The 144,179-nt window shown below is 37.7% G+C and overlaps 4 protein-coding genes and 1 pseudogene across 6 annotated transcripts; 1 reads left to right on the top strand and 4 right to left on the bottom strand.

Annotated features, from left to right (window-relative positions):
- Window positions 1-10,365: 10,365 nt before the first annotated feature.
- LOC149818082 (uncharacterized) lies at window positions 10,366-13,776 on the bottom strand. The gene has a single exon (XM_089986143.1). It carries the CDS (start codon window positions 13,774-13,776, stop codon window positions 10,366-10,368), a length of 3,411 nt encoding a protein of 1,136 aa, XP_089842269.1.
- Window positions 13,777-24,946: 11,170 nt separating this feature from the next.
- LOC149818081 (kinesin-like protein KIN-7C) lies at window positions 24,947-42,763 on the bottom strand. The gene is made up of 13 exons (XM_089984346.1): window positions 42,313-42,763; window positions 42,071-42,160; window positions 41,876-41,976; window positions 41,661-41,774; window positions 41,478-41,559; window positions 41,342-41,409; window positions 41,164-41,229; window positions 40,918-41,042; window positions 39,815-40,151; window positions 37,865-37,969; window positions 36,773-37,783; window positions 26,325-26,656; window positions 24,947-25,411 (listed from the first exon to the last, which is right to left on the bottom strand). Exons 1-13 carry the CDS (start codon window positions 42,518-42,520, stop codon window positions 25,090-25,092), a joined length of 2,961 nt encoding a protein of 986 aa, XP_089840472.1. The 5' UTR covers window positions 42,521-42,763; the 3' UTR covers window positions 24,947-25,089.
- Window positions 42,764-57,432: 14,669 nt separating this feature from the next.
- On the bottom strand, window positions 57,433-57,801 carry LOC149818080 (universal stress protein PHOS34 pseudogene; annotated as a pseudogene).
- Window positions 57,802-68,217: 10,416 nt separating this feature from the next.
- Window positions 68,218-110,770, bottom strand: LOC149818079 (B-box zinc finger protein 18-like). 2 transcript variants are annotated; one of them, XM_089985784.1, is made up of 5 exons: window positions 110,550-110,770; window positions 69,190-69,286; window positions 68,991-69,106; window positions 68,648-68,917; window positions 68,218-68,538 (listed from the first exon to the last, which is right to left on the bottom strand). In XM_089985784.1, the coding sequence occupies exons 1-5, from the start codon at window positions 110,640-110,642 to the stop codon at window positions 68,530-68,532; spliced, it is 585 nt and encodes a 194-aa protein (XP_089841910.1). In that variant the 5' UTR covers window positions 110,643-110,770; the 3' UTR covers window positions 68,218-68,529. The 2 variants fall into 2 exon arrangements, with proteins under 2 accessions (XP_089841910.1, XP_089841911.1); XM_089985785.1 differs by having other exon boundaries at window positions 68,991-69,040.
- Window positions 110,771-112,153: 1,383 nt separating this feature from the next.
- Window positions 112,154-128,114, top strand: LOC149818078 (dnaJ protein ERDJ2-like). Of its 2 annotated transcripts, none has more exons than XM_089985782.1 (11): window positions 112,154-112,291; window positions 113,724-113,942; window positions 114,081-114,176; window positions 116,513-116,633; window positions 116,809-116,915; window positions 117,012-117,229; window positions 117,522-117,699; window positions 117,825-117,944; window positions 118,844-118,930; window positions 126,413-126,523; window positions 127,140-128,114. In XM_089985782.1, the coding sequence occupies exons 2-11, from the start codon at window positions 113,757-113,759 to the stop codon at window positions 127,971-127,973; spliced, it is 2,058 nt and encodes a 685-aa protein (XP_089841908.1). In that variant the 5' UTR covers window positions 112,154-112,291; window positions 113,724-113,756; the 3' UTR covers window positions 127,974-128,114. The 2 variants fall into 2 exon arrangements, with proteins under 2 accessions (XP_089841908.1, XP_089841909.1); XM_089985783.1 differs by having other exon boundaries at window positions 112,164-112,291; window positions 113,712-113,942.
- Window positions 128,115-144,179: the final 16,065 nt, after the last annotated feature.

Here is a 144,179-nt window from a genome sequence, read left to right as displayed (position 1 = left end):
ATTGATTGAGTTTAAAACGAACGGCAGACAGAATAGTATAAAGTGAAACCTATCGATTGCTCTGTCTGTACAACCTAACGAGGCCCTCCATCACCGTTCTCGCCGTCCTCCTTGACAGTAACCCAGTGGTGCAGTCGCGCTGAGGGTGGCCAGCAGGAGGTCCGCCAAGTCATGTAGTGTATAACTGTAATGTTTCAAGGTGTTAGTGGGTATCTAAATTTTTGTCATGTAGTGTAAAAGAGGGTCGACCCCTATATGTTGTAACCTTTTCAGGGTTTTGCGCTAATGAAGCTTAAGTTGTCTTCCCTCTCTATTCTCCTCTCTTCTCCTTTTGTTCTTGCTGGTTTCCCGATTTCAATATGGTATCAGAGCTCTATTGAAAATGAAAGGGTGCTTTGTTGAAGATCGGTGAGAGGAAGAAGCTTCATCTGCATCAGTCGTGCTGGGACCCACCTCAGCTTGTGTTCTCCATAGCTGACGTCCGTACCAACCTTGAAGTCTTGAACTTTTGGTCGATTGATGTTGGATTCCATTAGCTCTTGATTTTTGTGATTGAATGAATCAAGAATTTTAATGGTCGGATGAAATCTCAATTTTTAGTGGATTTAATTGTATTTTCTGAAAAAACTGATGAACAGTACCCTGAATGCAAAAAGTTTGTGATTGTGATGCTATCGGTGGGTTTTGTTTGCCCAAATCAATTGTAATCTGGTCATTTTTTGGTGTGTGATAGATTGGGACTGATTTGAAGGGCTATTTGGGTGTTTGGGTGCAATTTTGATGATAGATTTGGGTTCCTAGTTCAGGCGGTAACCCATTTTCTGTAGTTTTTCTCTGTTTCGACCAGCATATTGTGTTGGGTTGCTGGTGCTTTCGACCAGCACAAGTACGACCAGCATATTTTTCTCTGGCGAAAGATATTTCTAAATATCGCATTACGTGAACTTATCAATAAGAAAGGTTTGTTCTTAGAAATCGCTGTATTGATGAACCGACGGTAATGTACACCTAAGGCGATTTCTTTAGACGTACTTGTGGATTTATTTGAGACCCAAAGATTCGGTCAAATCGCATTGACTACCATTCAGAATAGGCCTCTGGCATGACATTGTTTTCTTTAATGCGGAGTGCTTTTTTATTTAAGATTTGCTTTTGGTTTAATGAAACTGACGTATATACTGGAAAACTGACGGAGGGTGATAGGACGTTTCATTAATATTTGAATGACACAACACACAGTTCCACTTTGCTTCGCGAATAAGGAACCGACATAATCGACAATTCCTGCATACACGACTTATTCTTCTCTAGGCGGCTTCGACGCAGTTGTTGTATTCGTCTATACCTTTTTCATAGGTCTGTAAGATCATAATTGAAGAAACCGTCGTTTAAAATTCAAGCAATTTTCAAATGCTGGCACAGGTTTTCATGGTCGTAGCAGTGTAGTTTGACGTTAGACCACCAAGCGTATCGCTTTGTACTATTCGTAAAATAAGAACGCGACATTAAAGCGATGTTTAAGCATACAATATTTCATAGCGATGTTGAATATTATCATTTCGAACATTAGAAGTCTTTGTTCATTGCACACATCGCAGTCTGACCATGTGACTATCAATCACGCGGGTTGAGCGCACATCTTTTATCAATTACAAGCCTTTTAGACCTCGCCTCCGTCAGTTTCTCCTCCGAAATTAGAAAGGACGTCAACTTTTTGCAGAGTTCTTCGCAGAATCCCGGTATATCAACCTGCATAAACAGATTGTAAACTAGAAGCAATAGACATGCCCTTAATTGCCAATAACAAAGGCCAAGGAATGGCATACAATGTTGAAACAGGGTTTTGCACCATTGTATATCGCTTCAATGTACTTCATTACAAATACGCCGCAATCAACGTCATTGTCTTGTAAAGGAGCATGGTATGCCGTGCGATAGATCCACTCGCTGACATCGACTCCCAAAATGGCTATGAGGAAACCGATCTGAGAATAATGCGACCGAAAGTAAATTCATGACCCCAGTACACTACACGATACTCATATAGATGGAATCTTACGAGATGAGAAATGTCTAGCCGTAAACCACTGTCAACTTCCAACGAATTGTAACACCATAGTTGTTTTTCGCGTAAATCCATCACGTATAAGACCCAATGTTTTTCAGACTGCCACAGTGTAGGAATCAGTATCTGCAAATAGATCGAAAAAATGTTGTTACCACTGTCAAGTTGTAATATTGCACTGTAGGTTTGTTTGCTTACCTTTTCACTTGTCATAAGGTCTCTGCAGTGATTACTGTTAACCCAATAAGGTTTGCCGTCTTGAAATCCACTGGAGTATGGCAAACGGCGTAATATAGTCTGCAAACCGAAAGAAACATTGCTAACACCAACGTTAACATACGAATCAATTGGACTAAATCAATAATGAAAAGCAACATAAAATACAACCGATATACCATGAAATATGGGCTAACGACGCTCACAGTCTGGCTTGGTGCGTTGCTTTTAATATAATTTACGAAATCGGATATAGTCTGTTTGCAGCAAATATGGTGTTGTATTGATCATACGTACACATGGCTTACGTTTATAGACAACTACTACTAGTTTAATACTAACAAAATTACTGATCATGTTGCATTGTGCGAATTCACTGCGCATTCGGTTGATGTCCTCCAGGAGTGATTGACTAAGTTTTCGCCCAACTTCGTCGGTGGATGTTCGACTGAAATGAATGCGGACATTACAACGACCGATATTTAAATTACATTATATAGTACACAAAAACAAATCGCAAAAAATGCATGAAAGAGACGGATTTTGCTGAACATGTAGACTATGTGTAGACAATATACCCATGATTCGCCATTGTTGGTCGTGTAGCTGTCTTCGTCTGCCTCACCGACTATAATTTTCTATGTTCGAGGACGGATCTCCAGGTTTATGAAGGAACCGTCGGTTTGGTTGTTGCTGGTTCACGAAGTAGAAGAAAAACACATCTTCCAGTGCTTGTGCGACTATTTATGACCTAAAAGATGTACTGCTCAACCAACATGATCAATGACTACTGTACGACAACTCAAATATTTATGGGTATCCGTTGGAAAATACACATTGAGTAGCCTTTTATTTATAATATATGAATACAAGTTTTCACAAGAGAACTGACAATAATGATTTCAAAAGGCAAGTGGAGGTGTCGGGAACGCGAAAGATTTGCTGGAGAAGTTCACTGGAGGTGTATGGCGATTTGTGGTTATCGTTGAATAGCGATCTGTGGCATCGCAGCACAGTGATTGACAGTCCTACGCTGCGATGCCACACATCGCAGCACACTTGAACAATCCTTCGCATCACGCTAAGATTGACAGTCCAACAATAATCAACAACGTTCTACGCTGCGATGCCACATATCGCTATCCACGTGTGATTAGACATTCGAACAATACCCAAAAATCACCATGCTGTGATGCCACAGATCGCTCTCCGACTCAAAGCACGAAGCTAATTAATTGATTGCGTTTAAAAAAAATATAAATACGGCTTTTCGCATGCCGCCTTTTTTTGATAACCGCCGCCAAATTAAATGCTTGCGTTCGAAGTATTAAAAAATACGTCTTTCCATGCCGCTCATTAAGTTTTAAATATTCAAAAATACGTTTTCCACGTGTGATTTGACATTCGAACAATACCCACAAATCACTATGCTGCGATGCCACAGACCGCTCTCCGACTCAAAGCACGAAGTATCCAGCGATGGCAACAAATCCTTTCCTTATCTATTGATTATTTGCATCGCTGTAATCAGCGATGGCAAACAATCGCTGTATTTATCTTCGCCAATACTTTGCGCGCTATTCTTTCGAGGCGAAGACAAATACAGCGATTGCGAAGACAAAGATCTCTGTAATAGTAATTTCAATTGTAATCATTGCATTTTTGGAAAAATGAGAAGCTTGACTTTCGAACAAAGATCTACGTTTACAAACAAATCTTTTGAACTTGTGCATTCGGATTTATGCTGCGATGCCACAGATCGCTCTCCGACTCAAAGCACGAAGTATCCAGCGATGACAACAAATCCTTTCCTTATCTATTGATTATTTGCATCGCTGTAATCAGTGATGACAAACAATCGCTGTATTTGTCTTCACCAATACTTTGTGCGCTATTCTTTCGAGGCGAAGACACCCGTAGTATCTAAGGGGGGATTTGCTTACTATGTTATTTTTTTTATGATTATTCAAGATTTTGTTGGATATACTACCTTAAACATAAGCATGAAGTCTTTGCATCGTTTAAGATATATCATATGATGATTAAAAATCAATTTAATGATAATTTAAAAATCTTTAGAGTTGATTCCGGAGGAGAGTATCTTTCAAATGATTTTAAATACTATCTTGAAAACCATAGAATAGTTCATCATAGATCTTGTCCAAAAACACCACAACAAAACAGTCTAGCTGAAAGAAAACATAGGTATATTATTGAAACAACTAGAACAACTAGAAGCAAAAACCCGCTATCTATCGATTTGAACAAATTCAACCACGAACCGCAAGTCGTCAATGACAAACGACTATAAACTCTCCAAAAACCCGGCATTGTGGAGATCGGGTCATGCAAAGAGGCATGTCAACTAAGTTAATAGCCCACACGAGATTCCTGTGTCCCAAACCTATCTGTCGACTGCATCGTAGCCTGTCATGAAAGAGAAAATATTAGACACTGAATTAAGTTTCACAAGAAATGCCTACCTCCTCGCAACATCGATAACATACCAAAAGCCTTGTAAAACTGTAGCGATCGTTGCCGGAAATCTGGTCGGGAGGAATGTAGGTTTGAACGTTTGCCGGTACTTCTGCAGGGTATTGCTGCATGATGGACATTACACGAGTTAGCTATTTGACAAGCTTCACGCAATGAGGAACAATATAATGTTTTACATACTTATTCATTCGAAGGGTTTTGTTGTTTTTTATTACAGGTTGGTTGTTTCTTAGTCCTTTTCTTGCCAACCAATTCTAGTGCACCCTTTGCCCTCCGACGACTGCGATCAGAGGCAAGTTTTTTTTTTATACCCTTTGCTTCATGAATATGTCCATCATAATCAACAACGTTCACTACTGACTTGTTGAAGATAATGTTTACGCTTCGGCGCAACTTCTCGGGAGTGTCAAGCGAGACATGGTTTTGACCTACGTTGTTCGATCCCATTATCTTCGGCTGGTATTCATTCGCTGCAAAAGACTTAATGTGAATTAACTCCACGTTTTCAAGTAACTCCGTTGCAGCTTTTCTCGCACATGCATAGCCTTCTTCGCTTCTCGATGCCAAATCAGCAACATGCATGAATGACCTACACAGTTGTTGGTAACGGGAGGCTATGTGGCACTTCTCGTCAACACCAGATTTACTCGCATTGTCCATAACGAGCATTTCAATCTTCGCGCGTCTCGTTCATCTTCGCATTACGTAAGACTCAGGTATTTCTTGTATCTTCTCTTGATTGAGTGCCTTTAATGCATGACAGCATAGGATACCTTTGAATTCATACATTTTGCATGAACATTCTACCCTTCCGTTGTCGACATTGTACGTGACATGCGCTTCTTGCCTTTCCTGATGCTTTTCGCCCTGACAAAAAATATGGTATTTGTGCATATTCTCGGTTTGCACCAGTTCTTCTATTCTGCAATTCATGACATGCAACACCTCTTTCTTGATCCATTCAAATACAGTTAGTGTATACAGAGCTGCAGGTCGCATCAATATTTTCATGCCAAAAGTTAGAGGTCGTGTATTGAAGCATTTCACGTCTTGTTCAAGCTCATTCTGTCTTAGACCGTCTATAAATAATTCATATTGTTCCATGAAACGAAACATTGTTAAACATGAATACAGGGTTTTCTTCAGCGTGGCATGCATAGATTCGGCTCTTTGTGTGCTTATCATATCTGCACAAAAGTATTGTCTTCCATATGCCAATGCCCACTTCTCTTTTTCTGCATATAAATTTTGTAACCACAGACAGTCAGCAAGGTCGTATGTCTTAATCATTTTGTCCCAATCTGACTTAAAGGTGACCTCGTCTACGCTATGAAGTACACACCTTGTAAAATGTTTGTCAAACCCTGTATTCTGATTAAATATGTGTCCTATGTTCTTTGTTGCATTTTGAAAGATATGCCACAAACACAGGCGATGATGTGCATCTGGCCACACATGAAGCACTGCAGCCGCAATTGCGTGATCACCATCTGTAAGTACAGTTTCAGGATGCTTCCCGTTCATTGCCTGTATAAATACTCTGAACAACCACTCAAAGGTTTCCTTGGTCTGGTCATACACAAAAGCACCGCCTAATATACAACTTTGTGCATGATGGTTCACTCCCACAAACTGCGCAAATGGCCATTGTTCAGTGTTAATCTTTACTGTAGTATCAAACACAAGCACATCATTGAAGCATTCATAATCTAATCTAGACCTTGAATCTGACCAAAACATATTCACGGCATATCCATCTGCGTCCACTTGCATTGCACTAAAGAAACCATGTTCATTGCTTGATTTATTCTGTAAGTAACGAACCAAACAACATATTTCTCCGTTCTTCATGTTGTCTGTCCTCTTCCTGCTCAAGTGGTTTCTAAGATCCAAAGGTGTGAATGGCACATTTTCGCGACCACCATCTATGCGGGTAAACAAATTGTATGTCTTCCTTGGTGCAATGCCGGCGCTATCGGCTATTTCAGCCATTGCAGCATGAGCTACAGTTACTTTACGATGTGACCTTAGCATAGGAGTCATAAATGATACAGATAAATCATGATTATGATCACTGATTAAAGTACGCACGACAAATTTCCCATTCGGATGTCTTCTCAAAACCAATCTCGCCTGACATCCACATCTTGATTCTGGCGTGCTCTTAGTTGGATTTCCCATTGATTTCTTCCAACCTTGCTTGGAACAGACATATGTCTTTCTAACCAAGACACCCTGTGCATTTTTTGACCAAGAAAACCTTCTCACACTGAAGCCAACTTTTAAGGCATAATCATTGTAAAATTTATATGCATCTTCTTCGTTATTAAAATGCATTCCTTCTACAGGAACATAGTCAAGTGCAATTCCATGTACATTCCCAGTTCCTACGGTTTTATTAAGTGTACTGACATCAAAATCAGGATCATTACTGAATTATATTTCTTCTCCTGGAACATTGAAGTCAGGTGTACTTCCGTGTACATTCCCGGTGCATACACTTTTATTATGTGCGCTGTCATGGTAGTCTACCTCATCATTGAATTGCATTTCTTCCACTGGAACATTCAAGTCAATAGTGGGTCTAATGCCTGCACCTTTCTTTTCATGTGCATCGTTAGTGCAGATGTTCAATTCTTCAGTTGGGTCATAAGTATAGATATTCAATTCTCCAGATCTTTCTATTGATTGAGTTACATCGTCTTTATTACAACCTGATGATAAGCTCAATAATGTTTTAAGCAATATATCAATTTGTGTTTGCAGTAACATGGCAAACAAGTCGATATTATCTCACAAAAACGAGAGTCTGTTACTAATACAGCGATTTGAGATACAATGCATATGATGAGTGAATGTAGGATACCTAATGGGGTAGAGGCCCTTCCTAGCATCTGCAAACAAGCATTCCTGTCAACAGGTCCCAACGTCTTACAAATATCGATAAGTTTCCAACCTTCGTAAGAACAAGATCTACCTGCAATAACCAAACAAAGCCTTAATGACACACAAGACGACATGCCTTTTTCATCGATAGCATGATGCTGGGAAGCTACTCACGCCGCCTTGATGGAACTGGTTGGAATGTTTGTGCATCATTGCTTTCTTCCTTAATGCCTAACAACAACGACAAATAAAAGAAGACAGTGGAATGTTTTGTAAGCAATATATTGATTTCCGTTAGCAAGCGGCATAGGTTTACTACGATTTAATCAGGATGCATATAAGAACGGATACCACTAGGGTTACGCAAGTCAAAGCAACGATTTAATGAATGAAAGTATCAAAGCAAGTGCGGTTTGATGTTTGCTTGTGCTGAGCATCGACGTGTCGCTTACCATGCCAATAAAATAAACATGTCGTACATGTGTGTTGACGATAACGCTCTCATAATATCCACGAGGCTCTAAAGGGAGTTCAATAGAAGTCGCTGAGAGAGCAACGATATGCATGCGAAAATCGCCCCGCCATGCGTGTCAAGATGTGTTTCTGCACCCAAACATTTTCAAAGTCTGTGTACAAATATCTTACAAATACATATTACAAAACATATAATATCTTACAAAACGATATGTATAGCGATTTGTCAGATATTGAAAATCGATACGACAGTTCAGTTTTTTTAACTTATAACTCGACGATACAAAAACATACTATCTAAAAGGTCGATAAATATATCGCACAATAAATTACAAATCGATGAGGAAGAACTTGAACATAATAGCAAACAAATCGATATTAACTAACAAAAATGTATCTCACAAAAACGAGAGTTTGTTACTAATATAGCGGTTTGAGATACAATGCATATGATGAGTGACTGTAGGATACCTGATGGGGTAGAGGCCCTTCCTAGAATCTGCAAACAAGCGTTCTTGTCAACAGGTCCCAGCGTCTTACAAATATCAATAAGTTTCCAACCTTCGTAATAACAAGATCTACCTGCAATAACCAAACAATGCCTTAATGGCACACAAGACGACGTGCCTTCTTCATCGATAGCATGATGAGATGAAAAGCTACTCACTGTGCCTTGATGGCACTGGTTGGAATGTTTGTGAATCATTGCTTTCTTCCATGATGCCTAACGACAGCAGTAATGAAGAGAAGACACTGGAATGTTTTGTAACACTGGATCGTTGATAATGAGAGCACTGTTACAGCAGATGGCGCAGGCGAACGTCTCCACTTTAAATGGTTAACATCAAACTTTCTGGAATTTCTGCTTTTTTGTCCTTTTCCCCACCCGTCGTTTCACAACTTTTGAATGGAGGATATTTTTGTCATCTCCTCGAACCGTCATTTCAGGGCAAGAAAAGCAAGTAAAGGTGATTAAGTCTTTGCAACAGCACCAGAGTCCGATGCAAAGTTATGTCAACATACACGGGAATACGAGCCCCATGTGCATGAATACGTGGCACTCATTCGATCCCCCGAACACGGACGTGGGATTCAGTGAATCATCGGGGGCGAACATACACAACCCTCTCGTGTGTGTGGGCGTGCAATTTTGCTCTCGTGTGACATTTTCTGATTTGAATGGTGATAGGCTGGCCATTTTGCATTCGTTGACAACCCTTCTGGGTTCCACTCGTCCGTGCTATATGCTTGCAGGAGATTCCTCCTCACATAATGAAGCCCTCCCTGATGATTTCACCCTTGTTTAACGGAAACGGCCTTGAGCCTTCTATTGATTGATTGATTGATTCATCCATTCAATGCCGTTGCACACCTAACAGCTACCCCTTTTATTTGTATATGTTGTATCATCTCGGCGAAACTTGCGGCCCACAGCATTGATGTCATTGGTGTTTAGCATGGTTCCTTATAAATGTGCATGATATGCATGCACAGGGTACATTGTAATAACAACTGCATTCATGTATACGAACCCCATATCACATTTTGTAATAACACGAGCATATATATATATATATCACGTCTCATGCACGGAAAAGGGGTGAAATATAAACATCAAAAGTGAAAGTGACCATATGACAAAGAAGGGTAAAAACAAGCAATGACAGGAATAGAAATAATTGGATTTAATCAGAAGGGATGGTTTGTCCACTCTCTGAGAGTGGACCATCTTCAGAACACGAGGGAGGGGTGGGATGCTCTCTCTCTCTCTCGTTAAAGCTAGAGATGACCCACCAAACTGGCCCGCCATGTGGAGGCCCCACCTGTTTTTAAGACGTTTACCTGACAAACTCTCGGATCCTCTGTGGCTGCACTGCCTTCCCTTCCCTCGCTGCGGCCCCCCAGAAACACGCCCGGGTCCCGACGACGTTGTTCCCTCGTTTCCCAAATGCGCTCTCACCACTGCACTACCCCAACTCTCTCCAGGCTTCAAAAGGACGGTTTTAACGGCTAGTTTCCCGCTTCCCAGACCCCACTACTCGCAACGACCCTCTCCCGGGCCCACCTCATCCCTTTGACCTGTCGATTCCGCGGGCTAGGGCTCGTCCGCTTCCGTTTGACCGAATGAAGACGATCTCGGATACCACAACATCAGGAACATTGGGGCCTGGAACATCTTTCAAAAAATTAGAAAAAAAAAAAAAGGTTTCCGGAGTTGGGTTTCGGGTTCAGGCGGGAGAGGGTTGGGAGGTGGGGTCAGCGGAGGAGGGAACTTCAGGTCCGACCCGGCAACCCTCGAGCATGAAGACAACGTCCGCCATAGACGGTCGGTCGGGCGGGTCGGGTGCGGTGCAGAGCAGGCCCACCTTGAGGCCAAGGAGCACCTCCTCCCACTCGGACGATTCCGGGTCCAGCTCCAGCAGGCCCGGCTCCAGTAGCTCCGCGACCTGGCCCCTCTGCAGCTGCTGCTTCACCCACTTGACGATGTCCTCGTCCTCGTGGGTGAACGTGGCCGGCCTCCTCCCCGTCAGCAGTTCCAGCAGCACGATCCCGAAGCTGTACACGTCGGCTTCCTTCGTCGTCGCCGGACCCATCAGAGCGGCCTCCGGCGAGACGTACCCGAGCGAACCCACTGGCGTCGACGACGTTGACGCCTCGGCCGCCGGGGCCGGGGCGGGCGCCGCGAGCTTCTCCAGCCCGAAGTCGGAGAGATGGGCCTCGAAGTCGGCGTCGAAGAGGACGTTCTGCGGCTTGACGTCGCCGTGGGCCATGGAGGCAGCGTGGAGGAAGGCGAGGCCACGGGCGACGCCGAGGGCGATCAGGTGGCGCATAGGCCAGTTGAGAATGTGACCGTCCTGGTGCGACGCCTCCTGGAGGAGGGTGGCGAGGTTGCCGTTGGGCATGTAGTCGTAGATGAGTAAGCGGACGCCCGGGCCGACGTAGTAGCCGCGGAGGACCGTCAGGTTCCGGTGCTTCAACCTGCCCAGCGACTCGGCCTCCTTCCGGAATGTGCCCTCCTCGACTGAGCTGTCGGCGAGACGCCGGACGGAGAGCACCGTGCCGTCCTGGAAGCACGCCTTGAACGCCACCCCGTGCCGGCACCGTCTCAGCACGTGCTCCTCGTCGAACCGCCTCGTCGCTTCCAGCGTCTCTGCGTACGTGAACCGGTTGTTGAACATAACCAGCTTCCCGCCGCCGTTGCTGCCGTTTTCCTCCGCCACTCCGGCCTCGGCTGAGCTCCGTCGCGTCGGGCTCCGCTTCTTCCCTCCGTTCATAACGGAGCGACGCCTCAGCCATGCAACTGTGGCCAAGCAGCAGAATGCCACTGTGCAGAAAGCGATGGCTATCATTACCAGAAGCCTTGTTTTCTTTCTCTTCTTCTTCCTGCATTTTCTTGCCAATGGCTCGCCACAGAGATTGGCATTGCCGGCGAAAGACGAAGGAGGAAAACGTGAACCGATCAGCCCTGGAACCTCTCCATTTAGTTCGTTATCAGAGACGTTAAAGCTTCGTAAACCGGCAATTTGGATGAGATTGGCGGGGATCTCGCCTGTTAAGTTATTGACAGAAAGATCCAGGATCTTCAAGTTTGCTAAGCCGCCCAATGAATCCGGTATAATGCCGGTGAGGTGGTTATGATCGAGGCGGAGCGAAGCGAGCGATGAGCAGTTTGAGATTTCCGGTGGGATATCGCCAGACAAGCTGTTCTGGCCAAGGTCCAGCTCTGTTAGGCGGGAGAGTCGTGAAAGGTCAGGCGGAATTTGGCCGGAGAGGCCGTTGGACCTCAGTTGCAGCACTGCCAAATCGGAGCAGTTGCCCAATTCCGCTGGAATTGGACTGGAAATGTTGTTGAAGGAGAATGAAAGAACAGCCAGCGATTGCAGGAACCCCAAAACTACTGGAATGTTGCCGGAGAGCCGATTGGAGGATAGATTCAAGTAACGCAGAGTCAATAAGCTGCTGAAACCAACCGGAACTTTGCCATAGAATGAATTCTCCGATAGAGATAAGAACTGCAGGTTTGGCAAACCCGAGAGTTCCATTGGTAGCTCACCAGAGAGATTTTGCCGGCTTAAATCGAGAGTTCGCAAATTCAGTAGATTCCCAATGCTCTCCGGAATGCCCCCGGAGAATCCATTCCCGCTCAGATTCAGAGTCCATAATCGGTGCAAGTTCCCAATATCGTCCGGAATGCTGCCGGTGAACGCATTGTCGCTGAGGTCCAGAACGCTGACATTCTGGAGCAGCATCAAATCTTCGGTTATGTTCCCGGTGAGACTGTTGGACCTCAAAGACAGCGTTTCGAGAGCCGAAAGATTGCCTAAGCTTGCTGGAATATCTCCAGAGAGCGAGTTCCCGCCAAAAGCCAAAGTCTTTAAGCTTGTGAGCGATCCCAAACCTGCCGGAATATCGCCGGAAAGCCTATTGTCCTCGAGATCAAGGACCTGCAATAGGCTACAATTCATGATCCATGGGAGAATGCCTCCGGTGAAACTGTTTCCGGCGAGCCTCAGTTCCTGCAATGACCTCAATCCTCCGATGGGCTCCGGCAGAGGTCCGGAAAACGAGTTGCGGGAGAGGTATAGGACGGTGAGGGACGTCAGATTCATCAGCCAGGAAGGAACCTTGTCATCGATGCTGTTTCTCTGGAGGTCGAGAACTTGCAGCGAGTTAGCGATGCCACTGGCGGCATTGCTCACCGGTTGGGCTATGCCAGAGAGCTTGTTGAACCCGAGCTCCAGTACCCTGAGCGGTGGCGGAGACGAGCCGGAGGCGTTGAAGAAGAGCGAGGACGGGAGCACGCCGGAGAGGTTGTTGTGCGAGAGGGAGAGCAGCTCGAGGCTTGGAAGCCGGCCGATCCCAGCCGGAATCTCGCCGCCGATGCCGTTGTCTTGCATGCTTAGTTGACGGAGTAGGGAGCAGTTGGCGAGGGCCGCCGGGATGCTCCCCTGGAGGAGGTTCCCGTCGAGCCAGAGGTACTCCAGTGACGCGCTCTGCCCCAGACTCGCCGGAACCTCCCCAACCAGCCTGTTGAACGAGAGGTTGAGCAGCTGGAGGCCGGACGCAGACACATTGTCCGGAATCTCACCGGACAGAGCGTTAGACGAGAGATCGAGGTACCGCAGGCTCGCCGGAAGGCCGCCGGAGGGGAGGCTTCCAGTCAAGAGGTTCTGGGCGACGTTGAGGACCTGTAGGTTGGTGAGGTTGAAGATCTCCGGGGGGAGTTTCCCGGCGAGGGCGTTGGCGTGGAGGTAGAGAGCGCGGAGGAGGGAGCACTGAGCAAAGGTAAGGGGGATGGTGCCGTTGAGGCGATTGGATCGTAGGTTGAGCTTCCGCAGACTGGTGAGGAGCCCGAACTGAGGGGAGAGGGGGCCCTGGAGACGGAGGCGCGGGAGGCGGAGCTCCCAGACGCGGCCGGAGAAGCAGACGACGCCTCGCCAGTCGCAGGGCGCCAAGGGGGAGGAGGCGTTCCAGTTGCTGAGCGCACCGAGGGAGTCGACGAGGCCTAGTCGGAAAGAGGTGAGGGCCTCGATCTCCAACGCCGTCCCGTTCTGGCTTTGCTGAGAGTTGCAGGGACGAGAAAAAAGTAAGAAGAAGAAAGAGAAGAAGAGAAGAGAGCGGGGTTCGGCGTCCGCCATTGTTGCTGCTCTAGGGTTTCTCGATCACCGTCTTCGTTCGCCTTCTTCTTTGATCTTCTTCGCTTGGGAGGGTTTTTGCTTCGGTTAGCAGAGAAGAGGAAAAAATGGCCTGAAGAGCGCCATCTCCCCTTGGTTAAAATACTTTCGATTCTTTTTGAACTGCGCAATTATCGCACTTAGTCTTCGGACATGGTTTGTGTGTAAATTACGGTTGTAGCACTATCATCTGGAAATGGAACCCGACACCATACCCTCTGAAAGCGCGAACATGCATCATCACCGTCCATTCTACTGATCAACGGCTAGCCATGTCAGTCGCTGCTGATGATTGTGATGCACAGCTTTATCGTGGACACGATGGAAGGCTATGAAAACATGGATGGTCAGGATGATGCCAAATCACCCATGACCGCTGATTTGGCGGAACTCCTCAATTCGCAGGCCTTTACCAAACATGGAAAACGGCCACTAGTACCATAGCTCCACTTTAGAGTGAATTTAAAAAGTAAGCCTTTGACAAAACTTTAACTTTTGATGCTAACTTTGAGTCCCTGTTTTTCTTTTTCCGGGATAATACAGGATAACCACCTTATTCGCTTGTAACTCACGAGCTCATCTGTGTAAAAACCTGAAATCCCTTTTTCCCCATCATGAGTTGCTAGGGATACAAAACGGTTCGGGACTTCAGATCCCAAAATACATTGGGAAGTTGGTTCGATTTTTGCAAAATCCGACCCATTTGCAACCCTATGAGTCTAGATGAACAGATCCTTCATGGATTCGAGAACAAAAGATTTTATCTTTTCACATGATTTGATTTTCTTATGTGACAACTAAACTAACTTTTGGATGTTTGTTGCATGTCATGTGAGAAAACGGTCACATTAGTGGGTTCCACTAAAAAAAAAAGCAACCATTTGGCATTTGTGTTGGGACCCGCAGTGAGAAAGAGACGTGAAACCACATTCTTAGGAAGAAGTAGCGTTTGATCATTGCAGAGATGAATTCGCCCCATGCTTTTTTAAAGTTCAGTGTCGACGTTAAAGTTACCAGGTTTTCTCTATAAGTAGGGATGGCAGTGGGCCAGGCGAAAATAGAGCCCTGCCCCGCCTCGGCCCGTTTGGACCGGGAATGGAGGACATGAAATGAGAATGGAGGCAGGGATGAAAGTTAAAATCAAAACCCCGGGATGGACTTAGGCATTCTCCAATCCCTCCCGATCCCCGCCTTGCCCTGCCCCGTCCACAATCCTTCTTTAATGATGACAGTGGACCGAGGGAAAATGGGCCCTGCCCTTCCTCATCCTGTTTGGACCGAGGATGAAGGATATGAAACGGGGATGGAGGTGGAGGTGGAGATGGAGATGGAGGGCAGAATTTTGAGAGTGGTTCAGACGGTGGAACCTAGTCTTACCCGGATCGATTCTCAGTGGAATCATGCCGATGACTCATTTGGTGAGTGTTATTTTGGCACTCACCCGGGGTTTACAAGAAGAATGAAAGATTGTTGGCCCCAATAAAAATTTTGGATTTCTTCACCTAGTTGTGAGCTATGTAAGAAATTTTGCTTGTCTGGTAGGAGCAGCTAGTGCACTGTCACCTGTGTTGGGATGTTTCAAGTTCAAATCCCAATGGTATCCTTGTATAACTCCTAGGGGTCTGCCTAATCCTAGCTTGCTTTTCAAAAAAAAAATATAAGAAATTTCACTGACATTATAAAAATATCATGATTTTATTGTAATACTCTTAAAATCCAATACAAAGCTCAGAAAAAGATATTTTCAAATATCACTTATTTTAAAAATATCATTTTTTTGTGTGTGATAATAGCATGAAACACATTTTGAATGTTTTTTCATTAATTATATTTGGATTCATGTGGATAGAAATGAATGGAGGAGAAGGATTCACGTAGAAGACCCAGAATGATTTTCTTTATTGGTTCATATCGCCGACCCCAATTGTTTTGGAACTAAGGAGTTGTTGTTGCTGTTGTTATTCATATTTTTACACCTATTTTTTTTATAATTTTTGTACTTTTATATATGCCAATATTTTCCCAAGAAAAACAAGCTTTTTCAAAATATCACAAGAATTTTCTTCATTAAGATTTTTTTTTAGAACTAGATTTATGGCGCTGCTATGGTCGTAGGCTTGAAAAAAAGTGTTCGCTGCCAACTTTTGAAGGTATAAAAGGTCCCATCAAGAGGACTCTCCTCATCTTGTAGAGGGTGACTCAAGTGTCATCAAGTTGACTGAACATCACAATTTCGAAACTCATGGGTACATGTTTTTTTGGACACAAAGCCAAAGTTGGGTGTACTCTTTGGCGGGCAAGAGAGACCTAGGGTTTTACACCAACAAACTCCGAGAGCAAAGTGGTTTTTACGCCAAATATATTGAGAGAGAGAGAGTTTCTTTGGCCTTTTTCTAAGTTCAAAAACCTTATAATTTACTACTGGCAAAAATCACAGGATAATTTACCATCGGGGGCTCCGCTTGTGTAGTTGGAGCAGCTAGTGCATGCACGCCACACCTTGTGATGGGACGTTGCAGGTTCAAACCCAATGGTATAGTTTTATAACTGGTAGGGGTCTGCCTAACCCCAGCTTGCCTTCCAAAAAAAAATCACACGATAAAACTCGAGAATTGAGTTTTATATGCTTCATCTTTTTATCCCTAGTTATTTTTACATTGCTGGTTTTGTAACGTCTATTATAGAATATTGAATTTGACAGAAAGAACAGGATGCTCTGCCGAGAACAAGATGTACGGTTCATTTTCTCTTGGTACCAGATGGTACTCTTTTGGCTTCTTATTTTTTTATTGAAAGGCAAAGGTGGGGTTAGTTAGACCCCTATCAGTTAAACAACTATACCATTCAGTTTTGAACCTGCAACGTGACAATACAAGGTGACGATCACGAGCTGCTCCTACCAGACAAGCTGAGCCCCGTTTGGTAACTCTTTTGGCTTCCTATTGAACAAATTGTGGGTTCCCCCTAAGGGGAGATTATCTCTCAGTTCTTGGCCTGAAATGACGCGTTTAATCTTGAATCAAACACACACAAAATAAGAGCAAGGGCTGAACGACAGACCCACCATGTTTAAAATTGAAAGAGACCATGAGAGAGAGAGAGAGAGTTGTCTTTGTTGGTCATGTCTCTGCCACTTGTCAGTTGTCCTCTATGAAATGGTAGCAGCTGAGGAAAAGGACTACACAATGAAAACGTTACATAAACAGCAGTCTAGTTGGATTTTGTAGCAGTCTCTGTCTTTTTCCCTACTTAAGCGCCACAGGGCCTCGGGCTCGGACACTTACGTGGTGACAATATTCTGACTTTACACCAACGGGGGCTCCGCTTGTCTAGTAGGAGCATCTAGTGCAAGTCACCTTGTGTTGGGGACGTTGCAGGTTCAAAACCTAATAATATAGTTGTATAACTGGTAGGGGTCTGACCCCAGCTTGTCTTCCAAAAAAATTAAATAAATTCTGAGACCGTTCATTTTTTCTTCGTAATCACACAATTAATTGTAACAAATGAAAAAAAATCTCTAACTAATGAAAACTCTCTTTATGTTTATTTTTTTTTTAAATGCGAGCTGGGTTATGCTGACCCCTACTGGTTATACAACTATACCATTGGGTTTTGAACCGTACAAGTCCCAACACAAAGTGATGTGCACTAGCTGCTCCTACCAGACCAGGGGAGCCCCCCTTGGTTCTCTTTGTGTTTGTTGCCTAGATGTGTTTCATTGAATTGTATCTTAGGGTGTGTTTGATCGAGCATCACACAGGACGTTGAGGACCTTGTGGCCCATTATGGTGAGAACAAAGAACATGATGAGAGAAACGTGGTTTATAAAAAAAACGTCAGGGGAGGGGGGTCTACCCTCAATCTCTCTCGCTCTCTCTCAATGTTGTCAATATCAGTGTGTATCAACAAAAAATCGATAAATGTAAAGAAATACTTACATTTATTTTTTTATATTATTTTAATGAGTTTAACACGTGTCACATTCTAATTGACATGTGATATTTTTTAATTAATTTTTGGCCGATTTAGAATGATTCATTTGAGTGTCAATATCAGCCAACTCACCATAATCGTTGGTCAAACGATATAGGGCCAATACCGATACTAACAACATTGATCTTTATCTTGTGCAGCGAGGGCGACAAAAGGCCATAGACGACACCTCCATCTCTCTCTTTCTTCCTCTTCTTTCTCTTCTTCTCTTCTTTTTCTTCTCTAATTAGGGCTCTAAATAAGAATTCTTTTGGGCTTTGAATCAATTTTTTTAATAAGGAAGTTTTATATTTAGTTTGATTAGGGTTTTCCTCTGATTAGAGCTTTGAATCAAATATCTTTAATTAGGTTTTTTTTATTTGATTATGGTTTTTTCTTTGATTAGGGCTTTTTATAGTTAATTGGATTAAGTCTTTTCTTTGATTAGGGCTTTGAATCCAATTTCTTTAATTAGGGCTTTTATAATTAATTTTATTAGGGTTTTTTTGTATTTGATTAGAGTTATTTGTCTTTGATTTTCCTTTGATTAGGGTTTGAATTAGGGATTTTTATATTTGATTTTATGGTTTATTTATTGTTTCTTTGATTTTATGGTTTATTGTTCTTGAAGTTTAGGATTTTTTGGTTTATTTATGATTTATTTTCTTGCATTTTAAGGCTTATGATTTATTTATGTTTTTTGCATTTATATATAAAAAAATATAAAATTTTTTTCTCAAATTACCCAAATTATAAACATTTTTTTGTACTTGGATCCAATTTGAGATCCATATTCAGGGCTAAAATCAATAATTTTTTGATAAACTTTCATAATTAGATCCAATATGATATTGATTAAAGCATTTATATATCAAAAAAATATCAATTCTTTTTTCTCTCAAATTATATAAATTTTAAACATTTTTTGATACTTAGATCCAATTCGAGATCCATATCGGAGGCTGGAATCAATAATAAACATATTAAAACACTCATATGGTGGGACGAATTGAGTCGTATGATTCAAAACAAACTTATCCAACCTATTATTCAAATGTGTCTGAGTTGTCCACACATTGTAAAAATCAAATGCCTGACACAAGGAACACAACTTCATATCCAGTAAAAAACAGTCTATTATGTTCTGTTGTTTTGTCCAATCTTGGACAAGCAATCAAACACACCCTTAGGGCATGTTTGATGGAGCGTCCTGCGAGATGAAAACTACAAAATAAATGGTGGATGCAACAAACATTGGTTGCGGCCGATGCACGTAACGCCATCTACCATGTCCATTATAAGGTGAAATTTTTGTTTCACCTCCCCTATTACGAAAATAACAATAGTGGAAACAAAAAAAAAAGATGCATCGAAGGCTGCACCTATCGCTATTCTCTCTCTCCCCTATGCAGCGGTCGGAGAGGTCGGTGGAGGTGATGGGCGGAGGAGCTAGCAAAGGTGAGGGGCCGACGAAGGTGAGGAGCGGCAGCCAGAGATGAGGGGTTAAGGGGGCGGAGGGGTGGCAGAGGTGAGGGGCGGCGGAAGACTAAAGAAGAGGGGCGGCTGAAGACTGAATAAGAGGGGTAGATGGGCGGCGAACCCAGGGTTATCATGAGTTTGCATTCCCATCATAGTTCTTTTCTCCATTACTAGAGATTTCTCTTGGTTGAGTTTGAAGAGTATGACTTCTTTGCCTGAGGATTAGATGCTCGAATCTAAATCGTCTCTATCGACAAAATTAACCACGAATGTGAGCGATTCCAGTAAGGGAAAGGTTTCTCAGCCGTCGATATTAGTTGAGGATCTGAGATCCGAGCTGCTTAAACATATTAAGACGAATGAAGAAATTCGACACACATTGCTATCTTTTCATGTATTCGGGAACAAATCCAAGTTTTTCGAGGTGATTGATTCGGGTGGTGGATCCCTAATCATGGTTTTTGTAGGAAGGAAAGTGCTTGTATTTAGGAATTCATGATTTTTTATCGAAATAACTTCTTGGATTGATTTAGAGAGAAGAGTTCAGGAAAATGGATTCCAAGTAATGAAGGGAAAGTGTAAGTATAGGAAAAGGAAGACATTGATTATTTGATAAACTTTCGATCTAAAAACATATCAATTCTTATTTTTTTTTCAAATTACCCAAATTTTAAATAAATTTTAGTTTTTAGATCCAATCTGATACATATATCCGAAGTTAAAATCCATAATAAACATGTTAAAACATTCATATGGTTGAGCGGATTGGGTCATACGATCCATTATCCATGATTGTCCAAGTTGTCGCACATCGTCATCAAACAACAGACATTTAGAACACATCATTGAAGTATGGTCCAAACAAACGTTAAACTTTATACAGTTGTTACGGAACAAACATAACATAACGAACAAAACCAATGTTATGTCTTTTTTGTTCATTTTGTCTAATCTTGGACAAACCATCAAACTTGCCCTTAAGGGGTGTTTGTTACACCCCACCCATGGGAAGCCACTTTCCCTTGAAAGAGTTGCTTACGAGGGAAAGTAGTCCCTCTAGTGAAAGGTGTGAACCCATTTTGATGGGATAATTGTTTTTTTCTTTTCTTTTGCATTCATTACCTGGACTCCACATATTTTCTATGGAGATGTTTGTTTCACGCCCCCCCCCCCCCCCCCCTTCAAAAGAAAGCCTCTTTCAGTCCTTTTTTGCATGAAAGCATATGAAACAAACAATCTCTTAGGGTGCCTTTGAATCCTACATATCAGAGATCCAAATGATAGAGTTTTAACTTGACTGGTTGTGGTATTCAAACCTCTTGATTTTTATTTTGATCTTATCTACACATCATATTTATCCTTATTTGAGTTGCTAACTCAACGATAGAATACTAGGCCATCTAGATGAAGGGGATTTGTCAGTACTGTTAGTAGAGTTTGTAAGACCACAACTAATCTTGAAAGGGAAGGGAATGTATGAAAAAACTAGCATGTCGTATCAATGGATAACTCGGATAATACTTCACTCGTTCATAGTTGGGTCAATTGAATAAATGAATAGAGCCTATATGACTTTAATTAAACGTTTAATTAACTTAACTTGAACCAAAAGCAACGAGTCTCTATTCTTAACTTGAACAAATACCCGATCTAATTAAACGTTAAAAATATATTAATGCCTAATGTGGGAAAACGGCTCTCCTGCGAGTGGATCATTGAGTCTTTTTAAAAAAAAAATCCAAACTATTCACTCCGCTATTCTCCATTAGTTAGTAGAGTGTACTGAATGTATATAAGAAATGATGTACTGATATATAAAATTATTTCATTCCAAAGTCAAAAAGAGCCATTGGGTTGCAAAATAAAAGATTTCTAATACACAATCTCTTGTCTTGTAACTATACCCAAACATGAACTAGGTGGATGTAAAAAGAGATGATGTGTTGATTAGACCTCTTGTTAGGACCATATGTTATTTGGTAACCTAAGAAATCCTCCCCCGCAAGTGGTTCAAGTTTCATTGCAAATGGGAAAATTACAATACAAATTGCAAAGCTATTTAGAAATAGATAGATACCAGAAACAACACTTCCTATATCCACTTTTTTTATATATATATATATCTCTATGCACTTGCTCATGATTATAGTTAAGTAAATTTGATTTTTTATGAACCCATGAAAAACTTGGGTTATGACAAAACTTGGCAATAAATCTAGTTCAATAATTGTGAAACACTCGACTATATTAACAAAATTATTTTAATCATTTTGGTTAATGATTCTAGGTTTGTTGCCTAACAAAAGTTTTTATTCTCAAATGATGTCAGAGGGATTTTAAAGAATTATGAAAATTCCATTCTCCATGGGCTTACTATCTTCTCTAGAAAGAATATCAAAATATCAGAATTTGCAATCTATTCATTCAATCTTTCCCTTTTTAGAGGACAAATTATCACATTTATATTATGTGCCAAATATACTAATGCTCCATCTAAAAATCTTGCCTCAAGACTCTTCTCAACAGGATATGAGATGCTCCTTTGCATTTATTGAGACAGCTACTGATTGGGATAATTCATTTACATGAATCCCCACCCGGTTGAGACCATAACTGACAATGACATTGCCATTGATTTTCCTTGATGCCTCACATAATGCATCAAGGGTTCCTTGAAGAACTAAAGGGGCATGGTCCTTTGTTGAGAATCATTACGAGGAGCTACAACAAAATGTTTTATTTTTTCATAAACAAGTTCGAAACTCAGGGGTGGCATCCTTGCTTCAACTGGGTGTACACTCCAGTGGGCAGGGGGACCTTAAGGGTTTTAGCAACCGGAGGCCAGCCAAGGTGCGGTCGATGATGGGGTTTTTTCCTTTTATTATCCAAAAAACACTTTGGCGGTTCGCTAGTGGCGGAAGCATGAATGAGGTGGGACCATAGTCACAAATATCAATGATATTTTAAAAATAACATTGAGATGTTATTGTGATATTTTCAGAAACTGATAAAAATATCACATTTTTATTGTAGTGTGTTATCACGGTATTAATACTTTCATATTTTCGCTTTACATTTTTATATAAGTTCTTTTATTTTAGATATTATATATGTCAGACTTTTTTCCTAAGAGTTTCCTAAAGACTTCACAAGTTCACGTCATATTCAACGTGGGTAATTAGGGGGGGGGGGGGGGGGGGGCATCGGCTCGGCTCGGCCCGCTAATGGACTGGGCTGTTGACCGGTCAACAGCCTGGCCCAATTACTAACGGACCGGGTTTTGGCCCAGTTCTTAACAGTCTTGGGTTTGAAGAGAAGCCCATGGCCAGGCCCATTGTCCCAACGGGCCAATGTGAAGCTTGCCGGGTTCGGCCCAGCCTTAATCCAAACCCATTTATAGGTTATTTTTAATAAAATTAATACATTAATTCTTAAAATACAAAAAAATAAATTAAATAAAAAATACATAACAACACAAAACATTTAATGCTATGATATTTACAAAATAAGAGATATACAGCTTGAAATGGATTGAACTATGGGTTTTATGCTATGGATGCAAAATCCACATCCACCCATGTTATTATGATGCCCAAAATTCTTGTAGAGAGCATCATGAACTGCGTTAACATATTATCAGATATATTATGATATGATGCTACCCATGTATTATGATATGACATTTAAGAAAGGCAAATAGTTATAATTAACAAATAGCAAGTTTTTATGCAATTAATTAGGTAAATAATAATAATTAATGCAACTAATTAGGTAAGCAGTAATAGTTATTCAAGTTACTATGTAATAGTTAATTTTTAAAAATTTTATATTATTAAAAAAATTAATAAATAACTCAAGCCCATCGAGCCGGCTCAGTAGCCCACGGGCTGAGCCCGATACCTAATGGGTCCAGGCCTAAAATCATGGTCCAAACCCGGCCCATGGCGGGCTAGGGCTAGGTCATCTTGGCCCATCAGGCCGCCCAGCCGGTTGCCCGCATGGGCATGCAGCGACCTGCCTGACAACCATCCATCTTTGGCATTTCTAGAGATGGGTGCGTTGTCCATCTCGAAAAATGTCGAGATGGATGGTCAGCAGCAGTGGAGCTGCACGTTGCTGCATAAAAAATGGCCTCTTTCCCAAAAAATCAAACTTTTTTAAATTTCATCATGAGAATTGCTCTTGCTGAGAATATCAGCATACTAAAATTTGTGCGGTTTGTGAGACTAGAAATGTTGAGATTGTTACACTATAGAATTAGGCTCAAGCTTGAATCGAACTTCAGATTTGAGCATAGTAATGCTGAATAGCAATAATTGGTTACCATCATCTGGTCTACCACGAGCCAGCTTCTGGTATGACAGCTGCTGCAGTCACAGTCCCCTTGCCTCTACTTTCCCTGCTCCCTCGCAAGGTATAGAATTGCACGGTTCATTACTTCTGGAGTGAACATGAAGGCTGGCAGCTGGAGTTCAAAAGATCTTCCACTATAAGAGCTGCAAGAGTGGTCTGTCCAATAGCTGCCGGAGTCAACTTATGATACATGGGTGGGAATCATGATTCCTATGAAGTGGAATAAAAATCTGTCGGGAATCACAATTCATAGGAAGCAGAATCGAAATGGATCAGGAATCTTGATTCCCATGCTCGGAAATACCAAATTCTCATGACGAGGAATCTTGAATCCCATGACTGGGAATCCCGATTCTTTTGCATGGAAATCCGGATTCCTATGTTAAAATTTATGATTATTTTAGGAATCTCGATTCTCATACAATTTTACATATCCCTTCCTAAATGCATATTGAATCATCTAAAAATTTGAAATGACTATTTCCCGATTTCGATTCCCCTACTGCTTCTGCATCCCAATTCTCACTTGGTAATTATGGTCTGTGTTCCTTCATTCCTTACAGCATATCAACTTGTCGTCCTCCCCATATTCGATTATAGATGGAGGAAAAGGCTATCCACTCACTTGTTTCTAGCCCCGTTTTTGGCTACCCATGGAAACCAATCGGGTATGCTTTTGAGAATGAAGCATTTTTTGGGTTATGCATTTTAATTATGGAAAAAATAGGTATATTTTGCAAGTAACCCTTCAATTAATTAGTATTGTTTAACCTGCTTTTTTATTTAACAATCGATAACAGTACTTATTATGCTTGTATTTGAACTGATCTTCCCTAGAACCCATCTTTTTTAGTTCTTAACAAATCTTATATACTCAAAAGCAATAATTTTACCTTTTAGTGACACTTGTAATACCCTACAGACATTCTCTTCCATCCAACTTAATGTAAAATTTGTTGAACAATTTCAAATTAGCCAAACTTGAAAAGTTAGTTTCCGTTTCTTTGCTTACTATCATTTCTGCAGGTTTATATATTTTTTTCAACCATTGAATCATACTAATCTTATCATTGATAAACAATTCCAACTAAGTGTTTTCTTAAAATATATTTTCTCGTCAACTAATACAAGGTATTACCAGTGAATCATGGCAAAAAAAAAAAAAAACAGTACCCTGAAACAAAGACTAGAAAAACTCAACGTTTATGTACACCCCCCAGTGCTGGAGACGTAAAACGGTGCAGCGTGCTTAAGGGTATCAGATAGTGAAGATTCTCTCTCTCAAAACTGACAACATGAAACGTCTCAAATATAACAGAACAAAGAAAGAATCGACAAGATTCGATCATGCATCTATTGCACAAATTTGCATGAAACATTTTTGTTCGTTTTAAGGATTTTACAAGCCTTCTAACATTCAATCACTCATCCTATACACTGAACTTCTATACAGACTCTGCTATTTCTGTGAAATCAAGAGTTGAGCACGGAAAAGATAGGCTTCCAACTTGAAGAGTGACCACTTTTTTTAGATGAGAAATTCAGCGCAAACATTTCCTTTAAAGCCATTCCTGGTTCCTGAAAACCATCAAGCTGAGCAACAGTAAGTGCACTTTCTCGAATGTGGTCCATGTTTGCAGTGTCAGTCCATAATTTGTGTGCCAATTGTAATCTTCGCCGCTTGCTATCCAACCTGATGTCCCACTTCTTATACAAACTTTCCCTTTCTTTTGTTGATAATTTCCTCTGCATCAATTTGCTGAGCATCTCTCTCTCACGCCTTAAAGCTTGGATACTGAAATCACCATGAAAATACAAACAGATTGCTTTACTCTAAGACAAGTAATACAATCCATCACACACACACACACACACACACACACACACACAAGCATATTAAGGTAACAATTAACCTACAGAATTAATCCCAAAATTCAGCGAAGGGGATACTAGCATAATCAAGTCCTTTAGCATTGAAACAATTCATTACACTCAACTCTATCTGATCAAGGTGGTTCACACCATCTATGTTCAACTTACAACTTGAAAAGCAACAAAAAACAAAATTAACAGAACATTCCTCATGATTAAAATAACCCTTAAGGCAAGAAAATATGCTTGTTTGTTCCACACCATAGAGAAGAAAAATATCTAATTACAAATATAGTTCCACTGACAAAAATATCTAATTACAAATACAGTTCCATTAAATGCCTTAACCACCATGCCATGCTAACCTTAATGATGCATTCAGCAATATGTGAATATGCAGCTAGAACCAGTGTTGGTGGCTTAATGGGCGGTTGAGTCATAGGTCATTGCTAGCAAGGAGCCATACTGAAAGTTAGGTTGTTGCGATACTGGCCAACTGGCTAGCATTGATGTTTTAGATTCACAAACAACTGAGAAAATGATGCATTCTGCAGATTATGGGTTCATGACTTCTTATATGGTGACCAATGTAACCCAAAGATCAACAATGCTAATACAAGGATAGAATTCTCATTTTAAAAAGCCAAAGAACTCTTCACTAGGAGATGAGCAGCATTCATCATACACCACACAGCCAACTATTGTGTTTTCCACACTCATCGTACATGGAGGTTATGCTAATTGTCCTGAATCTATACCCTGGTTTCTTGTATCGATAAGTGTAAAAGTAGTCTCAAAAGGAAAAGCAGTGACACAACATGAAAATGACCGAGTACCTTGAAGCTCTCGCAATATTATTTCCATCCACCATTGAACCTTCATCCTGGTTGCCATGAAAATATTTGTCCTTAAGGAAGGAAAGCCTCCTCATTTCCACTTCCATGTATACTGAGTCAGCTGGGTCACCATTGAAAAGCAGGAAGAAACAACTCCTATGGATCAAGGAGACATTGCACACGTGCCATAGTTCAATTATCTGCTCCTGCTGCATCTCAAATTTCACAGACCAATCAGAGGGTGTCTCAATAGGTTCTGGAACTTTGGTCACTGCCACAACTTCCACACACTTCTCATTCCTTGAATCTTCAATAACATTTGGTTTAGCATCCTGAATACATCAACAAAAGAACACAATTAATTTACATAAAGAAAGGCATTTTAGTTTCATGTATTTCCTTGTATATTTTTTTTGTCTGACAGTGGTGGGAATTCAACGGAAGATCACTTGGTTTTGAGATGGCACAACAAATTCAGTGATTCACCAAATCTTCCTCTAAAATTAAATATAGATATTCTGATAAAGAAGTCTAATACAAGAACCATGCATGACAAAGGAAAGGATAACACACTAAATAACACGACAATTTATTTCAGACACGCTGAAAGCTTTGATAACGGGTGCGACCAACAGTGGTTCGAATGTTGAAAATACCATAAAATCCAGCAAGTAAAGAACTAGATAAAAAGAATACGTAAGGAAAACAACAGAAGGTTTGATAGGAAAAGAAATGGCCTAAGTCAAAATAGAATAAGGTCTATAGTGAGAAAGAAGGCAAAAGAAAACCATGAAAACCAATGTGATAATGAAAAGAAACTGACTACAACACTGACCAATCATTCTACTCATCTTTTCTATTATTGTCACCGTTAATTATCTCCTATTTTACCTAGGGGCACTGAGATCATCATCTTTCTTGACATAGAAGCCCTAGAAAGATCTTAGCCCCATTAACAAACAATATACCTATTAAAAAATAATAATAATAATAATGTACCAAAACACCACAGTCACCAATATGAACTGGCACTAGCACATCACATACACATAAAAGAAATTCTATTCCATACAACACAAGACAGGCTAAAGCTACAAGCATTCAGGGTACATATACATTGCAACTGACTCTACAATTCTTGGATCTTTAAGTTTCCTACTACTGGTAGCAATGCCAGTCCAAATTTTGGATTCAAGGAAGATTCTGGATCTGCAGTGGATGGAAATCAGAACCTACATTGACAGCTTCCTCTCTAATCTAAGAGAAAAACCATTTATATGAGAGGAGTCAGTGTATTTGGTCAGAAACCATCAATGTCGAATTCATAACACCGATAAACATATCAATAAATCTACTACCTAAGTCAGGTTATAGTTCTAGCATCCTCTAGCCTATGACTAAAACTAGGCACACACTGGTAATGTTGGTGATATAGGAGACAACCATATAGATAGCTATCATAGCTTAGAAAAGGCTAAAAAGTAGGGAAGAGAGGCGCAAACATGGGCCATCAAAAGCAATAAGTGGCCTCCTGTCACTACATCTATTCAATTTCAAAAGGAGAATTGAATGGTCAAAAGAAAGAATTTGCCCTACCAGCTAAAAATGGTACATTGGCATAAAAAGTTAGTTCTAGAACCCAACAACAACAACAACTACGCCTTCATCCCAAAACAATTGGGGTCGGCGATATGAACCAACAAAGAAAATCATTATGGGTCTTCCACATGAATCCTTCTCCTCCATTCATTTCTATCCAATGTCATGTCCTCGGTGAGGTTCAAAGCATTCATATCCTTTCTTATCACCTCCATCCATGTCTTCCTAGGCCTACCCCGACCTCTTTTAACTAATATATTTTCCCATTTCTCCATCCTTCTAACTGGAGCATCATTAGGCCTTCGTCGAATATGTCCAAACCACCGTAAACGATTCTCTCTCATCTTATTTTCAATGGGTGCAACGCCTACCTTCTTACGTATCTCCTCATTCTGAATCTTATCTTTTATTGTATTTCCACACATCCATCTCAGCATACGCATCTCAGCTACACTCATTTTTTGAATATGATGTCTCTTGGCAGCCCAACATTCCGTACTATATAGTAAAGCGGGCCTAATAGTCGTCCTATAAAACTTTCCCTTCAACCGCAATGGCATTCTACGATCGCACAACACTCCAGTTGCACTCTTCCATTTCATCCACCCAACCTTTATCCTATGATTTACATCTCCATCAATTTCTCCATACTTTTGAATGATAGATACTAAATATTTGAAAGAATCATCCACCGGTATTTCGTGCTCACCAAGCTTCACTACACTCCCATCACTACTTCGTTGCTTACTAAATCGACATTCCATGTATTCTGTCTTACTCTTACTCAACTTAAAACCTCTTGCTTCCAATGTCTGTCTCCATAATTCTAACTTAGCATTAACCCCAACTCTAGACTCATCAATCAAAACAATATCATCAGCAAACAACATACACCACGGCACATTTTCTTGAATTGATCTCGTAAGCTCATCCATCACTATAGCAAATAGGAAAGGGCTTAAAGCAGATCCTTGATGTAACCCAACCGTTATAGGAAAATTGGTTGTCACCCCTCCACAAGTGCGGACATTGGTTACTACTCCTTCATACATATCTTTAATAATACTAATGTACTTGAGATAAACACCTTTCTTCATCATTGTCCACCAGAGAACGTCCCTAGGTACTCTATCGTAAGCCTTCTCCAAATCAATAAAAACCATATGCAAATCTTTGTTCCTCTCTCTATTTCTCTCAATAAGTTGTCTAAGAAGATGTATAGCTTCCATAGTTGATCTTCCAGGCATAAAACCAAATTGATTCTCCGATATCATGACAATCTTCCTCAACCTAGACTCAATCACCCTCTCCCAAAGTTTCATAGTATGACTCATGAGTTTTATACCACGATAGTTTGTGCAATCTTGTATATCACCCTTATTCTTATATAGAGGCACCAAAGTACTCTTCCTCCACTCATTAGGCATCTTATTTGTCCTCCAAATCTTGTTAAAAATATTTATCAACCATTCTAAACCTCTCTCTCCCAAGCATTTCCAAGCCTCGATAGGTATACCATCTGGGCCAACTGCCCTTCTTGATTTCATTTTCTTCAAAGCCTCTGCAATTTCTTTCTTTTGAATCTTGCGCATGAAGTCACGATTCATCTCATGAAAAGGAATTGAAAAGTTTTATAGATCCTGAGCATGACTTTCATTAAATAGCTTATCAAAATAATCTTTCCATCTCTCCTTAATCTCCTCATCTTTGACTAAAACCCTTTGTGTTTCATCTTTGATACATCTAACCATACCCAGATCCCTCGATTTCCTATCTCTCATCTTTGCAAGCCTATAAATATCCTTCTCACCCTCTTTGGTATCCAACTTGTCATAAACCTCCTTATATACCTTATCCCTCGCGTTCCGAACTACTTTTTTAGCTTTCTTCTTTGCTATCATATACTTCTCCAAATTCTCATTATCACGATTTTTACTTAGATTTCTATAACACTCTCTTTTAACCTTAATAGCTAATTTGACATCCTCGTTCCACCACGATGTATCCTTACCTAGCGGTGCACCGCCTTTAGACTCACCCAATACCTCCTTAGCCACCTTTCTCATGCCACCTGCTATCTTATTCCACATAGATTCTGAATCCTCCTCGAGACACCAATCAACTTCCTTAACTACCCGCTCTACAAACATTCCTTGTTTAGCTTCTTTCAGTGCCCACCACTTAATTCTAGGATCTATCATATGTCTATCCCTTTTGCGGTATTGTCTAATTCTAAGATCTAAAATTAAGACTCTATGTTGTGTAGCTACACTTTCTCCCGGTATAACCTTACAATCGATGCAACAACCCCTATCTCTCTTTCTAAGTAGGAAAAAATCTATCTGACTCGTATTAACCCCACTTTTAAATGTTACTAGGTGAGACTCCCTCTTCTTAAACCAAGTGTTTGCTAAGATCATATCATAGGACAAACCAAAATCTAAAATCCTTTCTCCACTTTCGTTTCTTTCTCCTATACCATAGCCTCCATGGGTACTCTCAAATCCATCCCTACTAATGCGTACATGCCCATTAAGGTCACCGCCGATAAAAAGCCTTTCTCCATAAGATATCCCTTGTACTACTCCATCTAAATCTTCCCAAAATTGACGCTTAATGGAATCATCTAAACCTACTTGAGGTGCATAAACACTAATAATATTAATAATATTCGTACCTAATACTAATTTAATAAGTAAAATCCTATCACCCTTCCTACGGACCTCAACTACATTATCTATAAACTCACGACTCATAACAATCCCTACTCCATTCCTATTCCTATTTATACCTGTATACCAAATCTTATATCCCCAAGGTTCTATCATTTTTGCTTTCTCACCTACCCATTTGGTCTCTTGTAGACATAAAATATCAATCTTTCTCCTACACATAACATCTACTAACTCTACCAACTTACCAGTTAAAGGTCCTATGTTCCAAGTGGCTAACCTAATTTTATGGTCTTGGACTAACTTCTTTACCCCCACCCGTCCAACAAAGTGAGGGAACCCTTGCCTATTTGACACCACACCCGGGCGCCGGTGTGACGCGTCGCTTCCGGGCGACGACCTGGCAACCCTTGCCCATTTATCACTGCCTCCGGGCCTATAGAGTACAACGCGTCGCTCAGTAGGGAACGCCCCAACGAAATTCTCATATTGATTCATATTCATAGGGTATGACTAAGTTTTTATGTTGGCTGTCACAGGCCTACCGCAACCCTCCTCCTTTATCCGAGCTTGGGACCGGCAGTGTATAACTTTTAGATATTTTCCCAAGATTTAGTACCACTTTAAATCTTTCGGATTCATCATGAACTAATCCTAGCAAACCAAGAATCAATGTGTCATTTTAGGCCAATAATCTGTAATTGCCAAATGATCAAGATTCCTGTTACCAACTTAACATAATATTGTAGTCTGTGTTAAAATATATATCTATCTATCTATATATATATATATATATATATATATATATATATAATCTTTTGTAATGCCCATTAGGGGCAATTTGGTCTTTTCATCATTTTGTAAATAGACATGTCCATTAGGGACATTTTTGTATTTTTATATTTTTATATTTTTCTTTTTGGTTAATTAAAGGGGTAAAAAGGAGATCCCTTAAGAGTCGTTGGGGAGCTCCCAACAACTCTTTTGGGAGCTCCCCTTGGCCCCTCTTGTGGTGTATTTAAAGGGGACTTCTCCCCTATTCTTCTTAATGCTTTTTCAAGCATTTCAATAAAGGTTCCACTATTATTTCAAGTTCTCTTCTCTCGTGTGTTTTTGGTGTTTGCCCTTTGTGACATATTGTATCTTGTTCATTAGAGACATTGTGCTTATATGATTGTATCTTCTTGTAGTCACTTTGTGACATTGTTTTTTACACTTGAATTTCCTTACATGGTATCGGAGTTCTTAGGTGTTGGAAGCACTCTTGGGACTTCTCTCTCTTATGTTTGAGTGTTATTAAGCTTAATACTCTTGTTCTTCTTCAACTCTTCCGCAATGACCGACAAAGATGCAAAGATCGACCTCTCATTCAAATTAAATGGGACCAACTATAGAATGTGAGTGACCGCTATAGAAAACAACCTCAAAGGTAAGAAACTTTGGGGATATGTACGTAGAACTATTCCGAAACCACAATTGAAGCTCACCAAGAAGGAAAAGAATAAAGAAAAAACTTTTGGTGAAAAAGAAAAGGCTAAAGCTATTGAAGAATACCAATCCAAAGTTGAAGATTAAAAAAGTGAGCATGCCAAAATATTGGCATGGTTCATGAATAATGTGGAGCTCAAGATTTGTACTAATCTAACCAAATTTAAGAAGGCAAATAAAGCATGATTCTTCCTGAAAGCGATGTACACTCAAAAGGACCTTGCAAGACATTTCTTTTTACAAAAAAAAGTAAAAGAAACCAAGCAAGGGGATATGAATATTAGAGACTATTATAGTACTTTATCTCCTCTATGGGTTAAACTTGCTCTCCTTGAATCACAATGGTAAGGAAGTGCTATAGATATGAGGTAAGAGCAAATGGAGAAAGATTTTTTTTTTAATTTATTCACAGGCTTCATCCCGAATTTGAATAACTAAGAGGATGCCTTCTTCATAAGGCTTGTACTCTTTTTAGTAAAATCTTTATCGATTTATACCAAGAATAAACTCGCTTGGCTCTTAAAAGATTTTGATGAGGTTCATGCAGTATCTAGACCGAGAAACAACATGAGGATATATAAACCTCCTCATTTTTAGAAAAATAACAATGGTGGATGAAGAAAACCATTATAATGAACTGGGTCATCTTAGACCCGATTGTCCTAAGCTTAAAAAGAGGTGGCTTCCGCTGGAGATAGTCCAAGCAATTCAAGTGAAGAATCAAGAAAAGATGGAGACATAAAGGATTTCATTGCTCAACTTACGAAAACTCTCCAACAATTCATGAGAATCAACTCTTCCACACCTTCCACCTCCAATGCCGCGGTCTCATCAACTCCTTGTATGTCCTCTTGGATCTTTGATTTGGGTGCCTCCTTTCATATGACTCCAAATGCATCTCTTTTATCCAAACCAAGTCTTAACTCTTTTAAATCATTTGTTTCCACGGCCGATGGAACACCATTAGATGTTAAAGGGATGGGAAACCTTAAAAAAATTTAAGTCAAGGCAAAGAATTTTATGTTCCAAAATTTTGGTTTATTATAAAACTTAACTTAATTTTTTTTTCGTTTATCAAATAACCGATTTTGGATGTAATGTCTCTTTTTCACCAACCAATTGTTATGTGCAGGATCTCCGGTCCAGAAAGCAGATTGGGCAAGGTCATAGAAGAGGAGACCTATATTATATAAATTTTTTGTCTTTGACATCCAAATCATTTTGTAATCATGTCTAATCTAAAGATATTGTTACTTTGCACAAAAGGCTTGGTCACCCTAGCGTTTCTAAGTTGTATTTGTTTTTTGAAAAACTTTTATAATAAAAAAGAATTTACATGCAATGATTTTATCCTTGGAAAAATGCATTTTTTTCCTTATCCACATAGCAACTTTATTTCCAAGAGACCATTTGAATTAGTGTATTCAGATATATGGGGACCGAGAGGATATTCATATTATGTTGTCTTTATTAATGATTTTACTAAATACACTTGGGTATATTTTATTAAAAACAAATCCGATGTTTTTTCTATTTTTAAAGAATTTCATATCCTTATTCAAAATCAATTTCAAAACAATATAGCCATTTTTAGATATGCTTTCAGAGGAGAATACATGTAAAATGAATTTCAAAACTACCTTAAACAAAATGACATTATTCATCCAAGATTTAGTCCTAAAACTTCTCAACAAAATGGTTTTACCAAAAGAAAACATAAGCATCTTATTAAAGCAACAAGAACTCTTCTTGTTTCTAAAAATGTTCCAAAGAACTTTTGGGCGAAGTCGCTCTTTCCGCAATTTATCTTATAAATCGGATGCCATCCTCATCTTTAAAAAATGTTGCTCCCTTTGAAAAATTATTCAAAATGTCTCTGAATTTTAAAAGATTAAGAATTTTTTGTTGTAAATGCTTTGTTCTTTTTCAAGGACAAGATAAACTTTCACCAAAAGCTCTTAAATGCGCTTTTATTGGCTATGGTGAAAATCAAAAGGGATATAGGTGTTATGATATTAAAAATAACAAACTTTATATTTCAAGAAATATGACTTTTTTTGAAGAACAAAATGGATTTGAAACTTAAAAACCTAAAGATGTTGATTATTCTTTTCTCTTTGACTTATTGCCTATAAATAAGTCTAAAGATTTTAATTATACTATTTGTGATAATGTTTGTGATGACAATTCTCATCAAAATGATGTTTTGTTTTATCAAAATAATGATTCTCACAATGAGAATCCCAATGACATACATGTGTATAATCAACGAGAGGAAAATGAACATCAAAATGCTTTCGACATATATTCTCAAAACATTTCCTTAGAAGACCAAGTTGAAGAATCTCTACCTAGGCGATCTTATAAGAATAGTAGACCACTCAAAAATTTGTGTCATATGATTCTTTTTTCTCAAATTATAGAACTTGTCTAATGATGATCCATTCCTATTATGAGCTTTCAAACTTTAAAGAAACCAAGCAACATTCACATTGGATTGCTGCTACGAGACTTGAATTAAAAGCACTCAAAAAAGCTAACACTTGAAAAATTGTAGGTCTCCTTTTATGAAAAAAGGCTATTGGATGTAGATGGGTTTATAAAGTCAAAACTAAGAGTGATGAGACATTAGAAAGATACAAAGCTAGGTTAGTTGCTAAAGGGTATGCACAAGAATATGAAATTGATTATGAGAAAACCTTTACTCCAGTTGCTAGGATGACTAGTGTAAGAACCTTAATAGCCTTAACATCTATTAAACAATGGCCTATCTATCAATGAGACGTCAAAAATGCTTTTTTAAATTAAAACCTTTGTGAAAAAGTCTACATGGATCTTCCGCCGGGTCTTGAGATTGAGAAAGGAAAAATTCTTAAACTCAATAAAGCTCTTTCTGGTCTTAAACAAGCTTCAAAAGCTTGGTATGATCGCTTTAGTAAAGTTCTTTTTTATAATGATTTTACCTCTTGTTATACTAATACTGCTTTTTTTTGTTAAGAATGCAGGTGATCACATAACTGTTTTATTATTATATGTTTTTTTTAGGGATCGAAGTTGCATATTCTCCTTGGGGATATGTTTTGTCTCAAATGAAGCTTGCATTAGATATTATTACTAAGTTTGGCTTAATTGAAGGAAAGAAAGTGAAGACTCTAGAAGTAATCAACACCAAGATGAGAGTCGATGATAGAACTCCTTTAGAAGATCTCACTCCTTATAGTCAATTGATTGGATCACTAACATATTTGTCTATTACTAGACCAAATATTGTTCACAGTGCAAATCAATTTCAAATTGCTCCTACTACCATTCACATGGCTATCGTCATGCGAATTATCAAATATTTGAAGGAATCCATAACCAAAGGACTATTTTTATCTTCTTTTTCATATCCTAATTTAATTGCTTATACTAATTCTGATTGGGGTTGTAGCCCAAATGATCGTATTTTTACCACAGGTTATTATGTTTTTTTTAGAGAATCATTAATCTCTTGAAGATGCAAGAAACAACAAAAGGTGTCTCTATCTTCCACGTAAGTTGAGTATAGGGTGATGGCCACAACTACAACTGAACTTGTTTGGTTGAGAAGTTTGCTCAAAGATACGAGAGTCATTATCTTTAATACTTCGAAGTTGTGTTACGACAATAAGAGTGTCATCTACATTGCTAGCAATCACATATTCCATGAACGAACAAAGCATATCGAGATGGACTGTCATTATGTTAAAAATGAATTTTTATGGGGCACCATTCAACTACCATATGTCACTTCAGAGTATTAGCTCGCAGATTTCTTTATCAAAGCCTTGCCATTACCCCGTTTCTACTTTCATCTAAGCAAACTCTCGGTGATCTCATCGTCAGTTTGAGAGAGGGTATTAAAATATATAGATATTATATATATATATATATTGTAATGCCCACTAGGGGCAATTTAGTCTTTTCATTATTTTGTAAATAGACATGTCCATTAGGGACATTTTTGTATTTTTATTTTTATTTTTGGTTAATTAAAGGGGTAAAAAGGGGATACTCTCCCCAACAGTCACAAATATGATTGTAGGGGAGCTCCTAACCACTCTTTTGGGAGCTCCCCCTTGGCCCCTCTTGTGGTGTATTTAAAGGGGACTTCTCCCCTATTCTTCTTAATGCTTTTTCAAGCATTTCAATTAAGGTTCCACTATTATTTCAAGTTCTCTTCTCTCTTGTGTGTTTTTGGTGTTTGCCCTTTGTGGTATATTGTGTCTTGTGACATTGTGCTTATGCCATTGTGCCTTCTTGTAGTCACTTTGTGACATTGTTTTTGGCACTTGAATTTCCTTACAGGCTGAACAAGTTAATTTTCACTTTTAGAGGCATGATCAAACAACTTTCTTACTCCATTATCGGCACCTCTTTAGTTTTCATGGAGAAGATTATAAAAATAAAGATAAAGAAAACCAAGAAAAGAATCAGATGTATGTCCTAACAGACAGATAATCATAAGATGTTTATCAAGAAAGGAAATAACCTTAGCCGGTTTTCAAAGTAACTGCAAAGGATGGGAAATTCACAAATAATACCCATGATAACTAAAGATGATGGAAACCTTATTGAGGAAATGGGAGACCCAAACAAACAACAAAGAGCATAAAATCTCATTACTCCATGGACACTATCAAGTATCTAAATAAAAATAGCAATTACCAGAAAAGAAGCGTGCATGCATTCACCATGGAGTTTATTTTGATATTGAAGTTTGGCCAACCTATCCCTCAGTTCCTCAACAGAATTGTGGATACTGCTTACGTTCACTTCAGCAGCAATTTTAAACCTATATTGTGCTTCTTTAATGTCAAGAGCACTTTCATTACAATTTTGGGAACCATCTCTGTTTACTGTTTCTGGTACTGCAGAAAAATTCAATGCAAATGGTCTCCTAAAAACTTCAGGCCTTCCAGTAAAGTTTTTTTCAAATCTACTAGGTGGTGTGTTGTTGTTTGGATAGTCCTCCCAAAATGGAGATGAAAAACTGGTTAAGATTGTTGCTCTACAACTCCTGCTCCTTGTTAACTTAAAGCCTTTGGAACTGGCAAATCCATTGGTTAAGGGCCAATGTGCTGATTCATCCAGATAGGGGCTATATAGATTTTCTGTAAATTTCTTCACATTTTCATGCCTTTGATCTAATGGAGTAATAGATGAATCTGTTCTAATGATGTCTTTCAACTGTACATCACTCGGAATATTGCTAGTTTTATGTGTATTGTCACGTATCACAAAAGTTTCTGCTGGTTCATTTGTGTCCAAGGAGAACATCTTGAAGTCAAACTTCTGTCCAGTGTCTGATTCATCTGCCTGGATGCACCTAACATCTTTGCATTCTATTTCAGAATCTTCACTACAATATGTAGCAATTCCATCCAGATCTAGATGTGGGATCAGTTCAGTTGATTTTAGACTACCCGAAAGACAAGAACCCTCATTAGAATGAATAATATGGTCTTTGTTTTTTTCAAGGGAACCAGTATATGAATGCACTAGGCTTTTCCCATTCACTGAATCCACATGGTTTGTCCTATTAACTTCATAATTCTGTGATGCATGTAGCACTCCCAAGTTAAAACTCAGGCCTTGGTATCCATCACAAGACTCTAAAACCGGAACTTCTTCACATGAATTCAGTGCATGGGATGTTGGAGCAACACATGATTCTTCCTGAAAACAAAAAGAAAAAAGCATAAATAAAATATTTGATAGTATAAGCAATATCAATCGGATTAAGTTAATGAAATGTACCCATGGCCTGGAAAACTGATCATTGCCTATCACTTGAAGTAAATCCTCAAGCTGAGACAGAGCAAGATCTCTTTGTTGGATCAACTGTTTTACCTCCTTTTCCATCTGCAAAGGCACAAGAGTCATCAACTTCAACATCATAACAAATTTATCCAAGTTCTATAAAAATCACTATAAATTAAGTTAGGTGGTGCGGGCATAGATGCATGTAAATACATGTACAAGACTGCACGAATGTCTCATATAGTGCAATATAATTTTGGTGCCTATTGCTGCATATTCAACCAAATCAAATGCTTGCCTGATTAACATGCAGTTATGCACTAGGATCCTCGAATCCCAATTAGCACCACTCAATTTTTTATTGCACTGATAGTTTAACTAAAAGATAGCATGGAATACTGCTGGTACTGACTTCCAACTCCATCTGATTCTTCAAAAAAATATTGGGAAATTTTCAAAATAGCGCCTCAATTTTTAGCATAAATTCACAAATACACCCAACCTTTGGAAATTTTCAAAAAGGGAAATAAACTTTTGTCTATGTTGACAAAAGCAAGCTTTTGTAAAATTAAGAATGGTTACCAAAACTATCCTAGGTTAGTATAAAAACATTGAACATGGACTTGGGAAGTTTATGAACCATATTGCAATTGCATAGACATGACTATGGCCACAGGACACGACTCGGAGATGCTTGGGGATGTCAGTAACGACATGCAAGTTTTCCTTCAACTTCCAACAGTGGATCCTGAGAAAAGAAGATGCATGCTCCCTATTAAATGTCCCATAACTTGTCAAAAATGTCACCGTCTGTAACCTCCACTAACACTAGAAGGGGATGATAAGACGATAATGCTTCCTGGAATTATAAATTGTGACACCAGAACATGTGATTTCTTTAACTCTCATGCATTCAAAGTGTTATATGCATTTTACCATGATCTTTTAAATATATTCAGTGTACCATGATGATGACAGTGCTGAAATATAAATGCGTAGTTGTTGTTGTTGAAATATAAATGCATACATGAAAAAACAAATTTATTAAACAGCAATTGAACACTTACACATGAGCGTACACATAAACAATTGCTCGCCATGCACCTACTGCCTATCTGATTTTGTTGGATTTGTTTAGATCTAACAGACATAAATGAAGTTTGACAATGATTAATAAAAAGAAAGATATAAGTGGCATGTTTATAAGGTTTCCTTTTCCTTTTTTCACTAAAATCCTGAATGTAAAACTGAAAAAAGCTAATCATGCTAGAGCAAGTTTTGCGTGAACCATATCTATAACCAAATCATGCAACCTAGACCTACCTGGATCCGAGATTGGGTTTGGCTTGGATCCAGCTAGCACCCACTTGGTTTTAACCTAGTATAAGATCAATTCAACAGATTTAACTTGTATCCAATACAAATTTACATGCACCAAACCTGGACCCCCCTACATCAAGTTAGATTGTAGAAATGGGTCTGACTTGGACTTGACTAGGAACCAAAGCTAAAAAAGTAATTTCTCTTAAAGAAATTCTGTTTGTTTCTGCAATTGTTTTCTAACATTCCAATCAATTCCTAGAATGACACCAAGCAGTTACACAACAGCCCATTAGATCTAAATGGATTCAGCAGTTAAGAAGGCAGGTGCACCTGGAGTGTACACATGTAGACATGCACACACATACAAAGTCAAGTGGCATGTCCACAAGCGATAGTAATCTTGTAAAAGAAATATGCATTACAAATGAAAATTGGTTAAATGCAATGTTGTCATTCGTGATGCATCCTGAACATGTTTGCAAATACAAGAACATGTGTTGAGAATTGCATGCTTCAGACATATTTCTAGGAATTTCTATTGCATGCAGATTTAAAATATAAAGAGGCAATTTCTGTTGTATGCAGATCTAATATCCAAAAAATACATGCAAGTTGTATCTTAACCTTTTGAATCTGGTTGTCTTTTTCCCTCAACAATGCATCAGAGTCATATGAGACAGAAACTGGCCCTGGAGATCTCAATTGACCTTCCAATCTAGCCAATTCTCTCAGCAAATGTTTTACCAATGCTTTGTCAGACATTACCACGTTAACCTGTGCACTTGTAACCACTTCCTTGGCACAACTTGCAAAGAGAAGAGTATTCCTTGACTGCTCGATATGGCTTCTTGCAGGACTCATTGTGCAGATGATGGCAGTTCTTGCATTACCTCCTAATGAAGATTGCAGTATACGTGTGAGCTTTGAGTCTCTATATGGGACGTGCCCATTTCTTCCCTTGCTGTTTCAAGTGAAGCATATCAAGTATGGATAAATGTGGGAATAAAATGCAGCATAAACAAATTGCATCAATTATATATAGCATATTAAAATGATAGTCATAATCATTTGGAGTACAGAACCTACAAATCCAATATATTTTAGCACTGGGATGGTGTATTCTAGCATAGACATGTAACCACCACAGCCATATCAGAAAATACATGAGAGCCCAGTCAAATTTATTTTAACATTTCCAAGGCACCTCCAAGCACACAATCATCATATCTTTCAATTTGTTGGATTCAAACTACAATGTGTCGCAGATAGATGACAATGTTCTAACTCTATGATGGCTTAATCAAGAAAAAAAATGACACTTTTAATTCTAAGGACCAAACAGTAGCAAAAACCGTAAAAATTACAGGAAGCAGAACAAATTGTTTTAGTCTACACCTGTAAAATTCGCTAACTGGAACTGCTGCTTTTATATTGTTCAAATGCTAGCAAATCCATTTGCTAGAAATTTGTTAAGAAATAATATGAACTGGTCAGAATGGAATTTTGGCAGAATTCCACAGGTCACTATAATTTTCCCTGCCTTCTAAAACTTATATTTATTTTTCCCAATTTGATTTTCACTTTCTTAGGGAAAACTTTAAAAAGTGCAATTCGATATGGGCATACTTGTTTGCAGCTTAATAGTGGCATATCTGATAATTAATTGTTTCCAGACTGCACTAAAAGTTAAAGTAACACATCACAACAAGAGATCAGAAATAAGTGACCTTAGTTTGCGAATAACAGTTCCAAGCGTAAGCAAGCTGCGATTTATATGGCACCCTTCTTTCAACCTTACACCTGTTCCTAATGCCTGAGATGCACGTTCACTCCCAGCCAGATCAACAAAGTTCTGCATGTACACGTGATTGAACTCAATATGCATGCTCTTGAGCTCTAAAACACCTTCAAGAATGCATAAGATATTTTCCACTCAACAGCAAACTAAACTAAACTGAACCATTGGTGCATACCACACTTGCAACCAAGCTGCTTGCATTGTCCCTGCCTAGAAACTCACAAGCAGAACTTTCTATTGTCTGCAGATGAAAAAAACCAGGAAGATTAGCAGAGAGTATAGACAAAGGGCATGCTTGTAAAATTTGGTTATCCGAGGAATCGAAACCCAAAAGTAGGGAGAAAAACACACACCAGCCTAAGAATCTGATGGGATCTAGAACTTGTCTCATTCAGGGCAGTCTCTCCAATCTGTCTTTGAGCTGCAACAAAGCATCTTCATGAATACACAGAAAATCCCTCAAACTCGGCACAACAGGCATCATCCTACCTTCACATATAGACAGGAGATGTTGCATATGGCTCCAGTCCCTCAATGTTTCCTCTGTAAGCCTCTCCACAACCGTCCCTCTCTACCAATACCACCACCATCAGCATTGAGAAATACATTAGTGCATATAAAATAACCACACGCCAGATATTGTACTTTGTAGAAAGAAGCATCGGAGCTCACCTCAGGGTCATCGAGAAGTCTCAAAGGAGTACTATCTTTGCTGAGGAGATCTCTCACCGTTTCATTGTAGATCTCCATGGCCGAGAATTTCAAAATGAATGCCCTCTCCTGGTGCTACAACCAACACAAGCAAAACCACCCATTACAGCAGAAAAACCCATGTGTGAACAACAAATGCAAGAATCAACACACATTTTTAGGATCAATCAGGTTACCCTCTGTATGTAGTCATATATATCGGTTACAGTGTATTCTGTAATCCCACTCATGGTGTAGGTCTTACCGCTGCTGGTTTGTCCATAGGCAAATATGGTTGCTGCAGATTTAGTACAGAAACTTCCAAGCATTCAATATGTGCCAATGAGAGGCAGAACTTGAGGTTAGCCAAGAGACAAACAGTTCATACTCACAATTTATCCCACCAACAGCAGAAAGGGCTACTTCCTTTGCTCCCTCCTCATACACTCGTCTTGTTGGTGTATCACAGTTAAACACCCGGTCTGCCCATCCACACATTAGCAATTCAGAAACACCACCAATCAACAATCGACCAAAAACCAAGACTTTCAATCGATTAGATATAAGCTGATCGAGCATGGTAGATCTGCAAAGATATGGAGATGCACATTTAGAGGAAAAGACACATTCTCACCAAAAGTATAGGCAGTGGGGAGCATAGCACGTTCAGGAAGGCTGTTCCTGAAAATGACGGTGGTCTCATTGATGCACTCCCAATCTGAAGTATCATTCCTCGCTATCTCCCTTTGATTCAGAGGCCTAAGCCTAACAGACACCAGAATCCGATCCTCCCCTGCAATTGATGTCTCCTCCGGGAAATCAACAGTACCAACCTCCCCCATCTTCACCCTTCACCCCCCACAACCCTTGCAAAAAACAAGCGTTTCAGCAAAAAATGGCCATTTGCCTGGCACAAGAAATAGTAAAGGAAAGAAACCCAAAAATCTCAAGAGAGAAAAAAACATAAAACACCTAAAATGCTTATCCCCCAAAAAATAATAAGACACCTAAAATGGCACGTAAAGAAGATGGGTTATGGACAATGGATGAGAGGAGGAAAAGAAGCAGAACACAGAAATTTATCCAAGCTTTTCCAAAAGCAACAGTATATTTTTAATGTATTATTGAGAGGGTGCCATTTGGTCGTTGCTTCAGAAGATCGGTAATTGATGGTGAGAAAGATAAATTCTGGTTATAAATAAAAAACAGTTAATAAAGCTTGTGTAGGAATCAAAGATACTTTTTTTTTTCATAAATGAGAAGTGGTGGTGAGGTGGTTGTCGGCGTGACTTGAGGATGCTTCAAAACAAAGTCAGAAAGGGACGTGGGAGATGTCCCTCCTCCCTCGTATTAGCGGGCACATCTCTCGCGCTGTTTTTCACCTTTCCCACCTTCTTTTGTCATCTTCTCCAAGTGTTCCAGGCTCTGCAGTGTGCTGCAGAAGGATATGTAATTATGTATATTTGCTACTGTAGCTAGAATTTAGCTGAAAAATCATATGTACAAGTTGTGTCTGCTCAATTGAGCTTTGTAGATCTATTCAGCATGATTTGTTTGACAGGGATTGAACTTTGAATCATTCTGCATGGATGTAAAAATATAATTTTTTAATCATGAATTTAATCAATTGCTATTTTTTAAATTTTTGAGAAACCAATTTACATGTCGTAAAAACATAATCCAAAATGTGTTTACTACTAAGAAAGTATACAATATAAGGTTGAATCTACAACAAAAATGGAAAAAATGTGAAGGGTATTTTCGACTTAGATTGCATGTACAAACAATTGTAGCAAATTTATATCATTTCAAGAATAAATAAATTATTTCATAGTCTGAAATCTAAATTCTTTGTCCACAACCGAAGAAATTTTGCAGAATAATGATAAAATTTTAACAATAAAAATGCAGATGGCACTAGCTTTGGGGCATAATACCCAGATTGGCCACATGTTAGAAAACATGAGAAATCTGGTCAATTGATTTTGTTCATGGTTTTGCCCTTATGTTGCCTCAAAAATTAAATGCATTAATAATCAAGCATCATGATTTCAACCAACCAAGGTAATTAGTTTTTCAAGTGAAAAAAGCAACAGTGTCAAGAAAAAACAAATTGGCCATATTTGTCATATTTTCTAATTCACAATTAGTAATAGTATTGTGCAAAAAATTAGTGTCATCTGCATCATTATTCTTTAAGATTAGTATTTATGATTAACTAAATTTATAAAAAAGGAAAAGGTAAAATAGGTTACTTGGGAGATCTTAGCATGCAAGCAACTAATAGAGTGTTGCAAAATCAATAGCCAACATAAGAGAGTCTCCACTATCAAAATAAACAGGGAATGGACATTTAACATAATCAAAGCGAGTGTGATTAAAGAGGTAAAAACCCGTCTGATCTTTTGTCCTTTTACTGAAAACAAAACAACTGGTTTTCATTTTAATATTTACAACTACAGTAAATTCTGATAACTATAATGCTAAGGAAGTACGTTCTCAACTCAAGCTCTTCGTGAAGTAAACAATAAATTCCCGTCAACAACTCTGCATCAACTCGGTGAAAATGTGGCCAAAATCACACAGAAAATGTTATCAACAAGAAAACCTCTCATCACCAACCGCACAGCTTTGACCTGACCCTGCTGCAAATGACACCTCCCATAGGTTCCGAACTCGTGACATCCTGCCACCATCATTAAATTTTATCATGCAAATTTATCATGGGCGATGTAGAAGTAGAATTTGAAAGGTAAAGGTAAGAATAACAGACTTTTCATTCATGATTTGTCACCTTTTCCTCTCTAAAGACGTGCCAATATATTGCATGATATATTGGAGGCCAAAAAGAAATTTCAGAAAAACAATGAGCAAAAATGGCTTAAAACTAAGCATTTTCATAACAAATTGCAAACACATATGATAACGAACAAAAAAAAACTTATTCAGTAAAAAATGAAAATAAAACTCCTTCGACTAAAATGACTGAACACATTTTTGAACTTGAAAGATCTCGTAAATTCTTTTATTTTGACAGAAAAATATTTCATTGAATCAGTTATACAACAGCAATAGGTTTGTTGTATGACAAAAACAGGATCACAGTTAAGTGATGGTGATGAGTTATCACCCCACAAAACGAACCTTAAAAGAAGAAAATCTGCTAAAATCTCAGCAGAAATGCACTTAACACTGTTGGTCGTTTAACCAGCATAAGTCCTGCGATTTCCAATCCACCACAAGTCCGTTCCCTGCCATTTCTTACGTATTCTGGAAAATACCTCATTTCAGTTGCTGCACTATCTGGTCAGGCCGATTGCTCTTATTTCTGAAAATGTGGTGATTGCGCTCTAACCAAATGAAGTACGTACCAGGCTGACAGTAACCAACAGTGCCAAACGAACATCCATCTCACATCCTTAGGCCTGATGAAATCCGCTGTTAAAACCTATCTAGGAAAAAGTATATCATTCCAAGAAGAGATTAAATCATTCCAAGGTTCCGAGTGACAGACTGTGTGAATGGGCAATCATAAAACAAGTGTTGTGAAGATTCTACGTGAGCCAAACAAAGTAAACACCTGCTGGCAAGATGAAACCCCGGCGTTGTAGCCTTTCCTCTGATAGCACCTTCCCATGTAAGATTAACCAAGTTGTCAAAGAACCTCTCAAAGATAATCCACCCACCCTCAAAGTCTTTCTTGGCATCCAATAGGGGAAAGAGTACCCATAACTATGTAGTAGGAAGTAATAGAAAATTGACCATTATTAGAAAAGATCCATGTAGTATCATCTTCTAGTTTGGACAAAAATAACGAACTCATGTCCGTCATAGAAAGATCAAGATCTCGTAAATTCAAGAACAATCTCCATAAAAAACTCGAACTCCTTGAAGATGCACACAAAAATCCTACACATATCTGCTACATAAAAACCATAGTCACAAATATTGGTATCAGCTATATCTCGGCGATGTATGTATAATATGGGGATATTATACATTTTCTAATAAATCTTGAAAAAAATCTTAAGATTTAAAAAATAAAACAAAAAAATTAAAAAAATAGATCTAAAACAAAGGAGTGATCATAATATGACATAACCCCGTTCCTTCTTTTATTCCTTCCCTTCCTCTTTCTTTTATTTCTTTCTTTTCTTTCTTTCTTCTTTTTCTTCTTCTCTTCCTTCGTGAGCCAAGATGGCACACTTTGAATGTGCTTCTGCCCTCTATCTTTGGCTACATTTTGTCAGTTATGGGGCCCAAAAGCATATGGAGGGCAGCTAGGTGCAGAGGCACACTCAAAGTTTGCCATGTGATGTCTCCTGGTTCTGACTTTTCTTCCTTCTTTTTTCCCTTGTTGCAATGCAGCCACCGATACCCTCTTTTTTCTTTTCTTTCTTCTCTTCCTCTTTCTTTCCTTTTTTTATTTTCTTTCTTCCCTTTTCTTCCCCTATCGCAAGGCAACCACGGAGACATTATTCATCTGCTGAGGTTTGCAATAGCAATAATATCGCAATATATATAAATTGCCTATATTTTACATTTAATATAGTTTTTCTATTTTACAGTTTTAATATCATGATATTTATAAAATATTGGCAATACCTGTGACTATGATAACAGCATTACATTTGATTTAGCCTTCTTGCTTTCATGTTTTCACAAAAAAAAGAGGAAACTCATGAAGGAAGGGAAGAAAAGAAAATGGTGATCTAAATTCACCTCCATGTGTTCGGAACACCTAAACTAATCCTAGCTAGAAAAATGACTTCTCACCAGCTGCCAAATCTAGTGACACTGGCACCAAATTTGTGGATTCTTTTAAATATAGTATAAGGAACACTCACAATGATCCTATTAGGCTCTCTTTGGAAGAGGGTGTTGGAGAGATGTGAGGGGTGATAAGAGTGAAAAAGAAAATGGGTGATGAGATTGGAGTTGTCAACTATGAGTAATACTAAGAGTATCTACTCACACGTACTATAAATTATGGTTGTAGGTTGTATCTTCTCAATTAAACCTTATGGATGTACTCAACATAATTTATTTGATACTAATCATGCTTTGGATAATATTTTTTGGATATAAAAATAAGATTTTTTAAGTCATAAAATTTTGATACATTGTAAGCTGTTGATTTTTAAAGGACTTAAATACAAACATATATGCTATAATTACATGATCCAAAACTTGTTTTCTACTAATTAAATAATGCTATCAACAAAAAAACAACTTTAAGAAATTTGAAAATCTAAAGCTCATATTAGGTGAGACTAGCTACTCCGAGCGCACCTTATCATTACCAGTCAACTATATCCTGTCATGTAGTTGAAAAAGACACTCTCTTCTCCATTTGTCACCCTTTCTATTTCTAAACTTGCAAACATCAACTAGCGTAAATTGGGTAGGTAGCATTTCTTAACTACCCATCCTCCCTTCTATCTCCAACTTCCAAACAGAGCCTTGGTTGCAAGCACCAAGTTGTTTCTTTTTCTATTTGGAAAGAGAGGAAAAATGTTGCGTTCATTTGGACAGAAGTTCACAACCCATTACATCAGGTTTGCACAGGTCGTCCAGTAGTCAGACTGCAAAGATAGAAAAAAAAAAGAGGGAGAATTTTAAAAAATCAAACCTCCATTTCCTACCCTCCATGAAGTACACATATGCAAGGATATGACGTGAAATATTCGTAGGAAAAGTTTGAACATCCTTGAGGGGGGAGTTTGCATGTTATGAAAACTGAGACTTTTCTGCAGAAATGCATCGGGCGTGCATTTCCGCAGCCCCCACCATGACCAAACAATCTGAACACTCATTTTCCTCTCGAAAAAGGAGCCCAAAATCTACTAGAACCCACACTTCCAGCGAAAAGGGTTTTCGTGGGAGGGTGGCCCGATTCCGTTTCCGTGATAAGGGTGGAAGAGGGTTCTTGCATTAAGCTCTTTCCAAACAGCCCATCAGGCAGGCAGTGTACACCCAAGCTGGACTTTCCATTCAGCAATAGATCAAGTAACCAAGATTCTTTTCACACCATTAGATCGACAATAACCAAGATCCCTTGAACATGGTTTGAAAGAATGGGCATTCCCAAAATAAGATGGAGAGTGTCATCTTCATGAGTGGGACATAAAACACACCGACTAACCATCTGAATGCCCCAATTTCGCAGGTTAGATCGAATCTGAGCCCTGTAATAGGAAAGCAACCATACGAATGTTTGAGATCGTGGTGAGCAACCATACTAAATAATGCTTACATATCTTCGGGTTAAGGAGGGACCCCCGGCCGGATCAGTGAATGGTAGCACGCTGAAACATCGTTGGCACACACCCATATCATCACCCCGGTGTTGTTGACATTCGGCCCTTTTTCTCTCATTGAAGATCGTCCATACCTTGGTCCACCCACCCCAAATGGACTAAGCAAGGGGAGTTAGGCGTAGTGGGGTAGGGCCTTGTCTGGGCAGTCAAGGTTCGATTCCCATGGGTGATCGCCCATCTGCACAAGTAAGCGCGTAGCATAAGCCCTGGGGGGCAGCCTTGGATTTTAAGTTGCCGGCACTGTAAGTATCAAAGGCTGAGCCAGCACAACAAGTCTTCATGCCGGGTGCGGTTTTTTTGGGTTATAAATCCAAAAGAAAAGATCTCCTTAATGTGAATATAGGGGGGCCCTTGAACGTTGTATTTGGACTTTATAAAAGCAATCCATATCTTACCTTGATCGTCTTTAACAATCTCCCACCACCATTTGCAGATCAACTCCATATTCTTACTACCCAAATGAGGAATGCCCAGACCACCTCTTGATTTGTGTAGGGTAACAACCTCTTAAGCCATAAGAGACTTCTTTCTGTTACGAAGATCACCCAACCATAGAAAGTGTCTAATGTTCTTCTCAATCTGTCACTGAATTTGCTTGGGGATAATAAAAACGGACATGATGTACCTAGGAATCATGCTAAGAGAGTACCTGATCACTGTTACCCGACCAGCTATCAAGGTATCTTACCTTCCAGGGGTGAAGTTTGGGCAAGACTCTATCCACAAGTACGAGGCCGATAAGGAGGCCAAAGAGCAATCAAAATATCCATTTGAAAATGATCATACTGTGCCACCAAACTGATACATTTTCAAAAAGCCTCACAATTTACCAAATCCTTCAAAATGGACAATTTCGTATGTTCTCAATTTTTTTAGGACCTTTTTACCATTATCATGTGCAGAGCTCATGAATTTCGCAACCTCATGTGAATTTCATCAAAAATCTGCAGAACAACCTCTATTATAAGATCTATATCTTAGTCGTCCGGCATTAAAAACCTATATTTTTACCGTCATTGAAAAATTGAGATATAGATCTCAAACTTTTGTGTTTTGAGTCAGAACCAAAAACTCCTCTAGAGTTCTTGTATGAGATCTAAAACCAGAACAAAAAATTATTCTGCAAACTGTTACAATCAAACAGTCTATATTCCATAAGATGTTTCTTTCCAACCGTTTATCAGATCAATGTGATCTTAGTGGTGTTGGAAAGTCAATGTCTTGATCTTCTTCTATTATTTTTTATATTTCTCTAAATTCTTGGCACAAGTTATCTCAAAATAGCATACAATCACTAGGATAGGCTTAGTTGTGTTTGTTCATCTCTTGTTTTAGAAACGTTCTCGTGGTTTTCTTAGTGTTCATCGTTGTTTTTCAGTAAATAAAAAATTATTGAAAATATATTTTCGTCTAAAATCTCTATTCTTTTATGTGTTTTTGTTGGATTCCTTCATTTTTTGGTTAAAAAATCAGCGACAAGATGAAGTACTATCAATAAGTGTCATTGATTTATGTTTCACCGAAAATGGAAATGTCGCATTTAACACGACAGTAATTTCGCACATTGAAAAGAAATTTAACATTACCGCATGCAAAACTTCAGGAATGCAATCAACAATGTGAAACTCTTGACAAACTTTACAAGTAGTGCCGCAATTTTTGTACTATAGATGCGAAAATTGTGAAAAATTTCGCAATCCTCGTGTGAAATTACTAAAAACTTACGAAACTCCAAAGGAGTATCGTATGGAGGTTGCGAAATTCATGAATTTTACATGGGAGTTGCAAAACTCCTTTTTCTTACAAAATTTCTTATTCGCATCCATCATTAGTAGAAAATTCATCAAAAAATTTATTGTAGGGGGCCTCAAATTCAAGGTTTATGAAAATAGAGCATTCGGATGCAAAAAAGGGGTTGAGAAACGAAACGTCATTCTTTCACAAAATGAAGTTGCTCATATATTGCATTTATTTCATTCTTTCATAAAATGAAGTTGCTCATACATTGCATTCATTTCATTCTTTTACAAAATAAAACCGCTCATACATTGCATGGGAAAAAAATATCATCATCTTCTAACACATCTTAGGAGGCTTTCAGAATTCATTAAAACGAAGTCCCCCATCTATTCTACATCATCATCCTTTATATTATCTATGATGAGAACGAATTTTCAGCTGATCAACTTTTGCACTCATGAATAACTCGCGCACTTTTAGTTTTCTATCTCACTCATACTATAAAATCTTACTGCCGATGCTTTTATTGAAAAAACTCACCATCGATGAAGTATCATTAATTTTTTCACCATCGATGCTTTTATCGAAAATACTCAGGTGAAGTGTCATCGATCTTCTCACCACTGATGCTTTTATTGAAAAAACTCATTATCGATGAAGTGTCGCCCATGCTTTTACAGAAAAAACTCATCATCGATGAAGTTCTTCCCATGCTTTTGGGGTTTTTCACCGTTGGTAAACCAGTGTCGATGAAGGATTTTTACAAAGCTGAAATGTTGCCTGAATGTAGTCAGAATATCGTCGGAAGGAATGGGGACCAAAAGAACTCTAGAGTTGCAAAAGTATGGCATTCACATGCAAATAAGGATTTGAGAAACAAAACATCATTTATATAGACAGAAATTTCACAATACCATTGTGATACTCCTTAAAAATTTTGCAATATAGGACTTTCACAATATTTCATACGATACTCCTTGAGAATTTTGTAAGGTAAAGGATTTTTGTAATAATTTTTGAAATATCACAATATCAATTACGATTTTGTTAACGAGATTCACAAGTTCATTAACTTTGAGTGTCGTGACTTGCGAAAATAAAAAATTAGCAGTTGTGAAAGGTAAAAGCATCCAAACAAAAATAATAACCCCTGGATTGTTCATTTGAAGGATTTGATAAATTATGGGGCATTCCAAAAAACATGTTAAATTTGTTGTACTTGGCAGTGAAGTCCATAAGTCTATCCGTATTAAAAGTAATGATGGAGCACTTGACTCGTTAATATGCAAAATGGACACCATAGCAAAGCTCGTTATGATAAACGTCACCCGTCATTTTTGAAATTAAGGCTTCCTCAAAAATCAAAAAGTCATGCAAATTGGTGGATGGTGAAATTTTCACCATGAAAAGAGACCAGGTTAATAAAACCGGTTGCTACTGCTTTTCTGGAAATGACCATCATACCCTAACTTATCTAACTTATGGCACGTTTGGAAGCGAGAAAATGGTAAGAAAAATGCAAAAACATAAAAAAATGATAACTTTTCCAACCATTCACTAGAAAAACCTATATAGTAAGAGTAAAAAATATATTATTTTAAATTAAGAATTTTTGGTGAATTTTCCACCCTTAATTTTTGCATCACTGGAAAAACCTATATGTACATATTATATTCTGGCTCCAAAAGTCGAACCCCAGAAATGCAGCATGTAAATCACATTTATGGAGTTAGATTTACCCAAAAATAAAAAAATAAAAAAAATGAAATAATGAAGATTCTTAACTCAGTTGTAGGTACAATCGATAGTAGCAAATATACATCCAGACGCAAATTTGGGTTTTAGCTTTAGCTCACAGGCCTTCTCTCCCAAAATTTCCCCAACTTTTCCTGTTAAATCTGGAAATTCGTTCATTTTGCCCTAACTTTTCCTGATCGGCAGCATAACTTGATGTATTAGGCAGCTTTGTGGGTCAGGTGCGAGTCAGGTCTAAAGTGCAACAATTGTCAGCCAGCCAGCTTCAAGTAGATCTGAATCCAAATATTGGGACACGAGTTTGGATCAAAATCAAGATAATAAACTAGTCCATGTAATGAAGTTGAGTCCGCATCCAATACAATGCAGGAACCCATAAAATAAAGGTTGAGAAAACAGGGTTTTGCAATTGCGGGTAAAAGGTGTAAAGGATAGGACTTGATGACCCCGGACAGTGCACCATTACAATCATTTCTGACCCGAACCGGGATCATTATTTCGGTAGGCACTAGGCACTTAAGTGTTGCCCCATCCTAGGGCTGAAAACTAATCAGATACAAGCCAGATCTTAGTTAGATCCATATCAGATCCGATGTGGTAGGATCAAATCCAGGTCTGAAACATATGTGGTAATAACCAATCTGGTAAATAACAATAAAAACTGACGTCTTTACATGTAAACAATGAAATAAAATTGGATGTTGATCTGTATCTGAATTAGATCCAAACTGAAATAAATGAATTCGATCTAGCACATCCTCTGGAAATAGTAAGTCACACATGGATCAGATATCGAGTTATATCCGATCCATTTGCAGACCTAACAAAACCCCATGTGCTAGCTTTTGGGTCCCACCAGCTGACCGGCACATGACCACACCGTGACGCTGCAATTGCAAGCTTCTGCACATTGACAGGCACCGGTGCATTAATGGAGCCATCCCTAGTTGGTGGTCACAAGGAAACACACGCTTTCACATGGACATCAAGCCATCAAGTAATTGATTTTGTGTTTACAAAAACATGGTTATTGTGGTTAAAAATAAATAAATAAATAAAAAGAATACAACCCACCGTGTGTAGCTCTATTGCATCCATCCTCTAGAAACTAAAATTTCTGCATCATTTTCATATTTTTAAAGTTTTTTTTTTTATTGATAGGCAAGCTGGGTTAGGCAGACCCCAACCGGTTATCCAACAATACCATTGGGATTTGAACTTGCACGGCCCAACACAAGGTGACAGAACTAACTGCTCCTACCAGACAGCCTGAGCCCCCGTTGGTATTTTTACTTAGAAGTTGATAGTTAGGCAATAGTCAAATTAAGGGCTCCACCGATGAGGGGTCTCTCTCTCTCTCTCAATTGCCTTAGTCGATTAAAGTTTACCCTTTAAATCGCAAAATAACAAGGTATCAAATTGGAAATTTTTTAGACCATAGTGACAAATATCGCAAGATTTATGAAAATCTCGCGAGAAATTGCCCAAATTTTAAAAACGGCAATTTCTCACAAGTTTTTGGTCAAAAACATAAATATCACGTTATGTTTTATCAGCTATTTATTGTGAAAAAAACTGTGGTTTTTATTTTTTAATATTTTTATTCATATTTCTTTGCAAAAATTTATTGTTTTATATTTTAATTTATTTTTTATTACCGAGATTTTGCCAAAAAAGCAAGAATTAAAAAAAAAAACAATTTCTCACGAGTTTTTGCTGCCGATATTTTGCCGTTTTAACTTTTGTCACTATGTTTGAGACTTCTTGGGTAAGAAGAACTTGCATCAGAGCTGCTTCAATTGCTCAAGAGCTGGTTAGTGATTAGGGAGCAGTTTCTTTTTTGGCCTATTAAAACAAATGTTTGTCGATTCATGTGGAGCCTATGTCACAAAGATACATGAACGACACGTGAGATTCAAAAAAACTTTTTTTAAAAATAGGACATGAGGACACGAGTCTTTTAATTTTAATTGATAAACACTTTTTTTGATATTTTAATATATAAACTATACATTTATTGAAATATTATTAAAAAATATTAAAATAATCATCATACATGTCAGAGTTATGTTAACGTGTCACACCATGTCCGACTAGTCACCTATGACATACTTTAAATGTTGCATCACTGCCACATAGGGTACAACAAGGATTGTGTGTGTGTTTGGAACATACTTTCCTTGACTCAGACTTGACACCATTGATTTTGCTATGGATCAACCCTTGGATGTCTTTTTTTTATGGTTAAGCTTAGGGGTGGCAATCGGGTAGGGTTGGCGGGTTGATGGGTCAGCATACCTCAACCCGAACTCGACCTGTTTATTAAACGGGTCGGCTGTGGCAAACACAAACCTGACCTGTTTATTAAACGGGTAACCTGACACGACCCGCCAACCTGCTTAATAAACTGGTTGGGTCGGGTAAATGGGTTGGCGGGTTGACCCGCCCACCTAACCCATTTATTAAACGGGTCAGCCGGGTTGGCGGGTTGGCATACCCCTAACACGAACCCGACCCGTTTAATAAACGGGTTAGGCGGGTTGACCCGTTTATTAAACGGGTTCATTTTTGCCCAACCCGAACCCGCCTAAGAGGCGGGTTGGCGGGTCGTGTCAGGTTTTGCCACCCCCAAGTTAAGCTGGGGTTAGGCAGACCCTACCGGTTCATTGAAAGAATTATAAGTCAAAATCTGTATACAAAATCACTCAATAATTAGTGGGTGCCAATCGAGGGGCATGTTCTATTCACCCCCACCCCCCTTGCTAACTTGACTAAGTTCCTACCCAAAAATTCAAATTTACAATAATTGAAGCAAACCTGAACCCTTTCAAAACTCCAGTTTAGCCTTGATTTTTTTTTAAAGGCAATTTTAACCCTGAACTTTTCCACCAACTTTTCACACATACCCTTCTTTAGGGTCCCCTTGAAAAGAGGCTCAAATATGAAACTGGAAGACCCTTCTTCTGCCAACCGCTCAACTGTTGAGTTTGTATCATCCTTGCTGAGGAGAGATTAAAGAGAATGAAGATGGTATTTTTCTTACTGACAGGTAGCATGTAGCCCAAACTGCCTTTCAAATTCATCTATCGGAGACAAGAAGTTATTTATAGAATTATTTTTGTCTTGCATAAAAAAAATAAAAGCATCATCTGCATAGAAGCTATGAAGTCATTTGAAGCTTTTGGACTAAAAGGATTATCCTTTCTTCTTGATTCATGTATTAGGGAGAGCATCTCCATTACCAACAAAAACATGTAGGGTGACATTGAGTCCCCCTGTTGCTTGTAAATAAATCACTCGCTTCACCATTAATAATGATTATAAACAGTAGGGTTTTGACACATTGCATGACATTTGGTTTCAACCATTTTCCATGAATTGCACCCTATTTTGTCATATGCTCTAACCAAATCAGTTTTGAACATGACACATTTTTGCTTCACTGTTGCCATTGAGTCAACCATTATATGGGCAAAGAGGACGCTGTCATAAATCGATCTTCCTCTTGAAAAGGTCATCTGGTTCATGCCAGTGGCGGAGCCAGAAGTTTTTTGTTGGGTGGGCAGACTTCGGGTGTTGGGGACAATGCTATGGTCACGAAGGACGATCCATTTATTCGGACCAATGGCGGAGCCAGAATTTTTTTGCCCACCCATCTTCAGAAGAAATTTTGGTTGTGCATGGTAGATCTAACATGCTCTTCTAGAAGCGGCCTCCCTGGCCGACGAAGGCGATGGCATTCTGAGGGCCTTCATGGCATTGGCCTGTCCGTGGCCAGGCTATAACAACACACTTTCAATCCCCTCTTTTCCTCCATTTAGTGAAGTAAACATAGTGTTTTGCATGGCACCCATAACCACATTTAGGTTCCAGTCATCCATATCACTATTTCTGTCATTAGGACTTCACCGATGCAAGTTGTTTTCATCAAATTGGACCTTGTGTATGTGATCTACATCATCCATTTAGTGAAGATCGACATTTGAATAGACAGAATCTGACTTATGTGGAGGACTTTTTGCTGATTCAAAAATCAATAACCATTAATAAAAACATGGTTTTTTTTGTTAAAGGACACTGTCAAAATAAATTGAAAATCATGCTTTTTTTTTGTTAAAGAACACTATCAAAAGATTGATTTCTATTAAATCAACCATGCTGAACCCATCGATAGGGCCAGATTGATTAAAACAACTTAGTACCAATGAGATCCCAGAGGGAGTTATGACCACAGAGGATGATATAGGGATGAGTGGAGTCGGGTTCCCCATAAACGTAGGTTACACGGTTTCACAAAGAACAAATGACAAAAGAAGAAGCTGGGGAAAAAAGGCACAGATCTTCGTTGAATATTCACAAGAGAGAACTCCAACTCCCACAAACTAATAACCCGTCTCTTCTGTGGTTTTTACACAATTCAATAAGGTGAAAAAAATTAAGGGAAAAGATTAGCACTACCATAGTCAGAAGAAAACACACATGGACGCATATTCTTTCTTTAACATCGTCAGAAGATTTTTTTTTTTTTTAGTTTCTAATTCTGGGGTGGGCGACCGCCCACCCATGCCCACCCCTGGCTCCGCCAGTGGTTCATGCTAATGATTCTTTTCAGCACTCATCATGTTGACCATGATTTTCGTGATTACTTTGTACACAAAGTTTGCATAAGCTTATGGGCCTGAACTGGCTAAATTTATTAGCCTATTCTACTTTTGGGATTAGAACTATGCTGGTGTGATTGAGTCTTTTTGAGCATATTTTTGGTTTTAAACAAGTTTATCACCGCTTTACATAGGTCACCTCCTACTATGTCCCAATATATTTGAAAGAAGGAGTGCACTCTCAGGATCCAGTTCAAAAACCACTTGATGCACCTCTTCCACCCTCACCTCTACATTCATTCTCTGGTTCTCTTCCTCTCTCACTCTTGGTTCTTCTTGCCCCTCTTCAGCCTCTTCTTGTGAGTTTCCCTCGTAAAATAGTCTATGAAAATATACAACTGCTTCTTTGATGTCTTCTTTAGCTATGATTTCTGATCCATGGAAGATATATTCTTTCGAATGATGTTTTTATTGACTATTGCATGGAAGAATCTCATATTCGGATTTTCATCCTTTAGACATATGCATCTTGATTTTTGCTTCCATAGTTCCTCTTCCATCTGGGACAAAATTTAGAGCTCATCACGCAAATGCAATTCCTTTTGGGATTTTGCTTTCATCTCCTTCCATTTCTCGTGGGCAGGCCTCAAGTTCCTCCCCCATTGGCCTTGATTCTTTATGGAATGTAGCCTATGTTTTTTTTCTTGTTCCATTCCTTGAGTCCTTTTTTACCTTCATCAAGTTTCACTACCAGTCTGTACACAGGACAACCATTCAATCTTCGATCCCAACAAAATTCCACTCCTCCACAACCATCCTTGAGTTTCCAAAACTGAAAAAAATATCTGGGCTGACTACTTAACAACATACCCATGTGGGGCGAAGTTTGCACCACCGAGTTTGGAAAGTGAGCAACACATCGTTTATTTACCAAAGCCCTATCCAAGCGATCCGCACAGAATCGAGCACCCTATTGCCCATTCTGCCATGTGAACAAGGGACCTGCGTGTTCAGCTTCCGTTAGCTCGCACCAGCCGATCATCTCATTAACTAAATTCCAATCTTAATGACCCATGTGTGAGCCTTTCCTTTCCCCTGCTTTGGTGGTATTCCAATCACCAAGAAATACCCACGGTTAGGGATGGCAGTGGACGGGGGGGGGGGAAAGCGGGGCTCCGCCCCACCTCGCCCCGTTTGGACCGGAGATGGAGGGCATGAAACGGGGATGGAGGCGGGGATGAAGGTTAAAATTCATCCCCGTGCGGGGATGGACTGACACTTTCCCCCGCCCCGCCCCTTCATATTTTATCTTCTCTTACTAACCTTAACCCTATTTTATCAGTCGGGGCCATCACCGTCACCTCTTTCCTGACGCTCCGGGTAGCGCAGAACGACGATCGGGCAGATGCAGTGGTAGACGGAGTAGTCGCTGATGCTGTCAAGACGGCTCTTGCTAGTCCGCTTGGAGGCGCCGAAGCTGCGACTGCCCATGATGACTGCAAAGAAGCTGAGCCGCTCTTTCATGACGTGGTCCTTCACGATGTGGATCCAAAAGGGGATATGCGCATCGACGAGCGACTGCGCAAGGTCGATCGCCTTTGTCGTCGTGAAGGCATCGAAGTCGTCCTTGAGCTTCTGTTGCGACTCTTCATCGGTGTCTACGAAGAGGTCGATGGAGCCCCAATCGGCGCCGTAGAGGATGCTCATTGATCGGACGTAAAGGTCGATGGAGCCCCAACCGGTTGGATGGGGATGGGGCAGGGGCAGGAGTGGGGACGAGGATTAGTATTTTGAGACGGGGCAGGGGTGAAGGTCCAAAGTCTCCCCCACTAGGGGGTAGACCAGGGATGAAGGTTACATTTTAGAGATGGAGCGGGGGTGGAGACCTTGTCCCCCGCCCCATCTCCACTGCCATCCCTACCCACGGTTCCTCTCTTGGGTGTTATTCTAGTGTCCCACAGCCGCTTTCTTTGATTCGCATCATTTTTGACATTCACGCTGGAAGTCGTAACCAATTCATTCCCTTGTTCTATTATGACAGTCATAATCTGGTTGGTAATTAACAGCACCTCCACATATACTCTCCTCGGGTTCCACATGCATATTATTCTACTATTTTTTGTGGTTTAAAAATTCTCAACCATACACGCGTCTGGAAATTTCTTTTGCACGAGGGGCATAGCATCTGCTATGATTTTGGTTTTCAGCATAAAAATAACATCGATCCTGTGAACTTTTAGGAAACCCCGCCCCCCCCTCCTCTTCCTCTTCATGCAGATGACTCATGGTTGCTACATTCAGTGATACATGATGCAGGTTCCCCCTAATCCATCTGACTTTCACTTTGGTCGTGGGAACTAGGTCCCTATCAACCTCATTACTTCGTTCCTTCAGCACACCCGCCGATGAATGAGGTCTTCTTGTTTGGACCCCTAGAAATTTCTTTATTTTCCTTGCCCAACAATTCTTTTTCCTTTTTGGCCTCTGGTGTTCGGTTTGGGGTGGACTGGATTCTGGATCCAGGTTCCATACCGTAACAGGCCCATGTCGGTGGGAAAAAGTATTGAAACTGGGGGCAAATCAATAACTCCCTCTCCTTTTACAGGGTGGGAGAAGTCTTTAACAAGAAACGAAAGGGCTGGTTTGGTTGGACTCCCACTTAGTTGTTTCCTTGGTTGACATGTCCCAAGATTTGTCGCCATCCACTTCTGCTTTTTGACTGTCATCTGTCAGCCTTTGGGCTCCTACTAAGCTGCTACCATTAGGGATGGCAATGGACCGGACTGGGTGGTTGAGGACAAGGTCTCCACCCCCGCCCCATCTCAAAATCTGAACCTCCATCCCCGCCTCCATTCGGGGATGGATTTTAACCTCCACCTCCATCCCCACCTCCATTCCCGATCCAAACGGGGGCAAAGCAGGGTGGGGCTCCATTTTCCCTCAACCTATTGTCATCCCTTAGAAGGATTGAGGATGGGTTGGGGCGGGGCAGGGTAAGGCAGGGATCAGGATGGGGATGGGTGGGGAAAAACATAAGTCCACCCTCGCCTTCATTCCCGCACAAGGATGAATTTTAACCTTCATCCCCCGCCTCCATCCACATTTCAGGCCCTTCATCCCCAATCCAAACAAGGCAAGGTGGGGCGGGGCCCTGTTTTTTCCCAGTCCACTGCCATTCCTAGCTAACATGCATATTTCCCTATCGTGAATCGAGTTAGTGTGCAGCTACCAGATTCATCGTGTGCTTCATATCAAGGACACAACCTTCTTCCTCCTCCATGGCCATCAGGCCATCTCTTTCCTTGTTGCAACCTTCTTCCTAGATAGACTGACCACAATCTTCATCTCCACCATAGCTCTGAGCACTCCCCTTGGCGGCCGGTTGTTCAGAAAGATTCATATATACCCTTTGCAGGGGGGTCTTTGAGGGAAGCCTGTCATCACCTTCATCGATGAGTGCATGTCGTTCTCCATCAAGGTTATGAACTAGTTAGTTTGCCTCGTCTTCTGTCCTTCATGTTTCGGCTTAGGAGGTTTGCAGGTTATCTTGACCTGACACTAGCCCTTGTCGTTAGTGCTGAGCAAGCTCTCCTCTATCGGTCTGAGGCATGTGTGATCGCATTGCAGTGTCCATAGTAAATTATATTGTTCTTGTACAACACCTCCTAATGGAAGGTCTATCCATTTTCGATAGCAATCTCGAAGGCTAGCCAGAAACTCAACGAAACTTCAATTTTCATGCGAGTATATTGCAACCTCTCACGAGTTCTTGCATAGTAATATGTTTTCATTAGTTCACTGCCCAACGATTTCACTATATTGTCAAAAAAATCTATGTTAAATATTTTGTTTGGGGCCTACATATGTAATTAATCACTCATTATAAACTATCTAAGGTAAGGGCTCATTTAAAGTGATCTTATGTGGTTGGGCCATATGACATCTCATAAAGTATTGTTATAATAATGTGTAGATACTTAATGTGCACTCATATGTCAATTTTTTATTTTATGATGGGATAAATTGGAAAGAAGACAATGTGACGATTACCCTTTTATTTGGCATGAAGATTCAGTTTTGTCTTGGCTTTGGGTCGTCGGAATATCTTCAAATTCGGCCCCCCATGACTGTCGGCGTTAGGGGTTGTTAAAAAAAAAATTTTAACACTACCGAGCTGACAATGCTTTTGGAGGGCAGAAGGACCGACAACCGGAGGGGGGGGGGGGGGGCACACCACTCTGGTGGCCCCTAGGCCATTGGACGACATTGGGTAGCCTGTCGAACGCCATTCGACTGTGCGCAAGCACCATCAGGTACCTGCACAAGAAAGAGAAGGAGGGCCGAACGACCCACCTCAGTTACTCACCAGAGACAGAAGGGGCTCGACGGCCCCCTCCTCCTTTTGGAGGTAGGTAAGATCAACAGAAGGCGTCTAGCTAACCACCAAATGCCATTTGGCAGAGCGCAAGCACCATTGGGTGTCGACACAGTAAGGAGGTAAAGGAGGAGGGCCAAAAATCCCTCCTCGGTGCATCTCCGACGATAGGGAGGGCAGGACGTCCCTCGCCGATGGCCCCAGCCACTGTCGGGTAGTTAGGACCCGACGACGAGAGGCCAGGTCGGGCCTTCGCCCAACCCCGACTCTGGTCAGAGCTAACCCGCTAGGCCTGCTCACCCTTCCCATTGTAACCGGGTATGCGGGACCCGTGTTGGGTCAGGCCTGACCCGACCCGACCCATTGGGCGCACTCGCCCCCTCTCCCTCTTGTTTTAAGATACTCAGCTAGATTTGGATCGGGTCGGGTGTGACTCGATCCGCCAGCTTTAGCCCTAGGCCCTTTAAGGCATGAGTTTTGGATCTAGAAAGTTTTTTTTGGATCCAAGCCATTAAGTTTGTCATTTTGAGGGCTTATGAATATTGTTTTGGATAATTTTAGTGGGTTGACTTCGGATATTTTTGACACAATTTGGATATAACCATTTGGATTATGGATTTATGTATTTTTATACATTCATATGCATGCAAATACATATAAAATTCAAACTTTAATATTCTTTATTGGTATAAATGTCTAATATTCTAAAATGAGTTGATTGAAACATGTTACCAAAGTAACATCTCTTGTGTAGATTGACTTGTTTAGAATATTAAGATGATTGTATAATTGAAATTCATGCAAATAGTGATTGACCCAAAGAAAGATTGTTATTTCAAATATACATTTGGTAATGAATATGTGATGATTATCAAGTTTTTCATGTAAACAATGAGTCAGTTCAAAAAAAGGCTTGTTGTTTGACAGAATTAAGTATCCATGTTTGATTACTGTAATAAGAGTACTACTTACAACTTGACATTTCTGTCCAAAGACTAAATATCAATATTGTGCTGGGTATCTAATGATGAAGTTTACCATAGTTTGAATTTGTTAATTAAAGTTAATGCATGTGGATATGTATATTGATTGTGAGATTATTGTGGTGTGCTTGTTTTGTTCTTGATTCAGTAAATGCTTTTGCTTCTACAATATTTGCAAACATCAATTTAATCCATGTTTTGAATGGCACAAACTTTAAAAATTAGAAAGAAAACGTTATGATTGTTCTTGAGTGTGTGAATTTGGATCTTGCACTTCGAGAGGATCAACCACTTGCTCTCACAGATAAAAGTTCTACTGAAGATAAAAGAAATCATGAGAAGTGAGATCGATCCAATCACATGAGTCTTATGATAATGAAACGTGCAATTCTGAAAACTTTCAGGGGCACTATGTCTGAAGAGGTTAATGTCAAGAAGTTCCTTGAGGAAATTGAGAAACATTTGCTAAAAATGAAAAGGTTGAGACAAACACTCTCTTTGTAAGTCTTGTCTCAATGTAGTATAAAGGAAAAAAAATATAAGGGAGTACATTATGAAAATGTCTCATCGAGCTTCAAAACTAAAGGCACTAAAGTTAGAGTTGCCTGAGGACTTACTCGTGCATCTGGTTTTGATCTCTTCCTACATAATACAATCAATTTAAGGTCAGTTATAACTGCCAAAAGGATAAATGAACTCTAAATAAGCTCATTTCCCATCGTTTGCAAGAAGAAAAAAGGTTGAAGCAAGAAAAGACTGAAAGTGTTCACTTGGCAACTATCTCTAAAGACAAGTATAAGAAAAGAAAAAAGAGTAAAAAAGTTACAGTGGACCCTCCATCATAGAAGAAATAGAAGAAACATCAAGATGCAAAGTTCAGTTGTTTCTTTTGCAAAAGTGAGGGTCACATGAAGAGGGATTGTACCAAATATCATGTTTGGCGTGAAAAAAGGTACTCTCCTTACTTTGGTTTATTTTGAGGTTAATTTAACTTCTATACATAAGTACACTTGGTGGATGGATTATAGTACTACTACTCACATAAGTGTGTCTATACAGGGTTGTCTAAGTTATCAAACGCCAATTGATACTAAAAGATTCATCTATATGGGTGATGGCAAATCAATTCAAGTTGATGCAATAGAGACTTTTAGGTTATTGCCAAAGACTGATTGTTATTTAGATTTAAAAGAAACATACATCATACCATCATTTAGATTGGAATTTGGTTTATATTTTTATATTAGACAAAATCGGTTATTCTTGTTTATTTAGAAATAGTCAGTTAAAGTTGTTTCTCGATTCAAATCTTATTGGAACTGGTTCTTTATCTGTGGTTGATAACCTATATTTGCTTGATATTGTTGCCTCGTATAATGAAACCTTGCATGCAAGTTCACGTGGTACAAAACGTAAATTAGCCAATGAGAATTCTGCTATATTGTGTCACAAGCGCTTAGGTCACATTTCTAAACAAAGAATAGAACAACTTGTGATAAGTGAAATTCTTGATTCCCTTGATTTCACTAACTTTAAGGTTTGTGTTGAGAAACAAACAAACATAAGGAAATTAGGTGCCAATAAAAGTACAAATGTCTTAGAACTCATTCATACAGATATTTGTGGGCAATTTCCTACAGCTTCCGGGAATGATCAATAATATTTTATTACGTTCATAGACGACTATTCACGTTATGGCTACCTATATTTGATTCATGAAAAGTCTCAGTCATTGAATGTGTTCAAATAATTTAAGGTTGAAGTTGAAACTTAACTTGGTAAAAGAATTAAAGCCGTCAGATCTAATCGTGGTCGTGAATACTATAGTAGATATGATAGATCAGGTGAACAACGTCTAGGGTCATTTGCTAAATTCCTAGAGAAATACGGTATCGTTTCACAGTACACTATATCAGGTAGTTCTAGCATGAATGATGTTGCTGAGAGACAAAACAAGACTTTAAAGGATATGGTAAGGAGTATGATTTGTCATTCTACTTTACTAGAATCCCTCTAGAAAGAGACTCTAAAGATTGCAGGTTATATACTGAATAGAGTACCAACTAAAATAGTAACCAAAACTCCATATGAACTGTGGACATGCAAAAGGCCTAGTATGAAACATTTTCATATTTGAAGATGTCTAGCTGAGGCAAGGCTATATAGGCCACATGAAAGGAAACTGAACTCAAGAACGGTTAGTTGCTATTTTGTTGCATATTCTGAAAGATCTAGGGGTTATAAATTTTATGACCCTATGAATAAGTCCTTTTTTTGAGACAAAAAATGCTTGGTTCTTTGAGGATGTTGAGTTTGTGGGATGTGATAAGGTAAAAGACATGGCTTTTAAAGAAGAATTTATTTTTTTCCTACAGTTATTAATAATGTTCAGATTTCAATTTCTAACATTGTTCAAACAAATCCGGAACAAGGCAATGTTCAAGATCTCCCTATCCAAAATCAAGAGTTTATTTCTAAGTAAAAAACTCAACAACCTCAAGAAACTTAAGAACAAGTATCATTGAGAAAATCTACTAGAGAAAGGATAAATGCAATTACAGATGATTATATTATTTTTCTCCAAGAACATGAAGGTGACACTGGCTTAAAGGAAGACGATCCAATCAACTTTCATCAAGCTATACAAAATTCTAACTCTCAAAAGTGGATCGATGCCATGCATGAAGAGTTTAAATCCATGAAAGACAATGACATATGAAATCTTGTCCCATTACCCGAATATGCGAAACTCATTGGTTGTAAATGAATATTTAAAACAAAAAAGGTTTCGAAGGGTAATGTGGAAAGATATAAGACTCATCTTGTTGCGAAAGGGTTTACTCAAAGAAAAGACAATGACTATACATAGACTTTCTCTTCAGTTTCTACGAAAGACTCCTTCAAAATAATGATGACACTTATGACTTATTTTGGTTTGGAACTACATAAGATGGATGTAAAGACTGCATTCCTTAATGATGACATTGATGAGACAATATATATGGTGCAACCAAAATATTTTGTTTTAGGCGATGCAAAGAAAATAGTTTGCAAATTAAATAAAACCATCTATCGACTCAAGTAGTTTTTCCATCAATGGTATCATAAATTTTATCAAGTTGTCCGCTCATTTGGTTTTGAGATGAATGTGGTTGGTGAATGCATATACCATATATTCAATATAAGTAAATATATTTTTCTGGTTTTATATGTCGATAACATACTACTTGCTAGTAATGATAAAGGCTTATTGCACGAAACCAAGAGATTTCTGACAAAAAAATTTGAAATGAAAGATCTTGGTGACACCTCTTTTGTATTAAGGATTCAAATACATCGAGATCGTTCTCGATGTATTATTGGATTATCACAAAAGAGCTATATCGAAAGGATTCTTAACAGATTAAACATGAAGGATTGTAAACCGAGTGACACCTTTATTGCTAAGGGAGACAAGTTTAGTCTCGCTCAATGCCCAAACACCAGTTTGAAGTAAAGGACATGAAAAAGATTCCCTATGCATCAGCTATAGGGAGTCTTATGTATACTCAAGTGTGTACACGTCCAAATATATTTGAGTAACCCAAGAATGAATCATTGGAAAACAACCAAATGGGTTATGCAGTACTTACGAATAACAAAAGATTATATGCTCATATACAAGAAGTCGAATAAGTTAAAGATCATTGGGTATTCTGATTCTGACTTTGTTGAATGCCAAGACATTCGTAGATCCACATCGGGTTATGTTTATCTGTTAGCCGAAGGAGCTATCTCTTGGAGGAGTGTTAAGCATACACTCATTGCTTCTTCCACTATGGCAACAAAGTTTATATCCTGTTATGGGACATCCAATTATGAAATATGATTGCGCAATTTTGTCACTAGGCTGCAGATTTTGGTTAACATTGAAAGACCATTTAAGTTGTTTTGTGACAATAAGTCGACAATACTATATTCCAACAACAACAAGAGTTTGTTAAAGTCAAAATATATAGACATAAAGTTTCTTGTTGTTAAAGAAAGAGTGCAAAATAGACAAGTATGTATTAAATATATTAGCACAAACTCTATGATTGCAGATCCACTTATCAAAGGTTTACCACCCAAGGTCTTTTACAAGCATACTGCTCGAATGGGTGTTGTATCATTTAATGATATGTTGGTTTAGTGCGAGTTTGTATTTGGATGTTCTGCAATAAAGAAAAAGTTTTTTTTTACTATAGTATAAGGTTCAGGTTCCAGTTTCACTCTGTACTCGTTTATTGTGATCTCACTAAAGAATAAGGCAGGACCAATTGAAAATAAGCATGATCAGATCACATTACATGTAATTTTCATGCTTTACATTCATGCTTGATCTATGTCATTAGTTATGTTAATATATGTGATCATTGATGAGTCTATTTACGATGAATGTAATGAAGATCACTTTGGTTCTATGTTGACATGATCAATGGACTAGATTGTTAGAGATGTCATTTAGTAAGATAGTGTTATTAAGCTCGTAAAGTTATTGTATAATGCATGATTATATAATAACATATATGACCCAAGTGAGAAATTGTTAGATATTTTGTATGGGCCTATACATGTAATTAATCACTCATTATAAACTATCTAAGATATGAGCCCATTTAAAGTGATCTTATGCAATTGGGCCATATGACATCTCATAGAATATGATTATAATAATATGTAGAAAACTAATGTGCGCTCATATGTCAATTTTCGAATTTATGATAGGATGAATTGAAAAAAAGATAATGTGGTGGTTACAAATGGGTTATAGTCCCCAAAACCATATATAATGACGGTTTTTCCCCCTCCCCCATCAAGAAAGAAATCATTCCTCTCTCATTTGGATTAGAGAAGAAAGAAAAGCCACTAATAGAGGTTTTGAAAGATCAAAACCCCATCAAGATCTACCAACGCAACAATAGATTTGGGTACACTTTCACACTATGCTTTATTTTATTTTTCAATGATTCAGCATGAACAAATTAAGGATAAATAAAGATCATTTTCTTAAGTTTTTCGACAATCTAATGACCAAAATTCGACAGTAAGATCCAATAAACACATCTATATCAAAATCATAAAATGTACCTAGAGCTTGATTGACATTCCAGGCTTCCAAGGATTTGTTACAAGAGTGCTCTCGACGACTCTCCAAGCCCCTTTTCGCAAGATGTATCTTAATTGGTATGTCAAACTCGTCGTGACGAGGAAGAGGCCATCTTGGAATGTCGAGAAGGTGATCCCTTTCATGCCTGACCACTGCCTTTGGAGGGCTTGGATCATGAAACGATAGTCCATTGTTTTATCTGTCAGGCCTCCAGGAAATTTGACTATCGTAAGCCAAATCAGTTCCAGCAGTTGAGTGTACCTACTCGTCGAAATCTGTACTCGGGGCGAGGGTTTCCTTGGTCTAGCTTTGTCACCTCCATTGTAGACTGTTGTGGTTGCAGGTGGCCTCTCAGGACCACATTTGCCCAAGACCAAGCCTCAGCAGTCTGTTCCAGGCTTGGCCATGGAGTCTCCATACCGCCCTCACCAGATGCAACATGCTTTCCCCTGTCAAGGGAAGGATGCCATTCCTCTTCCCCGTCCATCCATTCGCATCATCTACACCTTCACACTCCATCACAAGTATCTTTTTTTTATAACGAGAAGAAGCCACTGTGATCAACCTTTGGATCTCGTTTTTTTTGAAAAATATGTTTCTTAAATTATAAAATTTTGCTAGGTTTTTGAGGAAAACCTGCTTATACATCGGAATTGGGATGATCCAAAAGCTGATCCTACTAATGGACTGTGTAGATCACATCTTAATGTTAGATACCCCTCTCTCTCTCACATATATGTGTTAGAGAGAGAGGATGGAGATTGTGTTGTCCCTTTTTTCGATAGGTAACGTTACCCTCCAAATATCATAGTTTTAAGTGTTTTATGCTAGATCTGAACCGTTAGATATGTATATCATTGCTTATTTATTAATAAACAAGCTTTGTTTCGAATTTATTTGATGTAAAAATGTAAATATTTTATCATCAAATTTTAGCACAATATCAACCATTGACTTGTTTACCTCTTTAAAACAGAGGACCGAGCATAAAGATGCTTAATAAAAAAGCATGTTTTCTATTGAATAAACAATGATAAACACATCTTAACATAAAACATCTAAAACTATGATTTTTTGAGGGTCCTAACGTGACCAAAGAAAAAATGGCATTCCCAACACTTTTTTTTTGCAAATCTAACCATATAGATGTGTTCAACATGGTGAATTGCTAGGAATCAACTGTTGGATCATGTATTTTCGATGAAAAAATACAACTTTTGGATGCTTGAATATTTATGAAGATTATAAGCCATTGATTTCAAAGCCTTGACAAAATCTATTTTATGCATCATAATGGGATGATTGAAAAGCTAGTCCTTATAAAATCAAACATGTAGATCACATCCGTATGGTTAGATTTAAAAGAACAGAACAAAAAACCATGAAAATCACGGTTCACATGATAGTTCTCATATTTCCAGTAGGCATTCTTAGTGACTATATATATATATATATATATATATAACTGAAATTGAAATTGCTGTTTCCTTAATTGAATACAAACAAAGGAATTGGAATCCAATTCTAATTCCAAAAAACAATACAAATAAAATAATTAGTCTTTTGGAGCTCAATTCCAAGAATTTCCCCGAATATAAACACACCCTAAGGACAAGTGCATAATGCCACGGAAATACTTCTTAACGTTTGTCAAGATTGATTTTCAATTATTGGACTCAGCTAGATCATCAATCTAATCCATTAAAGGCAGTCAATAGAAAAGCTCTAACCCCTGCCATTTCTTGAATTGTGTTATCATACAGTTTTCATTATCGACATGCCATATGTCCTCAGAGTGAGTGCTGTCCAAGACCAGCAGCAGTCTTACAGACAGAACTAACAAGAAATGGTGATGATGATGGCACTATGATTTGTACATGAACATTTAAGAGATAAACCAAACAGCTATCTTTGGCCCCACACTTATGAACCATGATAAGCAACCCCCGCTATGCATTCTGAAACAGACATCATCTTTAGAAATCTTCAACTTTGTTAAGACATGAATGATGAATGACACTAAACTTTCTTCAAGATTATGGGAGAAAACCAGTAGACTCTACATACCTGGCCAGAGTTTGAAGCTTGTCCACAACCCCGGTGTGGACGGGCATTGAGATCTATCATTTTCGGTTCTGACTTTTCATAATGGGCGGTGTTAGCATCACTGGCTGGAACAGTAGATGCCCAATGGTTGTTTTGAATTCTTTCTTTGGGGCCCTCTACTGGTACGGGGGTCGCTGGTTGAGCCATTTGATTCTGTCCCCGCTTAGATTCTGAAGGCTCGGTGGGCTGCATGGCCTGATCCTCCAAAGGATTTTGTTTGTCTCCTGGAAACTGTAACAGCTCACGTGTCAGCTTTAAATTAGCAGAAAGTGTGGATTTTGATTTCATGCCCTGTATCACTAACCTCAACCTTCTGCCTCAGCAGAAGATATCTCGCATGGGTTCTTTTACCTCCTACATGTACAATCATGTCACATTGCAAGCAGAGTGAACTTCCATCTATTTCACAGTAGAAGAATGCTACGCCCGGTTGCAAGAGAAATGGTTTCAGTCTCTCTCCTCAGAAAATAGAGCAAATCCTTATAGAAGAATAGGAAGCATACCTGGGGCATTTTCACAAATGTCACAACGAGGTACAGCATTAGGAGTAGCCAGAGATACTCTAATATGCCGGCTTGCCAATTTGTTACACATATGGACCTGTAATTTTTAATATTAGAAGGTAATACTTGATGGTTGATGTAACATTACAATCATGGTAACAATATAGGCTACATATAGCCTATAAATAGTGATATATTATCATTTTCTTTAGAACCTGTAAATTTCTCAGAAAACAGCCAAAATAGGTACCGCGATATACCACAACAAGTTTTGGATAAAAACCATGATATTTTCCTTTACTTTGTTTTTCTTCCAACTTTTGTCTTCCAAAATGATGTGGACTTGGGAAGAAACCGATTTTTAAGGTATTCATTTGGGAGAGTTCATGATTCTTCAATTTATTGATATTTTATTACCCATTTTTATAGAAAGCAATTATTTTTTATTTTCTGCTATTATCTTTATTTTTTTGTTTTTTGTTTTTCCTTTCATTTTGTGGGTTCATCGTGGACAGATGGCTAGTGTTCTTAATTTTGTGCATTTTTTATTTTTATTTAAGCCAAGATTCTTTTTAAGTCACGGTATAATCTAAGTTTTCCTTTGTATGTTCCAATATTTTGGTAGTTTTTATTTTTATTTTTGCTTCACTTGAACATTTACTGCAGTGAAAATTACTATATAAAAAGCATATTTTTTACCGTTTTTGTCTTCATCTAAGCTTACATGGGTTTGTATATAGGCCATCTTTATTTACATTTTTTTTCTTAAGTGATGGTTGCAACTAATGAAATTAATTTAGTGCTCAAATTTACTGATTTGCGTGTATATTTGAATAGTAACTAAGTTGCCGACAAATTAACAATATATAGACTATATATAGTCGATATGTGATATGGGTGGCTAACGATGAGTTGCAGATAGATTAACTTGTGACCATGATTACAACCACAGAGATTGTATAATCCAAGATATGCAGACAAGAAATCTAGTTAAGAGAAGGATGGATACAAGCAACCTTCACAGGAAGAAAAAAGGCACACATGGACTTTTGGTTGATCAATGCTTGATCACAGAGATTAAGCATCCAAATCTCTTAATCTAGGCTAGGCACTATATTTTATTTGTAGATCAAGTTATGCTCTCTCTCTCTCTCTCTCTCTCTCTCTCTCTCTCTCTCTCTCTCTCTCTCTCTCACACACACACACACACACACACAGTTTATCCTCTTTTATAGATATACTATAAAACAAAACCACAAAAAAGAACAAAGAGTTCTTGTACCAGCCAAAAATGGTCATACAGATCTCACCAAAATGTGTCAAGTAAAACACCAGCACAACCAACCCAAATGCAAACCATCCAGTGATTCACTGTCACAAACCTTCAATTATTACTAAGTTTCAGCATATAGCATAATGAACATCAGACTACAAGTGCCATAAAACGTATATTTTATCTTGAAAACCCATTCAGACTCGACAATATTTATATTCATAGTCATTCTACTATTTTTCACCTATGAACTGCATCAGTCTCATTCATAGATGGTATCTAAGATTTGTTGGCTTCATTATGGAATTATAGTTCTACATCATGACAAACAGCTGTAGTAACAATTGAATTTAAGCTGAAAAGTCGTCATAACTGAAAACACACCTATAAGATGCTTATAGAGCTAACAAAACATCCCAACTAGACACATATATATCATAAAACATAAAATATTTCAAAAATAAACTATATCAGTTATATATTATGGAGAGAGGATGACCAAAATACCTAAAATACAATATACAAAAAATATTTAATAAGATAATTTAACAATTTTCAAATTAATTTTAAAAAATCATTAATTTTTTAAATACAATAGTCATTGAGAGACTCACTTCAATAGATAATTTTAAGAAACCAACATAATTGCATATTATCAAAAAGAGAAATGCATGCATAAAATATCTTAAAGATAAGCTCATAAATCATTAATTACTTTAAAAATTCATGAAAACATGCATTATTCAAAGTCAATACTCACATATATCTATTACGAAAAGCACATTAATGCATAAAAGGCATGAATTTTCAACCAACATCAATACCAAGAAGAAATAACTCACAAAAGAGTTTAAATTTCAAAATCCCACAAAGGAGAGTAAATTACTCAGATTTTCTTTCAAGAATAAATTGTTTTACACAACAGAAGGTATAAGAAATGATTCAAGTCATTCAATAAGGACTTAGAAGATACAAATAATCATGGATCAATTAACTATTACATTTTAGAAGCAGTATTAACTACACAACTAATGCATATATGAATGAATCATGCAATAGTTTAGAATCAATGAAAAAGTCACTTATGCATCAATTTTAGGAGATAACAATGAAAAACTTTCAAGAGACCATACCTTACACGAAATATAAAGATATTTAAAATCCCACAAATATCAAGAAATTATAGTTTGTGAATATCAATATATATGCAAAACACGCAAAGCAGCCAATCATGAAACAAATTTAAAATATCCTTAATCATGCAATTAAAGCATATTTAATGCAAAATGCATGAACATATTTCAATAACCATTTCCCATACAAGAACAAATTAGTAAAAAATTAGAAATTTTATGGAGAGATTTAAAAATCTCACATAACACAATGAATGATTTTTGCAAATCTCAACAATAGTTCAACCACCACAAGCAATGACTTCACTAGACCTCCAAACCTCAAAAATTAAGTGAGTATAGTCACAATGCTACTATGGGCTAAACAAACACAAAAAAAATGTGAATAGTGCACATAACTCACTACATTGAAAATATCTCTTATCTATATATAATGACACTCAAAATAGATATATCAGCTACTAGAACAAGAGTATAATCATAATGCCACTTATGAGCTAAACAAACACAAAAAATGTGAATAATCAACGGGTGCACATAACTCACCACACTAAAAACATCTCTCATCTACATGTAATTGTAAGGAAATGAGTTCCTCCTAAGATGTTCACTAAATCACCAAAAAGTGAACACTCAAAAGAGTTCCACCAAATACCAAAAAGAACACACAAAAACCACAAATGGGCTCACACACAAAACTCACCAAAGGTGGCCAACACAAGGAATAAAAATTAATATTTTTATTTAAGTGAAATCATGCAAGAAGCCTTGAATTTGAAAGGGGTTTATATATACAACATGAGAGACTACAAGAGAGTTGTTGAGAGTGTCCAACGACTCTAAATAGAGTCGTTGTGTAAGGAAATAGAACTTCAAACGGAACTCCAAAAAGCAAGCTCACAAAAGATCTCTTTCAATGAACACAAAGGTTCATTCAATAAACTCACAAGAGCAAAAAATACTCATAAGAGTATATACACCAAGAGGAAAAAGAAAATATCTCATTCAAGTGGGGAAAACCCACACCAAAAGTAAATTACAAATGCATGGGGTATAGCCTCATATTTACAAATGCAAAAAATATCTCATGAGATAGAAAGAGTCGTTGGACTCTCCAACGACTCTAATAGAGCCGTTGGAGTGTCCAACAACTTACTTTGGACTTTGCTTTTTGACTAAGTCAAAAAGCAAAAGTCTAAAAAGTATCCAAAATGCTTTTGTAAGCAAAAGCTTACAATAGTCCAAAAAGTAAAAAATAAAACTAACAAGCTATCCTACTGTAACTAAACTAAAAAAATAAAAGATTACATATGATGGGGTATTTACATATGAGATTGTATATGAGATTACAACTTAACTTTTAACACTACCCCTCAAACTTATGGTTGAACAACCGAAAGTTTGTCCAAAAGAAAATGGAGCCGAGAAGCAGCAAGAGGTTTGGTAAAAAAATCCGCCAATTGATATTCTAAGGAGACATATGAAAGCTCAATAATGCCTTGTAGAAATTCCTCACGCACGTAGTGGCAATCCATTTCAATATGTTTAGTCTGTACGTGAAATGTCTGATTGCTAGTGTAGCGACTAGAAGGAGGAACACGAGAACCGAGGCAAGAGAGAGAGAGAGAGAGGAAGAGAGAGAGAGAGAGAGAAAGGAGAACTCGTTCATTCTTTGATTAGGGCTAATCTCTATGTTAAATAGAGAGAGGCCAATATAAAAAATTACATACAAGTCCCTTATTAAACAAGAAATATCAAATAACCTACTTTTAAGAAAACTTAAACTTAAAACCTCTTAATCTCAACACTCCCCCTCAAGCTGGAGCATAGATATCAATCATGCTCAGCTTGTCACAGCATTTTGAGAAATTTGGTCTAGCAAGAGGCTTTGTAAACATATCTGCAACTTGGTCCTCTGACTTTAGATATTTGGTAGTGATATGACCAACTTGAACCATATCTCTTACATAGTGGCAATCAACCTCAATATGCTTTGTCCTCTCGTGAAAGACAGGATTGTTTGCTATATATGTGACAGCCTTGTTATCACACATCATGGTCATAGGAGAGGAAACCTTCACCTGAAGATCATTTAGAACAGTACGAACCCACATTAATTCAGCAGCTATTTGGGCCATAGCCCTATATTCTGATTTTGTACTTGACCTAGCAACCACATTTTACTTCTTACTTCTCCATGAAATTAGGTTATCTCCCAAAAACACACAGAATCCTGTGGTAGATTTTTTATCCACTACAGATCCTGCATAGTCAGCATCAGAGTAAGCCACTATCTCCAGAGTTCCACCTTTCTTGAATAATAACCCTTTTCCAGGAGAAGATTTTAAATACCTGAGAATCATTATAGCTGCATTCCAGTGTACCTCAGTTGGTTTGTCCATAAATTGGCTAACTTTGCTTACTGCTAAAGCAATATCAGGCCTGGTCACAGTTACATATAGTAGCTTCCCTACTAGTGAGCGATAGCTTTTGCTATCAACCGGTTTCGACCCTTCTTCAAACAACTAAACTTTATAGTCCATGAGAATATTTGCTGGTTTAGCTCCCAACATTTTAGTTTCCTTTAATAAGTCAAGAACATACTTCCTTTGAGACAAAACCATCCCTTCACGGCTCCTGGCAACTTCTATACCCAAAAAATATCTAAGTGAACCAAGGTCTTTTGTAACAGTGTTTTTGAAGATGAGCCTTTGTAGCTTCAATATCTTTCACATCATCTCCTGTAAGAATGATGTCATCCACATATACCACCATAACAACTATGCCTGAGTTAGTTTTCTTGATAAATAATGTACGATCTGCCGATGACCTATTAAAGCCAAAACTTGACATCACTTCAAACAACTTTTGAAACCATGCACGCGGACTTTGTTTCAAGCCATATATCGCCTTTCTCAATCTACACACCTTCTGACACTCTCCCTCAACCTCGAATCCAGGAGGTTGTTGCATGTAAACTGTCTCAGATAGATTCCCATATAGAAATGCATTTTTCACATCTAATTGACACAAACTCCAACCATGATGAACAACTACTGAGAGAACAAGACGAATGGTGCCCATCCGTGCAACAGGAGAAAAGGTTTCAAAGAAATCAATACCATAAGTTTGAGTATACCCTTTTGCTACTAATCTGGCCTTGTACCTTTCAATAAAACCATCTGATTTGTACTTTATTGTATATACCCATTTGCATCAAGCAATGTCAGCATCCACCGGGGAATCAACTAGATCCCATGTATGCTGAGACAATAAAACATCCATTTCTTCTTGCATAGCCAGCTTCCACCTGTTATCTAGCTCTGCCTGTTGATAGTTCAGAGGAATAGTTTCAGCAGATAAGAGGAATAGTTTCAGCAGATAAGGCTGAAATAAAAGTTTTCATCTGATTTCCAATTTTGACATCAGACACAAAATGAGATATGGGATATAAGGTACATTGTCGTGTCCCTTTTCGTAGAGCGATTGGCCTGTTATCATCATCATGAAGATCACTGTTGTCAGTAGTACTTACCTCAGGAGAAGAAGAAGATGAAGGCACTAGAGGAGGTGGAGCTCTACGCACATATACCAATGGAGGATTATTAAATCGTGAAGAGGATGAAGTTTGGTTCGGTAACGAGGGCACATATTCCAAAGGAAAAGGAGGTATAGGTAATGGAAAAGCCTCAGCTGGATCAACTTGCATCTGGGCACCGGTACTAGAGTAATATGGAATGGATTCCAAGAAAGATACATCCGCACTGACATACTCTCAGCGAGAAATTGGATCATAACATCGATATCCCTTTTGATTTTTTGGATAACCTATAAATATGCATTTTGTAGCTTGAGCAGCTAATTTATCACGGTCAGGTCCAAGTTTGTGTACAAAACAAACACATCCAAATATTTTAGATGAGAAAGAGAAGAGTGGGGCATTAGGTTTTAGGATATGTAATGGAATTTGATCTCCCACAGAAGATGAAGGCATGCGGTTGATCAGATAACAAGCAGTGATAACCGCATCACCCGAATATAACGCAGGAACATTGGATTGTATCATAAGGGTCCGTGAAGGATTTGATAATACTTGGAACTTCAGATCTTTCTTTTATTAAAAATACCCACGACAACTTAGAAAAATCACCAACAATAACAAGATAATATCGACACTGAGTCCTAGTAGGAATCTTACTAGGACCCCATACATCTGCATGAAGAAGATCAAAAACTTTATGACTGGACTGACTCTGACTCGAAGGGAACGAACTTCGATGATGCTTGCCCAACTGACATGCTTCACACTGAAATGTAGTAGAAGGAATTTGAGGAAAGACATAACGAAGCTTTGACAATGAAGAATGACCAAGACGACGATGCCACTGAACAGGACTGGATGAGTGTTCCACTGTATCATAAACATTACCCACTGGATGATGTAGGTAGTAGACTCCATTTTCTTCATAACCTCCACCAATCTTCTTCCCCGTCAGCAAATCCTGAAAATGACAACCCATCGGATCAAATATCACTCTACAGTTTAGTTCTTTGGTAAGACAACTAACAGAGAGTAAACTTTGAGAAAAATTGGGAGCATGAAGAACATTTTTCAACTGTAAGGAGGGGGATATAGAAATATTTCCCTGACCAACAACTGGTGAGAAACTCCCATCGGCTAATGAGACTCCTCAATGAACAGTAATATCCTTTAGATCTGAAAAGAAAAGCGAATTTCCACACAAATGTCTGGATGCACCAGAGTCAATAATCCACTTACTATCATTCAGATGAAGATGATTCCCTGTTGAGTAGGCCACACCAGCTACAGGAGAGGAGGAGCTCGAAGGGCGAAGAGTTATCAGCTCATCATATTCTGCTCGACTGAGGGTGATACTGTCACTTGCAACGGTATTATCATGTGCATTTGTTACCTCTAGTATAATAACATTTGCTTTTGGAGCATTTGACTTTGATGAAGAAGAAGTTGGCCGGCCATGCTTATCCTAGCAACGATCTTCTAAATGTCCAGATTTTCCACATAATGTACATTGAAGTTTTCCTCTACCTCCCATACCTCTGCCACAACCTCGTCCTCTGATATTCTGAATATTTTCACGGCCATAACCAGATGAGACAGCTAGAGCAGATGACTGGGACACAGGGTGAGATTGTGGAAGAGAGATCGCAAGTCTACTCAGACGATTGTATGCATCAGCAAGAGTAGGTACATCGAATCCAGTCAACATTTGTACTTTTGCAACCAAAAATTCTGAAGATAAACCTGTGAGAAATCGAGCTACCATGGTCTGTTCTTGATGATCCTTTTTCTGCGAACAGCACAGAGGCCTGTGGGCATTGAGTCTTTCAAACGCTGCTTTGACAGAGGCATAGTACTGAGCCAAGGTCTGATCTCCTTGATGCAGATTATATATCTCCTGTTCGACTTGCAGGATACGACTCACATTAGTTTCTTGGGAATACGTATCTTGAAGATTATCCCACATCTGTTTTGCTGTATTGTAGTAAATTAAACCATCTGCAATATGCAGTTCGATGCTATTCATGATCCATGACATAACTATGTCATTATCTTTGTCCCAAGTACTGTATTTTCCCACCTTTTTATCAGGTTCAGTTTCCAGTAAATATGTTTTCTACGATGTCCAGATACCGACATCATAAAAGTTCTGGACCACCTGGCATAATTTGTTTCATTCAACCTCATAGACGAACCATACGAGAAGGGGTTTGCAAACGCTTTATACTCCCCAATAGCCTCAATTTTGGAATCAAATTTTGAAGCTTCACCCATACTGAATAGAACTAACAAGATATGAGATATTTGATGCTAATACTGCTGTAAAAAAAAATAATCAGATTCAAACTCTTGAACAACGTGTTTTATGAGCACACGTCAACCACGATCACGACAACACACGGCTGTTTCACCACATCAGGCATAAATTCAAGATAGCTTACAAAGACAGCATGTTTCACGATCATGCGTCAACAAATTCCACGACCACACACAACTTTTCAACCCAAATCACAATGGCTGATTCAGAAAACAGCATGTTTCACGATCATATCTCAGCAAATTCCACGACCACACACGACTATTTAACCCACATCAAACACAATGGGAAAATCAGATCAGAAACATACATTCGAGTAAACCAGAACACGTCAAACACGACTTTTTGTTCATGATCAGATTTAAATTTGAGTAAACCAGAACAACGTCAAATACGACTTCCTTTTCATGATCAGATTTCGGCAACTGCGCTCTACACATATTCCCGCAAAGAAAACTGCTTTAACGAAACAGAATATTTACAGCCGCTCCCACGAAGAATATTTTTTTTTCTCGCATGACAATAAGAGGAACCACTCTGCCGTAACACCCAACCACGCTGCAGTCGATCCAGTTGCAACACTATCATCGATCTGTAGATCTGATTACAGATCTATGTCATGACTTTAGACAGACATCAGATCTGTGATCAGATCTATGCACGTAAATAGATAAAACAAAAAAAAATGTGACCACACCTGATTACGCCACCTGTTCACGCTATGAGGCTCCTGTTTACGCCACCTGTTTACGTTATTAGGCTCCAGAGATCCGGCAGCTCTAATACCATGTAGCGACTAGAAGGAGGAACACGAGAACAGAGGCAAGAGAGAGAGAGAGAGAGAGAGAGAGAGAGGAAGAGAGAGAGAGAGAGAGAAAGGAGAACTCGTTCATTCTTTGATTAGGGCTAATCTCTATGTTAAATAGAGAGAGGCCAACATAAAAAATTACATACAAGTCCCTTATTAAACAAAAAATATTAAATAACCTACTTTTAAGAAAACTTAAACTTAAAACCTCTTAATCTCAACAGCTAACAATGTAAATGAAATTTTTATTGTCACACCATAGCCGTGATGCTTTTGTGCTCCCAACACCCATATCTTGAAGCAGTCGCCTCAACCAGACTACTTCCATGGCGGTTGTAGCCATGGCTCTGTACTCGGCTTCAGTTGATGAAAGAGAGACTTTTTGTTGCTTTTTACATATCCAAGAAATCAATGATTCTCCTAAAAATACACAAAGCCCAGTAGTTGAATGTCGATAATTTGGATCACCTCCCCAATCTGCATCAGTATAAGCAGTTAGTTCTAACGAGGAAGAAGCAACAAAAAACAATCCTCTAAAAACAAAAGTTTTAATATATCTAATAATGCGTAACACGGCTCCCATATAAACAGAGGTGGAAGCATGCTGGAATTGACTTGTTGTGTGACCAACATGTGCAATGTCAGGTCTTGTGATGGAGAGATAAGACAATGCCCCCAACAAGTTGTCTGTAAGGTGTTGGGTTCTCAAGAGGTTTTCCATCGTTAATTTTCATTTTGATGTTCACAACTTCAGGAGTATCAACATGTTTGTCATCTGTGATTCCTGACCTGTCAATAATGTCAAAAGCAAATTTAGATTGAGTTAGTAAATAACCTCTAGGAAAATAAGTTACTTCAATACCAAGATTTTTAAAAAAAAACCCTAAATCACTCATTTTAAAATTGGTTTTGAGAAACTTTTTGATATTGTCAACTCCCTATTTATCACTTCTTGTGATGATCATATCGTCCACATAAAGAAGAAGAAGGATGATCCCTGCATTAGATTTCTTAATAAACAAAATTGTGTCAGTAAGACAAAATTAAAAGCCAAAATCAAACATAACCTTACTGAATCTATCATACCAAGCTTTTAGGGCGTGCTTAAGGCCATATAAGGCTTTATGTAAGCGAAGGGCTTTGCCTTGAAGAATTTCAATGCTAGTAGGTGGTTTCATATGCACTTCTTCGGCTAGACTTTCATTGAAAAATGCATTCTTGACATCCATTTGAAATATATGTCATTTCTTTATGGAAGCAAGGGCAATTAAAGTTTTTACGGTGGTCATTCTAGCGACTGGTGCAAGGTTTCTTCGTAGTCTATCTCATATTCTTGGGAATAGCCTTTGGCGACTAGTCGAGCTTTAAAACGTTCAAGAGTGCCATCACTTTTAGTTTTAACTTGGTATACCATCGACATCCTATGGGCCTTTTCCTAGGTGGAATGTCTTTAATAGTCCACGTGTTTGCCTTTTCCAAGGCATTTAACTCTATTCTCATGGCTTCAACCCATTCTAAATGTTCTTTTGCTATATTATAGTTTGGAGGTTCTATATAGGAGTGTAATAGGGGAATATATGCTTGATGTTTTGGTGAAAAAGATTCATAGGATACAATTTTTTTGGGTAATGATTTTCTGGTTCTTATTTGATCCTGTGCTTTAATATATTTTTCCAGAGCACAAGGTTGCTCTAGATCTCCTCGCCTGGAGTATTGAATGTAGTCTGGATGAGATGATTCAATGTTGACTATACTATTTTGATCTTCTTGATCAACTTCTTCATTAATTTCTAAAACTAGGTCCAACAAGGAGTATTCATCAACCTCTTCAAAGTTTTTAGTTAACTTTCATTTTCTAAGAAGGATACATTTCGTGACACGTATAAACTTCTAGTTCTGAGATCAAGACATCTATAGCCTTTTTGATTGCTTGCATAACCAAGGAATGTACAAGGAATGACTCGAGGAAAAAGCTTATCATTTTTATTGGAGAAAACAAAACATTTGCAACCAAATACTCTCAATGGTGAATAATCTAAAATTTGTTTAAAAAGTTTTTCAACAGGTGATACATTTTTTAACAAAGACGACGACATTCTATTAACTAGATATACTGCGGTTAGGGTGGCTTCAGCCCAATTTTTTTTTTAAACTTGATGAGTAATGAGTAGAGTTCTTGTTGTTTCTATAATGTGTCTGTGTTTTCGTTCGGCTAAACCATTTTGTTGTGGGGTATATGGGCATAACTTTTGATATAAAATACCATGTAGATTCAAATAATCATTAAATTCTTTTGATAAATACTCTTCCCCTGAATCAGTGCGAAATATAGAAATATCATTCTTAAATTGGTTCTTAACCAATTTATGAAACATTTAGAAATGTAAAAATACTTCAGATTTATGTTTGAGAAAATAAATTCAGGTATGTCTTATAAAATCATCTACAAAAATAACGTAGTATGAAAAAACTCCTGATATGACAGGTGCAGGACCCCATACATCCGAATGTACTAACTCAAGAGGTTAAGATGAGATAAAATTTCTTTCTTGAAAAGGTAATCTCTTCATTTTTCCAAGAATACATTTTTCACATTTAAATGTCTCATAATTACAAAAGTTTTTCATATTTAGAAAAAGATGAATCTTGGATATGTTAGGATAACCAAGTCTCTTCTGCCATAAATCCAAGTCCATTTTCTGAACATTGCAACAAAACGTATTCTTGGGGATTTCCAAAAAATCCATGTAGTATAGGCTTCTTTCTTTATGGCCTTCCCAATCAGCTTCCCTGACTAGTGATCCTGCACTTGGCAACCATGAGAAGAGAAGGAAACGTTACATCCATGGCCAGATAACTGAGAAACAGATAAGAGATTGAGATTTAATTTTGGAATATATCTAATTTGAGGAATATGAAATCCTTTTAGGTTTTGAGAATTTTTTTCAAAATTTCCTATTGCTTTAATTTCTAATGATGTTCCATCAACAGTAGAAACGTTAGACCCATTTGAGTTATGACATTCGGATAACATTTTAATATTCAGAGTCATATGAAGGAAGCACTTGAGTCAAGAAGCCATAGAGTTTTACCTGGATCAAAGATACTGACGGAAGAGAATGCAGCTCCTGTAGATGAGGATGCTCCCTTGAGAAGAGGTCCAAGAGCTTCTACCAATTGTGCCAGAGACATGCTTCCAATGGAAGACTCGTTTGCTTCTTGTGGTGGTCCGACGGAGGCGACCTTTCTCTCATAGGGTCTCTTTAGTTTTGAACAATGGGTTTTTACATGTCTAGGTTCATGGCAGTAGTAGCAAATGATTTTTCTTCTCTCAAAATCATTTCCTTGTTTTTCATTATTTCCCCTTCCATAGTGAGGAGGTTTGTAAGTCCTGACATAGTTTCCTGGTTTTGAGATGGCTAAAATTGAGTCGTCATCATTCTTAGAGACTACTTTTGAGTCTATTTTCTTCCATACTTAACTCCTCTATTGTGTCTTCTATTGAAGACACTTTTTGTTAGTGGATTCAAATTTCGATCTCAATCCACTAATGAAATAAAAAAATGCTCCGCATTGATTTGATTTTGGCGGAGTTCAATATCTTGGGGATAATGCCACTTCGGTTCAAGAAAAGCCAATTCTTCCCACAATTCGACAAACCATTATAATACTCCCTAATGCTCTTGTCTCCTTGAATCATATTTCTACTTTAATTTGAAGATTGCACACATGTTCAATATCCTTAAGAGAATACATTCTCTCAAGATAATCTCATGCTTCATTTGCATGCTCAAATTTTGCTAAACTTGAGTATTTCTTTATATCAACACTTGAAATAAGCCAAAACATAATCTTTCCATGCCCCATACGCCACTTTTTCACTTTTTCTCATAAGTAGATATGACCTTAACTCTTTCTACCTCCGTGAGAGGTATTTCATTTTCTCCTTCATCCTTCGTAAGAATTAGAGTAGGTTCTTTATCGGTTCCATCTACTAATCCCCATAAACCACTCCCCCATATAAGATGCTTCATGATTGAAGCCCATGTGACATAGTTTGAATCATTTAGTTTGATGGGCTTAATGGTGGCATTATCATTGTCATCCATTTTGTAATATTTGGGAAGAAGAGGTAAGAGAGGAAATAGAGAAAGATAGAAGGATACTCTTGTTAAATTGTATCTCCTATGTACATATGACGAAAGATACATATACATATATGTATCTATTGTCATATATACATAAAAATATAAATTTTCCCTTCATGTAACCCCCAGGGGTATTTCTATCTTTTGTTCTATTTTACGCATATTTACACTTGTAAATATGTTTGTAATTTATTTCTTTTTATTTTCTTCTTTTCTTTTCTCTTTTTTCTCTTTTCTTTTTCTTTTTTTATTTAAGTTGACTTAGTCAACCTTGGAGGGGGGTCCAACACTAGTCGTTGGACCCCTCCAACGGTTAGATTTCTAACTGTTGGAGGGGCTCCAACGACTAGTGGGAGCCCCTCCAAGGCTTCCTCTCTTCTATAAAAGGGGTTGAACCCCTATGGTATTTCATTCAATGGTTGGGGAGCATTGTTCTCCAACTTGTTCAATAAAACTCTTTATATTTTGCATTTGGGCTCTCTTTTTGTACCTTTGTGTACATTGTTCTAAGTGTTCTTGTGCCTTTGTGCATCTTTACCTTTGTGGTGGTTGTGCGTATTGAGCACTATATCTCTCTTGAGATATTTTCACATGGTATCAGAGCAAGGTTGGAGATTGAAGATCGTGTGATTCTTCGTCTTTTTCAAAGTGCCTCGTAAAGCGTGCCCTTGGCTTCTTGGTGATTGAAGTAGGGACTTCTCTTCCATCAATATTTTGGAAGATTCTTACGACAAGAAAGACTTAAGAATCCCTTGTGGTACGTATATATTCTCCATTCTTCCTTCTCTAATGGGTGAGAAAGAGTCCCATTTTTCACTTGGTTTCAAATTAAATGGCTCCAACTACCATGTTTGGGCCGGTAATATGGAGACTCACATTAAGGGAAAAGGTCTTTGGGGATATGTTAAAGGAACCATTCCCGAACCCGAACCTAAGATCACCATTATTGATAATAAGGGTGAAATAAAGGTTCTTGATGGCGAAGAAAGAGAAAAAGCTTTTAAAGAATATAACAAAAGACATGAAGAATGGGAGATGAAAAACTACAAAATTCTCTCATGGTTCTTTTCTTCCGTTAGAAACGAAGATAAATGCCAATATTTTGAAGTTCAATAAAGCCTTTCAAGTATGGGAATATCTCGAAAGAATGTATACTTCGAGAGATTTGTCCCATAAATATTACCTTCAAAAGAAGGTATTGACCCTTCAACAAGGGGAAATGTCCGTTAGAGAATATTTTGCCGAGCTATCCACCATTTGAGATGAACTTGCTATTCAAAAACCTAAATGGAGTGGAGAGGCTATTGAATTAAGGTCCAAACAACTTGAAGATGATCAATTCTTCAACTTTTTAAACGGGCTTAGACCCGAATTCGAGCAAACTAGGTCCTCTCTCTTGTCGTCTTTCTCCTCTCCTCCGTTGGAAGATGTACTTACCAAGCTAAGTGGAGAAGAAACTCGATTGGAGATGAATAAAACCAATCAAAGTGTGTTGGCCGTTCCCTCTAAAGATGAAGATGAGGGTGCTTATGCCGTCTCTAGACCGGAGAATAATGTCAAAACATATAAACCCCCTTACTTCAACAAAAATCAAGGAGGAAGAGAAAATGGTGGACAATATGGAAGAAGAGATTATAGCAAAATCATATGCCACTTTTGCAAAGAACCGGGTCACATTAAACTGGTATGTCCTAAATGGAAAAAGATGGTGGCTATGTCTACAATGTTCCAACAATACAAGGAGGAAGGACCATCAACTTCCAACAATGCTACATTATCTCTAAATCAAATAATGGAAGCTCTTCAACCTCTCCTCAAGGGATCCGTTTCCGGAGCTGCCATGTCCACCTTCTCTCCTCCCGGTAAAATTCTTTGGCTCTTAGACTCAATTGCATCCTTTCATATGACTCCAAATGTTTTTGCACTTTCTAAATACTCAAAAAATTTGTCACACTCTTTTGTTTCTACGGCGGATAGGGTTTCTCTTGAAATAAAAGGAATTGGAGATTTTGAAAGTCAAGGTTTTTTTGTTCCTAAAGTTAGATTTATCCCAAAATTAAATTTGAATTTGCTTTCCGTCTCTCAACTATCGGATCATGGGTGTGATATCAAATTCTCATCAAATAAATGTTGGATACAGGATCGCCGGTCCGGAAAGTTGATAGAGAAAGGCTCTAGGAAGGGAGATCTATACTTTATGAAATTTCTTCAAGTTCCAAAACAATCTTTTTGTAATATTGTCCAACATAAGGATATAAATGTTTGGCATAAACGCCTTGGGCACCCAAATATTGTCAAGCTTTCTTATTTACATTTTACCAAAACTTTATGTAAAGACAACTTCAATTGTAATGATTGTATTCTTGGTAAAATGAGAAGCTTACCTTTTGGACAAAGAACTATGTTTTCAACTAAGCCTTTTGAAATTGTGTATTCGGATGCATGGGGACCGGCACCCGTTGTGTCTAAGGGAGGGTTTTCATATTATGTTATTTATGTTGATGATTTTTCAAGATATAGTTCGATCTACTTCGATCTACTTCCTCAAGCGTAAACATGAGGTGTTCTCTACCTTTAAGGTTTTCCATATGATGATACAAAACCAATTTAATAGTAAATTACAATTTTTAGAACCGATTCTGGGGGAGAATATCTTTCAAATGATTTCAAAAGTTATATTGAAAATAATGGAATTATTCATCAAAGGTCTTGTCCCAAAACTCCTCAACAAAATGGATTAGCCGAATGAAAACATAGACATATAATTGAAACTACAAGAACATTACTCATTTCTCAAAAAAATTCAAAAAGATTTTGGGCTAAAGCGGCTCTTGCATCAGTTTACCTCATAAATCGACTTCCATCCAAAAATTTAAACCAAATAACCCCCTTTGAAATCTTATATAAAAAGGAACCCGACTACAATAGACTAAAATTTTTTGGTTGTAAGTGTTTTGTCCTCACCGACAAAAATGATAAATTGTCTCCTAAAGCTATTCCTTGTGCATTTTTGGGTTATTCAGAAACACAAAAAGGTTTTAGATGTTGTGATATTAAAAATGACAAACTATATGTTTCAAGAAACGTGACCTTTTGAGAGAACATAAGTGGTTTTGAATAACACAAAGCTCATGAAGATAATGCCAATTACCCTTTTCTGTTTGAACTATTATCTAGAAATGAAGATTTTTTTAGTGATGATGAAGTAAATAAGGATGTGGGTAGAAGTGAAAGTACTCCACAACCCATCCAACATGAAGAAGAAATGATAGTTGAACCAATCACCTATACACATAGAGATAAAAGTACCTTTAGAAGTGCAATAGAAAAATATAGTGACCTTAGTGAATCTTCTAACCAATCTCGAAGAACCGAGAGATCTAGGAAAAATCCTTCTAGATTTATATCCTATGAGTCCTTTTCTCCAAAGCATAGGGCATGTCATAGTGCCATTCACTCCTACCAAGAACCTAAAAATTTTGGAGAAGCCAAGGAAAGAATAGAGTGGAGGGACGCCATGGATAACGAGCTTAGAGCCCTCAACAAACCTAAGCATGGGTTTTTCAAGATCTCCCCAAAAGAAAGAAATCAATAGGATGTAGATGAGTTTATAAAGTCAAAACCAAGAGTGATGGCACTCTTGAGAGATATAAAGCCCGCCTTGTCGCTAAGGGATATAGTAAAGAATACGACATTGATTACGAAGAAACCTTTGCTCCTGTTGCACGAATGGTCACTGTTAGGTGTTTGATCACCATTGCTTCTATTAAAAACTGGAACATTTATCAAATGGATGTCAAAAATGCTTTTTTAAACGGGGACCTTAATGAAGAAGTGTATATGGATGCTCCTCCCGGCTTGGATGTTCCAAAGGGAAAAGTCCTTCGTTTGCAAAAAACTCTTTATGGTTTAAAACAAGCTCCTAAGGATTGGTATGATCGATTTAATGAAGTAATGGTTCAAAATAGTTTTGTTTCATGCTACACTGGCACTGCTCTGTTTGTCAAAAGGTCTAACGCAGGTATTGTGATTTTACTGCTTTATGTTGATGATATGTTGATAACAGGTAGTGACATAAAGGGTATCAAAGATATTAAAAACACTTTGAAAGAAAGGTTTGAAATGTCAGATTTGGGGTATCTAACTTATTTTCTTGGTATTGAGGTAGCCTATTCTCATATAGGCTATTTTTTGTCTCAAACCAAACTTGCATGTGAGATTCTTGACAGATCTGGTATTACTGATGAAAAAAATTGTGAAACTCTTGAAATTGTGGGATCAAAGATGAAAATCGATGATGGGATTCTGTTAAAGGATCCTACCCCCTACTGGCAACTTGTGGGGTCTCTAATGTATCTTAGCATCACAAGGCCAGACATCTCACACGCCGTGCACACTGCAAGCCAGTTCCAGCATGCTCCTACATCCGTTTATATGGGCATTGTTCTCTGAGTTGTCAGATACATAAGGGGAACTATCAACAAGGGAGTTTTTCTTTCCTCATCCTCTGAATTAAATTTGATAGTATATACTGACTCTGATTGGGGAGGTGACCCAAATAACCATCACTCCACTACAGGCTTTTGTATTTTTTTAGGTGAATCCCTAATCTCATGGAGATGCAAGAAACCACAAAAGGTGTCTCTGTCATCTACAGAAGCAGAATATCGAGCCATGGCTTCTACAACTATGAAAATTGTGTCGATTCATCAACTGTTACAGGATATTGGGATTCAGGTTCAAGGACCCATTAAGTTGTGTTGTGATAATAAGAGCGCAATCTACATTGCCAAAAATCACACATTTCATGAACGCACAAAACATATTGAGATGGATTGCCACTACGTTAGAGAAGCATACTTGCAAAGAATTATAGATCTTCCATACGTGACTTCTGAATATCAGTTGGCAGATTTCTTCACCAAGGCTCTATGCTCTCCCAGATTCAATTTTCTTCTTGGCAAACTCGCGGTCATTTCGCCCTAAGTTTGATGGAGGGTGTTAAATTGTATCTCCTATGTACATATATTTTTATATGTATATGACGAAAGATACATATACATATATGTATCATACATATATGTATATGTATCTATTGTCATATATATATAAAAATATATATTTTCCCTTCATGTAACCCCCAGAGGTATTTCTGTCTTTTGTTCTATTTTACACATATTTACACTTGTAAATATGTTTGTAATTTATTTCTTTTTATTTTCTTCTTTTCTTCTCTTTTTTCTCTTTTCTTTTTCTTTTTTTATTTAAGTTGACTTAGTCAACCTTGGAGGGGGGTCCAACACTAGTCGTTGGACCCCTCCAACGGTTAGATTTCTAACTGTTGGAGGGGCTCCAACGACTAGTGGGAGCCCCTCCAAGGCTTCCTCTCTTCTATAAAAGGGGTTGAACCCCTATTGTATTTCATTCAATGGTTGGGGAGCATTGTCCTCCAACTTGTTCAATAAAACTCTTTATATTTTGCATTTGGGCTCTCTTTTTGTACCTTTGTGTACATTGTTCTAAGTGTTCTTGTGCCTTTGTGCATCTTTCCCTTTGTGGTGGTTGTGCGTGTTTAACACTATATCTCTCTTGAGATATTTTCACACTACCACAAATGGTGAGTACAAATATTGCTTCAAATTTTTTACGCCTCCACACGATCACGACTTCAAGGGAGATCACTTTCTTGCAAGAAACTCGTGTGGCACGTTTCCCAATGTATTAAAAAAGAACTTGCTTCAACCTCGCTCTGATACCATGTAAGGAAATAGAACTTCAAATGAAACTCTAAAAAGCAAGCTCACAAAAGATCTCTTTTAATGAACACAAAGGTTCTTTCAATACACTCACAAAGCAAAAAAAATACTTAAAAGAGTATATACACCAAGAGCAAAAAAAAATATCTCATTCAAGCTGAGAAAACCCACACCAAAAGTAAATTACAAATGCATGGAGTATAGCCTCATATTTATACAAGGAGGGAGCTAGAAAGAGTCGTTGGACTCTCCAACTGCTCTAATATAGCCGTTGGAGTGTCCAACGACTCTTACTTTGGACTTTGCTTTTTGACTTAGTCAAAAAGCAAAAGTCTAAAAAGTGTCCAAAATGCTTTTGCTTTTTGCTTTTTGCTTTTTGCTTTTTGCTTTTTAACTTGGTCAAAAAGCATAAGCTTACAATAGTCCAAAAAGTAAAAAATAAAACTAACTAGCTATCATATTGTAACTAAACTAAAAAAATAAAAGATTACATATGATGGGGTATTTACATATGAGATTGTCTATGAGATTACAACTTTTCACACATTGGACCTCCCAACATCTCTCTTGTTGACTCAGTCAACATTTTCCAAAGCTTCAAGTTCTACCCTTATAGCTTTAACCCATTCAGGGTGTTTATTGGCTTGAACGTAAGATGAGAGTTCTACATATGAGTGAATTAGGGCTATGCACACTTGGTATTTTGAAGAAAATGAATCATAGGATACAAATTTTGATGGGGGTTTTGATACTCTAGATGATTTTCTAATTTGCAGTTCATCTTTATTAAGGTTAAAAAACTTTTCAAGTGCACATGGAGGGTTTTGATTTTCTCGCCTAGAATATTGAATACAAGTTTGATCATTGTGAAACAATTCATTAAGTGATTCAAAGTCATTAGATTCAATAACATTTTCCAAATCATGCTCGCAATCACAATTGTCACTATCTTGTTTTGAAACAAGATCAAACAAAAAAGAGTACTCGGTTACTTCCTTCGGTTGATCCTTATCAAAGATTTTTTTTTTCAAGAAGGTTACATTTCGAGGGTTATATAATTTTTCATTTTTAGAATCATAATACCTATAACCTTTTTGGTTACCGGCATAACCAAAGAAGGCACAAAGAATAGATCTAAGAGAAAATTTGTCATTCTTATTGGTAAAAATAAAACATTTGCAACCAAAAGTTCGTAATCTTGAATAATCAAGGGTGAGCTTAAAGAGTTTTTCAATTGGTGAAATATTGTGTAAAGAAGATGTCATTTTGTTTATAAGATAAACAACAGTCAGGACAGCTTCTGCCCAAAAAAACTTAGGCACATAGCTAGCAATAAGTAAAGTCCGTGAAGTTTCAATAAGGTGTTTTTTCTTTCAGCTAAGTCATTTTGTTGTGGTGTGTGTGAACAAGATCTTTGATGTCTGTTGCCATGTGAGTGGACGTAAATTTTAAATTTATTTGACAAAAAATCTCTCCTTGAATTAGTACTAAATATGAAAATATCATTTTCAAATCTATTTTTGACCATCTTATGAAAACTTTGAAAATGGGAAAATGCTTCAGATTTATACTTAAGAAAGTAAATTCAAGTATATCAAGTAAAGTCATCCACAAAAATAACATAATATGCATATCCACCTTTAGAAACAACTGGTGCTGGACCCCAAACACCCGAATGAACCAACTCAAATGGTCTATAGATGAAACAAAAGTTCTATCTTTAAATGGCAATCTTTTCATTTTTCCAAGAATACAATCTTCACAAGTGAAATCATTAATATTACAAAAAATTTTCAAACTTAGAAAATATTGGATTTTAGATACACTAGGATGTCCTAATCTTCTATGCCATAATCTTAAATCCATTTTTTAAACATTACAACAAAGAAACATCTTTCAGTATCTCCAAAAAATCCATAGAGTAGAGACCTCCCTCTGTATGGTCTTGCCCAATTAGCTTCCCTGACTGATGATCCAGAACCAAACATTCATTTGAAGAGAAGGAGATATTACAACCATAATCGGATATTTGAGACATGGATAAGAGATTTAAATTTAATTTAGGAATGTATCTACTTTTCGGAATGAGAAATTTTTTAGATTTTGAAAGATCCTTTTCAAAACTTCATATTCCTTTGATTTCAAGAGGCATACCATTATCCGTAAAAACTTTTGACACACTTGAGTTGCTATAACATTCAGATAAAATATCATGCTTTGGGGTCATGTGAAAAAATGCACCATAATCAAGAAGCCAAGGGATCTTACTTGGGTCCGAATAAGATGATCCTTTAAGAAGAGGTTGAAGGGTTTCAACTAATTGAGCTAGAGACATGCATCTAATAGATGATTCTTGAGGTGTGATAATGTCCTTGCCCTTTGACTCTTGAGAGTCAACCGAAGCAACCTTCTTTTCAAATGTCCTTTTTAGTTTAGGACATTGGGGTTTAGTGTGACCCGGTTCATGACAATAATAACAAATGATTTTGTTTCTCTCATAGTAATTTCCTTGTCTTCTATAGTGAATTTTATCTTGCACATTGCATATATATAAAATATCTTTAAGAGAATACATTCTCTTAAGATAATCCCAAGCTTGAACATTTTTTTAGATCCACACCACTAATAAGCCAAGACATGATCTTGGCATATCCCATCCTCCATTCCTTTCGCTTCTTTTCATAAGCGGTTATAGCCTTAACTTTTTCATTTTCGGTTAGAAGTACCTCTTTTTCACCCTCTACCTTAGTGAAAACTAACTTGGGTTTCGGATCGGATCAATCTACTAGTTCCCACAGCCCCTTTCCTCAAATAAGATACTTCATAATAGAATCCCATGTTACATAATTGAAACCATTGAGTTTTATATGTTTAATGGTGCCATTATCATTGTCATCCATTTTTACAAAGGATAAGAGAGGAGGAAAGAAAGAGAAAGATAAAGAGAGAAGAGAAAAGAGGAGGAGAAATGAGAGGCAATGAATACGAGCACTCCTCCAACAATGATTCACACGATCACTTGAATACTTGCAAGAGCACAAACACTTTGAAGAAAGGTCTTCAAATGAGTTTTAATACTTCCAAGCTCTGACACCATGTAAAGAATTAAGGAAACTTCAATCACGAACCAAAAGTCCACCAATCTTCAACTTGAGTAGATAACAAAAGTGTTCTCTAAGGAACACACTTTGAACACCCACAAAGAGAACCACAAAATGTTCTAAAAGAACACACTCACAAACCCTATAAGGGGGATACACAAATGACAATATAAATATATATATATATATATTATTCAATGGAGAGATTGTAAAAAAGCATACATTAAAGGAGGGGAAGACCTCTATATATACACATTATGAAGATGAATCAATGAGAAGAAGACAAAAAGTAAAAAGAATGCAGGCCCATTCCCAACGGCTAGAAATCTAGCCGTTGGGGGTTGGGAAGGCTTAGTCAAACTTAGTTTGACTAAGTCCAAATCTGTCCCAAAAAATATCCATATAAAAAAATAAATTATATACATATATACATATATATATATATAGATATGTATATATAGTACATAATTATACATGTACAATTTAACAATACAAAGGGCCAAAAAAGGCAATCACCAAACACACAAAGTGAGAAGAGAGGACTAAAAATATAAGAAACAATATATTGAGAAATGCTTGAGAAAGCATTAAGAATGAAAGGGGTTTTGACCCCTATTTATACACCTCATGAGGACCGATGGGAGCACCCATAGAGTCTTTGGGAGCTCCCCAACGATCATATTTAAGACTGTTAGGGAGGGTCCCAACGACTCTAAGGGGGTGACTCTTATGCCCTTGGTCAAATAAGAAAATGAAAAAAAAGAAATAAAAATAAAGAAACCCAAAAATGTCCCTAGTGGACATGTCTATTTACATATAAATAAAAAGACTAAATTGCCCCTAGTAGGCATTACACAAGATATATATATATATATATATATATATATATATATATATATTAATACCCTCCCTCAAGTTGACTGTAAGATCATTGAGAGTTTGCTTGGCAGAAAGTAGAAACGGGGGGATGGCAAAGCTTTGGCAAAAAAATCTGCAAGCTGATACCCTGAAGTGACATATGGTTGTTGAATGGTGCCCTGCAAAAATTCATCCCGAACATAATGACAATCCATCTCGATGTGCTTTGTTCGTTCATGAAAGGTGTGGTTGTTAGCAATGTAGATGGCACTCTTATTGTCGCAACACAACATCGAAAGAATAGAGATGATGACTCTCATATCTTTAAGCAAATTTCTTAACCAGACAAGTTCAGTTGTAGTTGTGGTCGTCGCCCCATACTCGGCTTTCGTGGAAGACAAAGACACATTTTGTTCCTTTTTACGTCTCCAAAAAATTAATGATTCTCTAAGAAAAACACAATAACATGTGGTAGAAATACGATCATTGGAGTTACCACTCCAATCAGAGTCGGTGTAAGCAATTAAATTGGGAGATGAAGAAGAGGATAAGAATAGTTCTTTTGTTATTGTTTCCTTAAAATATCTGATAATTCGCATGACAATAGCTATGTGAATAGTAGTAGGGGCATTTTGAAATTGAATTGCACTGTGAACGACATAAGAAATATCTAGCATGGTAATAGACAAATATGTTAGTGACCCAATCAATTGACGATAATGAGTGGGATCTTCTAAAGAAGTTTCATCATCTCTCATCTTAAAATTGATTACTTCTGAACATCTTAACATTGATTACTTCTGGAGTCTCAACTTTTTTTTCGTTAATATATGATGCAAGCTTCATTTGAAAAAGAATATATCATCTAGGAGAATATGTAACTTCAATCTCTAAAAAATACCTTAGAAATCCAAGGTGAGACATATCAAAATTATTTTTAAGAACATTTTTAATAGACTCAATGCCCCTTTTATCATTTTCAGTGTTGATCATATCATCAACATAATAACAACAAAATAGTTATGTGATCATCTACATTCTTAACAAAAACAACATAATCAGTAATAACAAGTAAATCCACTATCAAGAACAACTTTACTAAAGTGGTCATACCAAGCTTTTGGAGCTTGTTTAAGACCATAAAGAACTTTATTAAGCTTAAGGATTTTCCCTTTCTCTATTTCAACAGCCGGTGGAGGATCCATATAGACTTCTTCACAAATATCCCCATTTAAAAAATATTTTTGACATCTAATTGGTAGATAGGTCATTGTTTAATAGATGATAAGGCTATTAAAGTTTTTATACTAATCATCCTAGCAATTGGGGTAAAAGTTCCTTCATAATCAATTTCATATTCTTGTGCATATCCCTTAGCAACTAACTTAGCTTTATATCTTTCTAATGACCCATCACTTTTAGTTTTGACTTTATAAACCCATCTCCACCCAACAACCTTTTCTGCCAAGGAGACTTACAATTTTTCAAGTATTAGCTTTGTTGAGTGCTTCTAATTCTAGTTTCATAGCATATATTCAATGTGAATGTTGCTTAGCTTTTTAAGTTTGAAGGCTCATGATAGGAATGGATCATCATTAGACAAGTTCTATAATTTGATAAAAAAGAATCATATGAAACAAATTTTTGAGGTCTACTACTCCTAGAGGATCATATAGGTAGGGATTCCTCTACTTAGTCCTCTAAGGAAAGATTTTGTGAATAAATGTTAAAAGCATTTTGATGCTCATTTCCCTCAGGTCGAGTATGTAGTATGTACATAGATATCATTAGGATTCTCATTAGGAGAATCATCATTTTGATGGGAATTGTTATCCTTAACATTTTCATTATCACAAATAATATCATTAGAAATTTTAAACTCATTTCTAGGTAATAAGTCAAATAGAAAAGAATAATCAACATCTTGGGTTTTTAATATTTAAATCCATTTTGGTCATCAAGAAAAGTCACATTTTTTGAAATATAAAGTTTGTTATTTTTAATATCATAACACCTATCTCCTTTTTTATTTTCACCAATAGCCAATAAAAGCACATTCAAGAGCTTTTGGTGAAAGTTTATCATGTCCTTGAAAAGGAACAAAGCATTTGCAACAAAAAAATCTTAATCTTTTGAAATCCAGAGATATTTTGAAATTTTTTTCAAAAGGAGAAACATTTTCTTAAAGATGAGGATGACATTCTATTTATAAGATATATTGTAGAAAGAGCAGCTTTGGCCCAAAAAGTCTTTGAAACATTTTTAGAAATAAGAATAGTTATTGTGGTTTCAATAAAATGCCTATGTTTTTTTTTCGGCAAGGCTATTTTGTTGGGGAGTTTTGAGACAAAATCTTTGATGAATAATGTCATTTTGTTTAAGGTAATTTCGGAATTCATTTAACATTTATTCACCTTCAGAATCGGATCTAAAGATAGCTACATTATTTTGAAATTGATTTTGAATAAGGATATGAAATTCTTTAAAAATAAGAAAAAATATTGGATTTGTATTTAAGAAAGTAAACCCAAGTGTATCTAGTGAAATCATAAATAAAATAACAGAATATGAATATCCTCTTTAGATATGACCGGTGCTGATCCCCATACATCCGAATGCACAAACTCAAAAGGTCATTTAGAAATGAAGTTGGTATGTTGAAAAGAAAGAGAGTGAATTTTTCCAGGAAAATATACAACTTAGAGACATTAGGATGACCAAGCCCTTTGTGTCAAGTGATAACATCTTTAGATTGAACATGATTACAAAATGATTTAGATGGTAAAAACAAAAAACTTCATGTAATATAGGTCTCCTCTTCTATGGTATGTTGAAAAGAAAGAGAGTGAATTTTTCCAGGAAAAATATACAACTTAGAGACATTAGAATGACCAAGCCCTTTGTGTCAAGTAATAACATCTTTAGATTGAACATGATTACAAAATGATTTAGATGGTAAAGACAAAAAACTTCATATAATATAGGTCTCCTCTTCTATGGCCTTGCCCAATCCGCTTCTCGGAACATAGATCCTGTCCAACAATTTGTAGGTAAAAAAGAGACACTACAACCAAGATCGGTTATTTGAGAAACCGAAAAAAGCTTTAAATTGAGTTTTGGAATAATTATAATTTTTGAAACATAAAATTCTTTATTTTTGCTTAACACCTTTTCAAGGTTTCCTATTCCTTTAACATCTAATGATGTATCATCGGTCGTGGAAACAAATGATTTGAAAGAATTAAGGTTTGGTTTGGATAAAAGAGATGCATTTGGTGTCATATGGAAGGAAGCATCCAAATCAAGAATCCAAAAAGACATACCGGGAGTTGATGAAACCGCAACACCAGAAGTAGAAGGTGCGAAAGAGTTGTTTCTTATAAATTGTTGGAGAGCTTCCGTAAGTTCAGCAATGGAGTCCTTGATGTCTTCATCCCTTTTTTGGTTCTTCACTTGAATTGCTTCAATTGTCTCCAACAGAAGCCACCTTCCTTTTAAGCTTAGGACAATCGAGTCTAAGATGTCCCAGTTCAATAAAATGATGACAAACAATTTTTCCTCCTCCACCATTGTTATAGTTATTTTTCCAAAAACGAGGAGGTTTATAAGTCCTCATATTATTTCCCAGTTTAGATACCACATGAACTTCATCAATATCTTTTCTAAGAGCCAAGCGAGTTTCTTCTTGACATAGATCAGCAAGAACTTCACTAAGAGGAGTAGAAGCCCTGCGAAGAAGGGATCACCTTAGTTGCTCAAATTTGGATTGAAGCCCATAAATGAATTGAAAAAATCTCTCTCTCCATTTGCTCTTGCCTCGTGGCAATAGCACTTCCTTCTCATTGTGGTTTAAGGAGAGGAAGCTCATCCCATAGTATATGGGATAAAGTATTATAGTAAACTCTATTACTCATATCCCCTTGCTTGGTCCCTCTTACTTTTTCTTGTAAAACAAAATGTCTAGCAAGATCCTTTTGAGTATAGATACCTTCCATGAAGAACCATGTTTCATTTGCCTTCTTAAATTTGGCTAGGTTAAATCAAATTTTAAGATTAACGTTGTTTATGAACCATGCTATTATTTGGCATGCTCATTTTTCTAATCTTCAACTTTGGATTGATATTTTTGAATGGCCTTGGCTTTTTCTTCATTTTCTTCCTTCTTGGTGAGCTTTAACTGTGGTTCCGGAATGGTACTACATACATATCCTAAAAGTTTCTTACCTTTGAGGTTGTTTTCCATAGCAGCCACCCACATTCTATAGTTGGTTTTATTTAATTTGAATGAAAGGTCAATCTTTGCATCTTTATCGGCCATTGCGAAAGAGTTGAAGAAGAACAAGAGTGTGAAACTTAAACACACTTAAATACAAAAGAAAGGAGTCTCAATAGTGCAAACATATCATGTAATGAAATACAAGTGCCAAGAACAATGTCTACAAAGAAGGCACAAATACATAAGCAAGATGTCACTAAAGGACAAAATATAATGGGCCACAAAGGGCAATCACCAAACACACAAAGTGAGAAGAGAGAACTAAAAATATAAGAAACAATATATTGAAAAATGCTTAAAAAACATTAAGAATGAAAGGGGTTTTAACCCCTATTTATACACCTCATGGAGACCAAGGGGAGCTCCCATAGAATCGTTGGGAGTGTTAAGATATGTTAAGCTGTATATATATAGTCTTTTTATTGAATAGGCATTTTTTGTATTTTCGTTTTTAGTATTTTTTATTTATTTTTTTCCCTTTTGACTTTTGTCATAAAAGGGTCAGCACATGTAGCTGTTGGAGCTGCCCCAACGGTCACATCTGCATGATTTGTTAGTCGTTGCCCTTCTCTTGTATTATAAATAGGTCCTTTTGGCCTTGTATTCTAACAACTCATTTTTTAGTGTCTCAATGCAATAACAAATTTGTTAGACGCTTGTGTAGGTGGTTTGATGATTCAATCAAGTATTCTACTTGATTGAAAGTGTGTTCTTGCATGTGTATTGGATTCAATCCATTTCATTACATGGTATCAGAGCTTTGATGGTCCAAAAACAATTTTTAGAAGAAAGATCATGACAATATCAAGAGGAGGATCATGAGCTTAGTGGATACAACAAATCACGGATTATTGCATCAAAAAGCATGCCATCTCTCAAGCAAGTCTTATATTACATTTTTCTTTCTCTTTTCCCCACTCTCTCTTTCTCTACACTTTCTCTTCGCATTGTAAAGAAAAGGAGAATGAGAGGAAAGTAATAGTCTTCATTCTCGTACGCCTAAACGATACAAACTATATGATGTGGGCATCCATAGTAAAACACAAAATATGGGAAAATGGACTATGGGGTTTGGTGGAAGATACCGAAAAAGAGCCTAAGCTCATTCTTACAAAAATTGAGATTGAGATGGAGGTTGCTTTACAAGGAGAGAAAATGGGTAAAGTCGTTTCTGACTATGAGAAAAAATGGAAAGAGTGGAGGATGGGTTATTCCAAAATAATTGGACGGCTCATCAATGGTGTGGACTTACACAAATGTTCTAGCTTGGCAAAATTTGATTTCGCTAGTGATGCGTGAAAATATCTTAAAGACAGGTATAGTCTTAAAGATATTGCACACATATGTAATGTTCAAAACAAAGTGAGAACCATGACTCAAGGAGAGATGAGAATTAGGGAATACTACAATGATCTCTCTTCTTTTGGATGAATTGACTCTTCTTGAGCCAAAATGGTATTGCCAATAAGATGTAGAACTCCGTGAAAATCAAATTAAAATAGAGCATTTCTACCAATTTATTAATGGGCTTAGACCCGAATTTGAAGGAACCAAGTCAGCTCTTCTTCATAGAAGAGCTATTCCTTCCATAGTGGAAACTCTTGAAGAATTAAGTATGGAGAAAAATAGATTGAAAAAGCCTTTCCGTTTTAAAAGACGAAGAATATGTGCTTGCCATGTCAAAGCTCTTCTTCATAGAAGAGGTATTCCTTCTATAGTGGAAACTCTTGAAGAATTAAGTATGGAGAAAAATAGATTGAAAAAGCCTTTCCGTTTTAAAAGACGAAGAATATGTGCTTGCCATGTCAAAGCTCGATAATCATACTAGAAGCTACAAACATCCTCATTTTGTAAAAAATGAGCTTGGAAGAAACCCCAACAACTATGAAAAGAATGACAAGAGGGGTGATCATGAATACAAAAAAGGTAGAAAGATAATTTGTTATCATTGTTATGAACCGGGACATATCAAGTCCTTTTGTCCCAAAAGAAAGAAGGATGATCATAAAGAAGACAAAAGAGTTGCTTCGGTTCAAAGAAGTGATATAGACGACTCCAAATGGATTGGCTCGCTATCTTTGGCCCAACTAATGAAGGCGCTACTGTTAAATTATGTATTCAAACCATGTAACCTATTATATATATTTTATATATATAAGGTAATACATATACATATATTAATATATATGTATATGTATCTACTTATTATATATATATAATATATATATTTTCTAATAATAGTTGTAGGGGTAGTTTGGTCTTTTTACGCATATTCAATTTCTTGAATATAATTGTAATTTATTTTTGCAATTTCTTTCTCTTTTTCCTTTAAATCTTTTTATTTTTTTTTAGTACAATGTACTTTACCTTGGGGAGGGGGGGCAACACACTAGTCGTTGGACCCCTCCAACGATCACATTTGTGACCGTTGGAGGGGCTCCAACGACTATGTGTGGAGCCCCTCCCAAGGCTCTCTCTTGCCCTATAAATAAGGGCCTCTTCCCTTGTATTTTGTAAGCTTGTGGGATTATAGCCCAAGCTCTTTTAGTGGAACTTATGACTTTTGGGTTCACATTTGCGCATTTGTGAGTTTGTATTGTGCTCTTTGTGCACAAGTGTTCTTGTTGTGCGTGTGTGTTCACATTTGTTTCCAAGAATATTGTAATATTGTTCTTGGTATCTTGTTGAAGATACTTTTACATGGTATCAGAGCCACGTTAGTGATAAAGGATCGTGGATTTATTTTGATTTTCGAGTGCCTTCGGATATTTAAAGATTAAAGTGGTGGAGCTTGCTTCTCAAATATTTTGGAAGAATCTTGTGCAAGAAAGAGCTTTAAATTTTGTGTTGGTGCGTATTTCTCCCTCTCTCTTTACTCCTTAATGGGTGAAAAAGAGTCTCATTTTGCTCTCGGCTTTAAGCTAAATGGATCCAATTATCATGTTTGGGCCAGGAACATGGGGGCTCACATAAAGGGGAATGGTCTATGGGGCTATGTTCAAGGCACAATCCCCGAACCGGAACAAAAAATTACCATTGTTAATGGGAGTGAAATCTAAATTCTCGATGGAGAAGAAAGAACCAAAGCTCTTGAAAAGTATTCAAAAAAACATGAGGAATGGAAAATGAAAAATTTTAAGATCCTCTCTTGGATTTTTTCCTCCATAAAAACAAGAATCAATGCAAATATCATCAAATTCAAGAAGGCCTCTCAAGCTTGGGAATATCTTGAGAAGATGTACACGTATAGAGATTTATCCCATAAATATTATCTTCAAAAGAGGGCGCTAACGCTTCAACAAGGGGAGATGTCTATAAGAGAGTACTTTGCCGAGCTCTCTTCTATTTGGGACGAGCTTGCTATGCTCGAACCAAAATGGAGTGGAGAAGCAATAGAGCTTCGCCACAAACAATTGGAAGAAGATAGGTTCTTCAATTTTTTGAATGGGCTTAGGCCCGCATTTGAACAAATCCGGTCTTCCCTTCTATCCGCTTTCACTTCCCCTTCTCTTGAAGATGTAATTATTAAACTTAGTGGGGAAGAGACTCGCATGGGGATTAGCAAGAACCATCTAAGTGTTCTTGCTACTCCTCACATTGAAGAGAATGAAGGTGTGCTAATGCTGTATCAAGACCGGGGAATAATTTAAAGTCCTACAAGCCTCTTCATTTCAAGAATCAAAACTCAAGTGGTCAAGGAGTGAAGAAAGACTATAGCAAACTTACATGTCATTTTTGTAAAGAACCGAGGCACATTAAACCTATATGCCCTAAATGGAAGAAAATTCTTGCTATGGCCATGACATCTCAACCGGAGGAACAACCATCAACATCAAATGGGTCTCTTCATCAAATTGTAGAAGCTTTGCAACCTTTCCTCAAGGGAGGAACTTCCGGAGCCGCTATGTCTACCTCCTCGCCTTCCGGTAAGATATCTTGGCTTTTAGATTCCGGCGCATCTTTTCATATGACCCCAAGTGTTCGTTCCTCTTCCGAATTTTCTAAAAATTCTATTCCATCCTTTATCTCAACGGCGGATGGAACACCTCTTGAAATTAAAAGAATAGGAAATTTTGAAAAACAAGATTTTTTTATCCCCAAAATCCGTCTTATACCTAAACTAAATTTACTTTCGGTCTCTCAACTCTCGGATCATGGTTGCGATGTAAAATTCACTTCTGATAAATGTTAGATTCAAGATCGCCAGTCCGGGAGATTGATTGGGGAAGGCTCTAGGAGAGGCAACCTCTACTATATTGACTTTCTTCAAGTCCCCAAGAATCAATTTTGTAATGTTGTTCAAAACAAAGATATTCATGTATGACATAAGAGATTGGGTCATCCCAACATTGTTAAAATCTCTTATTTGTCTTTTACTAAACATCGTTGTAAAGGAGATTTTGTTTGTAATGATTGTATTCTTGGGAAAATAAAAAGTCTACCTTTTTCTCAAAGATCCATGTTTTCAACAAAACCCTTTGAAATTGTTCATTCCGATGTATGGGGTCCCGCTCCTGTAATATCTAAAGGAGGATTCTCGTATTATGTTATTTTTGCAGATGATTTCACTAGGTTTTGTTGGATATACTTTCTTAAACATAAACATGAAGTTTTTTCAACTTTTAAAACATTCCATATGATGATTTTAAATCAATTTAATGGAAGTTTAAAAATTCTTAGGTCTGACTCAGGTGGTGAATATCTTTCAAATGAATTCAAGAGTTATCTTGAAAGTTATGGTATTCTCTATCAGAAATCTTGTCTAAAAACCCCGCAACAAAATGGGTTAGCCGAACGGAAGCATAGGCATGTTATAGAAACTACTAGAACCTTGCTTAAACATTCCAAAGAAACTCTGGGCTGAAGCCGCCCTTACCTCGGTATATCTCATAAATAGACTTCCATCAAAAAATTTGAGCAAAATTTCTCCTTTTGAAAAGTTATATGAAAAAGAACTTGATTATAGCAGGTTAAGGGTGTTTGAATATAAGGGATTTGTCCTTACAGATAAAAATGATAAGCTTTCGCCAAAGGCCATCCCTTGTGCCTTTCTTGGGTATTCAGAAACCTATAAGGGTTTTCGGTGTTATGACATTAAAAATGACAAACTATATGTTTCCAGAAATGTGAGTTTTTTGGAAAATCTTAGTGGTATTGAAAGTTCCGAATCACATAATGAAAATGTTGACTATTCCTTTTTATTTGAACTATTAGCCAAATATGATGATTCTAGTGATGATGAGTCAAATCAGAATGACTCAAGTGATATTGATATTGAGGAAATCTCCTCATAACAATCTATCAATGAAGGACCATCTAGAGATCCCATCACCTATATTCATAGAGATAGAAGCACCTTTAGAAGTGCTCTTGAAAGATATGATAGTCAGATTGTTCCTCATGAAGAGGAAAATCTTCGTAGAACCGAAAGACACAGAAAGGCTCCATCTAGGTTCATATCGTATGACTCTTTTTCACCCAGATATAGAGCCTGCCTTAGTGCTATTCATTCTTATGTAGAACCTAAAAACTTTGCGGAAGCTAGTAAAAGTCCTGAATGGATAGTTGCGATGAAAAAATGAACTCATAGCTCTAAAAAAGGCTAAGACATGGGAATTTCAAGATCTTCCTAAGAGTAAGAAAACAATAGGGTGTAGATGGGTCTTTAAGGTTAAAACTAAGAGCGATGAATCTCTTGAGACATATAAGGCTCGATTAGTTGCCAAGGGTTATAGTCAAGAGTATGGGATTGACTATGAAGAAACTTTCGCACCTGTGGCCCGAATGGTCACTGTTCGATGTCTCATCACTGTTGCATCCATTAACAATTGAAACATCTATCAAATGGATGTTAAGAATGTCTTCCTGAATGGTGATTTGAATAAGGAAGTTTATATGGATGCTCCACTTGGAACGGAGACTCCCAAAGGGAAAGTGCTTCGTCTTAAGAAAGCAACTCTATGGCATAAAGCAAACCCCTAAGTCTTGGTATGATAGGTTTAATTTTGTGATGTTGGAAAATGGTTTTTCTTCTTGCTTTACTGACACTCTTTGTTTGTTAGAAAATCCAATGCAGGGATTGTAATTTTGTTGTTGTATGTGGATGATATGCTCATTACCAGAAGTGATACTAATGGGGTTAAGAGTATAAAGTCAGTTTTAAAAGATAAATTTGAAATGTCTGATTTGGGTTTTCTAACTTATTTTTTGGGTATTGAAGTAGCTTACTCTCATAGAGGGTACTTTTTATCTCAAACTAAGCTTGCTTCTGAGATCATTGACAGGTCAGGCATTACAGATGAAAAGGTTTGTGAAACTCCTGCTATAGTAGGAGCAAAAATGAAAATTGATGATGGTGTTCCCATTTCAGATCCTACCCCCTACAGACAGCTTGTAGGATCTTTGATGTATCTGAGTATTACCAGACCAGATATCTCTCATGCAGTCCATACTGCAAGCCAGTTGCAACATGCACCAACTTCAGTCCACATGAGTGTCATCTTGCGAGTCGTAAGATACATAAAGGGCACTCTAAATAAGAGAGTTTTTCTTTCCTCTTCTTCAGATTTAAAGTTAATTACTTACACTGACTCCGATTGGGGAGGTGACCCAAATAACAGTCACTCCACCACTGGTTTTTGTGTGTTCCTAGGAGACTCACTGATTTCGTGGAGATGTAAGAAGTAACAAAAAGTTTCTCTATCTTCGACTGAAGCTGAATATTGTGCCATGGCAACTACTACCATGAAAATTGTATGGATTCATCAGTTGCTAGAAGACATGGGGATCAAAATAGAAGGGCCTACCAAGCTGTGTTGTGACAACAAAAGTGCAATTTATATTGCAAAAAATCATACTTTTCATGAGCGGACTAAACACATCGAGATGGACTGCCACTATGTTCGTGAGGCGTATCTCAAAGAAATCATTGATCTTCCATATGTCACGTCAGAATACCAGTTGACAGATTTCTTCACTAAAGCTTTGTGTGCTCCGCACTTCAACTTCCTCCTTAGCAAACTCTCGGTCATCCTGCCATAAGTTTGAGGGGGGGGTGTTAAATTATGTATTCAAACCATGTAACCTATTATATATATTTTATATATATAAGGTAATACATATACATATATTAATATATATGTATATGTATATACTTATTATATATATATATAAAACATATATTTTCTAATAATAGTCATAGGGGTAGTTTGGTCTTTTTATGCATATTCAATTTCTTAAATATGATTATAATTTATTTTTGCAATTTCTTTTTCTTTTTCTTTTTCTTTTTCCTTTAAATCTTTTTATTTCTTTTTAGTACAATGTACTTTACCTTGGGGGGGGCAACACACTAGTCGTTGGACCCCTCCAACGGTCACATTTGTGACCGTTGGAGGGGCTCCAACGACTATGTGTGGAGCCCCTCCCAAGGCTCTCTCTTGCCCTATAAATAAGGGCCTCTTCCCTTGTATTTTGTAAGCTTGTGGGATTATAGCCCAAGCTCTTTTAGTGAAACTTATGACTTTTGGGTTCGCATTTGCGCATTTGTGAGTTTGTATTGTGCTCTTTGTACACAAGTGTTCTTGTTGTGCGTGTGTGTTCACATTTGTTTCCAAGAATATTGTAATATTGTTCTTGGTATTTTGTTGAATATACTTTTACAACTACAACTCATGCTTACAACTCAAGCTTCCTCTTTTTCAGGAGCGACCATATCTACAAGTGGAGACCATGGTAAGACCTCTAAGATCGTTGACTCCGGTGGTTCTTTTCATGACACCAAATAAGTCCATATTGTCCGAATGTAGGCTTAACCCAAATGATTCTTATGTTTCGACTGCCGATGGAACATCCTTAAAAATCAAAAGTTTTGAGATTTTTCAAAAATATCCAATCTTTCATATACCAAATATTAGAGTACTACCAAAATTAAATTTAAATCTTTTATCTATTTCTCAAATTACGGACCATGGTTGCAAAGTACTGTCTTCATCTAATGATTGTCTAATACAGGATGTCCAGTCTGGGAAGCTAATTGGGCGAGGCCATAAAAGAGGAGATCTCTATGTCGTGGACAATCTTGAGTTACCAAAATAACCGTTTTGTAATTTTGTAAAAAAAGAAAGATATAAAAATTTGGTACAAAAGACTAGGACATCCTAGTATGACCAAATTACACTTGTTTGTATTTCTTTCAAATTATAAAGAAACAGATTTTGTGTGAAGATTGCATTCTTGGCAAAATGAAGTCTTTGCCCTTTAGACCAAGACATTTTATAACTAAGAATCCATTTGAGTTAGTACATTCGGATGTATGGGGACCGACTCCAGTCGTATCCAAAGAAGGGGTATCCTATTATGTTGTGTTTGTAGATGACTATAGTAGACATTCTTGGATATTTTTCTAAAACAAAAATCAGAAGTATTTGAGTGTTTTAAAACATTTTATTATTATACTAAGAATCAATTTAAAACTATTATTCAAATCTTTAGAACCGATAACGGGGGAGAATTTGTGTCAAAAGAATTTGAAAATGATCTTGGCCTAAATGGGATTGTTCACCAAAAATCGTATCCATACACTCCTCAACAAAATGGACTAGCTGAAAGGAAACATAGACACATTATTGAAACTACTAGAACACTTCTTGTGTCTAGAAATGTTCCAAAAGTTTTTTGGGCCGAAGCCGCCCTTACGACAATCTATTTGATAAATAGAATGCCTTCTAAAAACATTGAAAATATCTCTCCTATTGAAAAACTTTTTAAAACATCTCCCGATCATAAAAGGTTAAGGGTCTTTGGATGCAAATGCTTTGTCCTTACCAATAAGAATGACAATTTTTCTTCAAAAGCAATCTCTTGTGTCTTTTTAGGCTACGGCGAAAACCAAAAGGGATATAGATGCTATGACATTGAAAGAAACAAATTGTATGTTTCTCGAAATGTCACTTTTCTTGAAAATGAAATTGGTTTTTGCAAGGAAAAAATCCAAGAAAGTTGTGATTACTCGTTCCTTTTTTACCTTATCAATGAACATGAACGGTGTGAAGATATTCATGACATATATGAGAGTAGAAACGAAGACACGCATAATGCAAATGAGAGTGCGAATGGGGTCTTGATGATATAGACCCATCTCACAATGATATACAAACCTATACTCGACGCACAGAGGATCATCCACCATGTGCTTTAGAAATATATTCTCAAAATCAAGAAGTAGATTCTTCTAGTCTTAGAAAATCCATAAGAATTTCAAAAGCCCCTAGTAGATTTGTATCCTATGATTCCTTTGAACTAAGGTATAAATCATGCTTAATGGCCATAAACTCATACTCTGAACTACAAGCTTATCATGAGACTAAACATCATCTATAATAGATTAAGGCCATGAATGATGAATTAGAAGCCTTCAAAAAAGCAGAAACTTGGGAAATCCAAACATTACCTAAAGAAAGTAAAACTATCGGATGTAGATGGGTGTATAAACTAAAAACCAAATGTGATAGAACATTAGAACGATACAAAACTAGGTTAGTAGCCAAGGGATACAGTCAAGAACATGGAATAGACACGTTTGCTCCACTTGCTCGAATGACAACTATTAGAGCTCTCATTGCTATAACCTCGATTAAAAAAAAACTTATATTTCAAATAGATGTGAAGAATGCATTTTTGAATGGTAATCTGGACGAGGAGGTTTACATGAACCCCCCACCAGGCTTAAACTTAGCACATGAAAAAATTCTTCGGTTACGCAAAGCCTTGTATGGCTTAAAACAAGCTCTCAAAGCTTGATATGATAGGTTCGGTAAAGTGATGACACAACTTCATTTTAAATCTTGTTTTAGTGACACTGCGTTGTTTGTTAAGTCTTCTAATGCAGGGATGGTGATCTTACTACTTTACATAGATGACATGATAATCACAGGAGGTGATACACAGAGAGTTAATCATATCAAAGATGTGCTTAAAGTCAACTTTGATATGACAGATCTTGACTTTTTATGATATTTTCTTGAAATAGAAGTTGCTTACTCACCTCATGATTATTTTTTGTCACAGAATAAGTATGCAGTAGAGATCATTGAACGATCAGGACTCACGGATGAAAAACGGGTGGATACTCTAAATGTTAAAATGAAGAAAGATGATGGCGAGCCTCTACAAGATTCAACTCCCTACAAACAAAAGATTGAAGTTTTGTCATATCCTTCTATCACTCATCCTGATATATCTCATGTTATTCATTCTGTTAGTCAATTTCAGCATGCTTCCACTACACTGCATATGAGTGTTGTAATGAAAATTGTCAGATATATTAAGAAATCCATCAATAATGGATTATTTTTATCATCCTCTTCCCCGTTAGAAGTCATTGCATATTCTGATTCTGATTAGAGAGAGGATGTAAATGATAGACGCTCAACCACTGGTTTCTGTGTGTTTGTAGGTGATTCTTTAATTTTATGGCAATGCAAGAAGCAACAGAAGGTGTCGCTTTTCTCCATTGAAGTTGAGTATCGTGCCATGGCAATAACCACAGCGGAGTTAGTATGGTTGCAACAACTACTAGAAGACATGAGAATTCACATTGCAGAACCCTCCAAACTATGTTGTGACAACAAGAGCGCAATTTACATTGCAAGCAATTCATGAGAGGACAAAACATATTGAAATGGATTGCCACTATGTCCGTGAAGAATTTCTAAAGAAGACCATCACATTGCCTTATGTTTCCTCAAAATATCAACTAGCGGACTTCTTCACTAAAGCGCTTCTGTCACCTCGCTTTCGATTCTTACTTGGCAAATTCTCGGTTGTCCCACCATGAGTTTGAGAAAGGGTGTTAAAGATATGTTAAGCTATATATATATCTATAACTATGTAAACCGAAATACCCATCAAGGGTATTTCGATCTTTTCATTGAATAGGTGTTAGCCCATTAGGGACTGACATTTTATTTCTTTTTGTATTTTCATTTTTAGTGTTTTTTATTTATTTTTTGCCCTTTTGACTTTTGTAATAAAAGGGACAGCTCACAAATGTGACCGTTGGGGGGCAGCCCTGGTGCTGCCCCCTTTGGCCTTCTCTTGTATTATAAATAGGACATTTTGGCCTTGTATTCTAACAACTCATTTTTTAGTGTCTCTATGCAATAACAAATTTGTTAGACCCTTGTATGGGTGGTTTGATGATTCAATCAAGTATTCTACTTGATTGAAAGTGTGTTCTTGCATGTGTATTTGATTCAATCCATTTCATTACACGGAGCTCCCCCACGGTCATCTTTATGACCATTGGGGAGGGTCCCAACGACTCTAAGGGGGTGACTCTTATGCCCTTGGTCAATTAAGAAAAAGAAAAAGAAGAAATAAAAATAAAGACACCCAAAAATGTCCCTAGTGGACATCTCTATTTACATATGAGCAAAAGACTAAATTGCCCCTAGTGAGCATTACAAAAGATATATACATATATATATATGATAACCATATATTTTAACAAGTTCTCATACTCATTGTTCTTTATATGTGCATTGTTGTTATGTATGATCAAGGTTTTTAAAGGCGAGAGGCGAATTGAGGCATTTTTCAAAAACTTGAAAGAGGCATAAGCCTCCATGTTTCTCAAAGTTTAATTAAAAAATATTAAAAAATCTGCAGCTAATAAAACAGAGCACTTATTCATTAAACATAAAGCATAAACAAATAACAATCAGTGCAAATAAAAAAAAATCATTATTGCAAGATGTGACTAAATAAAAGAACATAAGTTGACACCCACTTAACTATTCCAGCATCTTCTTTTTCATTTCATTTCTTCAAGATTTTTAATTAGTTGTTCTTTTGAACGAAACACCTCTGCATACTAAGGAACATAACATGCTATGATAGAATCTAATGTATTTTTGCTTTCCTCTTTCTTGCCATCATATTTCTCTACATCCATCATCATTTTCACTATTTGAGTGCCTACTCTGGATTTTGGTTTGTATATCTTTTTATTAGCTGCACTTGATTCTTGATCAACTTCAATTTTATTCAGTAACTTCAGTGAAATCTTGGCTTTTCTTCTATTGTTGCATCCAATTGTCACTTTACTTCCCTAGGCTCCTCTTTGTTGTCAGTTGTCACCTTCTATTGCTAATTCTTCTTTCAATTTTCTCTTTACTCCTGCCATTTCTTTTTCAATTTCAAACAACAGTGGATAATTATAAGTGAAAACGATGGTTAATTCATATTCATTAGTTAAAAGCATGCTAATAATCAAAAGTTGAAAATTCAACAACAATTAACAATAGACAAAGAAACGAACTTTATATATAAGAAAAAGAAGCAAGTACCAAAATAACAAAAAAAGTGCCAAATTACTATCCAAAATAACAAAAAAGGTGATTATTCAAAAAAAAAAAAGGTACAAATAAACTTATCCTAAAAGACAACATAGGCAAATGTTAAAAGAAAGTGGTAGGTCATAAAGGTAGGCACCTTTTTTGTACCTACCACAGTAAAAAGCAAAAGAGGCCTTTCCTTAGGTAGGCAAATATGGCCTTGCCTTTAGGCAATATCCATAAAAGGTAGGCACCTTTCTTTGTGCCTACCACAGTAAAAATTAAAAACAAAAAGGCTAAGCCTCTTTGCTGGGGAGGTGTAAGCCTCACCACCCAGCAAAGAGGCTTAAGCTTAAAGGCGTTGGATAGTGTGAGGCGTATAACGCCCTTAAAAACCATGTATATGATGACAGTCTATCCATAGGATTGTATAATAAAAACAGGTCAAAAGACTATGGCAGTTTTAATCTGTCTGAATTTTGAAATTTGAGGAACTCCTGCCTATGCTCCCCAAGCTTTTCACAGCTGCTCACCATTTCTCATTTCATACGGACATGTGTTCAAATTCTGCCTTCCCATTCAGCCTCACTACCTACCAGATGTTTGTTAGGTCATGTATATCACGTGCCCACTGGTTTCAATGGGCTTTCCTGCAAGTGTTTGGACATACTTAATCACGAGCTATTAGCATCCCAGTTTGCTAAAATCAGCAAGCCCAATTCCCAGTGGCTGTTCACAAATATAAAAGAAAAAAACATGGAGTTTTTTCAATTTAATGAGTACCTAACTTCCATGTTTTATACCTTCCATAAAACCTATGAATAGTAAGTTCAATATGGCATAACTTTATAGTTTCATGACTAACTCATTAAATGTTCGTGATATCCAATAGAATCAATTCACTCACTCATTGAAGAGGAGCCAGTATTAGTAAATGCAAAGTATTAAAACCTTGTCCATAAGCAGAAGCAAATAGTTTTCCACACACACCATGCCACTGCTATGTGCAAGCGGGTCACCAGAAAAGTTCCAATTCATGCATGTTGAGTTTTTCCATCCGAAGCAATCTACCAGGTCAGAAAACCCAAAATTAATGCTCATTGATCACTCTTGCCCACTCCAGTTACAGCTCTATTTGGTATTGAAGTACTTGCAGCAAATCGGATGGGGAAAAAAGTGAAAAAAAATGAAAAAAGATAAAAAGATCAAGTCAGTCCAAAGCAATCCGCTTTAATCATTCTGATCTTGACCACATTGGAAATGTCAAACTTCAGGGAGTTTAGCAACCCAATAACGCTGCAAAACACCAACGATTGGATCAGAAGATGCTGATGGTATTGGTGGACAAAAGGGGAAGGTACGCGAAGCACGTTTGCATAAAACAACATACCAAGTGGACACAACAACCCAATTCCTCATTTCAGTAGCACGAATCTCAACCATATGAAGATCAATCTATAAGCATTTTTTTTGAAATAGAAGCAATATAAAGTATAACTGAGATCACATATAACAGCTAAATCACAAGCCAATCTTCGGCAACATTAATCCAAAAAGAAAAAAGAAAAACAGAAAACCAACTAATTCCAAGACGAAAACGAAAAACGGAGGATTTCCACCACAGAATCAATCCAAACAACAATAAAACCGCAACGAATTCATCTCAACAGCAACGATTCACAGCTTCTTGCTACAATCCGCAAAAAAACAGCCAAACAAAAGTCACGCGAAAACAAGAAAGAAAGAAAGAAGCGGAGACACTACAAGGACAAGGGGCAATGACGAGCGGGTGACGGATTGCTCCCACCTACCTTATCGTCGCAGGATCGGCAAAGGGCAGCCCCGTCGGCGGCGCAGAAGAGGATCGCAGGCGCGCCTTCGCACGCGTCGCAGATCGTTCTCATGGCTCCCCGACCCGACGAGGCCCCCTTCCCATCTATTACCCCCTCTTCCCTCAGCACTCTCTCTCTCTCTCTCTCTCTCTCTCTCCCGGTCCGATACTAAACCTTAACCCCAACACCAGAGAGAAAACAGAGAGAGAAGCAGGAGAGGGAAGGGAGGAGGCCGCCGGAAGGACTTCTAGAAGGCCGGACGGGGGGCGTGTCGCTGGCTGGCTGGCTGGCTCTGTGTCGTGGGGAGGGGGTAGTGAGGCAGATGGGGCCCACCACATGCCGCCACACTTCTTTATGCCTCAGCCCAGGGTTATTGAATCCCCGTCGTTTTCGATTTGACGACAAATTTGGTGATATAGAAATGCGGACCACAAACGCGTGCTCTCTCACTAGTGGTCCGCGAGCTCTCTAGCGATCTCGCCACAATCAGGTTCCATTCCCATGAGTGTCCCCCTTGCATTAACGCGGCGGGTAAGGGATAAACCATTGTCCAGCCGAAGCCCATCGACTCCCTGGAGGCAAGGGGTGCACCATGGGTTTACATCGTCGGAAAGACGACTATAAGTATGGTAGGCTGAGCCAGTGCTATTAGGTCTGTGATCCGATGATGGTTTTTCCATTCATCATGGAAAAAAAAAAACTCTTTAGGGAAGGGAAGCAATAGGCTAGTCTTTCTGAAGAAAGGGAAGAGTTGGGAAATTCACTATGTTTTTCATCACTTTCCATCTTGCTTCTTACTCGCGCCTTTCATTTGCTTTCTCTTCATTTTTAATGTTTTTCTTATTAATATATTTTTTGACTTTTTGCTTTGCATACTGCTTCCCGTATAAATTGTCATGGCTAATTCTTCGTGAGTCTGTATGGTACCAGGCAAATTCAACCTGGCTAGCTTAAAACAACCTTAGGCCTCACGCACGCATCACCCTAAGTGAGACTGCCGAAATGATCATTGGCACAGCATATCACTCCATGCGTAAGTGCTTAGACGGATGATTGGCCCTACACTACACACCACATCATGCATAATACTAAGCGAATGTGCAAAAACAGTTATCGTTCGAGTTCTAAAGACAAGGCAACGCTCACGCCCCTCTAAACTAACAACTAAATCCAGCAGTAATGTCATGCCATAAGTAAGCGATGCAGCCTCTTGAAAGCATCATCCAAGAGATCTACATGTACGCAAAATCTTGACAATAAAAAATAAATTTAAAATATAAAAATAAATATTAAAAAAAATCACACAGTTTTTCATGATAAATAGCTGACAAAAAACTTAAGAGAAATTGAAAATATTGTGAGAAATTATCATTTTTAACTTTCAGGTAAAATTTCGCGTCATTTTCGTAATCTCGCGACATTTGTCACTAGCTCAAAATTTTGTTCGTACTCGTATTAAACCCGTTCCGAATCCATACCGACCCATTGAAAGCCGTATGAAAAGGCGTGGAGAAGCAAGGCTACTGGAAACGACGGGTGGGATGTTAAACGAAGGGAGGGACGTTTCTTCTCTTGGTCGTCGAGAGAGAGAGAGAGAGAGAGAGGCTTAACTCCAGGAGAACTAGCGTTCGTTTTAATTGATTCCATATAGATCGAGTTTTTCTTCTTTTCAATCGATTGTCTGCAGCACTCTGATCACTGTTGGGCAAGCTCATTCTCAGGTAAATCTGATGCGGCAACTTTTCTTCTTCAGGGATTTTTAATATGTTGCGAAGTTCAAAACGGGATCTACCAATTTTTTCTCATTGGTTTCTATGGTAGATTCTGCTCTCATGCTTTTTAAGGGCTCAATTTGAGTCAGATTCATCGACAGAATCAAGAACTCAACTATTAGGTGTGATTTCAAAGAGTTATCGACGATCTAGTGATGGAATTGAATCAAACCTTTCATCAACTTGAGTAGGGTATCGTTCAACCGCATATCTGTTGCGGGTAGCACCAAGTCAACCCTTGCTCGACCATGCCCAACGCTTGTTCTGCTTGTCCAGAAATGGCTTGTTCAGGGTGAATTGGATCAAACTTCAATGCATGTGAAGTTGATGTGTCTTTTTGGTCGAGTAAAGCCGCGTAACTAGTGGAACCTCATGGATGAACCATGCTCAAAACCACTGAGACTCATGGTGAATTGTTTTTGTTTATAAGGAGATTGTTCTTGTGAAAACTCACACAGAATTAGATTTAGCCACCGATAGGTAGGGATTGGAGCAAGCAGGGTCACACACGCTTGCAAATGGCTCAGGATTGGATTGTTAGAAAAATGCTCTGTGTGAGATTCTCAAGTTCGTCTTATGTGATTGTAATCTACGCAAAACGTGTTCATTCGTTCGAGGTCACCATGTCATTGATGATTCCACAATATAGATTATTATGAGTTTTTTCCCCCTCTTTTGAAGAAAACAAAAATATCAGTAGGGTAGAACATTGTGGGTGACAAAGAAACCATGCTACATGGAGAAAACCAAGTTGATTAGAAACTATCGTGGGGACTGATCCTTGCAGTCACAATCCAAGTTAGGTCAGTCTCAGGCCATTTATCTCTTGCACAAGATAGTATGTCTGAGAATTTCCTTGAATGGATGATAAACTATAAGAAACTTTGTGATTTTTTTTGTAAAATAGCTTTATTCCGCTCAGTGAAATAGATAATTTTATCTAAAGAGCCCACCTACTCCATTCAAAATTACTGCCAGAGTCTTGTAATATCCGACTTGAGATTGGTGAAAAGAAGCATGTTCCTTTGAAGTTCCTCCCTCTCCCTTTCTGCATAATGTATTTGATAGATAGAGTGTAAGCTCCATTTAGCTTTTTGGCCTTTGAGGTTCCAATAGCAAAACTTGTAGTCAGAAAAGAGCGAGTTCTGATTCTCTTTGTGCTTGTTTGTGTCTTCATTTTCCTCTTCCAGATCAGGAAAGAATTCCTACCATTTTTTCTGGATGCCTTTTTTTGTTTTTATTTCTAAACTCGCTTCATGGTCTTTTGTTTCAGAACTTTTAAGGACTACCTTTTAATCCTCTTTTCATTTGGTTGAGTTAGTTGTTCCCACATAATTTGAATTTCAATTGAGGATGATGGTAGTGACAGTATTTTGTGTAGGGCTAAAGCACTTGGTTAGGAAGATAACCAACCATGGTGGCAGCAGAGGAGAACAGCTCCCTTTTCCCAATTTTCGTTCTGGCAATCATGGCTCTTTTCTTGGTGCCCTATACCATACATAGGGTTACTCATGCTCTCTCCAAGAAGGCAAAGAGCATACATTGCCAGTGTTCCATTTGTTCGCATTCGGGGAAGTATCACAAATCCATATTTAAGAGGGTGAGTTTGAATCATGTTTGCTTCCTGTTCTATGATTAGTAAGAAATTCTTAACTCTTGTTCTAACAATCAAAAGTATATTATGCTTTATGGCATTGTTTATTTTCATTTTATTAAAATTGATTCATTGAATGTGCAGATATCCAATTTCTCTACGTGTAGCAATTTGACAGTCATCCTTCTATGGGTTTTCATGGGATTCCTTGCCTACTATGTGAATCATATTAGTCGTGAGGTATGATACAATCTTTGCAATGCTGGAAATGAATTTGGTGCTTGATGGAGTACATGATGGTTGATCTTTCATGTTCAGTGTGTTTAGTTTGCTTGGCTGCTCTTATATGTGTTTTGGCTTATCTATTACCTTGGACTTTTTCTTTATAGGTATATTATTGTTTATTGTTGGTATTATTGATTAGTTATCAATATTATGTTTTTATGTCAGTTATCTGCAAGCCAATTGAGGTACCCTGATTCTATAAAATGATTTTAAGTTTAAAAGCATTCTAGGTGCATATTGTTCATTAGGAAGGCAATTATTTTCTTGAATGTGGTAGCTGTGAAAATATCTCAAAAATGAGATAAAGTGTGCGATGAGCACAACACCACCAATGTGCACAAATGCACAAGAACACTTAGAACAAATGTACACAAAGGTACAATAAAGAAACTCAAATGCACAAAGGCATACAAAATATAAAGAATTTTATTGAGAAGATTGGAGAACAAAAGCTCCAAGAAGTGAAGATTACAAAGGGGGAACTCCCCTATTTATAATAAGAAAAGGAGCCTTGGAGGGGCTCCACTAGCTGTTGGAGCCCCTCCAACGGTTAGAATTCTAACCGTTGGAGAGGCTCAACAGCTAGTGTTGAGCCCTCCAAGTTGACTTTGAGTCAACAAAAAATAAGGACAAAAAACGAAAAATAAAAAAAGACAAAGAAGAAAAGTGAAAAAGCAAAAAGAATTACAGCATATTCATAATTATGAATATGCGCAAAAGAGGAATGACTAAAATACCCTTGCGGGTTTTACAAGAAAAGAAAGAAACAAAAAGAAACATACATATTTACATATATATATATAAAGATAGATACATATACATATATACATGATATATATATATGTATCTCTCTTTATATATATATGTAAATATTTACATAAAGAGAGATACATTTTAACAGTAGCCATTCTACATTTCAAGTGACATATCTGTGGAGAAATGGGTTCAAATGCATAAAGGACTTTCTACTTTGCTTGAAGAACTTTACTGACATGATGAGGTTAATCCTTAGATGTGTGTGTTCTTTAAGAGGAGTTTATTTTATTCCAATGTTTTTCTTTATTCACTATATATGTAAGATACACTATGAATTTTTTAGTCTACAATTACAATTGTATAGAAGGTGGTAGAATTGAGAGAATATGGTTGGTTCTGTGGTGTTAAAACTATTTTAGTGATGGCTTGGAAAGTGGAACTCATAATTAAAGGTTTACCTAATTTCTTGATAGAGTTAATGGTGGAGATTTACTTATTTACCCTTTTGTGTTCTAGCGGAGGCCTTTGGGACACTATACTTCTGTAGAAAACCTATGTTAGGGAATAGTAGATTTTTTTGCTGGTAATTTCTTATTTGTACAGGAATTTTTTTGTCTTTTTTTCCTATTCCGCATATTGTTGTCACTTCTTGTATGTTACAAGGGTAGTTTTGTCAATATCAAAAGATATATGTAAATTATCTGATACATGCTGGAATGAGAAGAATTAACATGATTGAGCCCTGGTTCCTCTCTTTTTTGCCCCCCCCCCCCCTCTTGCATCCTGACACCCTATTCTTCATCTTTCTTCTTCTTCTCTTATTTTGCTTGTGTTTCCTCACTACTACAGCCAAAATGTAACCCTAAAAGAGCTAATAACCTATGCTAGTCTCGTGCAGTGTGCACTTTGTTATAGTGAATTCTGTTTCTGTTTTTAGGATTTTTTGTGTGGTTGAACTGTTGAGACCATGTTTTTTATTTCTATTAGCCAAGTCAGTTCTTGGTAATGTGGTTTGATTTGTATTTCTTATGTAATTTGGTTGTGATTTGAATTTTCTTAACGTAATGCTGTCAATTGGAGGAAATGCTGCTGACTTTGGAAAATTAGCATAAAGCACCAAGACTAAATTCTGACTATACCAATGAATAATCATCTCTTTGGTATATGCTACAGTTAACAAAGAAAGCATGCTACAAACTCAATATTGGGCTTCTTGGGGAAGTCAAGGAGAGATACCGACTTCGAAGTGGGTTTATTTTCTGTTCAGGAAAGCGGACTGGCAACTAGGGCCTCCTACTTTTTAAATAATTCCAGCTTGACTTATTAAGAAATAGAAATTTTGTTTACGGAAAGAGAATCTAATGTATTAAGTACGGCCAAAAGTGCAATGGATGATGAGAAGTCACACTTTTTCTCTTTTGTGATTAGATAGGGGAAAACCTGGCCTGAGTGGCCGAGTCCAAACAGGGTTGAAACTTGCTTCATGTCTGACTGGAATGTTGAAGTCATTTATAGTGCTTGTTTGCTATTTTCAGATTCAACCCTTCGAGCCATTTGGGATTCTTGGATTGAAGCCTGAAAGTACCGATTCCGAGATAAAAAAGGCATACAGGAAACTCTCTATTCAATATCATCCTGATAAAAATCCTGATCCAGGTTAAGGTGTTTTTATTAAGTTTTGATTTTCAACTTAAGAGGTGCAGAACCATGTCTATTTGGGTATTGCTTTGTAGTTGGATATTGTGCTATTGCTGTTTGTCTTTTCCATTTTTCTTTTCTGTGTTTGCGTTGTGTTATTTTTTTGACAGACACATGTCCTTGCTATTTTCAGAGGCTCACAAATATTTTGTTGAGTATATATCCAAGGCATATCAGGCACTCACTGATCCAGTGTCTCGAGAAAACTTTGAAAAGTATGGTCACCCGGATGGCAGACAGGTTCTACACTTTTTATCTAATTTAAGATCTACCTGTCATCATTCTATAGATACTACTTTATGGAAACTGATGCTATAATTTCTTGATTGTATGTAGGGCCTGCAAATGGGAATAGCGCTCCCTCAGTTTTTATTAAGTATTGATGGATCATCAGGTGGAATACTTTTGCTTGGGATTGTTGGAGTTTGTATTCTGTTGCCTTTGGTCATAGCTGTCATATATCTCTCAAGATCATCCAAATATACTGGGAACTATGTCATGCACCAAACCTTATATGCTTATTATCATTTCATGAAGCCTTCTTTGGCACCAAGGTACTAAATGTTTAGCATTTCACCCTTTTCTTTTTTCCTCTAATACTGCTGTCATTTCTCTATATATCTGAGTGCATTCAGATGTTATTATGTCTATGAAATCATCCACAGATTGGGCATTACACTTGGTTGATGCATCTTATAAATTTATGTGCATGTGGCCCACTGCTAAGCAGATAGCATTCAGATGACATTGTAAAATGATGTTATCTATTTCTTATTTCTACTTTGAGTTCAGTTCTGGCTGCCATTTATCTGTTTGAATTTTAACCTTGCCTTATCAATCTTGCAGTAAGGTGATGGAGGTTTTTATTAAGGCAGCAGAGTACATGGAAATACCAGTTCGTAGGAGTGATACTGAACCCCTTCAAAAGCTGTTTACAGTTGTTCGCAGTGAGTTGGGTTTAGACACCAAGAACATGAGGCAAGAGCAAGCGAAGTTTTGGAAGAGGCATCCAGCTTTAGTGAAGGTCTTGAATTTCTGTAGCACTGTTTGGTTTATGTTTGGCATTATGTGCCGTTAAACTTATTGACCAATATATGGATTTCTTAATCCTTCCTCCCCCCCGCCCCCCACACCCCCTTACATTTTCAGACAGAACTATTGATTCTCACTCAGTTAACTCATGAATCAGCTTCCATTCCTTTAGCTCTGCAGAGTGATTTCAAGCATGTTATTGAACTTGCTCCTCGCCTTCTTGAAGAACTACTGAAGGTGACTGCTATACTGACATTGAACAGATCATGATTCTTTTGGTTATTGATGAAAAAACCTTGTTATGTTCATTATATGGAACTGGTTGGTGTTTGCGTGTGTGGTGGTGGTGGTGGTTAATTCCATGTGTGTGTGTGTGTTGTGAATGCACCTGCATGTCTCTTGGTGCATGTGCACATGCATGTGTGGGCATGTATGTGTGCCTGTGTTTGTTTACAGGCATGAACGAGTCTCTGCATGTTGATACTTCATTGATCTTGCATTTATCATGCCATGATACTTCATGGACACACTGGAACATGTGACACGGTTAACGCTCTCTTTGGCTTCTTCAATATCAAAACTTGCTTTTCTTTTTGTAATTTGTTGTTTACGCTTGTGATTACAATTTTTTTACTGATCTTTGACTCTTGGTCTTGTAGTTTATAACTATTAAATAGGAAATTGGAGTTTTAAACAACACAGGCACACACACTTTTGTGAGGACTTGGATATCCCAAAACCTGAGATTAAACTAGCTTTTGTAGATTTGGATACACTTGTGCTTGATATCGCGAAAACTGGCCAAACTTTGGCCATTCCTCAAACACTGTTAGTCTCTTTATCCATGGTGTAACATCAGGGTGTCTTGCCAGTTGCCATGGCCCTTCTTATTAACCATGACTTGATACTTTTAACCCAGCACGCAGGAGTAGATTAACCATTTTCTTGTATCCCTCTATCATTATATTTATCTGCCATGGTTTTTTACTTGATATATTTTGCCAAGCATGCATTATAGATGATGAATCCTCCAGATATCCAGGACACATGACATTTGAATTGTTAGATTTTTTGCTCTCCCATTTTCTTTGAATGGGGACATAAAAGTTGATTTTAGTTTTCCTTGTATGCCGCAGATGGCTATCATAAGGCGCACTCCTGCAGGGCATGGATGGCTTAGGCCTGCCATTGGGGTACTTGAACTGTCTCAAAGTATAGTTCAGGTAACGTTCATCCATTTTTCTCATGCTTTTAGAACTCTGATTCACATGGTATTACCATATGCATTTGTTGGTTTTATAACTCATATGCTGATTGACATGGTACTGCCATATTTATTTGCTATGTTAATTGTTACTACTATACACGTTCTTTATGGTTCCTTCTGATGTCTTCACAGCGGCAAGCTATATAGCTATTGTCAAACTTGAACCATGTTCTTTCAAATTTCTTTAGCCTTTGGATTATATGGTCTGAAGTAACATTACTTTTGATGGAAAGGAAGATTCTTTTTTTTTGGGGGGAATAATTCTTTAAGAAAAAGAAACCACTACTGATGGTGCTATTAGGTGGAAAATTCTCCTATATAACTAGGCTTTTCTGCCGTGAATTATGTGTATAGTTTGAATATAAAGTGCTCAAGTGGGTTCTTCCACGAGTTATAATAATCCACTTCTGAACCAATCCTGTGAGTGGGAGCAAACTTATGTGAGATCATGCTCCAAACAGATATCCGATTATGATACTCTCAGTGAGGTGGGTCACAAGGGAGCAAGCTTCTGTGAGATCATGCTCCAAACAGATATCTGGTTATGATGCTCTCAGTGAGAAGACAGGTCACAGCATTACTTGAGGGTTACTGATGTAGCTAATATGCTGCACTTTTTTCATATGACCCTCTTCATAAAGATTTTATGGCTTAATATTTGGTTCTCTATGAGTGCATTAGAATTGCATGTTCCCATGTCTGTTCCCAGAACCACATATGAGACCTCAACTTCATACGGCTCCTCATTGATCACAAATAAATCTGAGGTATTCTTCATTATTACAACTGTAGATATTCATGCATATGCATCCACTTGTACATGCTAAAGCAAATGTATGAAATATCTGCAAACCTTTCTTATGCACATTAGATGCTACGTCACATAGACACAGCTATTGAGCAGCCATGTCGACACGGGTATGGGTTCTGAATGCAGCACAGGTACGTGCTGGTCTGGATCGGGTCAGGTCCAACCCTGACCCAACCCTTTTTTTTGTTTGATGTCGGTGAAAGGCAGGGAGGAAGAAGAAGAAGAAAAAGAAAGAGGAGGAGAAGGAAGAAGAAGACGAAAGAGGAAGAGGAGGAAAAAAAAGTAGGAGAGAGAAAGCATACCCCGGTTGTTCTCTTCAACCTTCTTCTTCTTCTTCCAATCTGCCCGAGAGAAGGAGAGATGTGGTGGGGCTAGGTCCTCTTTGTTCTCTTGAGAGAGAGAGAGAGAGAGAGAGAGGCTGGGGTCCTCACTTGGCCCTTCCTTTTTCTTCTTGGTCTTTGTATTCATGTGTAGAGAGAGAGAGAGAGAGAGACGGTGGGGATGGGGGTTATGAGATACCCCTTCCTCTTTTATAATAAAATTTTCATTCTCTTACAAACTTTTTTTTTTTAATATGGACGTTAATATGAATCCACATATGATCTAGACCCAAACTCTCTCTCTCTCTCTCTCTCTCTCTCTCTCTCTCTCTCTCTCTCTCTCTCTCTCTATATATATATATATATATATATATATATATATATATAGCCATGTCCTCGTACCCTCATTTTTTGAAATTGCCGTGTCGTACTCCTGTGCCCATGTGACTATTAAAATGTAAATTGTAATACATATATATAATAATATTATTATTATTATATATATTTCCTTTTATTATTTTTTATTTTTCCTTTATTTTCTTTTTAGCATCTAGTTCAATAGGAACTAGATAATTCATCCAGCAAGTTCTTGTTGGAACTTGACTGTGCTATAGCCGTTGGACTCTACTCCAATGGCTATAATAAGAGCCGTTGGACTTCCAACGACTCTTTTGGAGAGCTCAAAATGAGCTCTCCTCTCTCTTCCACTATTTTGTATATATATAGGAGTGAACCCCTTTAATGTATATCACCAATGCTTCTTAAACATTTTGTATATGAATAAATCATTATTTATTTTTTCAAGTGTTCTTTCATTTATACCCTTTCAAGGGTCATGCTGGTAGTGTCTTCAATAGACACATGTTTATGAGTTGTTTGTGCATTTGTGGAAGACCACCATTTTATTACATGGTATCAAAGCCACAGAGACCTTAGATCTTGATGTGCTTTGCTTCGATTTCCGTGCCTCATTTGCAAAAGGTGTTTCATCACCATGTTCTTGCTCAAGAAGATTTGTAAAAGAAAGGAGGACTTGTGCTACAAAAAATTTGTTTTGTATCATCTCTCTTATTCCCTTGTCTACTATTTTCTTCTTTCTTTTCTCTCGCTCTTCCTATGTATTCCTCTCCTACCCTTGTAAAAAATGGATGACAATGATAAGATCACCATCATACCCATGAAGCTAAATGACACTAACTATGTAACGTGGGCTTCGATTATGAAGCGCCGCATTTGGGGAAAAGGTTTATTGGGTATAGTGGATGTTTCCGATTTGGAACCTAAACTATCTCTTACTAAGAAAGAGAGTGATAAAGTGGTTCCTCTAATGGAGGAAGAGAAAAGTAAGGTGTTAACCACTTATGAAAAGAAATGAAAAGAGTGTAAGTTAGGACATGAAAAAATTATGTCATGGCTAATCAATAGCGTAGACATTAAAAAATGCTCTAGTCTTGCTAAGTTTGAGCATGCCGATAAGGATTGAGAATACCTTAAAAACATGTATTCGTTTAAAGATATTGCACATGTGTGCAATTTACAAGATAAAGTTTAGACAATGACTCAAAAAGATAAAACTATTCGAGAATATTATAACGAGTTATCCGAACTTTGAGAAGAGTTGGTTCTTCTTGAGCCGAAATGGCATTGTGCCGAAGATATCGAGCTTCGCCAAAAGCAACTCGATATGAAACATTTCTATCAATTTGTGAATGGTCTAAGGCCGGAGTTTGAATCTACCAAATCAGCCATTTTACATCGTGGAAAAATTCCTTCTATTATTGATACTATAGAAGAGCTCACTATGGAGGAAAATAGACTTAGAAAAAGTACTCTAAAAGTTGATGATGACTCAGTTCTAGCTGTGTCTAGATCGGAAAATCATACTCGCACTTATAAGCCGCTTCATTTTGGAAGGCAAAACAGTGACTTTGATAAAAGAAAAGTCATTTGTCATCATTGTCATGAACCGGGGCAATATGGGCCTCAATATACAAAGTTAAAAAGAAGAGAAGAAAAAGGAGTTGCATTTGATGAATCCGAGTCAAAAGATCAAGATGCATCTCTATCTATGGCTCAACTGATGAAAATCCTTCAACCTCTTCTCAAAGGAGTATCCTCCTCAACTGAAGCAGCTATTGCATCTTTCTCCGGTTCAGGTAACTTTCCTTGGCTTTTAGATTCTGGTGCTTCTTTTCACATGACCCCAAATGTCAATAGTCTATCTGAATGTCTTAAAAATAACTCAAGTGTGTCAAAGGTTTTTACAATCGATGGCACATCTCTTGAAATAAAAGTAGGATGTTTTGAAAATTTTCAAAAATCCAAAAATTTTTGTATCCCAGAAGTTAATTATATCCCTAAACTTAATTTGAATCTCTTATTTGTTTCACAAATATATGATTATGGATGTAATATCTCTTTCTTTTCTCGTGGTTGTTGGGTACATGATCGCCAATTAAAGAAGTTGATTGGGGAAGGCCATAGAGAAGGACTCTATTACATGGACTTTTTGAAATTACTCAAGATGCATTTTGTTATAATGTTTAGAAATTAAAATTGGATTTATGGAATAAAAGACTTGGCCATCCTCATATGTCTAAAACATAAATTTTTCCAAGTTTGGGAAAATTTTGTAATTCTGAAAATTTTTCTTGTAAAGACTGCATTTTTGGCAAAATGAAAAAATTACCATTTCTTAGTAGAACTTTTGTTTCTTCACGACTACTTAAGTTAATATATTCGGATGTTTGGGGCCCTGCACTAGTTATTTCCAAAGGTGGTTACGCACATTATGTTATTTTTGTCAATGACTTTTATAGACATACTTGGATTTATTTTCTTAAACATAAATATGAAGTTTTTGCCAACTTCTAAATATTTCATAAAATGGTTAAAAATAAGTTTCAGAATGATATTTTCATTTTTCGCACTGATTCAGGGGGAGAGTTTATGTCCAAAGAATTCAAAGACTATCTCAATTTACATGGTATTACACATCAAAGATCATGTCCACACACTCCACAACAGAATGACCTAACCGAATGCAAACATCGGTATTGTGGAAACTACTAGGACTTTGCTAATTGCAAATCAGGTTTCAAAAAGTTTTTGGGCTGAGGCATTCCTAATTGCCACCTACATTATTAATGGATGCTATCTTCCTCATTAAATAATATAACTCGAGTAGAAAAACTTGTTAATTTAGCTCCAAATTATTCTAGATTAAGAGTCTTTGGATGCAAATGTTTTGTTTTCACCAACAAAAATGACAAACTCTCTCTTCGTGCAATCCCATGTGCCTTTTTAGGATATGCTGATAATAAAAAAGGCTATAGGTGTTTCGACTTTCAAAATGACAAATTATATGTATTAAAAAATGTATCTTTTTTTAAAAAAGAAAGCTTCTTTGAATTCAAAAAATCCAAGGATGTCACTGAATACTCGTTTTTAATGTATCTAACTTCAAAATCTAATGAATGTGACCTTGACAATGATCAAAGTCCTATTGTTGTTGAAAATGATGATAATGAAGAGCAAATCCATAGGGATATTAGTCTAAAATATTCAAGACGTAGAGAGCAAAATCTTTCATTTGCATTAGAAAAATACTCCAAAGTTTCACCCAGAAAGACGTTTAGAATTTCTAGACCTCTTGGAGAATTTGTCTTACGAATATTTTTCACTCACATATAGGGCAGTCATTGCATTAGTACAATCATTTGTTGAACCATCATCATATTCTTAAGCCAAAAATCATATAGAATGGATAGAAACTATGAAAACAGAATTGGATGCATTAGAAAATGTCAACACCTAGACTATCCAAGATATCCCTCCAGGTAAGAAACCTATAAGTTGTAGGTGGGTATACAAAGTCAAAGTGAAAAGGTATAAGGTCTGTTTAATGGCAAAACGATATGCCCAAGAGTATGACATCGATTATGAAGAAACATTTGCTCATGTGGCCCATATGGCCACTGTCAAAACTTTAATAGCCTTGGCCTCCATTAGAAGATGGTCTATCTTTCAATTGGATATCAATAATGATTTCCTGAATGTGAATCTCATTGAAGAGGTATACATAGAAGCCCTGCCTGGTATTAGTATCTCTAAGGATAAAGTTTTTCGTCTAAAAAAAGGTCTTTATGGTATTAAACAGGCTCCAAAAGCCTGATATGATCGATTTAGTCATGTTATGCTTGATATTAGTTTTCAACCTTGTTTAACTGATATTGCTTTGTTTATTAAGAAATTTGATGCAGGCATCATTATTCTCCTTCTTTATGTGGATGATATAATCATTACCGAAGGCAACAAACAGGGAGTTATAAATGTCAAAAATCTTCTTAAAACTCACTTTCAAATGACTAACTTATGTTTATTAAGATATTTTTTAGGCATTGAAGTTGCTTATTCTCCTCGTGGGCATTTGATATCTCAATCTAAATTTGCTCTTGATATTGTTTTCAGGTCTGAAATTACAAAGTGGACACTCCAGAAGTTGTCAACGTTAAAATAAAAATTGATGATGGAGAATTTCTTAATGATCCTACTCTTTATAGACAGCTTATTGGAGATCTTTCTTATCTTTTCAGTAATAGGTCAAATATAGCTCATGTTGTTTATACAGCTAGTCAGTTTCAGCATGCTCCCACCTCTGTGCATATGAGAGCAGTTTTGCGTATTATTAGATACTTAAAATCCTTTTTTTCACGAGAACTCTTCTTGTCTGCTTCATCTTCATTAAATTTAATTGCATATACTGATGTTGACTGGGGAGGTGATCCCAATAATAGGCACTCAACTACTAGATTTTATGCTTCTTAGGTGAAGACTTAATTTCGTGAAGGTGCAAGAAGAAACAAAATGTCTCTATTTCCTCCACCGAAACTGAATACAGAGACATGGCAACCATCACTATAGAGGTTGTTTGGCTCAGACGATTGCTAGCGGATATGGAAGCTGAAACAACACAAACTTCGAAGATGTGCTGTGACCACAAAAGTATGATCTACATTGCAATCTACCGGACATTCCATGAGCGCACCAAACACATTAAGATAGACTGTCACTATGTCAAAGATGAATACTTACATGGAATCATTGATCTGCCATATGTTACATCAGAATATCAATTAGCAGACTTCTTCACCAAGCCTCTCTCTGCTCACAGATTTCACATCCTCTTAGACAAACTTTCGCTCATTGTACCATAAGTTTGAGGGGGGAGTGTTAAAATGTAAACTGTATTATATATATATATATTGTTTTTTTTTTTTTTTTCTTTTTAGCATCTAGTTCAATAGGAACTAGATAATTCATCTGGTCAAGTTCTTGTTGGAACTTTACTGTGCTATAGTCGTTGGACTCTAGTCCAATGGCTCTTATTAGAGTTGTCGGACTAGAGTCCAACGACTCTTTTGGAGAGCTCAAAATGAGCTCTCCTCTCTCTTCCACTATTTTGTATATATAGGGGTGAACTTCTTCAATGTATATCACCAATGCTTCTTAAGCATTTTGTATATGAATAAATCATTATTTATTTTTCAAGTGTTCTTCCATTTATACCCTTTCAAGTGTCATGCTTGTAGTGTCTCCAATAGACATATGTTTGTGAGTTGTTCGTGCATTTGTGGAAGACCACCATTTCATTACAGTGACATAGATTAGATGTGTCCATCTACACATGCAAAAATAAGTAACTTGTGGATATGGTGTAAAAATGCTTGATTTTAACAGCTACAGTGACAGTGTTGGCATTATTTAATCATACAACTTAAACAGTCATCATGATAACATTAATTAGTTGTATAACTTTGAACAGTCATCCTCTAATTTCTCACTGTAACCTGGAAACCTTTTAGTTCCCCAGTAATTGCTTTATGTTCCTTAGTTTACTTTATTCTGAGGTTGATAGCTTGCTTCACTTTTTGATTGAGCTATATAGCCAATTGGATCCCTATGAAGGGGCATTCCTTAACTTCTTGAAAACTTCAGGTTAACCTTTTATTAATGGTTGTAATGTACTCATTTAGGGAAACTGTTAAAGATCATTGTTGGGATTTCAGAGCTGCATTTACTGAGAGAGTTAAAGAGGTTTTGTGAATTTCCCTTACGAACATGGATTTTGGTTTCTGTTTTGATGCATTCCACATGACTTCCATGGTTAGTTAGATAAGGATGCCAAATTTCCTATGCTCATGTTGAAAGATGAAACTTTCAGTAAATATTTTCTTGTGAGTTACTTGGTCTCTTAGATTTCTTATCTTTTCCAAGTTCTTGATAGTGCTACTGGATTCTGATACAGGCTGTTCCTCTTAGTGCAAGAAAAGCAGTTGGAGGGTTCACTGAGGGTAATGCTCCTTTTTTGCAGCTGCCACATTTCAGCGAATCAGTCATCAAAAAAGTTAGTCGAAAAGTGAGAAACTAATTACTTCATAAAACTTACTGGATATATTGTTGAACATTGCATCTACCCATTTTGTTCTGTGTTTCTTATGCCACCTTCCTTTGAAATAGACATCACAAACCCCAATTGACTCATTTGGCTTGATGATCAGTGTAATTAGTGAATCACAGATAGTTCTGTCTGTTAAACCAACTTGTTCAAGTTCTTCGAAGTTGCAGCATGGTCCATTCAACTCAGTATTTGCTGGTCATTTAAATTTTAAACTGATTAAGATACTCCTATGACATGGTTATTCAGTGAAAGGTACAAATTCTTTAGCCTTGCTGTCCGTCATAGGCATGAGACAGCAATTGGTTATAAATATGGTTGTTCAGTGAAAGGTATAAATTTTTTGTAATTTTGACATTATGTCATGGACGAAATGCCATAACCTGTGAGCCATGTCATTTCCTGGTTTCATAAATTTTATCCCATGTTTTTAACCATGCTCACACATGCCAAGAATTGTTTGCAGCTATCAATAGATCAAGTTGATTGCCATGGTATCGCTGGCTGTTCTATTTATTTATTTATCATGGCTGACTCCCTGCACAACCTTGTGATCATCTGCTTTCCTTGTTTGCAGAAGATCCGATCATTCCAGGAGCTACAAGAGATGGCACTGGAGGAACGTTCTGAACTTTTGACTCAGATTGCTGGATTCTCTGGTGAAGAAGCTAGAGATGTGGAGGCTGTTCTTAACATGATGCCATCATTAACAATTGACATCAAATGTGTGACAGAGGGTGAAGAAGGTGGTATACAAGAGGGTGATATTGTCACTATGCATGCATGGGTCTCCCTCAAAAGAGGGAATGGCCTTACCGCTGCACTTCCTCACTGCCCATACTTCCCGTTCCACAAAGATGAAAATTATTGGTTGTTCCTTGCTGATTCTGCCTCGAATGACCTGTGGATTTCCCAGAAAATGAGTTTTATGGATGATAAAACTGCAATTTCTGCTGCATCAGGTGCCATAGAGGAGTCAAAAGAGGGATCAGGTGCAAATAGGAAGGAAATAAGCTTGGCTGTCCGGGTAGCAGTTGAGAAAGTGAAAAGTGGCTCGAGGTTGGCAATGAGCCAGTTTCAGGCACCTGCTGAAGGAACTTACAACTTGAATGCCTATTGTATATGTGATTCATGGATTGGATGTGATACAAAAACAAGCATTAAGTTGAAGGTGATGAAACGGAAGCATGTAGGGACAAAGGGCGGTGCTGTGTCCGAAGAGGGGCTTGCTGTTGAAGATGGGGTAGAGGAGGAAGAAGAGGTGGATGAAGGATACGATGATTATGAAAGCGAGTATAGTGATGATGGTGAAGAGTACCAAACTAAGAAGGGAAATGGCAAGGTACAGAATGGTGGTGCACAGGGCAACAGTGGTTCTAGTTCTGAAGGTTCAGGAACTGATGAAGATTGAGCTGTTAGTCATACTTATTTTCCTTAATGTCTCATTTTTTCTGTTCCTTTATCTTTTATCTTTTATCTTTTCTTCTTTTGGCTTAAATTTAAGTAATACAGTGGAAAACTTGAAATACATAATAAAACGGATCATACAACAGATAAGACTTCCTTCCACGATCATCTCTGCATTGTTGCTTCTAGAAACTGACAGCCCACACCTGCCTACAGTTTGATGTTTAGTTGTTTACGACTGCCTTCTGTAGAAGAGGCATTCAACTTTATCATTTTGTAAGTTTGTGGAGCCGATTCCATAGGTAATATAACTTTTTTACTGCCCTCGTCTTCTGCAGTAACTATCACTGGAAAACTCACTATGATACTGGACTTTTGGTTCTGAAGAAACCATTTAGTAATTTGATTATATATGCCCTCCTTAAGATTGCTTGTTGCATATATAGATATATGCCCATTAATTCATGTCAATCAAGGTCTGCAGGAAATTTTTATCTCCAAGTTTACCGTGTAGCCATTAGTGCTCTATCACGTACTTTTTACTGATTTGGTCCACTCGAGCAAGAGTCGTCGAGTCCTTGAAACATTACCATGTTTGCCTAGTCTGCACCCTGTTTACATGTTTTCTTCAGTTACAGCTGATCAAGAACCTACTTGAATACAAATTAGCCCTTTGGTTCTCAACACTGAGCCTCATTAGGTGTAAACCTGAGCCTAAATAAGAGGACTTGTTCCACGCCTATGAAGACCCTCAACTTACGGTTCAACCATGTGAAAAGAAAACGATACTGGATATAACTATGTCGAGATCCTTCCATCAGAAAACAAAGCTAACACATTAAACCTCGTTTTTTTTACAAACAAAAGTCATCTCTTGTGACCACATGGTTAGGAATTCCAGGAAGCTTTCACGTGGGTCCCATATCAGCATATTTCAGTTACACTTCACATAAAAAACAAATGAATTCCTATCTAAGCAGCACCTTTGGAAAAGCCATCTCCTACCATGCTGCCACGCTTTAATTCCAAAGGCACACTTACAGAACATTATTGAAACTCGGATTTTGTTTGGATTTCGTGTATAACTACACATTAAGAATGCCCAAGGGGTTTGGTGCAGTGGAGGGAGCCTTGGCTACTAGACGGGTGGTCAGGGTTCCATTCCCATGGGTGCCAAAGCCCTTGCATTAATGAGGGCAAGGGATAAACTCTTGGTCAGCCGAAACCAGGCAACTACCTGAGGGCAAGGGTTGCGCCACGGGTTTACACCATCGAGAGGGTGACCGTAAGTACGAGAGGCTGAGCCAGCACGACTAGGTCTCTGATCCCGAGGGTGGTTTCCCTGTTCTTCATTGAAAAATAAAAACTATACATTAAGATAAATAAATTTGGTTCCTAGACATTGTAAACGTTAACAATAATATTGCAAAAAAAAAAAAGGACTTGCAAAATCTAAAAAGAGAAAAACAACTACAGAATCACGTGCATACTAAGGACTCAAAGCAGTGGTCCTTTGAGACTTATTTATACGAATAAAGTGGGATAGAGAGAAAGGCAGGCAAAGCTAAAACATGGTATCTTTTACAGGCTTTCAAAAAACAAGTACTGATGATATTCTTTGTTGGATTTTCCATCATTAACCCCTCAACTAAACCACATCCATCCTTGTAAGTTTGAACACCACTAAGCTGCTGCTTTGCTTTCATGGGGCACAATGGATAAAGCGGCAGTATGATGAGATGTTGGCAATTGCATGTCTCTGTAATGTACCCATCTGGGTCATGAAAGAAGAGATGGTCTAACAAACTCCATCCCAAGCTTCCTCTTGACCATCCCAATGTATGCATACTCACATCTCAACCAAGAAGAAAGGAGCACAGTGAGCCCTGAAATGACTACAGGGACAGCCATTGCAGTTGCCTTCCAGAGCCTTACTTGTAAGGAGATGTGGTTCCTTTTTGTGTCATTGACTTGGTGCTTCAGCAGAGGAGTTGCACTACAGCAAAAGTGTATCCCTACACCATAGTTGAACAACCTGCAAAAAGAAATAGAACTGCAAAAAACAGACCTGTAAACTTCTTGGAAAATTGAAACGTGTTTAATTAACTATGCACTTGATTTTCCTAATGCAAACGTTTCACTGCAGTGAGAAACTTCAGTTAATCAATCCACTATTCTTCATCTGCTTACGAAATTTGAGTTTATTGGGTGCATTTTTATCATATGACAGAGTATGGGGGTTGTCTTGGGCATGTATTTGTGAAATGAGATGTAAGTGCCATATCTTGGTGGGATGATGAGTTAACTGAGCGCGGATTCATCAACCATCCAGATCCTGATCCGGTTTTAGACTGAGCTCTGACCCATTGACTCCGTTGAAGCATTGGATATTTAGTCTCTTGAGATATTAGGAGGCCTTATGAAATCAAATACAAGGGACAGGTGAGATCAGGATGGGGGGTTAATTAGGTGCAGATCTGGGGGAGTATCTGGATCTAATATGACCTTAGATCCAATCTGCCGTAGTATAAAACCAGAATGAACTGTGTTTTTCTTATAACATGTTGAAGAGTGCTGCTGGTTTTGGATCATGCCCCACAAACTAGTTTGTCGACTTATTTAATAATCTCAGTCCTCAGTTATGGAAGGCCATTAGCCTTGGAAAGAAAGAGGTTTCATGGCCTGAGGAGGTGCCTCTCAACTTCTTTGCCCTTTCTTGCGGTCCTCGCAAGTGACAATTATAGATAATGATTCCAAATTGGCATTGACTACTCTAAAAGGAGTTTATAAATGTATCCCTTGCTGAATACAATATTGTAACCAGAATGGTCCCCACGATCAGCAGCGCCCTTTTTTTTTTCTGCGCAAAACGTTCATTTAACTACTGCCGCTAAATCACGGTTTTGCCTAAAATCTGATGTTCCTTGAGCATCCAACAACTGTTCATAGGAAGGGTTTCGATGATACCCCGAGAGTAACAGTGGACGGGTTACGTCGGACGAAAGAGTGCTGCTGATCACGAGCGATCAGCGGTGTTTTTTTTTTTTCATGCATAACACCAATTTAGCGGCGGTCTTGCTCGCTGCTAAATGCTTTTGTGCAAAATAAGATGTTCTCTGAGCAACCAATGATTGTTAGATGAGAAGGGGTCCTATGACACCCTATATATATATATATATATATATATATATATATATATATATATATATATATATATATATATATATATATATATATATATATATATATATAACCTTTTCCATAAAGTGTTTGAAGATGGGTTGGATGACCCGAAGCAGATCAGGTCATGCTGAACATCAGAGTTTTTGCTCATGCTGACATCGTGCCATCCAATTTGCATTTTAAAAAGCTAAAAAGTCAACAAAACCACGTGGCATTCATCCAAAATGCAAACAGACGGCCATGATGTCGGCGTGAGCAAAAACTCTTATGTTCAGCATGACCTGATCTGCCGTTGACTGCACGCGATCAAACAGCAACGTCATTTTTTTCTGTGCACTTCAGACATTTAGCGGCAGTCTTAACTGCCACTAAGTCATTTTTTGAAAAAAAAAGAACACGCGGCATAATGCAGCACGTGAAGAAAACCTGTTGGAAGATACGGGTTATATATCTTGCTTGCGTGCATTTTGTCGCATCCTGCTACTTGTTTAATTAGATGGAAACCTGCAGACAAGAGTTGTTACACTGTTAGAATAGTGCCGGTCAAGAAAGACATGCTGAGCAGTCAAAATCATGCCTTATACTGACCGACTTATCTAGATTGAGAGCATCTGCCCAAGTAACATGCGCTCTCTCTCTCTGGAACAGCTCTAGAGTTATGCCAGGCGTGATCTTTGAGAAATAATTCCCAAACCCAAGCAGCCATTCGTAAAATATCGATGGTTGAATGGGGTATGTGTAAATAGGTCAAAGATTGAAGGAGTATTTGTAAATCTCTCTCTCTCTCTCTCTCTCTCTCTCTCTCTCTCTCTCTCTCTCTCTCCCAAGGGCTTGACTTGGGTGTTTTATACAAATTTTTCTGTGGTAGTTATTTGGGCGGGCTAAGTACACATGGGTTGAATGCGTTGCCCATTGACATCCCTAACAAAGAATCTCATCCTTTGACATAGTATCTTAGCCGTTCAGATGATGCACCTGGATGGCTAGGGTTAGTGGACATCCAGGTGAGAATGTAGACCAAGCTTAGCCGTTGGTTGGACGGCTAGGATTGAATGTAGGATGAAACCCATCCTATGTCAAATGATGGGATCCATGATCCAGCCATAATTGTGCTTAATCTTGTTCCCTTGAATAATATCCAGCTACCATAACTAACTTTACCGTTCATATACGTCGCCACAACTGGCACCAGTGGACATGATAAAACCAATTTCAGTCTTTCTTAATGGTAACTATTGAACGCCACCATAACGGTCAATGTGGCATCCCTTGGTCTAATCGTGGTTTCTCTACATATATCCCACAAACATTTCTTAGGTTGTGGGCTTTGTGAGATTGGCACAAAGTTGCCTGTCAAGAGAGGATCAGTTCAATTTCATGAAATTTTGGTTTCTGACATTCTAAGATCTAAAGGCTGTTGAATGTTTTGAATTTCCTGGAAAAATCTTTGCATGCCTGCTGGTCGCTGGGAATTAGAAATATCCAAGAAACTCTAGATGAGTGTTTGGTTTCGTCTTAGATGCATGCTTAAGTGACGATGAAGCATCATGCTTAGCCACAATAATGTTGGTGCGTGTGGCCATGCGTTGCACGTTGTGTTTATCCATGAGTAGGTCTGCTCATGGATAAGCTAAGTCTGTTTTACAAATAACCCTTTTTATTTAAAATTCAAACTTTAAATTTATCAAAAACAACGGACTCAGCGATATTTTCTTAATCGTCTATTGAGCCGAGAGAGGGAATCTGAAGGCTATATAAACACGGAACTCGGCCCTTGTGAATATATGCGATACAGCACACTGTGAAGCCTTTGAAGCAAACCTTCAAGCAGAAAACAATAATCTACACCTTCTTTTCTTTCTTTCTTCACTCTCTCTCTGTTGTCGCTCCTCAACATCTCTGTTGCTGCCACAATCGATGACCTTCCACTGCGCAACCTCAACAGTGGTATCAGAGTAGAGGTTCGGGATACTCTCCAATACCTGCGACCTTTAACCTGCAAGGAAGAAGCAATCACACATAAAAAAAGGGCAAAAAAGTTAGTACAAAATGGCTAGTCGTGTATGTGCCTCCGAATTAGCGAAAACAAACAAGCTAAATGGGACCAACTTTTCTGTTTGAAAAAAGGTGGATCCCCTAAGCTTTAACTCTGGAAGGACTGGAATATATCCTTAGTGTGTCTATAGAAAAACCGAATGATGAATTATCTCAAGAAGAAGTAATCAAATTCAGAAAATTTCAAAAAGACGATCTAATGGCAAGAACCATCCTCACCTACATGGAAGATTATCTAATCACAGTCTTTGAAGATTATAAAACTGCTAAAGAAATGATGGAGGCCATCGCCACCAAGTATGATACAACATCCGATGTCTACATTCAACTGTTATTCGAACAATATAACTCATATAGGATGAAAGAAAGTAATAGTGTGGTAGATCACGTAAATAGGATGTTGGTCATGGCTAAAGACCTAGCCATTGCTGAAAATGTAATTCTAAATAGAATGCAGGTGTCCACCATATTGAATACCCTCCCACATTCATGAAAAATGGTGACCACTGCGTTAAGATTAAATTCAAAGAATTTAAACTTGACTGAGCTACCTCTGCAATTAGCCATAGAACAAGAACACATAGCTAAGAAGAAGAAGTCTGAGTTGATGGTTGTTCAAGACACACCATCTCATAGCCAAGTACCCGTTAAGCAAAATAACTTTAAAAAGAAGGGTAATGACAAGTTTCATAAAGGACAAAGTGCAGGTTTCAAACCTCAAGGCCACAAAGGCTCACAAGTCAAGTGCGACAAGATGGGACACATCCATAAGAACTACAGGACAAAATTTCCCAATAATAGGAGCAATTGGAATGGTGGGAGATACAACAACAATTTAAGCAAAAAGCATGACGAAAAAGAAGTCATATGGGTTGTATCTGAATGTCACTTTGCGAATGAAGAACTCTCAGGGTGGTGGGTGGACTCTGTAGCAACTCAACATATAGCCAAATCCACTGATGGAGCTATGGATCTCAAAGAGCTAGGACCAGGCGAGCACAAGGTTTATATGGGCAACAACTCCTAGGAGTTGGGTCCTACAGACTCAATGTGGGAGGGACTAGTGTGTTACTGAAAGATGTACTTTATGTCCCTTTAATGAGGAGGAACATGATGTCTGTACCAGCTTTGACTGGGAAAGGTTTTGAGGTCTGATTTGTCCTTGGGAAGGTCACTATGGGGAAACATGGTAGGTAGAATCTTGTTTGAGGGTAAATTTGATAAAGAATATGGGATGTTTAAATTATCTAAAAATAAAGAAAAATTTTCCTCGTATATTGATTGTGCCTTAGTTATTGTTGTGAATGCATGACATAAAAGACTTGGGCATATAAGCCTAAAGAAAATGAAAAATTTGGCACAACAAGGACTAATCCCTAACTTTAATGAATCTCACTTTAAAAAATGTGAATCTTGTATTTTTGGAAAGATGGCAAGAAAACCCTTTTTACATAATGTTATTCGAGCCACTAAGCTATTAGAAATAATCCATACAGACATTTGTGGACCTTTTAGAGTCCAAACTCATAGTGGCATGTTATATTTTATAACATTTATTGATGATTTTTTGAGATATGGATACTTGTATCTCATCAGAAATAAATCAGAAGCACTTGAGAAATTCAAATAATACAAAAATGAAGTTGAAAGACAACTTGGTAAAAACATTAAAATTATGAGATCTGATAGAGGTGGTGAATACACCTCAAATGAGTTCAGCAATTATTGCAAAGATCTTGGTATTAATAGGCAAAGAACCATATCAAGGACACCGCAACAAAATGGTGTTATTGAAAGGTATAACAGAACTCTCTTGAACATGGTAAGATCCATGTTAGCAGGTGCTCATCTACCCAAAGTTTTTTTGGGTGAAGTTGTAAATATAGTTATGTATATATTAAATAAAGTACCTTGTAAGGTTGTCCTGAAGACTCCATATGAAAGATGGACTGGTATGAAACCAGACTTAAATCATTTAAGGAGATGGGGATCTGTAGCTCATATAAAAATCTTAGATCCAACTATGGATAAATTAGATAACAGATAAGCTATATGTATCTTTATTGGTTATTCAAAAGGATCAAAAGGCTATAGATTGTATCACCAAAGACTGAGACTGATAGAGGGTAGAGATGTTGAGTTTCTAAAAAATCTCAATAATGAATTTGGTGATCCAACTGAGGATCCCTTTGATTTGCTAGATGATCAAAATGAATAGTTAGGTAATGAACCAACTGTAGAATAGTTAGGTAATGAACCAGTTGGGGAACAGTCAGGCAATGAACCAACTGATTATGAACCCTCTATCTCTCAAGGACTAAGTGATCATAAAAGATCTAGAGCTCCTCAATCCTACTTGGATGACTACTATGTGTATTTGTGTGAGGAACTATGTTATTCAATAGATCTTGATGAATTGATCGATAATCTCTCATATACTGATGCAATTAATTCAAAAGAAGCATCAGAATGGAAAAGAGCTATAGATGAAGAAATTGAATCCATAGAAAAGAACCAAGTCTGTGACTTAACTGATCTTCTTGAGGGAAGAAAACCAGTTAGTTGTAAATGGGTTCTTAAGAAAAAATATAAGGCAGATGGATCTATCAATAAATTTAAAGCAAGACTAGTAGCGAAAGGTTTTTCTCAAAAGGAGGGAATCGATATTATACAAAAACCTATTCACCAGTTGCTAAATTTATGTCCATTAGGATAATATTATCCATAGCTGCTCATTATGACCTGGATATATGGCAGATGGATGTAAAGATTGTCTTCCTAAATGGTGACTTAAAAGAAGATATATATATGTCTCAGCTAGAAAGCCATGTTATAAATGATGATAAAGTGTACAAGTTGAAAAAATTCTTGTACAGATTGAAGCAATCGCCAAGACAGTGGTATTTGGCTTTTCACAAAGCCATAACAAAGATTGGATACGAACCAAATCAGTTAGACCACTGCGTATATGTTTGGAAAAGTTGGAGTACTTTTTGTATCCTATCACTATATGTTGATGACATTTTACTAACTGAGAATGATAATGAAAAAATAGTCAATACAAAGAAATTGTTATATACCAACTTTGAAATGAAAGATATGGGTGAAGCTTCTTATATTCTAAGAATTAAAATCACCTGAAACAGATATTCAAGGACTCTATGTTTAAGCCAAAAAAGGTACATTGACTATTTTCTTAAAAGATACAAAATACATGACTCTAAACCTATTGGAACTCTTGTTGCAAAAGGAGTAAACTTAAGCAAAAGTGATTGTCCTGGTGAGGGCCAACCAAATCTTGAAATTCCTTATGCTCAGGTCGTTGGAAGCCTAATGTATGTGATGCTATGTACAAGACCTGACATAAGTTTCGTTGTAGGTCTTGTTAGCAGATATCAAAGTAATTCAGGATGGCCTCACTGACAAGCCATAAAGAGAATTTTTTGATACCTAAAAGGTTATAAAAGCTTGGAACTGAGCTTTCAAGCTAATAATCTTGATTTGATTGGATACTCTGATGCTGACTTTGCAGGGTGCAAAGATGACAACAAATCTACTTCTGGCTACATCTTCCTCTTTGGAGAAGGAACTGTTGTGTGGTCCTGTAAGAAACTAGGTTATGTGGCTCAGCATACTCAAGAGGCAGAGTATATCGTGTGTAATACAACCGTAAAATTTACAGTATGGATCAACAGGTTTATTAAAGATTTAAAGATAGAAATATTATGTGAGCATGTACAGATATACTGTGATAATCAAGCTGGTATTACTCTAATGAAAAGTGGAGTTGATAGCTCCAAGAGCAAGCATATAATGGTGAAATACCACTACATACATGACATGATTGAAAACAATGAAATAATTGTAGACCACCTTCCTACATTGGATATGGTAGTGGATCCCTTAACTAAGGGTATTGCAGAAGACTTGTTTATCAAGCATGTTGCCCAAATGGGATTAAGATATATATGATTACAAAGGAAATCCTTAATGGAAAATCAGTAATCAATTCAAGGAATCCTACAATAGTGAGAGCAAACTCAGAAGTCTCATGTCCAAGTGGGAGATGTTGGTGTGTGTGGCCATGCACTGCACGTTGTGCTTATCCATGAGTAGGCATGCTCATGGATAAGCTAAGTTTGTTTTACAAATAACCCTTTTAATTTAAAATTCAAACTCTAAGTTTATCAAAAACATCAGACTCACTGCTATTCTTTCAACCATCTGTTGAGCCGAGAGAGGAAATTCGAAGGGTATATAAACACAGGACTCGACCCCTATGAATGTATGTGATACAACACACCGTGAAGCCTTTGAAGCAAACCTCTAAGCATAAAACAATAATATGCACCTTCTCTTCTTTCTTTCTTCACTCTCTCTGCTGCCGCTCCTCAACGTCTCTGCTGCCGCCACAACCAAGGACCTTCCGTTGCGCAACCTCAACAAGTAACACTACCTTTGGTGATAACGCGAGTGACTCACCTCCAGCAAACAAGAAGGCTTACTTGTATAGACCTGCAATGGAATTAGTCTACGCGGAGAAGGCAGTGACAAGTCAACTCTCTCTCTCTCTCTCTCTATATATATATATATATATATATATATATGTATATATGTATATATATATATGTATATATATATGTATATACTGCAATATTATAACTACCATGGTGATAGAGGGCAACACATCATGCATTTCTATCAGCATCCACTCCCTTTAATATATTAATTTGCTCTCTCTCTCTCTCTATATATATATATATAATATATATATATATATCAATAAATAACCATGGGCCGTAAGGTGTGATGCTAAGAAGATTTTGGCTATGGACTCCCAACAAAAGGAGTTGGCAGCCTCCTCTACCCTGCCATTGCGCTCATTTAATCATGCCTCCTTCCTCTGCAGATCTGTGAATGACTCCATCAAGTTCTATCAAGATGTGTTGGGCTTTGTTGTAATCAAGTGCCCTTCTTCTTTCGATTTCAAGGGAGCCTGTTAATTGTGGGGAGAGTTTCATCTCTATGTTAATTAGTCTTGTAGCTAGTCCTTCAATGGCTTTTGCTTATCGGTTTTCTCATTGTAGGTTGTTTAATTATGGTATAGGAATCCATTTCCTACAGTGCAGTTTTGTCAGTGACATGCCAAGGAAGCCTGGAATTATCAATCCCAAAAGCAATCACATTTCCTTCCAAGTAAGAGTACTATCATCACCTTCATCTCTAAACCCTGCATTTGTGCAACTGGATTCCAAAATGGAGTTCATGTTTGCACAATGAGGGTGCGAGGATGCCCCACTAAACACATGATGATGAAGAGATTATGTTGTGAGTGTCTTGAATTTTGGACCTGTTCCGATCTATGACCCAGCCCTAAATATTTTGGTGATCGTACAATGTAAATTTTTAATAAAGGTTTTTGGTGGTAGTAGAAGGATCCTGATGTCAAGCCTTGTCTAGTTTTGTAATTTGTTTTGTATTGGTTAGGGTACTATGCCCTTTGTTATATTTATAGTTATGATTATGAGAGTTTCTGGTGTATTGGGGATTAGGGTTTTAAGAGCTTTATATTTTCTCGCATATGCTAAAGGTTTTCTTGTTCTTTAGATTGTGAATGTAGGCCTGAGTGTCAAACCACGTAAATCTTGTGTTTTCTCCTGTTCTTTTCTTCTCTTTATCTTGTGGTTTGCATGGCTTTTATCCAATAGATCCTAATATATGGGACTATCTTTAAATATAATTCTGAAAGATTTTTTATTGGTTGCCTATAAGACACCAGTCCTCCTTGCTTGCTTGGATTTATGGAGTAGGCTCCATCAAATGCAAAGACCTACGAGAAACACAAAATCTCGATAAAAGAAAACAAGATTGATCATTAACTCACTCTTTAAATTTACTAATTTGGTAGGACAAGCAAAGAACAACTAGAATTGTTTTTATGATGTTTTCTAAGCATAGTAGCTCTAATTTTGTAGTGTACAAACATTGAATTAGTGAAGAAGAAGCCGAAAGAGATGAGAATGGAGTATGTGACAGGGGTGGTGGAGGATGGAGGATAAGGGTTTACCAAGTCTTTTTTTATGATCTGAATGGGTATATGATAGAGATTTTTAATTGCGAGAATCTCCCAGTTCTTCCACTTTCGTCGTGCTCTATCTTCCCTTCTTTCCTTGCTTCAAACTGCAGTAAGTCTTCTTTGCTCATTCATTCATCTTTTGCTCTTTGGCATATATGTTAATATCTTGAATGTGCTAGCAGGATGGTTAAATCCAGAGTCCTAACAATTGGAATTTGGTTCAAATGCATGTTGAGAGAGAGAGAGAGAGAGAGTCTACAAACAGTTTGTGTAAAAGCTTCGGTTAAATGCACACTACTGATCATCATTAATGTATTTATCCAAACCTTTTAGAGTAGCAACCACAAACACTGTTTATAGTTGGTGTTCAAGATGATGGAGAATTTGACCAATGATATGATCAATGCATAGCCTTGTAGAACGTGTTCCTCCATGGCATTTTATGTAACACATTTTTTGATTCATTTGTATAAACTTGGTTATTTTAGGAGTTGTAATTGTTGGTTCTACTTTTGATGGATTGAAATGTTTCTTCAAAAGATTTATTTCAGTGATTTCCACCTCTGCTCCCCTCTGTTTTCCTTTTATTGATACGGGAAAATTGGAGGGAAATGGACCTTCTCAGTGATTCTCCATTTGGAGAAAAGATGAAAGGGGTCTTTGTAACACCAACACCTAAGAGAAGCTACTTTCCCTTGAAAGAGATGCTCAGGAGGGAAAGTGCTTTCTTATGGGCAAGGTGTGAACCAAATTTTATAGGAAAGATGTTTTTGTCTGCACCGCATATTTTCTATAAAGATGTTTGTTTTGTTGGGGAGAAACCCAAAGGTGCAGAAGACTTTCCCTCTATGTAGATCACTTAGAAAATTCAACAAACACTTGGCATGCACATATATATAAGAATGTTCTCACTACACCAAATCTTGTGCAACTACCACCATAATCACATAACATACAATGAAATAAAAGAGAAAAAATATAAATGAGATCAAGCAAAAGAAAGAACACACTGATTTATGTAGAAAACCCTCTCTTAAAGAATAGAAAAAAATCATGGAGCCATCGCAATAAGTCTACTATGTGAAATCGGTTACAATAACTTCTTCTCAAGCCTTCAACTTGAGGAATCACTCTCTCTTTGCATACAAAAACATCCCTTTGCTCTTTAGATGAAGGAAGAAGCTTTCTTCTCTCTCACACACACTCACAAGCATGTAGAGGAACCACTCTCAAAACAAAGGACTCAAATGCTCACACTCTTTTATAAAACAAAAGAGATATAAAAGGCCTAACTTACTGCACGATCGAATATGAACAAGTATGGACCTCTTAGTCAAACCTCACATTTGACTTCCTACAACAAAGAGAAGAAAGGGATAAAATGGATCCTCCCATATGAGGATAGACCCATATCCAACAATCTTCCCCTTCCATACTCATCAAAGGAGGCATCAACTCACATAGTGTTTGACCCATCGCGCCAATCATCAATTAGCGGCAACACCTACCAAGCTTCGACAAAGCTTCACTTTGTCCTTTGATAGGATCTTCGTCAACATGTTTGATGGGTTGTTCTTGGTGTGAATCTTTTTCAGCTGCACCAACTTCAACTCCAAAACATTTCTCATCCAATGATATCTTAAGTCAATATGCTTGCACTTGGAATAGTACGCCAGATTCTTGGCTAAATGTATAGCACTTTGACTATCACAATTAACCACAAACTCTTTTTGAACTAAGCCTAAATCTTTGATGACATTTTTCATCCATAGCATTTTTTTGAATGCTTCAACTATGGCGATATACTCGGCTTCAGTAGTAGAGAGTGCAACACACTTTTGCAATTTAGATTGCCATGAAACTACTCTTCCTGCAAAAGTAAACACATAGTCCGATGTAGACTTTCTTGAATCACCATCTTCTCCTAAATCTGCATCTGTAAATCCCTCAATCTCTGGTTTACCATTTTTAAAACATAATCCCATCTTGAAAGTACCTCTGAGATATTTAAGAATCCACTTAACTGCAACCCAATGTTCTTTACCTAGATTAGCAAGAAATTTACTCACAACTCCAACTGCGTATGCTATGTCTGGTCGAGTACATACCACCGCATACATCAAACTTCTCATTGCAGAAGCATATGGGGTCTTCATCATCTCATTCTTCTCCTTCTCACTTGAAGGACATTGCTTTAAGCTTAATTTAAAATGACTTGCAAGAGGCATTGTCACCAGTTTTGCATCTTTCATTTGAAACCGATCTAACACTTTTCAATATACTTCTCTTGCGATAACCAAAGCTTTTTGCTTTTCCTATCTTGAGAGATTTGCATTCCCAAGAGTTGCTTAGCTGACCCTAAGTCTTTCATATCAAAAGACTTGCTCAAATCATGCTTCAATTTTATAATCATATTCATATTTTTTCCAATAATAAGCATATCATCAATATAAAGACAAAGAATGACAAAGTTACCTTCGGAGTACTTCTTGGTGTACAAACAATGGTCCGCTAATGATCTATGGTAGCTATGCTCCACCATGAATGAATCAAACTTCTTGTACCATTGCATTGGTGCTTGCTTCAACCCATATAGACTTTTCTTTAACTTGCAAACCATATGTTCTTTGCCTTTCAGCTTGAAGCCTTCCAGTTGTTTCATGTAGATGTCTTCTTTCAAGTTACCATGAATGCCGTCTTCACATCTAGTTGCTCAACTTCTAGATTAAAACTTATGGCGAGACCTAACACTACTCAAATTGATGACATCTTCACTTCCGGTGAGAAAATCTCATTGAAATCAATTTCCTCTTTTTGTTTGAAGCCTTTCACAACTAACCTTTCTTTGTAGCATTTGTTGTCTTTTTCATCGTACTTTAACTTGTACACCCACTTAGATTTCAAGAAGGTTCTACCCATAGGCTTCTCCACCAAGTCATAAGTAAGGTTGTTGTGCAAAAAATTCATTTCTTCTTGTATAGCCTTCATCCACTCATTCTTGCAAACATCTCCTTGTGCTTCTTTAAAGCTTTCTCGTTCACCACTATTGGTAAGCATAATATACTCGAAAGTAGGGTACCTTGTGGATGGCTTGCGAACTCTTAAGCTCCTTCTCAACTCTTCTACAACTGGTTCATCATGTGAAGTTTGCTCCCCTTCAACTTGATCATCATCAAGGGCTTCATCTTCACTATGGTGATCTTCTTCATGGGCATTTTCAACATCATTACTTCCATGAGAATCTTCATCTAATTTATCATTCTCACTATGCTCATGTGGAATGATATCATCACTTTTAACTTGATCTTCATAAACAATAAGCTCCACCCTTTTAATTCTTTATCCAACAACCTTTTTTTGAACTATTTCTTCAAAGTCTTCAATGGTTTTATCTTCTTGAAAGACAACATCTCAGCTTCTATAAGTCTTATTCGTGTCGGGATCTCATAATATATAACCAAACTCTTCTTCCACATAACCCAAAAAAATGCATGACAATGCTTTATCATCCAACTTGGATCTCAATTCTTTGGATATATACATGAAGACTTTGCATCCGAATACTTTCAAATGCTTGTAAGATGGATCTTTAACTCTCTAAATTTGTTGAGGAACCATTTCATCTAATGGAGCCGATGGTGACAAATTTATCAAGTAACATGAAGTTTTCATGGCTTCACCTCAAAACGTCTTGGGCAAACTTGACATGGACAACATATATTATAATAACCATAATTTTTCCATTAAAATTTTTAATATTTTATGCGTGATATAGGCGGATTTGGGTACGAATCCAAGTTTCGGATCCAGAACCCATACCTAAGTGATACCTCTTATACATATAAACCTATTAAATATCAATATACGTAAATAAGAAAATAAATAATATATATATATATATATATATATATATATAATCATTAGGTAGGGTTTTGGATCCAACTATGGATCCACATTTTAAACAAGATTCGGATCCAACACGTTGTTGGATCCCGAGTGCGGGTCGCGGTTCAGACCCGGACCCGGCCCACACCCTGCAAAAGGAAACGAGATGGGGGTTAAAAAGGGAAACCCGATATGGGTTGCCCGATAAAAATAAGAAGGGGGAAAACCCCCTCCCCCGATAAATCACTTGTTAGGGTTCATTTGAACCCTAACACGCTGAGGGTGAGGGAGGTGGGGGAGCACAGCGCAGCCGCCGGGAGGGGGGGGGGGGGTCCTTCCTTTTTGGGAGGCCACTCTCCTACAAATGGGGACCCCCGAACGTCTCTCTCTCTCTCTCTCTCTCTCTCTCTCTCTCTCTCTCTCTCTCTCTCTCTTTTCTCTCTCTCACTCTCATCTGCCTCTCTATCGTTCGAATCGCCTCCGAGCTCCGGCCTGCAACTCGAAGCCTTTGCCGGGAGAAGTCAACCTCTCCTCTACTGGTGGTGTTGTCCAGGCCGACCGACCTCCTCTCGTGGTTGTCGCAACATCTTCGCCGGAAAAATGGTAGGATTCTGTACCTCTTATTGCTAGGTTTAGATTGATGTCTGGTGGTGATTAGGTCAGTGATGAGGGAAAGAACTCGGATGTTGCATGCTTGGATGCTTTAGATGGGGTTCTTGCTTAACCCTAAACCAGAAATCCCAAATCAAATCAATTTGGGGAGGGTTTCTTGCCAAACCCTAACCCGGCAATACCTAATCCCATCGATTTGAGGGTTTTTGTTGTTGTATCGGGAAACCCCAGATTTGAAGATTTCTGATTTTTTATATGTTTCCTTTAACTGTACATAAGCATGTTTAGGTGAATATTGTTAGCAATATATGTCTAAATTTCGTTAGGTGAAAACAACACATTGGTGTTAAATCCATGATTATCTGATTTTGTGTTTGCTTCATTGTGCAGTACTTAAGC

The sequence above is a fragment of the Nuphar pumila genome, chromosome 13, assembly GCF_984573655.1.
Source record: "Nuphar pumila chromosome 13, dmNupPumi1.hap1.1, whole genome shotgun sequence".
Classification (NCBI taxonomy): domain Eukaryota; kingdom Viridiplantae; phylum Streptophyta; class Magnoliopsida; order Nymphaeales; family Nymphaeaceae; genus Nuphar; species Nuphar pumila.
The sequence above is the reverse complement of the archived record's forward strand: the minus strand, read 5'-3'. Positions and strand labels throughout refer to the sequence as shown.

Bases quoted from the DNA above. Each gene is read 5' to 3' on its own strand.
- LOC149818082 (XM_089986143.1), bottom strand. From the start codon at position 13,776: ATGGCGGACGCCGAACCCCGCTCTCTTCTCTTCTTCTCTTTCTTCTTC.
- LOC149818081 (XM_089984346.1), bottom strand. From the start codon at position 42,520: ATGGGGGAGGTTGGTACTGTTGATTTCCCGGAGGAGACATCAATTGCA. The intron at 37,970-39,814 runs GTTAAGATACAA...GTGCCTTTGCAG, and splicing joins AAGACAACCAGATTCAAAAG to ATGGAAAAGGAGGTAAAACA. The intron at 25,412-26,324 runs GTACTCGGTCAT...TGGTGATTTCAG, and splicing joins AATATTGCGAGAGCTTCAAG to TATCCAAGCTTTAAGGCGTG.
- LOC149818079 (XM_089985784.1), bottom strand. From the start codon at position 110,642: ATGAGAACGATCTGCGACGCGTGCGAAGGCGCGCCTGCGATCCTCTTC. The intron at 69,287-110,549 runs GTAGGTGGGAGC...TAAAAATTACAG, and splicing joins GCCGATCCTGCGACGATAAG to GTCCATATGTGTAACAAATT. The intron at 69,107-69,189 runs GTATGCTTCCTA...AACCGGGCGTAG, and splicing joins CATTTGTGAAAATGCCCCAG to CATTCTTCTACTGTGAAATA.
- LOC149818078 (XM_089985782.1), top strand. From the start codon at position 113,757: ATGGTGGCAGCAGAGGAGAACAGCTCCCTTTTCCCAATTTTCGTTCTG. The intron at 116,634-116,808 runs GTTAAGGTGTTT...TGCTATTTTCAG, and splicing joins TGATAAAAATCCTGATCCAG to AGGCTCACAAATATTTTGTT. The intron at 117,230-117,521 runs GTACTAAATGTT...TCAATCTTGCAG, and splicing joins AAGCCTTCTTTGGCACCAAG to TAAGGTGATGGAGGTTTTTA.